This window comes from Natrix helvetica (assembly GCF_964273705.1).
Source record: "Natrix helvetica genome assembly, chromosome: 1".
NCBI lineage: Eukaryota > Metazoa > Chordata > Lepidosauria > Squamata > Natricidae > Natrix > Natrix helvetica.
Genome location: NC_138548.1, coordinates 6469904 through 6612277, shown reverse-complemented (window position 1 = coordinate 6612277; position 142374 = coordinate 6469904). Strand labels below are relative to the sequence as shown.

The 142374-nt window shown below is 43.9% G+C and overlaps 6 protein-coding genes across 7 annotated transcripts; 5 read left to right on the top strand and 1 right to left on the bottom strand.

The window, feature by feature from the left end:
- The first annotated feature begins 6262 nt into the window (after positions 1–6262).
- TNFAIP8L1 (TNF alpha induced protein 8 like 1) lies at positions 6263–26410 on the top strand. 2 transcript variants are annotated; one of them, XM_081934759.1, is made up of 3 exons: positions 6263–7170; positions 23946–23978; positions 25685–26410. In XM_081934759.1, the coding sequence occupies exon 3, from the start codon at positions 25690–25692 to the stop codon at positions 26248–26250; it is 561 nt and encodes a 186-aa protein (XP_081790885.1). In that variant the 5' UTR covers positions 6263–7170; positions 23946–23978; positions 25685–25689; the 3' UTR covers positions 26251–26410. The 2 variants fall into 2 exon arrangements, with proteins under 2 accessions (XP_081790885.1, XP_081790884.1); XM_081934758.1 differs by lacking the exon at positions 23946–23978 and having other exon boundaries at positions 6268–7170.
- A 17178-nt stretch (positions 26411–43588) lies between these two features.
- Positions 43589–56366, bottom strand: MYDGF (myeloid derived growth factor). Its single transcript, XM_081941645.1, has 6 exons — positions 56102–56366; positions 51305–51355; positions 49417–49478; positions 46517–46598; positions 44909–44981; positions 43589–44180 (listed from the first exon to the last, which is right to left on the bottom strand). The coding sequence occupies exons 1-6, from the start codon at positions 56264–56266 to the stop codon at positions 44101–44103; spliced, it is 513 nt and encodes a 170-aa protein (XP_081797771.1). The 5' UTR covers positions 56267–56366; the 3' UTR covers positions 43589–44100.
- Positions 56367–56530: 164 nt separating this feature from the next.
- LOC309384285 (uncharacterized protein) lies at positions 56531–95029 on the top strand. Its single transcript, XM_081937599.1, has 16 exons — positions 56531–56674; positions 68991–69128; positions 71551–71676; positions 72546–72704; positions 74953–75177; positions 76502–76670; positions 77841–77937; positions 78324–78416; positions 86985–87078; positions 87273–87410; positions 87813–87938; positions 88805–88963; positions 89430–89654; positions 89849–90017; positions 93517–93622; positions 94897–95029. The coding sequence occupies exons 1-16, from the start codon at positions 56594–56596 to the stop codon at positions 95009–95011; spliced, it is 2220 nt and encodes a 739-aa protein (XP_081793725.1). The 5' UTR covers positions 56531–56593; the 3' UTR covers positions 95012–95029.
- Positions 95030–98486: 3457 nt separating this feature from the next.
- LOC309386334 (cathepsin L2-like) lies at positions 98487–105212 on the top strand. The gene is made up of 7 exons (XM_081941580.1): positions 98487–98621; positions 99022–99147; positions 99935–100087; positions 100556–100780; positions 100975–101143; positions 104284–104392; positions 104968–105212. Exons 1-7 carry the CDS (start codon positions 98493–98495, stop codon positions 105080–105082), a joined length of 1026 nt encoding a protein of 341 aa, XP_081797706.1. The 5' UTR covers positions 98487–98492; the 3' UTR covers positions 105083–105212.
- A 3250-nt stretch (positions 105213–108462) lies between these two features.
- Positions 108463–114952, top strand: LOC309385457 (procathepsin L-like). Its single transcript, XM_081939960.1, has 7 exons — positions 108463–108596; positions 108997–109122; positions 109995–110147; positions 110619–110843; positions 111038–111206; positions 112975–113080; positions 114332–114952. Exons 1-7 carry the CDS (start codon positions 108468–108470, stop codon positions 114444–114446), a joined length of 1023 nt encoding a protein of 340 aa, XP_081796086.1. The 5' UTR covers positions 108463–108467; the 3' UTR covers positions 114447–114952.
- Positions 114953–117682: 2730 nt separating this feature from the next.
- Positions 117683–124650, top strand: LOC309385456 (cathepsin L2-like). The gene is made up of 8 exons (XM_081939959.1): positions 117683–117691; positions 117916–118053; positions 118454–118579; positions 119379–119531; positions 119997–120221; positions 120416–120584; positions 123730–123838; positions 124413–124650. The coding sequence occupies exons 2-8, from the start codon at positions 117925–117927 to the stop codon at positions 124525–124527; spliced, it is 1026 nt and encodes a 341-aa protein (XP_081796085.1). The 5' UTR covers positions 117683–117691; positions 117916–117924; the 3' UTR covers positions 124528–124650.
- Positions 124651–142374: the final 17724 nt, after the last annotated feature.

The following is a 142374-nucleotide window of genomic DNA, read 5'->3' as shown; positions in this document are numbered from 1 at the left end:
ATGGATGAGAAAGAAAGGGAAAAAGAAAGAAAGACAAACGAAATGAAGAAAGAAAAGAAGGAAGCGAAAGAAAAAGAAAGAAAGAAAGAAAGAAAGAAAGAAAGAAAGAAAGAAAGAAAGAAACCCCAACCAGATAAATTTATGGGCTCTAAAGAACTTTTTGGAGTATTTGGGAAGAAAAGAGCAGGCTCCCACTGTTTTTACAGGCTGAAAGGAGAAAGAAAGTCATTTCTAGGGAATTTTGAGAAGCAGAGACCCCCTTCCCCCCCCTCCCCCCCCTTCCCCCCCCCCCCCGGCCCCTCCTGCCTCTTTGTTGGGACGGAGGAGCCCCTGTGCAGCCGGAAAGGGGCCTCACCTGAGGAATTTGGAGGGGGGGGCAGAGAGAGGAAAGAGGAAGGGGGCAGGGGCCTGGGCCATGGCAAATGTACTCCTTGACATACGACCACAATTGAGGCCCAAATAACTGTTGCTAAGTTGTTCAGTGAGCTTTGTCCTGTTTTACGACCTTCCTTGCCACTGCTGTTAAGTGAATCACTGCAGTTGTTAACTTAGCAACATTGTTAAGTGAATCCGGCTTCCCCATCACTTCTCCAAAGGTCGCAAAGGAGGGTCACATGACACTCGGGACACTGCAACCGTCATAAGTGCGAGTCAGCGGCCAGGCGACTGAATTTTAATACATTTTAAAATAAAGCACCTGCTTTATTTTAATTAAATTATTTGTATCCCGCCTTTATTATTTTTGCAAATAACTCAAGTCAATGAACATCCTGAGCACAACTTCCTCCTCCTACTTTAGCCATAACAACAGCCCTGTGAGGTCGATTGGGCTAAGATGGGGGGGGCAAAGTCACCCAGCTGGCTTGCGTGGCTAAGGCAGGACTAGAACTCACTGTCTCCGGGCGATTGGTCCATAGTCACTCACCTGGCTTTCGTCCCTAAGGCAGGACTAGAACTCTCCATCTCCTGCTGATTGGCCCAGCAAACTGCTTTTCTTGTCTGAGCCTGGACTAGAACTCACTGTGTCCCTGTTTCTACCCTGGCGCCTTCACCACTACACCACACTGCCTCTCAGTAGATTTATACTCTAATTCGTAGGGTATTATAAGCAGAACGCAGTGTGTACTTGTCAATCATTTGAGAGTTTTAGGCGTCAAAAATCCACGCACAACAATTGTGTACAGCTGATCCTATCCGCAAGGATACAGAGTAATGCATTTCCAAAGAATTACTGTCTATCCCGGATACTCACCAGTATGTCCGTCTGCCGATAAGCCGATCCTCGGATTTTTAACCAAAATGCCATGAAAAAAATGGATTATCTGTGGATTAGGGTTAATCCACAATTGGGATAAACCAATTATGAAATTTATTTGAGGATGATGGATTAACCACAGATGGGTTTATATGCACGAATATATGATCCATACTCCTATTTTCTACTGTAACAACAACCCTGCGGGTCAAGATAAAACTGGAATAATGTGAGTTCTAGTCCCACTTAGGCAGGAAAGCCACCTGGGTGACTTTGGGCCAATCACCCGGAGACATGGAGTTCTAGTCCCGCCTTAGGCATAAAAGCCACCTGGGTGACTTTGGGCCAATCACCCGGAGACATGGAGTTCTAGTCCCGCCTTAGGCATAAAAGCCCCCTGGGTGACTTTGGGCCAATCACCAGGAGACGGGGAGTTCTAGTCCCGCCTTAGGCATAAAAGCCACCTGGGTGACTTTGGGCCAATCACCCGGAGACGGGGAGTTCTAGTCCCGCCTTAGGCATAAAAGCCACCTGGGTGACTTTGGGCCAATCACCCGGAGACATGGAGTTCTAGTCCCGCCTTAGGCATAAAAGCTACCTGGGTGACTTTGGGCCAATCACCCGGAGACATGGAGTTCTAGTCCCGCCTTAGGCATAAAAGCCACCTGGGTGACTTTGGGCCAATCACCAGGAGATGGGGAGTTCTAGTCCCGCTTTAAGCATGAAACCCAGCTGGGTGACTTTTTGGGCCAATCCTTCTCAATCCAACCTACCTCACAGGGTTGTTTTGTGGGGAAAATAAATAAATATGCATATGGAGATAGGAGTGAACATAGAGGTATAATCACTGCCTTATTTGGAAGCTGGATACAAATAAATGAATTAAATGAAAGCAAGATTCACACAACCCCATTAACCTGGGTCACATCTAGCAACAACAGATGCATTTATACAAGCTTATATGGGAATTTAGGACGGGATTAGTTTATTGTGTGAATGCCTTTTGGCTTAATTTACTGTATCTATGTTCTCTGGAAATGCAATGCAGATAGTCTTTGACTTATGACCATTCATTTCATGTGGCGGGTAGAAAGTGACAAACAGCACTGAGGGGAAAACTGACTTACCCTCGGTCCTCGCAGTTACGACCAGCACGGCATCCCACAGTTATGTGACCAAAATTGGGTCACTTAGCAACTGGCACATGTGAATGACAATGGCAGCGTCCTGGGGGGAGGGGGTCATGTGATCTCCACTTATGACCAATCCAGCCTGTTTCCATTAAGCAAAGCAAATGGGAGAAGCCAGGTTCGCTTAATGACTGTAACAACCACAACGATTCACTTAATAACCACGGCAAAAAAATTGTAAAATCAACTTGCTGAACAACTGCCTTGCTTACCAATGGGAATTCTGTTCCCCATTTTGGTCGTAAACCGAGAACTAACACAACCTTGGAGAGGACCAGCCATAGTGAAAGCTTGATTGGCTATGTAATCCGAATCTGTTTCACTTTAGGACATTTCTGTCGATCACATCAATATCTCAAATTGTCACTTGCTACCAATACAGGTAGTCCTCGAGTTATAACCGTTCATTTAAGGACCATTCAAAGTTTCAACGGCACTGAGAAATGGGACTTAAGTTATGACAGTTTTTCACACTTATGACCCTTGCAGTATCCCCACAGTCATGTGATCAAGAGTCAGACACTTGGCAACTGACTCATATTTATGACGGTCGCAGTGTTTGGCCACCTTCTGACGAGCAAAGTCAATGGGGAAACCAAATCCACTCAACAGTCATTCGCTTAGCCACCAAGGAAGGCCGTAGAATGGGGCAAATCTCATGTCTCACTTAGCAACTAAAAATTTGGGGCTCAGTTACCATCATAAGTCAAAGACTGCTTGCACCGTAACCAGACTTGGGGAATTGTGCAATTCTCACTGCACCCACAGGGGGGCGCCAGAATAAGCCACCTTGGCTATTGTAACTGTGCCCCCCTCAGTTTTCCATCAAGGACACAATTGACAACTCTTCCATCCATGCCTGGCTTGTGTTCAATGAGGCAATCGCACAAACAAGATGATTTATTTATGCCTCCTTTGTGCCTTTCCAATGACACCATTGACGTCACTTGCGTTCAGCCAATGACAGGAATTGACTCAACTCGATGCAACTAACTCATCCGTGGCAACCCAGATGGGACCGGTCAGGCCCATTCCTGCCCCATTGCTTTGGAAGCCAGCTGCTGCCAAGAAAAAAGCAGAATTTCCATGCAGGGTGCAGCTCCCTTAGCAAGAAATTCGTATTTATTTATTCCACCTTTTATCTTTGATCAATGCCATTTTTCTGTACAAGGTCTGTGGAGATTCTCCGGCACCCAGTGTTGTGGCCCGCCAGCTGCCAGCAGAGCTGGCAGCATATTCAGACAGTGAAGAGGTTGGGGAGGAAGATGGGCCAGTCCTGGAGTCTGGGGAAGGCTCTGATGAGGGTTCTGTATTGGAGGCAGAGAGGGGGCCAGGGCCGTCAGACAGTTATCAGCTGCCTTCGGAGTCAGACATCAGTGAGGCAGAAGAACAGCTGGAGCCTGTTCCCAGTGTGCGCATTCGCAGAGTTGCCAGACGAAGGGAAGAGCTAAAGAACAGGGGTCGACTTGGGAGTAAGGCCACAGGTGGATGATGAATGGCCCCTCCCAGAGGAAATAAAAGAGGAGCGAAAGGGGAGTGGAATTTGCAGGAGACAATTAGTTCACATAATTGGTTCGTGACTCTGGGGGACTCCTTGCCAAGTTCTGCAGAGATCAGCCTGGCAGCTCTCCAAGTCAGATAAGGTCTGTGACTGTAAATCCTCCCTCGAAAGACTTTGCTGGATGTGGAGGAGCAGAATTCACAGTCAGTTAATAAAAGGGGTCAGTTAATAAAAGGAGTTTGATTCATGCTCTCGGGAAGCCTCAGTCAGAACACAGTTATATGGTTGTCCCAAAGGTTCTTTTTTTAGGAGGCAACTGGACTTTCTGGTTTTTACAGAATAACAAGAGTTGGGAGGGACCTTGGAGGTCATCTAGTCCAACCCCCTGACCAAGCAGGAGACCCTACACCATTTCTGACTGATGGCAGTCCAGTCTCTTCCTAAAAGCCTCCAGGGATGAAGCTCCCACAACTTCTGAAGGCAACTTCTCTTCCATGGGTTGATTGTTCTCACTGTCAGAAAATGTCTCCTTATTTCCAGGTTGAATCTCTCCTTGATCACTTTCCATCCATTGTTCCTTGTCTGGCCTTCGGGTGCTTTGGAAAATAGCTTGACCCCCTCCTCTCTGTGGCAGCCCCTCAAATATCCACTCAAGCCTGGCTTGTCAAGAGCCTCTGATTGCAACCTCCATGCTCCCCAGCACTGACCAGGGCCTGGCTGGGGAGAGCATCCTGCTCACTGCTGTAAAGAAGGGAAGGGAAGAATGAAGGGAGAAATGGAAGTGAATGGATGAAGGAGAGGGGAGAGGGAGGGAAGAAGGGAAAGGAGGGAGGGAGGAAAGAAAATGGATGAAGGAGAGGAGGAGGAGGGGAGAGGGAAGAAAGAAAGAAAGAAAGAAAGAAAAAGAGAGAGAGAGAGAGAGAGAGAGAGAGAGAGAAAGAAAGAAAGAAAGAAAGAAAGAAAGAAAGAAAGAAAGAAAGAAAGAAAGAAAGAAAGAAAGAAGAAGGGAGAGAGGGAGAAGGATGAGGAGGGAGGGAGGGAAGAAAATGGATGAAGGAGAGGGGAGGGGGAGGGAGAAAGAAAGAAAGAGGGGGAGAAGGAAGAGGGGGGAGGGAGGAAAGAAAATGGATGAAGAAGGAGACAAGGAGGGGAGAAAGAAAGATGTAGAGGAGGAGAAGAGAGGGGAGAGAGGGGAAAAAAGAAGGAAAATGGATGGAGAGGCAGAGAAAAAGGAGGGGGAGAGGGGACAGAGGGAAGAAAGAAGGAGGAAGGGAAGGGAAGGGAAAAGAAAGGAAGTCAATGGATGAAATAGGAAAGGGAGCAAATAGAGGATAAAGGGAAGGGGGAAGTAAATATACGGGGTGGGGGGGGGGGCAGAAGGAAGGGAAGAGAAAGGGAAGAGGCACTCTGCCCATGGTCAGATGCCCTGGTGGCTTTCCTAGGGGCCAACAGAGCATCGGAGGCGGGGCAGGCGAGGCGAGGGGCCGGCTCGGCGGGACAGGCGGAGGCCGGGGCGGAAGCGGAGGAAGCGGCCGCCGGAGAAGACAAAAAGGGTCAGGCGGCCTCGAAGCGGCGCTCGGGCGGCTCTGTTGCTGCGGCTGCCGCTGCTAAGAAACCCCGAGAGGGAAGAGCGAAGGAAGGGGAGGGGCTCCAAAGAGAGACTGAGCTCTTTCTTTCTTTCTCTCTCTCTCTTTCTTTCTTTCCTTTCCTTTCTCCTCCCTCCCTTTCTTTCTTTCCTTCCTTTCTTCTTTTCCCTTTTTCTCTTTCCTTCCTCCCTCCCTTTCTTTTTCTTTCCTTTTTCTCTTTCCTTTTCCTTCTTTCCTTTCTTTTTTCTTTTTCTTCTTTCCTTCCAGTCTTTTTCTTTCCTTCCTTCCTCTTTTTCCTTCCTTTCTCATTCTTTCTCTTCTTCCCATTCCTTTTTTCTCTCTCCCTCTTCCCCTCCTTCTCTCTCCCTCTTCCCCTCTTCTCCCTCCCTCCTTTAATTCTCCTCTCCTTTCCTTAGCGCCACTTCTTAATCCTCTCTTTCTTTCTCCCCTTCCTTTCCCCCTTCTCTTTCCCGTTCCCTTTACCCTCCCCTTTCTCTTTGCCTTCCTTTTCCCTTTCCCTTCCCTTCTTTTTCTTTCCTTCTCTCTTTCCATTCCCACTTCCTTTTCTCCGAAAACCCCACCGCTTCCTCTCTTAAGAAACGAGAAACGGCTTCATTATGACCAATACTCTTTCTTTCTTTCTTTCTTTCTTTCTTTCTTTCTTTCTTTCTTTCTTTCTTTCTTCTTTCTTTCTCTCTCTCTCTCTCCCTTCCTCCCTTCCTTCTTGATTTATTTATTTATTTAAAAAAAAAACCAAAACGGGCGAAAACGGTCCTTCCCTCCCTCGCCCACTCCCCCTCCCGGATGGGAACCATGGGACCTGGTCCTCCGCACCCCGAACAGCTAACGCCACCCTCTTTGCCTAACACCAGCTCGGCAGCTGTCTGGTGGGTGGATGGGAGGGAGACGCCTGCGGGAGGCATCCTGGCTTGCTGGATCGTGGGGGGGGGGCGAGGGTGGCTAAGATAGGGCCCCTGAAAGTCCTGGGGGAGACTTTCCCTTTTCCTTGCCCCCTCCCCCCTTAAATCCCTCCCACTTGGGCAACTCCCCATTGGTTGGTTCATAGGCAGCCTTGCCCCAGAGGTTGGCAGAGGTGCCTGCCACTCACGTCTTCTCTCCCCCCCCCCGCCCTTCCCCAGCTGAACTTCGCCTTGAAGTTTGAATCGGGCTGTTGCGGGCGTCTGGCTCCGTGGGCGGGTGTGATTGCGCGCACACACACACACACACACACACACACACACACACACACGAGAGCGTTGCGAGAGCATCAAGTTTCAACTTTGGACCGAGGCGACCGTGTGGCTTTCCGTCTGAGAAGCGGCCAGCCGCGGGAACCACGGGAAGAAAAGAAAGGAAGGAAGGAAAGAAAGAACAAAAGAAAGAAGGAAAGGAAGAACGAACGAACGAAAGAAAGAAAAGGAACGAAAGAAGAAAGGGAAGGGAAGGGAGGAAGAAGAGGGAGAAACGCAAAAGATCCCTTGATCCAACCCAACATTAAACCCCTTGCAAAACCAAGCAAGGCTTCCGAAAGATCCTAGATCCTTTGCACGGATTTTGGCGAAGGATTCCGCCAGATCCGGAGCGTCTCTTAAAGGAAGGAGGCCCGCGCGATCGCCTCGTCTGAATGCAGACAAGCAGGTAAGGAAGGGTGGAAGGAGGAGAGGGGCCTGGGGGGCTGTTTGGGGGGGTGAACCCAAGCCAAACCCCATTTTTAACGGGGTGCTCATCCCCCCCCCCCCGCTTTCCTGGCTTCTGCATGATGCTGGGTCGATCCCAAGGAGAGATTTCCAGCAAAAAAAACTTCATACCTTTCCGATCTTAGCAAATCAGGGTAGTCTCGGACTTACGACCAGTAATGTTGTTCAGTGAGTTTTGCCCCTGCAAATGTGTTTTTTCCCTTTGGGTTACGGGTTGTTATAGGTATGTCTCCAATGGAACCCAAAGCTTAAGTCGCTAAGGGAGACCGTTGTTAAGTGAGTCTTGAACCATTTTAGGACTTTTCTTGCCACGTTTGTTAAGCAAATTACTGTCATCATGAAGTTAGTGACATGGTTGTTAAGTGAATCTGGCTTCCACCATTGACTTGGCTCGTCAGGTTGCAAAAGGGAATCGTATGACCAGGGACACTACGACCGTCATAAATGTGAATCAGTGGTCAAGCATCTGAATGTTGATCACGTGACAGTCGGGAGGCTGCAACGGTCTTAAGTGTGAAAAACTGGTCCAAAGTCACTTTTTTCAGTGCTGTTTTGAACCGTCACTAAACAAACTGTTGTAAGTGGAGGACTACCTGTATTTACGACGGATACAGCATTGCAGAGTGACAGGATTGGCATTTGTAGCCTTCCCAGCCGGTTTCCAATAAGCCAAGCCAATGTTGGAAGCCAAATTCACTTAACGGCCATATGATCCACTTAACAACCATGACAAAAAGGTGGCAAAAACGGGTAAAAACTGCTTGCTTAGCAATGGAAACTCAGGTTCCAGTCCAGGCATGGTCGTAAGTCGAGGACTACCTGAACTGGGGGGTGGGGGGAATCATGGAAGAAAATCAAGAGCATCTGAATACAGCTACAATGGAGCTCAACATTTCTGAGACCTTCGTTGTTCGTTTTGCCCCACTTTACGACCTACCTTGCCACCGCTGTTAAGCGAATCACTGCTCTTGATAAGTTAGCCATATGGTTGTTAAGTGAATCTGGCTTCCCCATGAAGCTGGCTTGTCGGAAAGTCACAAAATAGAATCACATGACCCCCTGGGACGTTGCAACCATCGTAAATGTGAGTCAGTTGTCCCAAGCGGCCAAATTTTGATCACATGACTGGGGGGGGGAATGCTGCAACGGTCGTAAGAGTAAAAAACCGCCATAAGTCCCTGTTTTCGGTGCCGTGACATGGAACCATCACTAAACAAACTGTGGTAAGTATGCATCGTTTGTGAGTCCTGATTAATGGTTTTTTTTGCCAGCCTCAATCTTCCCCCTCCCACACATGGATGTCCAGACCCCTCATCCCCAGCAAGAGATGGGAACCGTAGTTTCATCTTACAGTTGGTCAAAAATCTGTTTTGCAAACAAATGTAAGGAAAACCCCCTGATTTTCTCCGACCGGGAAACGGAGGGAAGGAAAAGCAGCAAAACAATAAAACCGCAGCAGGATTAAAACTTGTTGAAACACGCACGAAATTCTTGGAACGGAGGGTCACGGATCAAAAGTAGACGCCCTTTGGATATGAATTCTCTCGCAGGGCTGGAAAGGGGATGGGCTGATCCAAGGTACCACAATCCGTTGGAACAGAGCTGGAAGGGACCTTGGAGGTCTTCTAGTCCAGCCCCCTGCTCAGGCAAGACACCCTCCAGCATTTCAGACAAAGGGATGTTCAGTCTCTTCTTTAAAACCTCGGGAGGGAGGGAGGGAGGGAGGGAGGGAGGAAAGAAGGAAGGAAGGACCACAGAATAACAGAAGGGATCTTGGAGGTCTTCTAGTCCAACCCCGTAATCAGGCAAGAGACCCTCCAGCATTTCAGACAAACCGATGTCCAGTCTCTTCTTAAAAACCTCAGGAGGGAGGGAGGCAGGCAGGCAGGCAGGAAGGAAGGAAGGAAGTAAGTAAGGAAGGAAGGAAGGAAGTAAGGAAGGAAGGACTGCAGAATAACAGAAGGGATCCTAGAGGTCTTCTAGTCAAAGTTTCTCCTTAATTCTAGGTTGCTTCTTTCCTTGATTAGTTTCCATCTGTTTTTTTTTCCTGTCCTGCCTTCTGCTGCTTTCAATCAATCAATCAGAATAGAGCTGGAAGGGACCTTGGAGGTCTTCTAGTCCAACCCCTTCCTCAAGCAGGAGATCCTTTAGCATTTTAAACAAATAGCTGTCCAGTCTCTTCTTTAAAACCTCCAGTAATGGAGCAGCACCCAAAACTTCTGGAGGCAACTTCTGTTCCACTGGTTAATTGTTCTCACTATTAGGAAGTTTCTCCTTAATTCCAGGTTGCTTCTCTCCTTCATTACTTTCCATCCATTCCTTCTTATCTTACTTTCTGGTGCTTGGAAAAATAAGTTGACTTTGTAATCACTTTGTGGCAGCCTCTCAAATACTGTGATACGGCCATCATTTCCCCTCTGGTCCTTCTTTTCTCTAGATTAGCCATACCCAATTCTTTCAACCGTTCTTCATATATTTTGTCTCCAGGCCCTTCATCATTTCCAAACAGAACAGCACAACAGTTGGAAGGGACCTCGGAGGTCTTCTAGTCCAACCCCCTGCTCAAGCAGGAGACCCTATCCCATTTCACACAAATGGCTATCCAGTCTCTTCTTAAAACCCTTCAGTGATGAAGTATCCACAACTTCTAGTGGCAAGCTGTTCCACTGGTTAATTGTCCTTGCTGTTAGGAAGTTTCTCCTTAATTCCAGGCTGCTTCTCTCCTTGATGTGTTTCCATCTGTTGTTTCTTGTCCTGCCTTCTGGTGCTTTGGAGAATAATATACAATACAATACAATAGCAGAGTTGGAAGGGACCTTGGAGGTCTTCTAGTCCAACCCCCTGCCTAGGCAGGAAACCCTACACCATTTCAGACAGATGGCTATCCAACATCTTCTTAAAGACTTCCAGTGTTGGGGCTTTCACAACTTCTGGAGGCAACTTCTGTTCCCCTGATTAATTGTTCTGTCAGGAAATTTCTCCTCAGTTCTAAGTTGCTTCTCTCCTTGATTAGTTTCCACCCATTGCTTCTTGTTCTGCCCTCAGGTGCCTTGGAGAACAGTTTGACTCCCTCTTCTTTGGGGCAACCCCTGAGATGATATGACCCTTTCTTCTTTGGGGCAACCCATCAGATGCAGGAATGCTGCTCTCATGTCCCCCCTGGTCCTTCTTATCTCTAGACTGGCCCATCCCAAATTCCTGCAACCGTTCTTCACACGTTTTAGTCTCCAGGTTTTTAATCCTCTTAGTTGCTCTTCTCTGCAACCGATGTTTTCGGCATCCAGCCAGCCAATTTTTGCAAGGCGAAACCATTAACAGCACCCAAGAAGGTCCGCAGGATGTGGGTTCAAGAAAAGCAATAAAATTGCAAACTTGAATGGTGCGATGGAGCTTCTCCCTGGTTTTTTGTTTATTTTTAAAATCTCCATGTATATAATTGCATCCTTTTTGGGCTGATCCGATCGCCCTGTGCAGGCACTTCCTCTTCCTTGCTCTTCTCTGCAGCTGATGTTTTCTGCACCCCTGGCGACCACCACTCCACGGGGTCTATTCTCCTTTTATTTCTCTTTGCTTTTTTGGCTGCATGGCACGGGTGGAAGGGATTGTCCACTAGGAACACAGAGGCATCACATCTTGCTGAATATTTCCCGGCCAAATATTGTCCTTGACTTACGGCCACTTGCTGTTAAGCGAGACATTGCGTTACCGTGACCTTCCCTCCTGGTTTGCCCCGTTGATTTCGCGTGTCCACAGCCGGCTGGGAAGGCCACCAATGGGGTGACCCGGGGATGCTGCCACCGTCGCCAAGGAAAGCCAGAGCACCCACATTTCCGTCTCATGCTTGTGATGAGAAAGGTCACAAAGTGAGGTGACCTGCAACCATTCGTTTAGTGACCATTCGAAGCGGCCACAGCATGGGGAAAAAGGTTACCTGGGACCGTTTTTCCGGCCAACAATGGTTGAAGCTTCCCCGCGATCGAATTTCGGCTGCTTGGCAGCTGATTCATATTTACGACGGTCGCTGTGGCCCCAGGATCACGGGATTCTCTCTTTGGCGACCTTCCGATCAGCAAAGTCCAGGGGGGGGAAGCCAGATTCATTGAACAACCATGTTTCGAGCTTCACAGCGGTGGCGAGTCGCTTAACAACGGTGGCAGGACGGGTCATATAATGAGGCAATGCACACGTAAACCACTGTCTGGCTTAGCCAGGGACATTTTGGGCCTCAGTTGTGGTCGTAGTTGTGGGGGTGGGAATTAAGCATCCTTGACTTACAATGATTCATTTAGTGACCGTTCAAAATTAGAACGGCACTGAAGAAAAGTGGCTTACGACCGTTTTCCACAACCGTTGCTCCGTTCCCCGTAGTCACGTGATCAAAATTCGGTCGCTGGGCAACCGACTCATATTTATGACGGTTGCAACGTCCCTGGGTCACGTGATCCCCTTTGGTGACTTTCCTATCTGCAAAATCAATGGGGGGGGGGGAGAGCCAGGTTTACTTAACGACTGTGCCACTAACTTAAAAACTGCAGCGATTCGCTTAGCGACGGCAAGGAAGGTCATGAAAATGGGACAATGTCCACTAAGCAAACGTCTCGTTTAGCTTGGTAGCCTTTGACTTGGAAGCATTCATTTAGTGACCTTTCAAATTTACAGCAGCATCGGGGGGGAAGGGACTTACGACCTTTTTTGACTCCCAGGGTCAGGTGATCAAAATTCAGATGCTTGGAAACTGACATGTACTTATGACAGTTGTAGCATCCCAGGGTCACGTCAATTCCTTTTGCGACCTTCCAATTAGCGAAGTCCACAGGGGAAGCCCGATACATTGAACAACCGTGTTACGAGCTTCACAACGGTGGTGACTCACTTAACAACGGCGACAAAGGTTGTAAAATGGGGCAAAACTCCCTTAACAAATGTCTTACTCAGTAATGTGCATTTTGGGCTCGATTGTGGCAGTAAGTTGAGGACTCGCTGTATTACTAGACATATTATATTACTCAGCACAAATACAACACAAACATAGCAAAGGCAACATTAAAAATAAAAATATGGTTTTCTGCCTGGATGGTCTTCTGTAATGAGCCGAAAGACAGAAAGGGGGAGTAGTGAGCTCCCTCCCATATTTGGGCATACCAGGGGTTGTAACACAAATACATTTTATAGATATGTATGTATACATATATACATACACCGTATTTTTCAGAGTATAAGACGCACCTTTTTCCCTCAAAAAAGAGGCTGAAAATCTGGGTGCGTCTTATACACTGAATACAGCACTTTTTGCCTCCTGAAACCCCGCCCCCTTCACCAACATGGCCATGCATAGCCTTTAGGAGGCTTCCTGGGGGCTGGGGAGAGTAGAAATTAGTGAACAATGGACTGTTTTTTGCTCAGTTTTGCCCCCCCCCCCCCAGCCCCCAGGAGCAGTCTGCAAGCCTCCTAAAGGCTATGCAGGCAATTTTTTTGATAAAAAATGGGCTGTTTTTTGCTCATTCCCCCCCCCCCCCGAGCACTCTACAAGCCTCCTAAAGGCTATTCATGCCTTTAAAAAAAACGGGCCTTTTTGTGCGAACAATGGCCTGTTTTGGGGAGGTCTGCAGAGTGCAAAAACTTTTTTTAAAAAATTTGCCTCTTCAAAACCCCAGTGCGTCTTATGCTCAGAAAAATATGGTATATATATTGATTTTACATTTAAAATAGTGCAACACAGCGAAGCCGTTAGGGCCATACAATCCCAATATATACGCATAATCTCATCCATTAGCGGTCAGCCTACTTAATACATTATCTATCCTTCTCTCCTATCCCATTATTTTACCATTTGTTCCAATCTTGTCACCTTGTCTTATGCCAGTCATAAAATCTGTTCCAAACTTCATAATATTCAGACTCCCCTTTATTTTTTTTAGTTCTAGGGCAGTGATGGCTAACCTTTTTTTGACTCCCGTGCCAAAAGCCCCCCTGCAGGTGGGTCGTGCACGGGCATGCAACGCACCGCTTTTGGCACAGTTTTTTTGCCCTCCCCAGGCTCCAGAGGCTTTCCAGGAGCCTGGGGAGGGCGAAAACAGCCCCTCCGCGCCCCCTGGAAGCCCTCCGGAGGCTTCAGGAGCTTCCCTGAAGGCTCCGGAGGGCGAAAAACGGACCTACGGGGAATCCGGACGTTCAGGAATGGTGACCTCCGGTTTGTCCGTAGGGCCGATCTTCAACCTCCGGAGCCTTCAGTGAAGCCCCTGAAGGCGAAAAACGGACCTACGGGAACTCCGGAAGTTCGGGAATGGTGACTTCCGGTTTGTCCGTAGGGCCGATTTTCAACCTCCGGAGCCTTCAGGGAACCCTCCTGAAGGCAAAAAATGGACCTACGGGGAATCCGGAAGTTCGGGAATGGTGACTTCCGGTTTGTCCGTAGGGCCGATTTTCAACCTCCGGAGCCTTCAGGAGGCTTCCGAAAAAATGGCCGAAAGAAGGCCGAAATCAGCTGGCGCACACTGGAGCCGACAGGGCAATGTGCCCTAACAAATGGCACCACGTGCCATAATCTCAGCATCACAGTTCTAGAGTGAGCCTATCCGCTTCCGCGCAGGGCAAAATTTTCCTAGTTATGTCTAACTCTGATAGAATATTTTCTTTTTTCCAATATTGCGCATAGTTTATTCGCGCCGCAGTTAATACATGTATAATTAGATCAGGCACGTCTTTCTTATACCCCTCCGGTATTATGCCTAGGAGGAAAACTTCTGGTTTGACCTTGTTCTCCCACCATTTGTTCCAGCCATGTTTGGGAAGAGGAGAATTTTTGTGTCGCCCCCCCCCCCCCCCCCCTCAATCCGGCCTTGCAGAAGTTGTGACCGGACACAACCACAACTGGCAAAGCCACCTGGCATCTCCACCCTGTAAATAAGGGTGGAGGGAAAAAATCAAAAGTTTACCCACACGGAGTTTTAGGGCTGTCATATAATCTCGGGCGTAGCCGTTTTCATGTCACAATTAAAAAGATGAAGAGTGATACACAACAAACACAAGCGGACAATAATTACAACTTAGGAAATGAATTAAGGCAGGAGGAAATCCTGGACTTACGACCGTTTGCGCTGTGACTCTTTGAAGTTGCAGCAGCCCTGAAAAAAAAAGGAGATTTAAGACCATTTTTCACACTTACGACAGTGGGTCAGAAATGGTGTAGGGCCTCCTGCTTGGGGGGTTGGACTAGATGACCTACAAGGTCCCTTCCAACCCTTCTAAACATCTCAACGTGATCCAAGTTCGGACGCTTGGCAACTGGTATGGACTTATGACGGTTGCAGTATCCCGCGGTCAGCAAGTGAGACAGGGGGGATATAAATTTTGGAGTGTAGGGAATTTAACCTTAGAATTTCAAATCAAATTGGGAAGCTTCCCCAACCTTCAAACAGTGTTTTCCAACCTTGGCAACGGGAAGAATGGGTGGACTTCAATTCCCAGAATTCCCCAGCCAGCCATGCATGGCTGGCTGGAGAATTCTGGGAGTTGAAGTCCACCCATTCTTCCCCTTACAAAGGTTGAAAAACCCTACCTTGTTAATTGCTTTCTGACTCCTCCGAGTTCTCTTCTTTCTCCCCCGGGCTGGCTTGTAAATTATTAAAAGGATTTTTTCTTCCTGCACCTCCATGAAAAATTCATTCCATCTCAGTGAGGCCGTGCTGCAGGGTTTACGTTTCCCAGGGACGAGAGTCCGGGGGGTGGGGGGAAGAGTTGTTATGCAAAAAGTAGGAGAAAGCGATCGATGGGCAAAACTCACGAGGGTGGAATTAGGGAAAGGGAGGTGAGGAGGTGGGACAGAAGGAAGAGAAAGCGTCCTGCAGGAAAATAAAACCGATTTACGGGTAATGGCTAAAGGTTCAACTGTCCAATGCAAGAGTAAGGGGGCGGGGAGAGAGAGAAATTGTAGGTATGTAGGTAAATTAGATGGATGGATGGATGGATGGATAGAGATATATAAGATGATGATGGTGATAGATGATAGATAGATAGATAGATAGATAGATAGATAGATAGATAGATAGATAGATAGATAGATAGATAGAATAAAATAGAATGACAGATAAAAAGACAGAAAGACATATGATAAATAAATAGAGATGATGGATGGATGGATGGATGGATGGATGGATGGATGGATGTATAGATAGATAGAGATGAATGGAGGGTAGGTAGGTAGGTAGGTAGGTAGGTAGGTAGGTAGGTAGGTAGATAGATGATAGATAGATAGATAGATAGATAGATAGATAGATAGATAGATAGATAGATAGATAGATGATAGATAGATAGACAGACGATAGATATAGGTAGGTAGGTAGGTAGGTAGGTAGGTAGGTAGGTAGGTAAATAGGTAGATAGATAGATAGATAGATAGATAGATAGATAGATAGATAGATAGATAGATAGATAGATAGATAGATAGATAGATAGATATGGAGACAAGATAGATGGATGGATGGATGGATGGATGAGGATAAATGGAGAGTAGGTAGGTAGGTAGGTAGGTAGGTAGGTAGGTAGGTAGGTAGGTAGGTAGGTAGATGGGTGATAGATATGGAGACAAGATGGATGGATGGATGGATGGATGGACGGACGGATGGATAGAGATGAATGGAGAGTAGGTAGGTAGGTAGGTAGGTAGGTAGGTAGGTAGGTAAGTAGGTAGATAGATAGATGATAGATGATAGATAGATAGATAGATAGATAGATAGATAGATAGATAGATAGATGATAGATAGATAGATAGATAGATAGATAGATAGATAGATAGATAGATAGATAGATAGATAGATAGATAGATATGGAGACAAGATAGATGGATGGATGGATGAGGATAAATGGAGAGTAGGTAGGTAGGTAGGCAGGCAGGCAGGCAGGCAGGCAGACAGACAGACAGACAGACGACAGATAGATAGATAGATAAATATGGAGACAAGATGGATGGATGGATAGAGATGAAAGGGGAGTAGGTAGGTAGATAGATAGATATGGATGGAGACAAGATAGATGGATGGATGGATGGATGGATGGATGGATGGATGGATGGATGGATAGAGGAAAGGTGAGGAGATGGAACAGAAAGACCAGAAAGTTTCCTGCAGAAAAAAACCCTGGTTTACAGGTCACTGCTAAAGGTTCTGCTTTCCAACGCTAAGCCAACATCTTTTGCACACAGGGCTGGGTTGGACTAGATGACCTCCAAGGTCCCTTCCAACTCTGTTATTCTGTTCTGTGACGCATTGCTCTGCAAGCGCATTTGTCCACGGAGCTTTTGCCCCATTTAACAGGAGAACAGAGTTGGGAGGGACCCTGGAGATCATGTAGTCCAACCCCCTGCTCAAGCAGGAGACCCTGTACCATCTCAAGACAAATGCCAATCCCATCTCTTCTTGAGGGTTGGAGCAGCCACAACCTCTGGAGGCAAGTCGCTCCATTTTACGACATTTCTTGCCACAGTCATTAAGCGCATCGCTGCCATTGTTAAGTTAGGAAGAGGTTGTTAAGTGAATCTGGCTTCCCCATTGAATTGGCTTGTCAGGAGGTCACAGAAGAGGATCACTTGACCCGGGGACACGGCAACCGTCATAAATATACATGCCAGTTGCCAAGAATCCGGCTATTTATCCACGGGGAGGCTGCTATGGTCAGAAGGGTGAAGAATGGTCATAGCTTACGTTTTCCGGTGCTGCTGTGACTTTGAACGATTACTAAACAAATGGTTGTAAGTCAAGGACTAAATGTATTTGAGGGGCTGCCCCAAAGAAGAGGTGGGGTCAATCTATTCTCCAAAGCACCTGAGGACAAGAAGCGATGGGTGGAAACTCATCAAGGAGAGAAGCAACCTAGAACAGGAGGAGAAACTTCCTGACAGTGAGAACAATTAATCAGTGGAACAGCTTGCCTCCAGAAGTTGTGAATGCCCCAACACTGGAAGTCTTTAAGAAGATGCTGGATAGCTATTTGTCTGAAACGGTATAGGGTTTCCTGCCTAGGGAGGGGGTTGGACTAGAAGACCTCCAAGGTCCCTTCCAACTCTGTTTATTCTATTCTATTCTATACTAATACTATAATGTGATTGTGTGTGTGTGTGTGTGTGTGTAGAAGGAGCAATGGGTGGAAACTAATAGAAGAAGCAATGGGTGGAAACTAATCAAGGAGAGAAGCAACTTAGAACTGAGGAGAAACTTCCTGACAGTTAGAACAATTAATCAGTGGAACAGAAGTTGCCTCCAGAAGTTGTGAATGCCCCAACACTGGAAGTCTTTAAGAAGATGTTGGATAGCCATTTGTCTGGAACGGTATAGGGTTTCCTGCCTAGGCAGGGGGCTGGACTAGAAGATCTCCAAGGTCCCTTCCAACTCTGTTATTTTTCTTTCTTCCTTTCCCTTTTTCTATCTTTCTTCCCTTCCCTTTTCTTTCCTTCTTTCCTTTCCTTCCCTCCCTCCCTTCCTTTCCCTTCCCTTTTTCTATTTCCTTCCCTTCTTTTTTCTTTCCTTCTTTCCTTCTCTTCCCCTCCCTCCCTTTCTTTCCCATCCCTTTTTCTATCTTCCTTCCATTCCCTTTTCTTTCCTTCTTTCCTTTCCTTCCCTCCCTTCCTTTCCCTTCCCTTTTTCTATCTTTCTTCCCTTTTCTTTCCTTCTTTCCTTTCCTTCCCATTTTCTAGCTTTCTTTCCTTCCCTTTCCTTTCCTTCTTTCCTTTCCTTTCTTTCCCTTCTTCCTTTCCCTTTTTTATCTTAATTTCCTTCCCTTCTTCCCTTTCCTTCCCTTTTTCTATCTTCCTTTCCTCCCTTTCCTTCCCTTTCCCTTTCCTCCAAGAACTAAGAGGTTGCCCCAAAGAAGAAGGGCAGCTGCCACATTCTCCAAAGCACCTGAGGGTAAGAAGCAACGGGTGGAAACTAATCAAGGAGAGAAGCAACCTGGAATTAAGGAGAAACTTCCTAACTTAATTAACCAGTGGAACAGCTTGCCACCAGAAGTTGTGAATCCTCCAACACTGGAAATTTTAAGAGGAGACTGTAGGCAGCCTCTTGTCTGAAATGGCTCAGGGTCTCTTGCTTGAGCAGGGGGTTGGACTAGAAGACCTCCAAGGTCCCTTCTGGCTCTGTTATTCTGAGCCTAGCCGATGCCTTGGCAAGAAGCAACGTAGATATATCCAGCGGAATCCTGCATCCAGCCAAATTGCAGTCTGACCAAGACCGCTATAATTATCGGCTGGTTCAGATCCGAGCAGAATCTTGAGTGATGGGAATTGGGTTTGTTTGCTTGTTTATAAGCCTGTAATTATCAAACGGATTCCGAACGGAGTCAAGCTGATTGCCGGTTTGAGGAAACCCTCCGCTGGTTTGGATCTTGGCTGAGCCGGGTGAGCTCATTCATCAGAGCATGGTTTTTATTTCACGGAACGCGGAGTGACCACACCGCGCATCCCACGGGAATTGAAACCAGAGGTCAGCTGCTCCTCGCAAGGCGAGCTCTAAGCCCTGGTGGCACAGCGGTCAGAATGTGGCATTGCAGGCTAATGCTCATATTCGTCTCTTCGGCTCTCTCCAGCTACTGCGGTGTCCGCTCTCCAGATACTTTTTTTTTTTTGTCCTTGTTATCGACTGATAACTTTTTTAAAAAGTTTGGTATGTTCTGCTGCAGGTGCCTGAATTCTGAAGTCCCAGAACCAGAGGTGCGTTGCTCCCGGTTCGGCCCGGTTCGGCTGAACCAGCAGTGGTATTTTGGCCTGGGCCGCAGAAACGGCAGCGACTCAGGCTGGCCACGCCCCGGAAGCAGTTCTCCGGTTGCCGCTGCTGTTGCCGGCATGGCTTTTAGTATTTTTTATTCAATGTTGTGCACATGCAGGGACGTGCGGGCAGGGGAGGCAGGGGAGGCAGAGCCTCACCTCTCTTCATGAAATAATAGTATATAATATTATATACTACATATATGTATATGTATATGTATATGTATATGTATATGTATATCTATCTATCTATCTATCTATCTATCTATCTATCTATCTATCTATATATATATATATATATATATATATTTGTGTTGTATTTGTGCTGATAAATAAATAAAGGGAGACTAGTATGGATCCATTTCAAGCTGTTTAGCTCTCATCAGCTAGCCATATTTGGGCATACCAGGGGTTGTAACACAAACATATATATATGTGTTTGTGGTTAGGCTTCTGTCGTTTTTCTAGTCTACGAAAACAAATACCTCTACGGGGAGGAAACCTTCTTGCTCACCAGATCCTACGAGAGGCTTGAAGTCCGGAGAGCCACCATCTTATGTGACCTAACATTCCTACGCAGCTGCCGAGACAAAAGCCTGATCCCCACATGCTTCCAACTAAAATTCCATTCACAAACCCCCCTCCTCAGCAACTCATGAAACAAACAGTACACAACATATCAGACAGAACCCTCACCACAGCTGAAACCAATGTCCTTTCCAGAGGATTCAACTTTGCAGTTGCCCCTAAACGCATCCCCACTGAAGACATCATATGCGGAGTTGAAGCTACACTCATCAAAATCAACCCAGATGAAGCCAATAAAATCAGACTTGCAGTCAGCAACGTCCTTTGCTCCAGCAATCCACCCAGAAGCAACTTACAGCAACAAGAAGAAAAAGCACTCTCCAACCTGAGGAAAGACAACAACATAATCATTCTCCCAGCAGACAAAGGAAACGCCACAGTGGTGATGAACGCATCTGACTACCAAGCCAAACTATCCAACCTACTCCAAGACCCTGCTTACAAACCTATAAACACAGACCCCACCACCTACCTGGAAAAAACCACCAAATCCAAAATAAAAGCCTCTGCCATCAGTGAAGAGATCCAGCAAAGAATCATCCCCAGAGAGAAATCTTCCAGATGCCCCAAACTCTATGGGCTCCCCAAGATACACAAAGAAGGAACACCACTCAGACCCAGAGTCAGCTCCATAGGCTCACCTCGACAGAACCTTGCCAAATTCCTCGCCAAACAACTCCAACCCTACGCAGAATCCATCACCTCAAACGTACAAAACTCACTCCACTTCATAGAAACCATAAAGAAACAAAACATACAACCCAGCGACCTACTTGTGAGTTTCGATGTCATATCCCTCTTCACCCAAGTGCCTATAAAAGAAGCCTTGACAGCCATCCAGAAAAAACACAACCCCCCCAAACACATCCTGGACCTGACCAACCACTGCTTAACCAACACATACTTCATCCATAATGGACAAAGATACAAACAGATAGAAGGAGCACCCATGGGATCACCCCTCTCACCTGTCATAGCAAACTTATACATGGAACATTTTGAAACCAATGCCTTAGACAAATCTGAACACAAACCCAAACTCTGGCTTAGATATGTTGATGACACTTTCGTGATTTTGGCCACATGGAAAAGAAAAACTGGACAACTTCCTCACACACCTCAACAGCCTACACCCCAAAATACAATTCACCATGGAAATAGAAGCAAACAAACAACTTCCCTTTCTGGATGTCCTAATCTACAAAAAACCTAATGGCTCTCTAGGACACACCATCTACCAGAAAAAAACACACACCAACCGCTACTTAAATGCACAATCCCATCACCACCCTGCACAGATCAACTCTGTAGCCAAGACCCTCATCTCCAGAACCAAACGCTTAGCCGACAAAGACCACCTGAAAACTGAATTACACAAACTCACAAATGTATTAATCTCCAATGGATTCCAAAGAAAAACAATCACCAACCTAATCCAAAAGGAGACTCCCCCAAAAAACCAAGACACAGAACAGGACAATGGCATCGCCCTCCTCCCTTATATCAAAGGCACCACAGATAAAATCAGCAAAATTCTCCACAAGCACAATATCAGGACAGCCTTCACCACTGACCAAAAAATAGCCAACATCTTAAGAAACCCCAAAGACAAAATCCAGTTAGAAAACCAAGGAGTCTACAAAATACCATGCAAAATCTGCCCAGCAATATACATAGGACAAACAAACAGAAGAATAAATGCACGCATCACAGAACACAAGAACGCAGTAAGAAAAAAAGAAAAAACTTCCTCCCTTTTCCAGCACCTTAAAGCTACAGGACATGAAATCAACTTTGAAGGAGCCAGGTTAATCACGAAAGTGTCATCAACATATCTAAGCCAGAGTTTGGGTTTGTGTTCAGATTTGTCTAAGGCATTGGTTTCAAAATGTTCCATGTATAAGTTTGCAATGACAGGAGAGAGGGGTGATCCCATGGGTGCTCCTTTGAAGGAGCCAGGTTAATCTCCAAAACAGAACACCTCCACAAGAGAATAATCATGGAAGCCATCGAAATAGAGAAACACCCCCACAGCATGAACAAACGTGATGATACCTCCCGCCTACCAAACATCTGGAAACCAGCCCTAGCCAACAAACGAACACCACCCACCACCCAAGCCGTTAAAATACAAAACAACAATGCACACACAACCTGCACCAATCAGCACCAATCTACCAATCATGATACAACCACACAACCAATCATTCCACTTACTGAAACAAAGCCAGCACCCCATCCCCTCCCACCAAGACTTACAGAAAGACGGCAGCTCCGTTCCCATTTTAAGCCCACAATTTGAGCCCACGCTTGAGGATGGCAGGTGAGATCCTGCCGAAACGTTGCAAAGACAATCTCAACCTTACACGGGAAAAGACCCGAATACAACAAAACCAGCATATATATAGCTGCGGAGGGCGGAGGCAGAAATGTTGTCGGCGCTCCCGGATGACAAAGGCACGAAAGCGACTGGGGAACGCCGAGAACCTTTCTGCCTCTGCTGGATTTCGCGCACTCATAGCGCGCAAAGTCCAGTGGAGACAGGAAGGTTCTCGTCGTTCCTCAGTTGCTTTCGAGGACTGCGGAGCGCGAGCCAGCGGAGCACGCTCAGGAAGGCAGGGAATGGGATCACGTGTGCTGGAGGCTGAGGCAGCCTGAGCCTCCAGCACACGTGGTCCCATTCCCCGCCTTCCTGATGACGTCACCAGCCTCACCAGCCATAAACCTCACCGCACGTCACTGTGCACATGCGTAGAACAATTTATGCTCAACTGTGCAAAGCGCACCGGCAGAAACCCAGCCCAGCCCAGAACAATTTAGCTTCCTCATTTTCAATGACTTTTTCTACTTGATGGTCCCGCTAGTTCTTGCTTTCAGGCAAATGGCATTTTTTTGCAGATCTCCTAATGCACCATTGCAGCTACTTCGTCACGTGGTTGTTAGGCCCGGTACACTTCAATATGGGGAATGCTTGATTTACAACAGTCCGTTTAGTGACTGTTAAAAGTTACAACGGCACTGAAAAAAAGGGACTTATGACCATTTTTCACAGCCTTTCCAGCATCCCCATGATCACGTGATCAAAATTTAGATACAATAATAATATTATTATAATACATATATAATAATATAATACAATACAATACAATAGTAGAGTTGGAAGGGACCTTGGAGGTCTTCTAGTCCAAACCCCTGCCTTGGCAGGAAACCCTATTGTACTGTTTCAGACAGATGGCCATCCAACATCTTCTTAAAGACTTCCAGTGTTGGGGCATTCACAACTTCTGGAGGCAAGCTGGAGGCAAGATGCTTGCCAATGGACTCATATTTATGACGGTTGCAGTGTCCCGGGGTCATGAGATCACCTTTTGCGACCTTCTGACAAGCAAAGTCCATGGGCAAGCCAGATTCATTTAACAACCAGGTTACTAACTGATCAACTGCAGCGATTCACTTAACAACTAAGGCGAGCGAGGTTGTAAAATGGGGCAAAATTCACTTAACAAATGTCTAACTGAACAACAGAAATTTGGGGCTCAGTTTTGGTGGTAAGCCAAGGGCTACGTATCTTCATAAATCATCTAGAAGAGGGAATAAAAGGGGAACTCATCCAATTTGCAGATGACACTAAATTAAACTATTTGGACTTTTTTGTCTTTCTTATCGACTTTACCAAGTGATCCCCTGTTGCTTCAGCTTCTTTGCGGCAATTTTGCCATCTTCTCAATTCTGGCTTCGCGTGCATTTTTTTGGTTAATTATTCTTAAATTGTTGTTACCGTTCTCACAGCAGATTGGTCTTAAAATGTCGTTTTCTACAAGCATTTGGGGGGGGGGAAGCAGCAAGATAAGCTGACAGTAGGACACAAGTTGTGGTTAATCTTTAGAGAGGGAGAGGAATTTGCAATATGGGGCTGCCCCAAAAATTTCATCAAAATTCATTCTCGCTCCCTCCCTCCTTCTTTCTTTCTTTCTTTCTTTCTTTCTTTCTTTCTTTCTTTCTTTCTTTCTTTCTTTCTTTCTTTCTTTTCTTCCTTTGTTCCTCCCTTTTTTACTTCCTTCCTTCCTTCCTTCCTTTCTTCTTCCTTCCTTCCTTCCTTCCTTCCTTCCTTCCTTCCTTCCTTTCTTTCTTTCTTTCTGTCTTTCTTTCTTTCTGCCTTTGAATTAAATTTGACACCTGGCAAGAATAAAAATGTGGTTTGTGGTTCCTTTCCACTTTTGGAGAGGTTTGTAGACTTAACCCGCTGGGGACATGCTAGAAGAGAGAAAAGACTGGGATGAAAATTCACTGATGCCAAATAAACCTTCCTCTCTGAGTTTCTGCCATTTTTCATGGTCTAATCATACATTTTTGTTTTCCGTTCATTTGATTTATAGCTTCCTAGGAGCCCAAGGGAGGAAAAAAAATAGGCAAGTGTTTTTCTTAATATCTTCATCTTGGGAGAAAATGACACCTCATAGAAGCAGCTCCCAAAACAAGATCGCTCCCTAATTTAGAAAGTTATGATTATTTCGAGCCCGTGTTTCTCAATTTTGGCAGGTTTAAGATGTGTGGACTTCAATTCCCAGAATTCCTCAGCCAGCATACGCTGCATATGCTTACAATACAATACAATGCAATGCAATACAATACAATACAATACAATACAATACAATACAATACAATACAATACAATACAATACAATACAATAGCAGAGTTAGAAGGGACCTTGGAGGTCTTCTAGTCCAACCCCCTGCCTAGGCAGGAAACCCTATACCATTTCAGACAAATGGCTAACCAACATCTTCTTAAAGACTTCCAGTGTTGGGGCATTCACAACTTCTGGAGGCAAGCTGTTCCACTGATTAATTGTTTTCATTGTCAGGAAATTTCTCCTCAGTTCTAAGTTGCTTCTCTCCTTGATTAGTTTCCACCCATTGCTTCTTTTATTAGTTTCCACCCATTGCTCCTTCTACACACACACACACACACACACACACACACACACACAATCACATTATAGTATTAGTATAGAATAGAATAGAATAGAATAGAATAGAATAAAAAGAGTTGGAAGGGACCTTGGAGGTCTCCTAGTCCAACCCCTTGCCTAGGCAGGAAACCCTATACTGTTTCAGACAAATGGCTATCCAACATCTTCTTTAAAACTTCCAGTTTTGGGGCATTCACAACTTCTAGAGGCAATTTCTGTTCCCCTGATTAATTGTTCTAACTGTCAGGAAGTTTCTCCTCAGTTCTAAGTTGCTTCTCTCCTTGATTAGTTTCCACCCATTGCTTCTTGCCCTGCCCTCAGTGCTTTGGAGAATAGCTTGACTCCCTCTTCTTTGTGGCAGCCCCTGTAATATCAGAACACTGCTATCATGTCTTCCCTAGTCCTTCTTTTCATTGAACTAGACATACTCAGTTCCTGCAACCGTTCTTCACATGGTTTATATGGAAGCCAGTGAGCGCAAATTGCGTGCAGGCAGAACAGGCAGGAACGCTGGCAGGAACCCAGCCCTATTCCTGGACATTAGGACCATGATGGAGGCTGATCATTACATCTGTACGTCATGACAGTCCTAAAACAGATCCCGTATTTTTCGGAGTATAAGACAAACCCAAGATTTTGAAGAGGCAAACTTTTTAAAAAAGTTTTTGCACTCTGCTGACCTCTCATAAACGGCCCGTTTTTTTTTTGTGTCGAAAAAAAGGGCATGAATAGCCTTTAGGAGGCTTATAGAGTGCTCCCAGGGGCTGGGGGGGGCAAAAAAGAGCAAAAAACGGCTCATTTTTTGGTCATTTTTCCTCTCTCCAGCCCCCAGCAGCACTCTGGAAGCCTCCTAAAGGCTCTGCACAGCCATTTTTGCAAAGGGGGCGAGGTTTCCGGAAGCCAAAAAAAATGGTGTATTCAGTGTATAAGACGCACCCAGATTTTCACCCTCTTTTTTGAGGGAAAAAGTCGCGTCTTATAATCTGAAAAATACGGTAAGCCCCATTCAAGTTAAAGTAGGATCAAATGTCCCCCAGGTGTTATCCCAACCTGCTGTCCTAGATGATGATGCAACAATAAGATGCTGTGTGATGGTGATGATGATGATAATGACCAAAGATGCCTTCTCTCCCATCTCTCAGGGAAGATGGATACTTTCAGCACTAAGAATTTGGCTCTCCAAGCTCAGAAGAAACTGCTGAGCAAGATGGCCTCCAAGAACGTGGCCAGCATCTTCATCGACGACACCAGCAGTGAGATCCTGGACGAGCTCTACCGGGTCACCAAGGAATTCACCCACAACCGCAAAGAAGCCCAGAAAATCATCAAGAACTTGATCAAGATCGTGGTGAAGTTGGGCGTCTTGTACCGCAACAAGCAGTTCGGTGTCGAAGAGCTGGTCTTGATGGACCGCTTCCGTAAGAAGCTCCATACCTTGGCCATGACGGCGGTCAGCTTCTACCAGGTAGACTTCACCTTTGACCGTCGGGTCATGTCCAGCATGCTCAACGAATGCCGTGACCTTCTCCACCAAGCCGTCAACACACACCTGACCAGCAAGTCCCATTCTCGGATTAACCACGTCTTCAACCATTTCGCGGACTACGAGTTCCTCTCCGCGCTCTACGGCTCTTCGGAGCCCTACCAGAGCCACCTGCAACGAATCTGCGAAGGGCTGAACCAGATGTTGGATGAAGGCAACATCTGAGGGGCAACCAAAAATCATAGCTTCAAGACTCAGCTGTGGACTCCTTGGCTTTGGTTTCACCACTTCCGGATCTGCTTTTGACATAATGGAGTGGTATTTTAAGAATGAGATTGTGGGGTGTGTGTGTGTTGCTTTTTTTTAAAGATATGGTTTCACCTTGGGTTTTTCCACTGTCCTCTCTTAACTTTTTCCAAGGGATGAAAGGGGGTTTATAAAGGTTTTTGGTGGAAGGCAGCCAGGGCCGACTCTGATGGAGACCGCAACTGAAGGCCATCTCCAGATTTACTTCAATGACAGAGTTGGAAGGGGACCTTGGAGATCTTCTAGTCCAACCCCCTGGATTTTGGTCTTAAATAATGAGGGTGCTTGCCTGCCATCTCGGGTATCTCTTCACCCGGAAAGGGCTGGAGAGGTGGGTTCCACAGCAAGCTACTTCCAGACCCGTAGGTTGTCTTGCTATTAACAGCATAACAGAGTGGGAAGGGACCTTGGAGGTCTTCTAGTCCAACCCCATGCTCAGACAGGAAATCCTATACCAAAGCAGAGAAAGGGTTGTCTAATCTCTTCTTTAAAACTTCCAGTGTTTGAGCAATCACAACTTCTGGAGGCAAGTAGCTCCGCCTCACTGTTTAGGAAATTTCTCCTTAATTCCAGGTTGCTTCTCTCCTTGATTAGTTTCCACCCATTGCTTCCTGTCCTGCCTTCAGGTGCTTTGGAGAATAGCTTGACTCCCTCTTCTTTGTGGCAGCCCCCCGAATCCTGGAAGACTGCCGTCATGTCTCCCCTAGTCCTTTTTTTCATTAAACAAGGCATACCCAATTCCAGCAACCATTCTTTATATGTTGCCCCCTATGACGGGCTTCCAAGTAACACCCCCCAAGGAAAGAAGACTCCGAGGCTTGAGTTTCTTCAAAGTCCCATTTTATTAGGGAGGTCGTATTGGCACATCTGGGAAAACCCGAATCCAAAAGAAAGTTCAAATTCCTGCCCAGCACCCACATGTCCGTCACATCATCCAATCAGGCACCATCCAAAACTGGAGATGCCTCCCAGTCACACCATCGCAGCTGCAGGGCCAGATGACCTTGACTCTCTGAGAAAAGAAGGTTATTTTGACTATATTTCACCCACACGCCATATAATCCCCCCTCCCGTTTTCTCACAGTAGCAAATGCGGCAGGCCTGAAGCCCCAAATGTAAAAAATGGCTTCCAGGTCTGACACCAGAGGCGGGTTGCTCCCAGTTCGGCCCAGTTCGGTCAAAATGGCAGTGGAATTCAGGCCTGGGTCGCAGAAACGGCAGCGCCCCAGGCTGGCCACGCCCCTGAACTGGTTCCCTCACTGCTGCCGCCGCCATTTTGGTTTTTAGTGACTGCCCGTGCGCAGTTCACTGAAAATTGTTCTGCGCATGCGCAAAGAACAACTTATATTAAACAGCACCCACCCACCCCTCTCTGACACCCTAATTATCTTCATTGCTCTTCCTTGCACTTCTGCATCTGGTCGTCTTCTAGAGCAGAAGATACATCCGTGGGAGCAAGTAAACCAAAGATTTAATGGAGTTGGGCCTCCTAACTCTGGAAGTCTTTTCAAGGAGCTCCTGTGGCCAAGTTGGAGCTTGGGGGGGTGGGCCTTCCTTCCCAGGGTGGCTGGTGTTCAAAGGCACATCAAGGTCCGTTGTACTTCTCCAAAGGTCCACTTCCAATCGGCAGTTCGTTTCGCTTGGCAGTCCACAGGAACTCCTATGCAAAGGCTTTGAGTTGGAAGGAACCTTGAGGGCATCCATCTGATCTGAGAGAAAAGAACCCAGAATAGATGGCTGTCCAGACTTCGTTGTCAGAAATCAAAGGATTGATTTTCCTTTTAATGTTTATCTACATTCTATCTCACTGTGATTTGATTCTGTGCCCTGCCCGGTATTTTCCAATCTTTAAGAGGGGTGGACTTCAACTCCCAGAATTCCCCAGCTGATATGCTTTAAGAGGGGTGGACTTCAACTCCCAGAATTCCCCAGCTGGCATGCCTTAAGAGGGGTGGACTTCGACCCCCAGAATTCCCTAGGCCAGTGTCCTTTTGAGATGAATAACAAAATAACAGCTGGAAAGGGACCTTGGAGGTCTTCTAGTCCAACCCTATATTATTATATTATTTCAGACAAATGGTTGTCCGATCTCTTCTTAAAAACTGTTGGAGCATCCACAACTTCTGGTGGCAAGTCATTCCACTGATTAATTGTTCTAATTGTTGCTGGTTGACTTCAAGTCCCAGAATTCCCCAGTGATCATGCTGTAAGATGGAAAGACTTCAATTCCCAGATTCCCCAGCCACCATGCATGGACTTCAACTCCCAGAATTCCCCAGCCAGCATGCTTTAAGATGGGAAGACTTCAATTCCCAGAATTCCCCAGCCACCATGCATGGACTTCAACTCCCAGAATTCCCCAGCGATCATGCTTTAAGTTGGGAAGACTTCAATTCCCAGAATTCCCCAGCCACCATGCATGGACTTCAACTCCCAGAATTCCCCAGCGATCATGCTTTAAGATGGGAAGACTTCAAGTCCCAGAATTCCCCAGCCACCATGCATAGACTTCAACTCCCAGAATTCTCCAGCCAGCATGCTTGGAGTCGAAGTCCAGACATCTGAAAGTTACGGGGTCAGAGAAACACTGCTTCACATGTTCATGTCCAACATAAAACACGCTGCTTTTGAATATCTCCTTCATTGTTTTTCTTTCCCCAAAAAATGCTGTTTGTGGAGAAACGCTTTGGATTTCAGCCCGTTGGGAGCGTGCCAAAGGCCCTTCTCAACAAACCTACACTTTCCAGTGTGAAGTTGGAACACAACGCAGCGTTTGCAACCTAGACAATATGGTCGTGATCCTCTCAATGGGGAAATAGGACACCACTTGTTGAGTGTTGAGACTTCACACCACAGGTCTGTCCTTCAAAGTTTGCTTTGGAGACAAGAGCAAAACCCTTGTGTTGTTGTCATTTCCTTCCTCTCTTTCTTTTTTTCCTCACAAAAGTGTCGCAAGGGAGCAAACCATCGTCAAAAGGGCAGATATAGGCAGTCCTCGACTTACGACTGCCATGGGACCCGACACTTCTGCTTACAGTGGTGATGTGAGTTTTGCCTCCATCGTACGACCTTTTTGGCCACCGTGGTTGAGCAAATGGCCGCTGTTGTTAAGTTGGTGGCACGGTTGTTAAGTGAATCCAGATTCCCCGTTGACTTTGCTGGTCAGGAGGTGGCCGAAGGGGACAGGGCGAGCGTCGTCAATACGGAATCAGTTGCCAAGTGCTTAAATTTTTGATTCTGACGCTTCAACGGTCAGAAGTGTGAAAACCGATCATAAGCCCATTTTGTTCAGTGCCGTTGTAACTTCAAGCGGTCGTTAAGCGAAAGGTTGTAGGATGGGGACTACCTGTAACGTGTGATTTTGGATCCCCCGTCGCGGATGAGCTCTAAAAAGAGACCAAAATGTTTATTTTAAAACGGGGGACGTAATAAAACAGATTATGTACCACCCTTCATGTAAATATTTCGATCCCCTTTCAGGGGAAAACTTTTAACGCACCAACTTTTCCAGCTTTGTGGACCAATGGGGGGGGGAGGGGGAGGGAATAGTTACGTGTGAGTGGCGGGTGAGTGAGTATTAGCGTACAACTGCATTCGCGTGAGTGGCCGGCATACACAGCCTCCCCTTGCACAAATGCTCGCACGCTCTTGCCCGTCGCTTCTGTGGCCCGGTTTCAAGAGGCGATCGGACTTTCTTCTTTTTCTTTTGAAGGCGTTTCGCTTCTCATCCAAGAAGCTTCCTCAGTTCTGACCGGATGGTGGGGAATGGAAGGATTGGTGGTCCTTTAAGACAGCTGGTCATTTGGAGCCTTTTAGACTTTAGAGAGTCATTGAGGCCACTTCAGAGGGAGGGTTGGGCCCGGTTCGGCCCGGTTCAGCCAAACCAGTAGTGACAGCGGCAGGAGACTCCGCCCACCCATCCGGACGCTTCGGCACATGCGCAGAAGCGAGTGAGCACAAGCGAACCGGTAGTAAACTAGTTAGCAATCCACCACTGGACCACTTGGACATTTAGAATGGAATAGAATAGCAGAGTTGGAAGGGACCTTGGAGGTCTTCTAGTCCAACCCCCTGCCTAGGCAGGAAACCCTACACCACTTCAGACAATTGGTTGTCCAACATCTTAAAGACAAAGTGCAAATGGGTGGGGAGCCTTCTTGGAACTGCTGAAAGGACCGTGTTGTAGACTGGAGGTAGATGATGTTGTCCCCCCCCCCTCTGTTGAGAGGGGGCTGTTTAATTTTGACAAAGATGTCCTCTTTGATCCCCCTTTCAAACCAGCCTTCCTCTCTGTCCAAAATGTGGACTCTGCTGCTTTCCAAAGAGCGACTTTTATCTTTGAAATGCAGATGGACCTCTGAATCTTCTCCTGATGGGTTTGTTCTCCTATGTTGTGCCATGCGTTTGCGAAGTGGCTGTTTTGTTTCCACAACATACAGGTCTGTCCATAAAAACAGTTCCAAGAAGTCTCCCCACCCATTTGCACTACTCAGGTGACCCTGAGGACATAGAGAAACTTCCAAGTGGCCTTGACGGCTCCCTCAAAGGATACAAATTAACAGCGATGAATCCTTCCCTTCCCCACCATCCAGTCGATGCTGAAGAAGTTTCTTGGATGAGAAGCGAAACGTCGTCAAGGAAAAAGTCCAGTTGCCTCTTGAAGAAAAAAAAAAGCACCTTTGGGACATACATGTCAGTCCTTTATCTATTGCTAATAAACTTTTGCAGACTGGGGAAGCTGCAAAAGTGGGTTGGGGTCTCAAACGTGATATTCTTGGGCTTTAAATTAATCTGCATTTATTGTCCGGTAAGCCATGGTTAAGATGAGTGCAATTAATTCACTTCTCCAAGCAACTTCTACTTATTAAACCCGGAGTAGAGACCGATGGTTTATTTGGCTGATGTTTTGAAATGCAAACGTTTTGAGCTCTCTTGTTAGCTCTTTTTTCTAAACAGACGCGGAGACCTTGGCTCCCAATGGTTTTGTCCCAATTTGGTAACCGAAAATCCACTTTAAAAAAAAGTATTTTTCTCTCTGGGAGGACTCCAGTTCCTTGAAAGGCTGGCAGGGAAGGGCAGGGTGGTTGGTTGGTGAATGTTTTATTTATTTTTATTCTTCGTAGAAATTAGTGCAAAGGGCAGATGGCCTGGTTTTCGTGTGGTTGTTTAAACAGTTACAACCCTGCCCCTCCGGGCTATTAAACTTATTTGTTGAAGTGCAAACTTAATTCCAAAGAGAAAGAATGCCAGATCTTGCAACGCTCCCCACCCACACCCTGGAAGAGAGGAGGAGGAGGAAGAAGACAGGAATGCAAGTCAGCCTTTAGGATTTAATCTCTGTAGTTGATCGCTCTAATCTGGAATGGTCTCTGCAGATGGCAAAACGGATTCTGTGTTTGCTCGGAGCGCAAAAATAAAACCGGGAGGGAAACTGGGACCATCTTTTTGGGGGGGACTGGCCAATTGTATCCGGAGTCCACATTCAGTCCAGATCAGTGATGGCAAACGTTTTTGGCTCCCGTGCGCAGGGGGGGGGGGGGTGTCGTGCGCTGGCGTGCCATTCCCATAATGCTATGCGCGTGATCACACACATACCCTGCTTTTGCCACCTTTTTTTCACCCTCCCCAGACTCCAGAAGCTTTATGGGAGCCTGGGGAGGGCGAAAACAGCCTTCCCCCCCCCCCCGGACACCCTCCAGAGGCCTTGGGAGCTTCCCTGAAGGCTCCGGAGGGCGAAAAACGGACCTACGGGGAACCTGGAAGTTTGGGAATGGTGACTTCCGGTTTGTCCGTAGGGCCGATTTTCAACATCCGGAGCCTTCAGGGAAGCCTCCTGAAGCCGAAAAACGGACCTATGGGAAATCCAGAAGTTCGGGAATGGTGACTTCCGGTTTGTCCGTAGGGTCGATTTTAGACCTCCGGAGCCTTCAGGAGGCTTCCAGGTGACCCCCAGGACACCGCGACCATCATAAATACAAGTCAGTTGCCGCACACCTGAATTTTGATCATGTCAAAATTCAAGAATACTGCAACGGTCGTTAAGTGTGAAATACGGTCATAAGGCACTATTTTTCGGTGACGTAACGTCAAACGGTCACCAAATGAATGATTCTGAGTCAAGCACTATTTGTTGAGCAGCTGTATCTCGATTATGAATGGCATGCAAGGATTCCATTTGTCCGATATTTTTCTTCTCTGGAATGCCAGGATTATGTTCAGAGATGCCCAAGGAAGCTTCAGGTTGGGTTCAGTTTAGATACTAAACCAACGAAGCCGATCATGTTCAATCAATCAGAACAGAGCCAGAAGGGACCTTGGAGGTCTTCTAGTCCAACCCCCTGCTCAAGCAGGAGACCCTATCCCATTTCAGATAGGTGGCTGTCCAGTCTTTTTTTAAAAAAAAACTCCCACATTGGAGCTCCTACAACTTCTGGTGGCAAGCTGTTCCACTGGTTAATTGTTCTCACTGCTAGGAAGTTTATCTTTAATTCTAGGTTGCTTCTCTCCTTGATGAGTTTCCATCTGTTTTTTTTTCTTTCTCTGCCTTCTGGTGCTTTCAATCAATCAATCAGAATAGAGCTGGAAGGGACCTTGGAGGTCTTCTAGTCCAGCCCCCTGCTCAGGCAAGACACCCTCCAGCATTTCAGACAAACGGATGTTCAGTCTCTTCTTAAAAACCTCGGGAGGAAGGAAGGAAAGAAGGAAGGAGGAAGGAAGGAAGGAAGGAAGGAAGGAAGGAAGGAAGGAAGGAAGGAAGGACCGCAGAATAACAGAAGGGATCTTGGAGGTCTCCTAGTCCAACCCCGTAATCAGGCAAGAGACCCTCCAGCATTTCAGACAAACGGATGTCCAGTCTCTTCTTAAAAACCCCAGGAGGGATTGTAGCATCCCCATGGTCATGTGATCGATATTCACACGCTTGACAATCACAGGGAGTCCTCGACAATTGAGCCCCAAATTTCTGTTGCTAAGTGAAATATTCGTTTCCCCGAAAAGAAGACCTCCCCGGATAATAACCCCAACTGGGTCTTTAAGCACATGCGCTAAAATAAGCCCTCCCCAAAAATATTGCAACACAGCAGCAGCCATGAGGTGACCACACTCACCACTTCCTGCACCTCAAAAACAATAAGACCTCCCCTAAAATAAGGCCAAGAGCCTGTCTTATTTTCAGGGAAACATGGTAGCAAAAGCACATATACTGCTTCATAGTTCTTTTACAGTCCTCTCTAAGCAGTTTACACAGTCAGCCTCTTGCCCCCCAACAATCCTGGTCCTCATTTTGCTGATCTTGGAAGGTGGGAAGGCTGAGTCCAGCTTGAGCAGGTCAGGATCGAACCCCTGGCAGTCGGTCGAACTAGCCTGCAATACTGCATTCTAACCACAGCGCCATCACGGCTCTTACAGAAGAAAGGGAGGGAGGAAGAGAAAGAAAGAAAAGGAGAAAGGGAAAGGGAGGGAGGGAGGGAGGAGAGGAAAGGGAAATGAGAGATGGTGGGAGCAGGAGAGAAAGAAAAAAAGGGAGGAAAAAAAGGGAAGGAAGGATAGAGCAGAGGGAAAGAAAAAGGTAGAAAGAAAATGAAGGAAAGAGAGAGGGAGGGAGGGAGAGAATAGCAATAGCACTTAGACTTATATACCGCTTCACAGTGCTTTAAAGCCCTCTCTAAGCGGTTTACATAGTCAGCCTCTTGCCCAGAACAATCTGGGTTCTCATTTTACTGACCTCGGAAGGACGGAAGGATGAGTCATCCTTGAGCCTGGTGAGATTCGAACCACCAAATTACAGGCAGCCGGCAGGCAGCAGAAGGAGCCTGCAGTACTGCACTCTAACCACTGGGCCACCACAGCTCTTAAGTGAGTTTTGCCCCATTTTTTGCCACCGTTGAGAAGTGAAGCGCTGCACTTGTTAAATTCGCAACACGGTTGTTAAGTGAGACTGGCTCTCCCATTGACCTGGCTTGTGAGAAAGCCAAATCACATGACCCCGGGACACTGCGACTGTCACAAACAGGGGTCACTTGCCAAGCATCTGGATTTTAATTGCGTGACCGCCGGGATGCTCAAATGGTTTTAAACGTGAGAAACGGTCGTAAGTCATTTTTTTTCAGCGATGTAACTTTGAATGGTCACTAAATGAACTGCTGCAAGTCGAGGACTCCCTATAGTCCATATTTATGATCATTGCAGTTCCCGGGGTCACGTGATCCCCTTTTGCGATCTTCTGACACACAAAGTCAACGGGGGTAGCCAGATTCACTTAACAACCATCGGATTAACTTAAAAACTGCAGTTGATTCACATAATAACTGTGGCAAGGAAGGTCGTAAAATGGGACAAAGCTCCCTTCACCAATGTCTTGCTTAGCAACATAAATTTTGGGCTCACTTGCAGTCATGAGCTGAGGACCTCCTGTTAAGCAGGAAAACAATACCACATCACAAGGCCTGGCAGCCACTTTGTTGTTGTTAGTTGCGAAGTTGTGTCCGACCCATCGCCACCCCATGGACCACATTCCTCCAGGCCTTCCTTTCCTCTACCATCCTCTGGAGTCCATTTAAACTCACACCTACTGCTTTGGTGACTCCATCCATCCACCTCGTTCTCTGTCATCCCCTTCTTCTTCTTTTGCCCTCCATCTTTCCCAGCGTGAGGCTCTTCTCCAGGGAGTCCTTCCTTCTCCTTAGGTGGCCAAAGTGTCTGAGTTTCCTCTTCAGGATCTGGCCTTCTAAAGAGCTCTCATTGACCTCCTCTAGGACTGACGGGTTGGATCGCCTTGCAGTCCAAGGGACTCAGTGCAGGAGTCTTCTCCAGCACCAGAGTCCAAAGGCTTCCATTCTTTGGCACTCAGCCTTCCTTATGGTCCAACCTTCACAGCCATCCATTGCAACTGGGAAAACCATTGCTTTAACTAGACACACTTTTGATTGGCAGGAGGATGATATCTCTGCTTTTTAGTCTAGATTTGCCCTAGCTTTCCTCCCCAGGAGCAAGCGTCTTTTAATGTCTTGGCTGCAGTCCGCATCTGCGGTGACCTTGGAGCCCAGGAAAATAAAATCTGCCACTACATTCTTTTTCTTCCCCATGGCAGCCCCTAGTAGGGTGCAGATCAGGAGTATCCAACCTTTGTGGATTTCAACTCCTAGAATTCCCCAGCCAGCATAGAATTCTGGGAGTTGAAGTCCAGCAGTCTGAAAGTAGCCAAGGTGAACATCCCTGATGTAAGATGGTGCGATGACGACAACAACGTGGGTGTTTCCTCCCAGACTTTTGGGGAAATGTTTTCTTCGTTTTTAAGCCCCACCTGGGAATCTGGTAGATCACCCAGGGATCTATCCTGAGCTGTAGCATTTCGAGCAACACAAAGAAATGTAGAAGAAGGTCAAAGCACTGGGCATCCTGCCAAGCACAGCTGGCGTAGGCTGTCTCGGCACGCTGTCCGTTCGGAGAATGGACAGGCAGTCTTTTGTCGGCAAACAAGCCCATATCGGAACACAATCGGAACACATTAAAATGGTGGGAACAGATCACCCCCACCCTCCCAGTGGGTAGCTGTGGGCATTCAGACGTGCAGTAGTTTTAATGGGGGTCAGATGCAGGCTGGGAGCTGAACCGGCCTGAACAGCTTCTGGTTGGAAACTCGGTCCATAAATTGTGCCAAGCCACCTTACATAATGTAGCTTACTGCATTAAACCATAATTAGCCGGGTTTCTACCTTGCACTAAACCAACATCTAAAGAATGATAATAATTCTTGGGTAATTCTTAGGCTAAGCCATACTAGTTTACTGCATAAACTATAATTACCGTAGCTCTGTTTCACATTAAGCCAACATCTGAAGAAGACACAATGTGGCTTAGCGTGATGGATATTTGTTGGGCTAAGCCATACTGGTTTCCTACATTAACTATAATTAGCTGTGTTTCTATTTCACATTAAGCCAACATCTGAAGAAGACACAAGGCGGCTTAGCATGATGGATATTTGTTGGGCTAAGCCATACTGGTTTCCTACATTAACTATAATTAGCTGTGTTTCTATTTCACATTAAGCCAACATCTGAAGAAGACACAAGGCGGCTTAGCATGATGGATATTTGTTGGGCTAAGCCATACTGGTTTCCTACATTAACTATAATTAGCTGTGTTTCTATTTCACATTAAGCCAACATCTGAAGAAGACATAAGGCGGCTTAGCGTGATGGATAATTGTTTGGCTAAGCCATACTGGTTTACTGCATTAAACCATAATTAGCTGTGTTTCTACTCTGCACTAAACTGACATCTAAAGAAGACGTTATGTGGCTTAGTCACATTGGATCATTCTTAGTCTAAACCATACTGGTTTACTGCATAAACTATAATTAGCTAAACCAACATCTGGAGAAGACACGATGTGGCTTAGCAAGCTGGATAGTTTACTGCCTGAACTATAATTAGTTGTGTTTCTCATGGAGGCTGCTTGGAAAGATGGTTTCATGGTGGACAGGACCACATGGCTTGAGTTCCTGAGCAGAAAAGGGGGATCAATGCTTCCAGATGTTGGGTGAAGAAGAAAAAGAGCAGAAACGCTGAAAGTCCCTGGTTTTATGCCCTCTCTGGCCTTTGATCTTGAGCTTGTATTCTGATTGGTTGTCAGGCTCCCATGGGGCCATGCAGGGTCAACTCTCTAGGCTGTGTTTTGAGTCCAAGTTTGGTTGAGCCTTGCTTCTTCCCAGGTGCCCTGTGGTGAGATGGGTGAAGGGCTAATACTATCATGCCTTAATCCCATCACCCTGGAGCTGAAGGGGGGGAAGATCTTTGTTATGTAGAACAGACTGCCTCAGGCCTTTTAATGGCCCATTGACAAAGGTGGGGGCTATTAAGAGTGAGTCTGTTTCCTACCTAAAAACATGTTTCTCCATTTCTGATCCAGGAAAATAGAATATTCTGCCTTTTCAATATTTCCCAGGCTATTTCACTTTTCTAGGAGAGGGGTGGCTTTTAACTTCCTACAGGCTAAAAGCCCAAGCCAACCACAGCTTGTCCTAATAATAATAATAATAATAATAATAATAATAATAATAATAATAATAATAATAATAATAATAATAATAATAATAATAATAATAATAATAATATATTTATTTCTTAGCCGCACCCTCTCCCGAAGGACTCGGGGCGGCGTACAACGAAACATACGAAATAACTATGTAAACAAAACAAACATATAGCAAAGACATACACTGAAACATACACAAGGAGGAGGTCGGCTGATAAAAAACAATTAAAATACAGTATTTAAAACCCCCTAGAAATTAAATATAATTAAAATACCCAGTTAAAAACCCGTCAGGAGCGATATGGTTAGATCAAAGTTGAGCCAGGCCAGCTGCTTGGAATAGGTGGGTCTTAAGCTTAATACGGAAGGAGCGGAGGTCAGAGGTATTCCTAATATCCGGAGGGAGGTCATTCCACAGGGTCCTAACCTAACACAAGCCAACTTGCTTCTGTTGGGGCCGTGCTGGCTGAGAATTCCTGGGAATTCCTCTTCCAACATCTTGCAGCAGACTCGGGAAGGCCGGCGTGGTGCAATTTGCTAACTCCTTCTCTGTTTTCTGGGATTTGCAAATTAGATGCCATGCAAAGAGAGGCGTCTAATTACTTCCAAGGAGCCTCCATATTCAAGAGCATTCAGGCTTAACAATGATTAGAATCCTGTTTCCCAACCTTGTCAATGTGGACTTCAACGCCCAGAATCCCTTAGGCAGCATCTAATGACCTCTAACAAGCCTCCATATTCAAGAGCATTCTGCCTCGATATAAGGAGTAGCGTTTCCCAACCTTGTCAATGTGAAGCTGGGGGGACTTCAACTCCCAGAATCCCCCAACCAGTGTTTAGATACCTCAAAGGAGCTTCCATATTCAAGAGCAGTCTGCCTTGAAATAAACAGGGCAGTGTTTTCCCAACCTTGGAAACATCAGCTCCAGGAATGGAGCTTCCCCATCATGGCTATAGCATAAGATGGTCATAAAGCAGGCTGGTCGTGTGTTGGAGCGGATTTTATGACCTTTTTTTTAAACTGGACATTAAAGGAATCAGTGTGGTTGTTAAGTGAATCTGCAGCCTGGTTGGGCCTTGGATCATGCTTTCAGGAATGCTAGCCTAGAGCAGGGGTGTCCAAACTTGGGAACTTTAAGACTTGTGGACTTCAACTCCCAGAATTCCCCAGCCAGCAGCTGGCTGGGGAATTCTGGGAGTTGAAGTCCACAAGTCAGTTTGGACACCCCTGGCCTAGAGGAATAGATAGCTCACATGCTTGACAACTGGAACAAATGGTGGACTTCAAGTCTTCAACTCCCGGAATTCCCTAGCCAGCATCTAATTACCTCGGAAGAGCCTCCATATGCAAGAGCAGTCTGCCTTGAGATAACTAGGGCAGTGTTTCCCAAGGCAACGTCAATTCCCACAAAGGAACCTGCCCATCATGGTCGTGACACAGGATCATCATAAAACAGAGCGATCATGTATTGGACTGGATTTTATAACCTATCTTGCACCCGTCGTTAAGTGAATCACCGTGGTTGTTAACTGAATTTGCAACCCTGGTTGCACTCCTGAGATCTATGGATCATGCTTTCAAGACCATCTTGATTATAGCCCATAATGGTCATAAAATAAATTTGGTTGTGTGTCAGACTGGATTTTATGACTTTTTTTTTTGCACAGGTCGTTAAATGAATCAGCATGGTTGTTAAGTGAATCTGCAGCCTGGTTGGGCCTGGGAGTCCTTGGATCGTGCTTTTAGGAACATTTAGGCCTTGGGGAGTAGAGAGATCACAAGCTTGGCAAGTGGAAGTCAGGTGGGACTTCAACTCCCAGAATTCTCATGTGCTGGCTAGGGAATTCTGGGAGTTGAAGTCCGCATCTCTTCCGCTCCGTATCCAACACATCATTTGTGTTCCAGTTTAAACCCAGAAATCCGGAGAGCAGCTGCCGGAATTCGAGCTTTTTCTCCCTGGCTGCCGGAGGGAGGCCTTCACGGGAAGGAGGGCAGATGGCAGCCCAGCTGGTGTCACAATCTTTGTGATGAACCACACTGCAGGTGAAGGACTCTGCCGAGCCAGTGGCGGAAACCTGGACAGGGAGGGATGCTTAATTGTAGAGTTGTCGGACTTGTTTGTCAACCTCTGGAAAGTTGTTATTATGCACAACCTGGTCTGAGAAACCGAGCCAGGGTGGCTGGCGGCATCGAAAACACACAAGGCAGGAAATGTTTTGCTACGATGTTGACAGGTGTGTGTGGGCGGAGGGGGGGGGTTCCCCATTGTGCAGTCTTCCAGGCCTCAAGAGTTGCGTAAGAGGCAAAGAAACATCGGAGTAGGATTCATGTCTTCACGCAGAAGATTCTTTAAAGTTGAATATGCGAGGGGTCCTCGACGTACAACCACAATTGTTGCTAAGCGAGGCAGTCATGAAGTGAGGTTTGCCCTGTTAAACAACCTTTCTTGCCACAAGTGAATCGCTGGAGTTCTTAAATCAATGGCTGAAATCGATTGCTTTGATTAAGAAAGGAACACAATTTTGTTTCAATTGGGAAACCACTACTGGACTTTGTGCTTGGGGTGGGAGGAAAACAAAACAAAACTTGGATTTTGAGTTCTGTCGTTTAGGTAGGTTTGTAGTTACAGGAATGGCTAGTATAAATGATAAACGTAAAGAAGTTGAGATCGTGTATTATTACTTTATTCTATTGTGCCAAAAAGTCAGAACTCAAAGCTTTTCTTTCTCTTTCTACCCTACTACGCGTTTACTCCCCCCCCCCCCCATCCTTCCCAACTTTCCTATTATTTTCACTTTTCTTTTTGTATGGGATAGTTTGGTAAACCAATGTGAAGTTGTGACAAAAGAAAGGTGCATAAGAGAAGGTAGATTAAATTTACAGGCTGGGTTTGTGGGTCACACTCCCGATTCCACGAAGGAAGGTTAGCTGAGTATGTTGCAGCAAGCAGCTGTGAAATGAGTCATTAAGTGCAGCAGAGGTGGTCTCTGAATGGGGAGGCTGGATTGGGAATTCTGGGAAAAAGGGATCCTCGAAACCGTCTCTGTCTGATGGATGAGCTTCAGTGAGTGAACAAGGTTGCTTTAAGATGGAGGGACTTCAACTCCCACAATTCCCCCGTCGGCAGGCTTTAAGATTGGTGGGCTTCCACTCCCAGAATTCCCCCCCATCGGCAGGCTTTAAGATGGAGGGACTTCCACTCCCAGAATTCCCCAGTCAGCAGGCTTTAAGATGGGTGGACTTCAACTCCCAGAATTCCCCCCATCGGCAGGCTTTAAGATGGAGGGACTTCCACTCCCAGAATTCCCCCGTGAGCTGGCTTTAAGATTGGTGGGCTTCCACTCCCAGAATTCCCCAGTCAGCAGGCTTTAAGATGGGTGGACTTCAACTCCCAGAATTCCCCCATCGGCAGGCTTTAAGATGGGTGGACTTCAACTCCCACAATTCCCCTGCCGGCAGGCTTTAAGATGGGTGGACTTCAACTCCCAGAATTCCCCCCGTCGGCAGGCTTTAAGATGGAGGGACTTCAACTCCCACAATTCCCCAGCCGGCAGGCTTTAAGATGGGTGGACTTCAACTCCCACAATTCCCCCGCCGGCAGGCTTTAAGATGGAGGGACTTCAACTCCCACAATTCCCCCTGTTGGCAGGCTTTAAGATGGGTGGGCTTCCACTCCCAGAATTCCCCTGTCGGCAGGCTTTAAGATGGGTGGACTTCAACTCCCACAATTCCCCCCGTCGGCAGGCTTTAAGATGGAGGGACTTCAACTCCCACAATTCCCCAGCCGGCCTACCAATTCTACTCTGGAGAAATGGATGTTTTTTTTTTTCTCAGCCATTCTCTTTCCCCTCACGCCAGCTTTTTCTAGGGAGGAGCAAATATTGTCAGAACCCGGGGTTTAGCTATTCTCACAACATTGGATGGAGTCGGTGTAATCTGGTGCAGGATTAAGTCTATTTGAGGATAAATTTAAAGGAGGGATTAGCATTTGTGGGTGTGTTTGGGCTGGTGTGTCAAAATGCCAACATGGCAGCTACAATTAAAGGATCAAACTCCATGCGCTGATTTTCGTTCATCTCCTCAGGGATGATGCTCTCGTTAGTCACCCCCATTAAGTGTGGGGCCACAGGGCCACTGAAAGTTCATGCGCCAGCTTGAATCCATAAACTGGACAATGTTTTAGAGTTCAATGGAATGTGTGACTCCATGTTGGCCACTGTGGCACTGGGTTGAATAAACTTTGGATCTGTTAATCCAGAGGTCCACAATCCCAGGCTGCCGATCACTCCGGTGACGTGGTCTATTTGTAACCGGGCCACGCAAAAGCCTGGCCCATGTGTATGTGCAGCTCCGCTCGCAGTGAGTGGCGCTCCATGGGCTTCTCTTCGCTTGCGTGAATGGAGCTGCGCGTTCGTGCACATACACACCAGCCCGCCGTTCGTGGAGCCTGGTCCCTCCTCTCATTCCCCAGCTGGGCCGCCAAGCTGCCTGTTCCAGATGCTCCAAAAATGGAGCCGTGAGAGCAGACGTTGAGTGGGACGAGCGTGTCCTGCTCAGCTTCGCTGACTCATTGCCTACACAAGTTACCCAATCTCAGGAGTCAAACTCGAGGCCCAGGGGCCGCATCCAGTCCGTGGGTGCTTAGATCTGTCCCACGGGGCTGCCTTGGAAACAGCAAATTGGAAAACGGCTCCCGAGCTCCATTTTCAGCTGTGATGGCCTCCTGCAACCCTCTGCCAGAGAAAACGGATCTCAGGAGGGTTTTCACCGGCAGAGGAGTGCAGGAGGCTGTCACAGCTGAAAATGGAGCTGGGGAGCCCGTTCTCACTGGAAGAGCGCTCGGGCCTCTACAAACAGACCTGAACACGAGTGACATCGAGCTGGCCACATACACCCCCCCCCCCAAGGTCAAACACAGCCCTGATGCGGCCCTCAAGGAAATTGAGTTTGACACCCCTGCCCAGTCTGCTTTTGGGGCATCGGGGGGCCTTGGCGAGGTCTGAAGAAGCGTGAGACTGCGGCCCGGAAGGCTTCGCTTTTCCACGCTGAAGGTTTTTGCCCACGGATAAAAGGCTTTGGAGCAGCGATCTTGTGCCGCTTCGGGCCTTCCAACCCCTTTGAAAAATCTTTTGGCACGGAGAACATTGAAGCAGCACAAATATGTGCCCCCAGAACAACTCTCATTTCTTCTGTGATTGGAGTTGCGTGCCCGCACCAGCCCACTTTTGCGGGCCCGCTTTCCTTTCCCACCCCAGCTCGGCCGCCAAGCGGTAAAAGTTGGGGACTATGTTAACCCGCCATCAAGAAATTGGTCTTGAGGTTGAGGCTGTGGCCTCTTTTTAGCCTCAAGAGATCTGGAGAATAAATCCCCTTTCCTTTACAGGTGGTCCTCAACTTACAGGAGTTCCATTTAGTGACCGTTCAAAGTTACAACAGCACTGGAAAAAAAGTGACCTAGGATGGTTTTTCACATTTACGTGTCAGGCCTGGAAGCTATCTTTTGCCTTTTGGATTTCACGCCTGCCATACTTTCTACTGTGGGAGAATGGGAGGGGGAATTATACAGAGTATGGGTGATGTGTAGCCATAACAACATTCTTCTCCGATAGTCAAGGTCACTTTTGTCCCTGCACCTGGACGGATGTGGATGGGAGGAATCTTCCTTCATGGCAGTGGAAGATTGGACCATGTGATAAACTTGTGGCTGTGGGGGCATGATCTTGAACTTTTAACTGGGCGGGGCAAACCTGGAAGCTTTCAGATTCGGGTTTTCCCAGATGTGCCAATATGACATCTGCAATAAATTGTAGCTTTGAGGCAACAGAAGCCTTGGAGTTCCTTTCATTGGGCTTGTTAGTTGGAATCCTGACTGTAGCAGTATTGCCATAGTAACCTGATCCAAATTCGGAGGCTTGGCAACTGACTTGTATTTATGGCGGTTGCAGTGTCCCAGGGTCACATGATCCCCATTTGCGACCTTCTGACAAGTAACAAAGACAGATTCGCTTAACAACCGGGGGACTAACTTAAGAACTGCAGTGATTCTCCTAACAACGGTGGCGAGAAAGGCCGTATAGCAGGGCAAAACTCCCTTAGCCAATGTCTCGCTTGACAACAGAAATTCTGGTCTTGATTGTGGTCATAACTTAACAAAAACTGTGTTTTCTCCTCTTCGGTAAGGGAAGCGAGGCGGAAAGGCAGGTGGAAACTCGCTGGCGTTGAGGATATAAATCTGTTTTTATTCATACCATTGCTCCATTTCACCCGGGGGGGGGGATTTTTTGGGAATGACCATTCGACCAATTTATGGGGAAGAGGCGGGGAGAGGGAAGGAAACTTTTTGTAAGGGATTACACACACATGCGCACAAACCAATTCCTGCAAAGGGATGAACTTTCTGCAAGTCTTTCGGGCTAAATCCTGCTCCAAGTGGACGCGGCCAGATCCTATGCAATCAGTTTTTGCAGCCACCGGATCCGAGATGCAGTACTCCTGTCCCCGGTTGGCTTCCCGCGCGTTGCAGGACACCCCCGATGCCACGGAAGAACGCCGTGGAAGGGAGCTCGCGAGTCCAAGGGTCATATGCGTGGCTTGTGTTTCTTTTCCCCAAATGTGTTCTTCTTGAAGGCGTGCTCAGGTGGACCTCGGGATCCGCGGAAAGAAGAGTCCCCCACCAAGAGCGACCCGAGGTCCCGCCGCATGTCTTCTCCGAGGCCAAGGTGGACGGGACTCACAGTTCGTCATGGGATTTTTCGGCCACGATCATCAGCTTGGAGAGTTCGGAGTGGAATTTGCCCTCGCGGTGAGACACTGGAAAGAGGAAGAGAGTGGCAGGAAGGTTAGAAATAGAATAGGAATAGAAAAAGAAATGGAATAGGGATAAGGATAGAAGAATTAGAATTGGAAGCAATTAGAATTAGAGAATTAGAATTAGAGAATTAAAGAATTAAACAATTATAATTAGAGATTCAAGAATTAGAATTAGAGAATTAGAATTACAGAATTAGAATAAGTATTAGAAAATTAGAATTAGAAATTAAAGAATTAGAAATTAAAGAATTAGAAAATTAGAATTAGAGAATTAGAATTAGAAAATTAGAATTAGAGAATTAAAGAATTAGAAGTATTAGAGAATTAGAATTAGAGAATTAGAATAAGTATTAGAGAATTAGAATTAGAGAATTAAAGAATTAGAATTAGAGAATTAGAATTAGAGAATTAGAGAATTAGAATTACAGAATTAGAATGAGAGAATTAAAGAATTAGAATTAGAATGAGAAAAATAGAATTAGAGATTAAAGAATTAGAATAACAAAATTAGAATGAGAGAATTAAAGAATTAGAATTAGAAAATTAGAATGAGAGAATTAAAGAATTAGAATTAGATAATTAGAATTAGAGAACTAGAATTAAAATTAGAATAGAATAGAAATGCAATGAACAGGGTTGGAAGGGACCTTGGAGGTCTTCTACTCCAGAGTTGGTCGAAAGACGAGCGGATGTCTAGATGTTACAAACAAACAAACAAACAAACTTGCCTGCCTGTTCCGTGACCGTGAATTCCTCCTCTTTTAAGGGGATGTCGTTCTGTCCTCCAACGCTAGCCGAGGACTGAAAGAAACAAACCCGTCAGTCAAGCAGGAGTGCCCAAAGGGCTCGACCCTACCCCTACGATTTTAATGACCTGTCCCTGAGACGAGAGGGAAGTGGGCAAAGTTGGCAAAGTTCAAAAAAGTCAACATGGCAGCCCCAACTCCACCGAGGAGATACTAGAGCACCCAAGGAAATCCTGTATAGTAAGGTTTCACAACTTTCACAAGTTGATGTATGTGGTCTTCGATCCCCAGAATTCCCCGGTCAACATGGTGGGACGTCAACCCCCAAAATCCCCAGCCAGCATGGATGAATAATCAGAATGGACTTCAACCCCCTAGAATTCCCCAGTCCACATGGGTAGACTTCAAGCCCCAGAATTCCCCAGGCAGCAAGCTGGCTGATGAATTCGGGGAATTGAAGTCTATATGTCTTCAGCAGTAGTTGAAAAACTCTTCTCTAGTAGCTGTGAGTTATGGGGGAGAGGGAGCCAAGCAGATGTGGCTGAAAACAGCAGTGCACTTGAGTGGGGGGTGTCAATGAAAGAATGACAACATGACCCACACTTAAAAGTATCGGATGGGAAGCTTAAAAAGGAGACCTATACTCTACCATAATGAGACCAGGGGGGAAGGTCAGGGTTGAACCAAGAGTAGATTAAGCTTTGTAACTAGATATTGGAAGACTGTTATCCTGTCTCCCCTAGTCCTTCTTTTCATTAAACTAGACATATCCAGTTCCTGCAACCGTTCATGTTTCAGCCTCCAGTCCCCTCATCATTTTTGTTGCTTTTCTCCATTAGCTCTGTCTTATCACTGTAAGTGCTTTCTGGGGCCCCTAGCAGAAGCCTCAGGAGCCTTCCCCAATTGGAGAGTTTATGGCTTTTTTATATGTTCTATTTACTATCGACCATTCAAAGGCACTCACCCCAAGACCAGTTTTGTCCTTGTATTGCATATATTATATATACAGGTGGTCCTCAGCTTACAACAGTTTGCTTACTGACCATTCAAAGTTACATCACCGAAAAAAGGGACTTACAACCGTTTTTTCAACTTATGACCGTTGCAGCATCCCCCATTGACATTCAGGTGCTTGGCAACTGGCTCACATTTATATCGGTTGCAGTGTCCCTGGGTCACGCCATCCCCTTTTGCGTCCTTCTGACAAGCAGAGTCCATGGGGAAGCCGGATTCACTTAATGGCTGTGCCACTAATTTAACAACTGCAGCAATTTATTTAACCAATGTGGCGAGAAAAGTCATAAAACGGGACAAGACTCCCTTAACCAGTTTTTCACTTTGCAATATAGGATTGGAGCTCAACTGAGGGCTACCTGTATAGGTATGTACCTCGTTGGTCCCAATATAAGGATGAAGCTGGTTGGGTGGTGCCTCCTAGTGGCCAGCAGAAAATACAGGAAGGCCCAAGAATTTTGTCGAAAGCGAACCCATAAACTGAGAGGGAGAAAGGGGCCCCCTCAATTCAAACTGTCATTCAAAACCTGGGTTACGGACCTGACCTTCCCCCAGCCCCCTTCAGATGGGACTCACGTAAGCCATGGCGTACTGGATCTTTGCTCCTTTCATCTCAGCTTTAAACTGGGTGAAGAAAAGGTAAGATTTTCCTTGGGGCCTAAAAGGAAAGGAAAAAAAGAGGAGGGGGAGGGGAGGAGGAGGAGGGGGAAGAGAAGGGGGAAGAGGAGGAGGAGGGAGGAGAAGGGAGGAGGAGGAGAAGGAGAAGGAGGGGAAGAGGAGGAGGAGAAAGAGGAGGAGGAGAAAGAGGAGAAGGAGAAGAAGGAGGAAAAAGGAGGAGGAGAAGGAGAAACGAGGAGGAGGAGGAGGAAAAAGAGGAGGAGGAGAAGGAGGAGAAAGAGGAGGAGGAGAAGGAGAAAGAGGAGGAGGAGGAGGAGAAGGAGAAGAAGGATGAGAAAGGAGGAGGAGAAGGAAGAGAAAGAGGAGGAGGAGAAAGAGGAGGAGAAGGAGGAGGAGAAGGAGAAGGAGGAGGAGGAGGAGGAGGAGGAGGAGGAGGAGAAGAAGAAGAAGAAGAAGAAGAAGAAGAAGAAGAAGAAGAAGAAGAAGAAGAAGAAGAAGAAGAAGAAGAAGAAGAAGAAGAAGAAGAAGAAGAAAATAATAGGTAGAGAAGAGAGGGGGGAGGGAAAGGGAAAGAGAAGGAAAAATTGGATTCAATTGAATTGCATGTTTTATTTGGCCAAGTCTGATTAGACCCCCAAGGAGTTTGTTTCCAGCACAGAAACACTCAGTGTACTTGCAAAGCCACAAGGAGAACGATAACAACAAGAATACCAATAAAAGGAGGATTTAAAGAAGATGATAAAAAGCATAAAGACTAACAAAGGTAAGCCCTCAACTTACAACCCGAACTGAGCCCAAAATTTACGACGCTAAGTGAGAAATTTGTCACGTGAGGTTTTGCCCCATTTCACGACTTTTCTTGCCCTCTTTGCGAAGTGAATCACTGCAGTCGTTAAATTAGTCAGACGCCCGCTAAGTGAATCTGGTTTTCCCATTACTTCTTTTCATTAAGCTAGACACACCCAGTTCCTGCAACCGTTCTTCATGTTTTAGTCTCCAGTCCCCTAATCATCTTTGTTGCTCTTCTCTGCACTCTTTCTCGAGTCTCCACATCTTTTCTACATCGTGGCGACCAAAACTGAATGCAGTATTCCAAGTGTGGCCTTACCAAGGCCTTATAAAGTGGTATTAACCCTTCACATGATCTTGATTCCCTCTGTTGATGCAGCCTAGGAATTAATAAAGGGCTTTTTTGGCAGCTGTAGGACATTGCTGGTTCATATTTAAGCAATTGTCCACTAGACACTGTGGGGAAATTCTACGCAGCTTGCAACAATAAAAAAAAAAAGAAATGAAAAGAGTGGAAACAAATACTCAGGTTTCCTTCCTGAAACAGAATCACAAGTTTGAGAGAGGAACTGGCTGCACGAATGTACCTAATGTTGCATTTTGGAGATGAAAGGTATTTAAACTTAAGTCCCTGTGAATTTTGCAACGAATTTCATCAAGTCAATTCAGGTGTTTAGCAGGGGGGGAATGCAATATTTAATTTAATATTTAAATATTTAATTTAAATTTCTCCTTAGTTCCAAGTTGCTTCTCTCCTTGATTAGTTTCCACCCATTGCTTCTTGTTCTGCCCTCAGGTGCCTTGGAGAATAGTTTGACTCCCTCTTCTTTGTGGCAACCCCTGAGATATTGGAAGACTGCTATCCTGTCTCCCCTAGTCCTTCTTTCTATTAAACTAGACATACCCAGTTCCTGCAACCGTTCTTTATATGTTTTAGCCTCCAGTCCCCTAATCCTCTTTGTTGCTCTTCTCTGCACTCTTTCTAATATCTCCACATCTTTTTTTACATCGTGGTGACCAAAACTGGATGCAAATATTCCAAGTGTGGTGGAATGGACATTCCTGGGGCTCTCCCTCACGCTGTTTTAAGGTGATTGATGTCTTAAAAGCAGTGTTTCTCAACCTTGGCAATTTGAAGATGTGTGGACTTCAAGTCCCAGAATTCTCCAGCCAGCGTTGCTGGCTGGAGAATTCTGGGAGTTGAAGTCCACGCATCTTCAAACTGCCAAGGTTGAGAAACACTGTGACTTAAACTGATTGACAAAAGCACATCGCTAGCAGTTCGTTTCATGATTATTCGAAGTTGCAACATCACTGAAAAGTGTGACTTAGGACCATTTTTCAGACTTACGCAGCATCCCCCTGGGCGTGTGGTCAAAATTCAGATGCGTGGCAACTGTCTCACACTTATGATGGTCGCAGCATCCCGGGGGTCAGATGTGATCCCTTTTATGACCCTCTGACAACAGAGTCCAAGGAGAAGCCAGATTCGCTTAACCACCGTGTTGTTAACTTAACAACGGCAGTGATCCGCTTAACAACCGTGGCAAGAAAGGTGGTACAATGGGGCAAATACTCACTTAACGAATACCTCACTTAATGGCCTAAATTTCGGGCGCAATTGTCACACGTTGAGGATGACATGGATCTTGGCAAAATATTTTAATTTTGATGGACTGATCCGATTGTTCTTTCAGTGGAATACAGGTAGTCCTCGACTTACGACCATTCGTAGAGTGACCGTTCAAAGTTACAATGGCTCTGAAAAGTGATTTAAGGACCGCATTTCTCCCTTACGACTGGGTGCAGCAACCCTGTGGTCACGTGATCAAAATTCAGACTGTTGGCCAGTGACTCACATTTATGATGATTGCAGAGTATATGTGATCCCCCTTTTGCGACCGTCTGACGAACCAAGTCAATGGGGGAGCCAGGTTCCCTTAACACCTGCAGTGATTCACTTGTGAGAAGAAACGTCGTAAAATGGAGCAAACTCACTAAACAGCCGTTTGGTGGTGGTAAGGCGAGGACTACCTGTAAAGCTTACAACCGTAACGGGGGGGGCGTACCTCCAGATTGAACAGGAAAAGAGCTTCTTGTCTTCGTTGACCCCAATAATCATTTCCCAGTGCTGAAATCAGAGAGAAGGGTGGAGGTCATTAAATAGAATTAGAATAGAATAGAATAGAATAGAATAGAATAGAATAGAATAGAATAGAATAGAATAGAATAGAATAAGAATAGAATAAGAATTAGAATGGAACAGAATAGAATAAATAGAATAGAACAGAATAAGAATTAGAATAGAATTAGAATAGAATAGAATGGAACAGAATAAAATAGAAGAGAAGAATATAAATATATTGGAGAAGGGAAGAAGAGAAGAAACGAGACAATGGAATAGAATTACAAAATAGAATAGAATAGAATAGAATACGGAATGGGAATGAGAATTCAATTGAATTACAGAATAGAATTGAAGAGAATAGGACTAGGAATAAGAATAACTTTATTGTCATTTTAAATGTACACTAGGCATACATTAAATGAAATTTCGTTGCCTGCAGCTCTCAAAGGCTCACCCCCTCCAATATACTCTAGTCTACACAAACATGACAAAATGAATAAACAAAATACAAAATTATGTACTATAGATATCCACTATATTATGTGACACAGACATCTGTGAACATTTCCGCCTATCTGCCTACGGGGAAGTCAACAGCCTTGGGCTCCCTTGGCCAAGAGTAAGACAGGCAAAGCATGCTGGGAAATAATTTCTCTGCAGGGAGACACCCCGCTCCCCCACCCCAAAAAAAGAATCCGATGGCAGGTTCAACCCCAAATTTGGTAGGGATCTAACCAGCATCCATAACAAGAATGAGAGTCCAACAAAAAAGAATATTTGTAGTTCAGGGTTGAAGTGGGGTCGTCCTTGGTGGTCTCTGAGCTGGGTGGTTTTCTTGCAGACGTTTCATGATCCAACTAGGGAACATCATCAGTGCTAGAAGGAAGTGGGGTTTTGGAGGAGGAGGAAGGAGAAGGACTGTGGGGTCCTTGGTGCTCTTTTAGCTTGGTTGTTTTCTGGGAGATGTTTCATGGCCCAGCTAGGGAACATCATCAATCCTGATCAAGTAACCACAAAGCATCATTCCTACTGATGCTGACAGAGCAAGCCACTACTAGTATATAAAAGGAGAGCAGTCCCCACTCTCTTCAAGCTCTGATGATGTTACCTAGTTGGGTAAAGAAATGTCTGCAAGAAAACAGCTCAGAGAGCAATAAGGGCCCTACAATCCTCCTCCTCCTCCTCTCCGCAAACCCCACTTTCTTCTAGAACTGATGAGGTTACTTAATGGGGTAATGAAACGTCCAAGATCAGAGAGCTCACAATCCTCCTCTTCTTCCCCTCCCCCCTCTGCAAACCCCACTCCCTTCTAGCTCTGATGATGTTACCTAGTCAGGTAATTAAATGTCTGCAAGAAAATCTCCAAGCTCAGAGAGCAATAAAGACCTGACAGTACTTCCTCCTCTTCCCCCCCCACCCCACCCCGCTCCCCCTTCACTCCACAAACCCCACTCCCTTTTAGCACTGATGATGTTCCCTAGTTGGGTAATGAAACGTCAGCAAAAAAAATCCAAACTCAGAGAGCAGTATGGATCCCACAATCCTCCTCCTCCTCCTTCACAAACCCTACTCCCTTCTAGCACTGATGAGGTGATCTAGTCGGGTCTGCAAGAAAGCATCCAAGCTCAAAGCGCCTCCAGAAAATGAGATTCTCGGGCCAATTGGGCTTCCTCACCCTCACCGCCACTTCTCCCTCTTCTAGGGCTGAGGCCTTCCCTCCGCATAAGCTGGCCTGCTGTGTGGGTGTTCAGTTTTGCGAGACGCAGAGGTCTCGTTGTCTAGGTCCATGTAGAACGGATCACACAAGGGGTGGAAAGAAGACCACTTACCTCGTTCGTCCCGCCCTGAGCTGCGTAGGTAAAGCTGCAGGTAACGTCTCCCTGTAGAAAACAACGCAAGAAATGGTCAAGAAGCAAAAATCACGGTCTTCAAACACAAAGGTTTGGGCTGGTGTGACATGCCTAATCCGAGGCAGTCCTTGGCTTACGACCACAATTTCCGCTGCTGAGCGAGAAAGTGGTTCAGTCAGTTTGGCCTCATTTTATGACCTTGCTTGCTGCAGTGGTTAAGTGAATCGCTGAACCAGTGGTTCAATTCGTAACACGGTTGTTAAGTGAACCTGAGTTCCCCATGGAGTTTGCTTGTTACCCCAGAACAATGCAACCGTCGTAAATAGGAGCCAGTTGCCAAGTGTCCGAATTTTGAACGTGTGACTGTGGGACTCTCTCTCATTAAGTGGGAACCGTCATTCAATGGGAAAATGTCCCTTTGACGTCACTTTTGGGGAACTTCCAATGGTCACCAGATGAATGGCTATAAATCGAGGGCTATCTGTATTGAATGAAGCCATGCTAATCATTAACACATTAAATATAAAATCCATCTTGGTTCTGTAGTGTTTTGATGCAACCTCTCCAGCAGCCTGCAGGAGATAAGCAGGGATTAACACCAGACAAACAATCACGCAGAAAACAATATCCTGATCAAGGAACTACCAAGGAAAAAACACTCTCCCAGCAACGGCGATGGGACAAACGGCTTACGTATAGACAGAAAAAACTCTACTCCCTTCTAGCACTGATATTACTATCAGGGTTCCAAGTAATAGTACCAAAGCAATCCGCATGGAGTTCCCTCAAAGTATGAGTTTATTAGGAATGTCATATTGGCACGGCTGGTGAAAACCAGATTCTGTAGGACGCGAGATTTTTCCCGCCCAAGTCCAAACCCGAAGTTCCTTCTCCCCAGGCCATTCGTCCATCACATGGTCCAATCAGGTCACAGTCCCAGCTCTGACGGGCTTTTGCCAGGGAGCATCCTTGGCTCCCACAGGAAAGAATGTTATTTTGGCTACACATCTCCCAGCTATCTCTCTCTCTCCCTTCACGTTTCCACAGCTCCAACAGGCAGCCATGAAGATGCTCCCAAAATGGCTTCAGGGCTGACAGTTACCTAGTTGGGTCGTGAAACGCCTGCAAGAAAGCAAGCAATTTCAGAGAGCGCCAAGGACGACCTACCTCCTCCTTTCCACAAACCCCACTCCCTTCTAGCACTGATGATGTTACCTAGTTGGGTCAGGAAACGTCCACAAGTAAACAGAGAAGCTCAGAGAGCACCAAGGATGACCTCAGTCCTCCTCTTCCCCACAAACCCCACTCCCTTTCTAACACTGATGGTGTTCCCTAGTTGGGTTGTGAAACGATTACAAGAAAACATCCACGATTGAATGATTCCTCCTCATTCCCCTCCACTCTGCAAATCCTACTCCCTTCTAGCACTGATGATGTTACCTAGTTGGGTCATGAAACGCCTGCAAGAAAACAGACAAGCTCAGAGAGCACCAAGGATGACCTCAGTCCTCCTCTTCCCCACAAACCCCACTCCCTTTCTAACACTGATGGTGTTCCCTAGTTGGGTTGTGAAACGATTGCAAGAAAACATCCAAATTCGTAAAGCAACAAGGATTCTACGTGATCATTGTTCCCTTATCTCCTACGGCCAAGGAACTTCTCGTTGGTCTCCCATCCGATATAAATCAAGGCCAACCATTTAATTTTTGAGCTCAGCACAGATTATTTTGGTCCTTCAGGTCAAACGGCTTAACAGACGATGATCCGAATCAGCTTCTAAGCCTTATCCTCATCCCTCCTTCTCATTTTGATTGTCATTTTAAAAGTTTTTACGGTGCCCAGCTGCTAATGAATGTGAGGGGTTTTGGGTTTTTTTGTTTTACAAAAAGAACCAAACATACTGAAACCGATGGGGGGAAAATACGACGCTAGAGAATAAGGAAGGCTAAAAATGGGCAAAAGATATTTAAAAAACAACAACAGGTATGATTTAAAACAAACCAACCCGCACAATCCAAAGGGTCAGGTCTTCCTTCACCACAACCACCAGGAAAAAAATAAACTAGAAATTATTTCTGCTCCCATTTAGCAGCTCCTGATTTGACTTGGCACAGAAGCCAGGAATTGTCGTTTAATAATGGTTAGTTAAAAAAATGTGGTTCGTTTTTTTGCTTCCGTTTCACAATTAAATTCTGTTTCTGTCGTGGATTTAGATTGTGCTGCTTATTTTATTTTTTTCCTATCCGTGTGTTGGTTTTCTTCTAGATTGGCTACAACATAATGTTTATTTTAATTATGCTTTCCATCAACATTTTACCAGTTGTATGTTTTTACTGGACGGCTGCAACATGCTGGAATCTTTGTAAATTTGGCAGTATGGAGAAGGAGTGCTCCCTTTTTTACGAAGAATGAAAGAATGACTAAAATTAGCTACCTACCAATTTTAATTTTAATTTTTATTCCAACTCAATTATTTTTTATAAGTAACTAGCCGATAACCCGGCGTTGCCAGGGTATTTATTTATAGGGGGAAAATGTCCCGACCAAATGTAATTTCTAATGTTGGAATTTCCCCCTTACCAGAGGGAGCCCCCTTGTGGAGTACTGTGAAGCTGTTACCGTGCACTGTTCAGTAGAAGCCATTTTACGGCAATATGGGAGAAGCCGTTTTAAGGCACAACAGGCTGTATTTGAACAGAACACACACACACACCGAAGGGTGTTAGGGGTGTCTTACCCCCACAGTATTTTTCTCCAGAGAGTAAGTCATCTGAGTACCAAGTTTGGTTGAAATTGCTTGAGGCGTTCCAGAGTTCCAACACACACACACATCCAGATAGATGATTGAAGATAGATAGATAGATAGATAGATAGATAGATAGATAGATAGATAGATAGATAGATAGATGGATAGATGGATAGATGGATAGATGGATAGATGGATAGATGGATAGATGGATAGATGGATAGATATAGATTGATTGATTGATTAAAGGTAGCAAACATATGTAACACAGGCAGTTCTTGTCTTTTGACCACAATAGAGCCCAAAATTTATGTTGCTAAGCGAGACAGTAATTAAGTGAGTTTTGCTCCATTTTACAACCTTTCTTGCTACAGTTAAGGGAATCACTGCTGGTAAGTTGGTAACAAAGTCATTAAGTGAATCTGGCTTCCCCGTTGACGTTGTTTGTCAGGAGGTCACAAAGGGGGACCATGTGACACTGCAACCTTCATAAATATGAGTGTTGCCAAGGGTCCAAATTTTGATCATGTGATCCTAGGGATGCTGCAATGGTCATAAGTGTGAAAAAGGGTCAAACTATAACTTCGAATGGTCACTAAATGAACTGTTGTAAATCAAGGACTCCCTGTATTCTTTCTTTCTCCTATTTTCCCTGCAACAACAATCCTGTAAGGTGGATAGGGACTGAGAGAAAGCCCAAAGACTACAATTCCCAGTCTCCTGGTGATTGGCCCAAAGTCACCCAGCCAGGTTTCATGTTTAATGAGGGATTAGAACTCCCAGTTTCCTGGTGATTGGCCCAAAGTCACCTAGCCAGGTTTCATAGCTAAGGAAAAACTACAATTCCCAGTCTCCTGGTGATTGGCCCAAAGTCATCTAGCCAGGTTTCATAGCTAAGAACTAAAATTCCCAGTCTCCAGGTGATTGGCCCAAAGTCACCCAGCCAGGTTTCATGGCTAAGGAAGGACTAGAATTCACAATCTCCTGGTGATTGGCCCAAAGTCACTTAGCCAGGTTTCATGGCTAAGGAAAGACTAGAACTCCCAGTCTCCTGGTGATTGGCCCAAAGTCACCCAGCCAGCTTTCATGCCTAAGGAAGGACTAGAATTCCCAGTCTCCTCGTGATTGGCCCAAAGTCACCTAGCCAGCTTTCATGGCTAAGGAAAGACTAGAACTCACTGCCTCCTGGTGATTGGCCCAAAGTCACCTAACCTGCTTTCCTGGCTAAGGAAGGACTAGAATTCAGGTAGTCCTCGACTTACCATTGTTTGTTTAGTGACCGTCTTAAGTTACAACAGCACTGAAAAAAGTGACTTATGACCGTTTTTTCACACTTGTTATTAACAACTGCAGTGATTCGCTTAACAACTGTGGCAGGAAAGGTTGTCAAACGGGGCAAACCTCACTTAACAAATGTCTCACTTAGCAACAGAAATATTGGGCTCAATTGTGGCTGTAAGTCGAGGACTTGCCTATCCTTTATATAATATAAAAAAAAAACTTCAGCAATAATCCTGGGGGGAAAAATTGGAAGAAGTGCAATGCAACGCGCGAAGCCCATAAAAATCGAATTTACCCCCTATCAAGAGATTAATATGCAGTAAAAAAAAAGAAATTATAATAGAAAGGCTGGAAATGTAGGGAAAGAAGTTTAAAGGGGCAGTCACATAAATGTGAGAAATTAAGAGAACGCCACAGCATGAACGGAGCCAACGGCGAGTGCTGCCATCTCGTAGGCAAGAGCAAAACCGTGGCAGGGGCTCTACCACCCATTTACTCCGGGGTTAACTTGGTCCACCCATTATGAACTACAATTCTGCATTTAGCCACTTTCTACGGACACCTGGTCGGGACATGCCAAAACGCTCCGTTTCTCCCGCCTTCGGCTCGCTGGCGACCAATCACAGCACCACAAAAAAGACCCGCTCCTCCCTTCGACCAATCGGAAGCTACCTTTAAGGGACGCAAGACTCAAGCCAACCAATCGGAGGCCGCCACCTAGCTCTCTGCCCTGTCTCGTTCGCTCTCACCAGGTTTTGCGAATACGAGTGAACCATCCCGCCGGGTCTGACATTGAAGTCGGCTGTGATGGGCTCCTGCTTTGCCCCGACGGCCGAGAGAAGGAGCTGCAGGAGGAAGAAGGACGTCAAACTCTCCCAAAGCCTCCGGTTGCCGAGTAACCTGGGAGCCACCATCTTGGAAGAAGAAACGAAAAAAACCGTGGCCAGCTGATTGAGCTACGGGGAGCTGGAGCACCCAAAGCGCGTTTTAATGTTCAGCGCAGGCACTTTTGATTCTGGGAGGCCAAGGCGGCCATCTTTTAAGCGGGCGCCGGCGGATATTCAGTGGGAGTTGCCAGATTTTGGCTGCAAATTGCGGATGACCTCTAGAGGGCAGCAAAGAATGCCAAAATCAGGACCTCTCTCCTGCCATTGGCTAGCAAAGGAATTCTGGGAGTTGGAGTTCACACAGCTGCACGTGGCCTAAATTTCAAAACGCACTGCAGCGGGAAATCTGTTGATATGCAAAGTTGTCTGAATAATTGTTGCACTGAGCTATCTCTGTGTAGGGAACTGGTGTTGGATGCAACATCAGCAGGAAGAGTGAAGCGGTAGCTAAATGTAATACAATATTTTAAAATAAATAAGTGGCTATCTTACTATTAGGACCCAATGAAACAGCTGCAAAAGTTAGAAAATTGAGAAGTTGGAGGAAGGAGGAGCAAAGAGCCAATTTGGTCTAGGGGTTAAGGCAGCAGAATCAAAACCGGGAGACTGTGAGTGGTAGTACTTTCTTAGCAATGAAAACTGGTTGGGTGACTTTGGCGCCAATCACCAGGAGACTGAGTTCTAGTCCCACCTTAGCCATGAAAGCCAGCTGGATGACTTTCGGCCAATCACCAGGAAACAGTGAGTTCAAGTCCCGCCTTAGCCATGAAAGCTGGTTGGGTGACTTTGGGCCAATCACCAGGAGACTGTGAGTTCTAGTCCCACCTTAGCCATGAAAGCCAGCTGGATGACTTTGGGCTAATCACCAGGAGATGGTGAGTTCTAGTGCTGCCTTAGTTATGAAAGCTGTATAGGTGACTTGAGGCCAATCACCAGGAGACTGTGAGTTCTAGTCCCACCTTAGCCATGAAAGCCAGCTGGATGACTTTGGGCTAATCACCAGGAGATGGTGAGTTCTAGTGCTGCCTTAGTTATGAAAGCTGTATAGGTGACTTGAGGCCAATCACCAGGAGACTGTGAGTTCTAGTCCCACCTTAGCCATGAAAGCCAGCTGGATGACTTTGGGCTAATCACCAGGAGATGGTGAGTTCTAGTGCTGCCTTAGTTATGAAAGCTGTATAGGTGACTTGAGGCCAATCACCAGGAGACTGTGAGTTCTAGTCCCACCTTAGCCATGAAAGCCAGCTGGATGACTTGGGGCCAATCACCAAGAGACAGTGAGTTCAAGTCCCGCCTTAGCCATGAAACCTGGTTGGGTGACTGATTGATTGATTGATTTGATTTATTAGATTTATATTGACTGGTGCCAATTACCAGGAGACAATGAGTTCTAGTCCCACTTTAGCCATGAAAGCCAGCTGGGTGACTTTGGGCTAATCACCAGGAGACAGTGAGTTCTGGAATTAAGGAGAAACTTCCTGACAATTAATTAGTGGAACTTCTAACCTTCAGAAGTTGTGGATGCTTCATCACTGGAGACCAAACAGTCACTTGTCTGAAATGGGATAGGGTCTCTTGCTTGAGCAGGGGGTTGGACTAGAAGACCTCCAATGTCCCTTGCAGCTCTATTCTGATTAATTAATTGACTGCATAAATAGACTTTCTCCTGAATTATCTTTGCTCAGCCTGGCCTTAACATCTCTCATTCGCGCATTTATTACTGTCATAAATAAAGGAATCCCTCTAGCTTGTCAGTTCGCCTCTTCTCGTTTCTTCCTTTCCTCCTGTGAATCCTCAGCAGAGGCCGGGTTCCTGAGGGTTTGTTCACCCATTTTAATAATCACACTCATTAACCTTCCCTCTGGGCGATATGGTGCCCTCTTTTTATTGCTTTTTTAAACGTGACAGCTGTCAGAATTGTTCCGGAGCTGAGCAAGGCTTTAAAAACCTGTCTCCTAAGTAAATTCAATTTCCCTCGAGAGATTCAGCGTAGGGTTTGTTATATGGAAGCTCTGGTAACTGACACTCAAAGCAGACAGTGAAAAGTAGAATATAAAGACAATCAAGCTAATGATCGTAAGTGTAGAACTGGCAAGAGAGATTAGGATCAACCGTCAAGAGGAAAAGAATTGACACCTGACTTCTGAAGAACATTTGGAGGGGGTGGGATAGGAAATTGGCTGTGTAGGAAGTTAGCACCCACCCCTCTCCTAGGAAAATGAGATATTTTAGGAAATACTAAAAAGGCAGACATATATTTCCCTGGATAAGGCAGGGAAACAGACTCACTCTTAATAGCCCCCAACTTTGTTAATGGGCCATTTTAAAAAAGCGTGAGCTAGTCTACATAACAAAGGTGGGATTGGCCTTCTGCAGAAACTCACCACCTGGCATCTGGGAAGTCAACCAAGCTTGGACTCAAAAAGGCACACAAACTACAAAGTTAGCTAAGACCCTCCCCCACCTCCCGCCCCTGGGAGTCTGACAACCAATCAGAATACAGAAAGGTAAGTTTGTGTGGGAACGCCATGCGCATGCTTGTTGGGGCCATGCTGCCAGAAACCTGGAAGACAAACAGGCAAGACCGCGTGTGCCGGGCAACATGGCTTTGTGTGCCACTTAGGGCATGCGTGCCATAGGTTCACCATCACCGCCCTATCCCATTGCAGACAAGTGACTGTCCAGTCTCTTCTTAAAAACCTTCAGTGTTGGGGCATTCACAACTTCTGGAGGCAAGTTGTTCCACTGGTTACTTGTCCTCACTTTTAGGAAGTTTCTCCTTAATTCCAGATTGCTTCTCTCCTTGATCAGTTTCCACCCATTGCTTCTTGTTCTACCCTCAGGTGCTTTGGAGAGTAGCCTGACTCCCTCTTCTTTGTGGCAACCCCTGAGATATTGGAAGACTGCTATCATGTCTCCCCTAGTCCTTCTTTTCCTTAAACTAGACATATCCAGTTCCTGCAACCGTTCTTCATATGTTTTAGCCTCCAGTCTCCTAATCCTCTTTGTTGCTCTTCTCTGCACTCTTTCTAGAGTCTCCACATCTTTTTTTACGATATGTAGGGACAGTAGGACAGGGACAATAGGCACATTGGTGCGCTTATGCACACCCCCTTACAGACCTCTTAGGAACCGGGTGAGGTCGACAGTAGACAGTCTAAGGTTAAAGTTGTGGGAGTTTGCGGAAGAAACCACTGAGCCAGGTAACACATTCCAGGCATTGACCCCTCTGTCGCTGAAGTGGTATTTTCTGCAATAGCTTGAGTCCCTCTTCTTTGGGGCAGCCCTTGAGATATTGGAAGACTGCTATCATGTCACTCCTGGTCCTTCATCTCATTAAACTAGACATACCCAATTCCTGCAATTCTTGGAATGAAGACCCATGGCTCTCCTTCTGCAACAGTGCCCCGCCATAAGTCAAGGAAAGCAACGAGGGACAGTTTCCCCTGCTGGCCGGTGACACCGAATGGAAGAGGAGATCAACACTGTTTTGCAAGTGTCCCTGTTGACCCTTTCCTATGGGGGTGTGGTTGACCAGTAGACTTGACAGGCTGCTAATAGAACAAAAAAAGTGCAACTAAGAAGATTAAAAGCCCGGAGACTAAAACATAGGGGAAAAACAACGGTTGCAGGATTTGGGTTGGTAGAAAAAAGAAGGATTAGGGGGGACATGAGAGCAGTCTTCCAGTATTTGATAATAATAATTAATAATTTATTAAATTTCTAGACCGCCCCCTCTCCCCGGAGGCACTCGGGGCGGTGTACAGGAATAAATTTAAAACATACAAACAAACATACACATAAGTAAAAATCACATTACACAACCCCTGTACAATTTATAAAAATTAAAAAAGAGACCTTAAAACCAATCTTAAAAATTTAAAAATAGAACTGAGGTGGGATAGGTGGAATTAGGCCAAGCCGGCTAGCTGGAATAGGTGGGTTTTAAGTTTCTGATGGAAGGAGCGGAGATTTGAGGGGCTGCCACAAAGAAGGAGGAGGCAACCCGTTTTCCAAAGCACCTGAGGGCAGAACCAGAAGCAACCGATAAAAAGTAACCAAGGAGAGAAGCAGCCTAGAATTTCCTGTCAGTTACAACCATTAATCAGTCGAACAACTTGCCTGCAGAAGTTGTGGGTGATCCAACATTAGAAGTTTTTCAGAAGAGACCAGACAGCCACTTTGTCTGAAATGGTATAGGACTGTGATGACGAATCTAGGGCCCAAAGTGGCACAAGGAGCCGTGTCGCCTGGCACGAGCGGCGTTGCTCGTTCCTCTTCTGGATTTCTGGCATGCATGCATGCGCGATGATCAGCTGGCCTTTGCGCATGCGGCAGTGCCAGAAACTGGAAACGCTGGTCTCCCATTTTCCCACGTCAGCATGCACGTCGGCCAGCTTATCGTTGCGCACACTTGCACGCCAGTAATTGGAAGACTAAAATTGCCCGGCCCGCATTTTCCGGCCTGCACAGGCTCCCTGGGCAGCTCCTCTTCCAGGCTGCAGGATAGATGATTCCCTTTTCGGCACTTGGTGCAGAAAAGGTTCACCACCACTGACTGAGCATGGGGTTGGACTAGAAGACCTCCAACGCTGTTCTTCACAAGGCTTAACGTCTCAAGGCTGGATTGTGACTGGGGCTTACCTGCAATTGACTGGGCTCGGCAGGCCCCTCTTTGTTCTCTCCCTTGATACAACACAATACAATAGCAGAGTTGGAAGGGACCTTGGAGGTCTTCTAGTCCAACCCCCTGCCTAGGCAGGAAACCCTATACCTTTTCAGACAAATGGCTATCCAACATCTTCTTAAAGACTTCCAGTGTTGGGGCATTCACAACTTCTGGAGGCAACTTCTGTTCCACTGATTAATTGTTCTAACTGTCAGGAAATTTCTCCTAAGTTCTAAGTTGCTTCTCTCCTTGATTAGTTTCCACCCATTGCTTCTTGTTCTACCCTCAGGTGCCTTGGAGAATAGTTTGACTCCCTCTTCTTTGTGGCAACCCCTGAGATATTGGAAGACTGCTATCATGTCTCCCCTAGTCCTTCTTTCTATTAAGCTAAACATACCCAGTTCCTGCAACCGTTCTTCATATGTTTTAGTCTCCAGTCCCCTAATCCTCTTTGTTGCTCTTCTCTGCACTCTTTCTAGAGTCTCCACATCTTTTCTACATCGTGGTGACCAAAACTGAATGCAAATATTCCAAGTGTGGCCTTACCAAGACCTTATAAAGTGGTATTAACCCTTCGCGTGATCTTGATTCTATCCCTCTGTTGATGCAGCCTAATGTTGTCGTCATCTTTCCTGTCCAGCTCCAACGAGGGCATCTGGTCCTTCCTCACAAACCGCTCAAAGGCCTCCTGGCAGGTCAGGCGTTTCTTCCCCGCATGGGCCTTCTTACACTGGGGCACCACGTAGAGCGTGGGGATGATGGGGCGTTGCTTGGACTCATCCTCTTGGGCGGGGCTTTCGGAAGAGAGGGCGCTGAGGTCGGGCATGGGGAGGTGGCTATCTTCAGCCTCCTGCTTGTCCTCGACGGGCCTTTCTCCTGCTGGAGGCCTGGGCTGCAGCTTCTCATCCTTTGGCTTCCTGACTGAGCATGGGGTTGGACTAGAAGTGTAAGGTTCTACATTTAGGCAAGCAAAACGAAATGCACAGGGACAGTATAGATGATACCTTGCTCAACATTAGTAACTGTGAGAGGGATCTTGGAGTCCTAGTGGACAACCATTTAAATAGGAGCCAGCCGTGTGCAGCAGCTGCAAAAAAAGCCAACATAGTTCTAGGCTGCATAAACAGAGGGATGGAATCAAGATCACGTGAAGTGTTGATGCCGCTTTATAAGGCCTTGGTAAGGCCACACTTGGAATATTTGCATTCAGTTTTGGTCACCACAATGTAGAAAAGATGTGGAGACTCTAGAAAGAGTGCAGAGAAGAGCAACAAAGAGGATTAAGGGACTGGAAACTAAAACATAGGAAGAACGGTTGCAGGAACTGGGTATGTCTAGTTTAATGAAAAGAAGGACTAGGGGAGACATGATTGCAGTGTTCCAATATCTCAGGGGTTGCCATAAAGAAGAGGGAGTCAAACTATTCTCCAAGGCACCTGAGGGTAGAACAAGAAGCAATGGGTAGAAACTAATCAAGGAGAGAAGCAACCTGGAATTAAGGAGAAATTTCCTGACAGTGAGAACAATTAATCAGTGGAACAGAAGTTGCCTCCAGACGTTGTGAATGCCCCAACACTGGAAGTCTTTAAGAAGATGTTGGATAGCCATTTGTCTGAAAAGGTATAGAGTTTCCTGCCTAGGCAGGGGGTTGGACTAGAAGACCTCCAAGGTCCTTTCCAACTCTGTTATTCTGTTCTCTTGTTCTGATTGATAAACTGGGCTTGATAAGCCTCTAATCTGATTCTGTCTCTTTCCATTAAAGCTCTTTGATCACAAGGAGGTCACAAAACCACAAACGGTCAGAAACTTCTGTTGGGGAAGAAAGAAGCAGATAAGGATGGAATGAGTGTTAACCATCGAGCGGTTATGACTGGGGTGGCAATGAAAGTGAATAGAAGCTCTATCTTCCTTGAGTCACTAAATGGGACCTTTGATGAAGAGTCTCTCGGTTGATTGCAAGTAGTCCTCGACTTAGGGCCGAAATGTCTGTCATTAAGCGAGACATCTGTTCAGTGAATTTTCCCCCATTGTATGACCTTTCGCGCCACAGTTGTTAAGTGAATCACTGCCATTGTTAAGTTAGTAGCGCGGTTGTGGCTGTCAGTGAATCGATTCAACTCAGAAGTGAACTGGAAGGGATCTTGGAGATCATCTAGTCCAACCCCTTGCTCAATCTGGCTTCCCCGTGGACTATGCTTGTCAGAAGGTCGCAAAAGGTGGTTGAATGATCACAGGGCACAGCATCCCTGATAAACCTGAGTTAGTTCCTATGGGTCATGGATTTTGATCATGTGACCATGGGATGCTGCAACAGTCGTAAGTGTGAAAAATGGTCATAATTCACTTTTCAGCGCTGTTGTAACTTTAAACAAACCGTTGTTAAGTCGAGGACTACCTGTATGTATAGTCACCATTTCAGCCGTGAAATGGGCCCTTTAAGGCAAGTACTCTCATATACACTATATTGCCAAAAGTATTTGCTCATAACTGAGTCTGATTATGTGGGTGGGTGAGCGAATACTTTTGGCAATATAGTTAGCTTATATAAGCAGCAGCAAAGCATTTGAAGCACATTTACAACTGTAGAAGGGAAAGACAAAGAGAGCTCAGTGTAAAATCAAACCAGATGTTCAGAGGATGGACTTCAGGGAGAACCATAAAGAAGAAAAATGTGGATTAGAGTCCAGAGAAGAGAAAGAGGATTAGGGGACTGGAGGCTACACATATAGAGAATGTAGTTTATATGTTTCAGCACTGTCAATAATTTACTAAGACTGTGTTATTATTATCATTATTCTCTTCTTTCCTAGTATCTATCTCTCCCCACTTATGACTATAACCATGTTGTTTGTATCTTTCAATTTAAAAAGGAGCCAGCCGTGTGCAGCAGCTGCCAAAAAAGCCAACACAGTTCTAGGCTGCACAAACAGAGGGATAGAATCAAGATCACGTGAAGGGTTAATACCACTTTATAATGCCTTGGTAAGGCCACACTTGGAATACTGCATTCAGTTTTGGTCACCATGATGTAGAAAAGATGTGGAGACCCTAGAAAGAGTGTAGAGAAGAGCAACAAAGAGGATGAGGGTACTGGAGACTAAAACATATGAAGAACGGTTGCAGGAACTGGGTATGTCTAGTTTAATAGAAAGAAGGACTAGGGGAGACATGATAGCAGTCTTCCAATATCTCAGGGGTTGCCACAAAGAAGAGGGAGTCAAACTATTCTCCAAGGCACCTGAGGGCAGGACAAGAAGCAATGGGTGAAAACTAATCAAAGAGAGAAGCAACTTAGAACTGAGGAGAGACTTCCTGACAGCTAGAACAATTAATCAGTGGAACAACTTGCCTCCAGAAGTTGTGAATGCCCCAACACTGGAAGTCTTTAAGAAGATGTTGGATAGCCATTTGTCTGAAACGGTATACGGTTTCCTGCCTAGGCAGGGGGTTGGACTAGAAGACCTCCAAGGTCCCTTCCAACTCTACTATTGTATTGTATTATTGTATTGTATTATATTGTCTTATTTGTTTCCTAGTATGATTTGATAGCTTATTAGTAACCTTGACTATCACCAAGTGCTGCATCTTTTTATTCTTGATGAATGTATTTTATTTTTCTTTATGTACACTGAGAGTATTTGCACCAAAGACAAATTCCTTGTGTGTCCAATCACACTTGGCCAATAAAGAATTCTATTCTATTCCATTCTATAGCAACCAGCCTCTTTCTCCATGTGCAAAAGTGCTTTACTACCACACTTGGACAGGCCACTGATATTTAGAAGCTATTTTTTACAAGCTATTTACAAACTATGAACATGTTGCTTGTATTTTTATGATTTATATTGTTTTGTTTGTTTCTTGTATTATTTGATTGCTTATTAGTAACCTATGACTATCACTAAGGGTTGTATCTTATGATTCTTGATGAATGTATTTTCTTTCTTTTTTTCCTTTTATGTACACTGAGAGCTTCTGCATCAAAGACAAATTCCTTGTGTGTCCAATCACACTTGGCCAATAAAAGAATTCCAATTCTAGAAGAGCAACAAAGATGATTAGGAGACTGGAGACTGAAACATATAAAGAACGGTTGCTGAATTTGGTTATGCCTAGTTTAATGAAAATAAGGTCTAGGGGGGGACATGAGAACTGTATTCTAGTATTTTAGGGGCTGCCGCAAAGAGGAAGAAGTTCAATTTATTTTCCAAAGCACCTGAAAGCAGGACAAGAAGCAATGGGTGAAAACTAATCAAGGAGAGAAGCAACCTAGTATTTCCTAACAGAACAATTAACCAGTGGAACAGCTTGCCTCCAAAAGTTGTGAATGCCCCAATACTAGAAGTCTTTCAGAAGAGTTTGGACAACCCCTCTTTCTTATTTCTCTAGCTGCCCATCTCAGCAAACGACTCTACGTGCTTCACAATTCAAAACATATTGCAATTCAAATTCTGAAAATATTTGAAACATGAAAAATAGAGTAAAAAGCATTTAAAAAAGTAAAACAAAAAACCAATCAGTAACGTTGCAGTGCAGAACTTATTCTCCAATGACAGCTATTAAATCGGAGGATTTCCTTCTATACTTTCACAAGGATTGATTTTTAGATTCACTTTAGGGGGAGGTATCTTAATGGTAGAAGCAATTGAACAACATTTCATTTTTACAAAAATTGGCAATGGTGATGGAGTTTTTCCTCCTTGCACTTCCCACCAGATGCTCAGCTTCTCAATTTCCTTCACCAAGCAATGGGACAAGGTAGGTTATTAACGAAGCTCCATCCAGTTCTAACACCCTGTGATGTACTTGTTTATTTTCTGGGTGATTTTTAATTATCAGGCTCCACCAAGATTCACGTGCAATTTACCATCCGTAGAGAATAAGGGACATCACCCTGCCAACAAAAGTGCATCTAATCGAGGCTCTGGTTTTCCCAGTTGCAATGGATGGCTGTGAAAGTTGGACCATAACAAGGGCTGAGCGCCAAAGAATGGAGGCCTTTGGACTCTGGTGCTGGAGAAGACTCCTGCATTGAGTCCCTTGGACTGCAAGGCCATCCAACAGGTCAGTCCTAGAGGAGATCAACCCTGGCTGCTCTTTAGAAGACCAGATCCTGAAGGTGAAACTCAAATCCTTTGGCCACCTAATGAGAAGGAAGGACTCCCTGGAGAAGAGCCCCATGCTGGGAACGATGGAGGGCAAAAGAAGAAGGGGACGGCAGAGAAGGAGGTGGCTGGATGGAGTCAATGAAGCAGTCAGTGTGAGCTTAAATGGACTCCAGGGGATGGTAGAGGACAGGAAGGTCTGGAGGAAGGTTGTCCATGGGGTGGCGATGGGTCAGACATGACTTCGCAACTAACAACAAGAGAATAAGGGAGGTGCCCTTGATATAAATGGTCAAGAACAAAGACAATCATCATTTGCGACAATAAAGATGGACCCACAATTGACATATTGTTCCCCAACAGTTAATAACAACTGCAGCTGATTTTGAATCTCCTGCTTGGGGGGTGGGAGCGGGGGGTGGGAGCAGCAAGTGTTTCTCGGAAGGACCAAAATAAACCAAGAATCTAGATAGAAATCAAACATGGAATTTATCTCTTTAGGACATTAAAACTGTTGCAACCACAGAAAACCAGTGAAGTTTCCAGGGATAGAAGATACGAATCAGATCAGCCGTCTGAAAAGCGGGATGTTGGGGGGGGGGGGGGTTTGCAACTGTTTGGCTGTTGTCACTTTGCCCATCATAAGAGACCCCCCCAAAAGAGAGATTTGAAAGAGCATTATCTTATGGAAGCAAAAAAAAGCCATCACCCCCCAAAGATATCTAGATATATGGTGGGCATTCCTTTGCAGTTAAAGGCAGTGGGGAGTGGCGATTTTATGCAGCCGGCCTTTATATAAAAGGAGGTTGCTGTAGTTTGGTTGAACAACTGTCACTTCTCCTTCCGTAGGACGCTTGATTGAGGTGAGGTCTCCGCTATTTATTCATTTATTCATTTTGTCAAGCATGTAAAAGATAACAGATATAACTATAGACATGATTATGAATACAGGAAATGGATACGAATAGAATACAATAGCAGAGTTGGAAGGGACCTTGGAGGTCTTCTAGTCCAACCCCCTGCCTAGGCAGGAAACCTTACACCACTTCAGACAAATGGCTATCCAACATCTTCTTAAAAACTTCCAGTGTTGGGGCATTCACAAGTTCTGGAGGCAAGTTTGTTCCACTGGTTAATTGTTTTAATTGTCAGGAAATTCCTCCTTAGTTCTAGGTTGCTTCTCTTCTTGATTAGTTTCCATCCGTTGCTTCTTGTCCTGCCCGTAGGTGCTTTGGAGAATAGTTTGACTTGCTCTTCTTTGGGGCAGCCCCTGAGATATTGGAAGACTGCTATCATGTCTCCCCTGGTCCTTCTTTCTGTTAAACTAAACATACCCAGTTCCTGCAACCGTTCTTCATAGGTTTTAGCCTCCAGTCCCCTAATCATCTTGGTTTCTCTTCTCTGCACTCTTTCTAGAGTCCTCACGTCTTTTCTACATCTTTTTTACGATAAGAGGGACAGTAGGACAGGGACGGTAGGCACGTTGGTGCGCTTATGCATGCCCCCTTACAGACCTCTTAGGAATGGCGTGAGGTCAATACCAGACAATCTAAGGTTAAATTGTGGGGGTTTGCGGAAGAAACCAGAGTCAGGTAACACATTCCAGGCATTGACCGCTTTGTTGCTGAAGTCGTATTTTCTGCAATCGAGTTTGGAGTGGTTTAACTTGAGTTTGTATCCATTGTTTGCTAGTGTCTTGTGGCAGTTGAAGCTGAAGTATGCATTGACAGATAGGACATTGTAGCAGATAATCTTGTGTACTACGCTTAGGTTAGACCGAAGGCGGCGTAGTTCTAAGTTGTCTAAGGCCAACATTTCAAGCCTGGTGGCATAAGGGATTCTGTTGTGAGCAGAGGAGTGGAGGACTCTTCTTGTGAAATATCTCTGGACTCGCTCAATTGTATTCATGTCCGATATACAGTGTGTATTCCAGGCAGATGAGCTGTATTCGAGGAATGGTCTGGCAAAGGTTTTGTATGCCCTAGTTTGCAGTACAATGTTACCGAAGAAGAAGCTTCACAAGATTTGGTTAACAACTCTTAATGCCTTTTTGGCAATGCTGTTACAGTGAGCTCTGGCACTTGGATCATTTGAGATGAGTACTCCAAGATCCTTGACACAGTGTGGGTCATCCATGAGGTCGTATCCACCCAGCTTGTGTTCTGACCCCCCTCTCTCCAAGCCTGTGAACAAGCCAGAACACAGGCTTGGCTGTTTGCCACTGTTTAATTGCCAAGATAACAAACCCTTTGGCTGAGGGCCCAGATAACTCACTTATAAGAAAAACAACCCAGATATTCAAACACGGCTCTAAGACATAGATTTTCTTCACTGCTAATTTCGAACAGTTGTTTCCTGCAAATGTCCCCTCCCAACGCCTCACCTATAATCTCTCTTGGGAGGGGCCAATCCACAACCACCTGTGCTTAATCATCTTCTGTGAGTCTGCCTATGGAATTGCTGCTTCCGTTTCTCAGCCCTTCTCAATCTAGCAACAGGGTCAAACTGCCTTTTATCCTCCCCACTGCTCCATGCCTCAGGCGCCTCCTGGTGGCCAACCAGCCCCTCTGGTCCCTGCTCTGAATCTGAACCCTGAACAGGGTCCTCCACATCGTCCAGGACAGACTCAAATGGTCCCTCGCTATCCGAGTCCATCAGCAGCTCAACTGGATCCTGCTGGGCCACAACAGCTTGTATTTGGTGCTCTGTTTTTTTTTTCCTTGCTAAAGTCCACTCTGTGTGGTTCTTACAAAGCCACATTTTATTTCCCCAGCTGCCATTAGATTAGACTCTCCAAATATTTCCGAGGTACTTATTTGGTCCATGTATTTCTTTATTGGCAGCAATTGATATATAATTGTTTTATCATTCAATATCAGAGATGGGGAAGCGGGAACCGATCAGTTCTTGCTGGCTTGCAAGTCTTAATAGTTCATGCCCCATTAATGCTGTTCTCTGATTCTCTTCCTTCTCCTAGAGAAAGACAATGTTGTCCGTCTCGGTGGTGGCCCTGGCCTGGTTGGTCTCCTTGCTCACCTTGTCCACAGCATTGGATCCGACCCTGGAGGGGACATGGAGAGACTGGAAGGCCACTCACAGTAGAGAATACGCCCTGGTGAGTTTGCTCCACTAGAAGTCAAATCAATCAATCAATCGGAATAGAGCTACAATAATACAATACAATACAATAGTAGAGTTGGAAGGGACCTTGGAGGTCTTCTAGTCCAACTCCCTGCCTAGGAAGGAAACCCTATACTGTTTCAGACAAATGGCTATCCAACATCTTCTTAAAGACTTCCAGTGTTGGGGCATTCACAACTTCTGGAGGCAACTTCTGTTCCACTGATTAATTGTTCTAACTGTCAGGAAATTTCCCCTCAGTTCTAAGTTGCTTCTCTCCTTCATTAGTTTCCACCCATTGCTTCTTGTTCTACCCTCAGGTGCCTTGGAGAATAGTTTGACTCCCTCTTCTTTGTGGCAACCCCTGAGATATTGGAAGACTGCTATCATGTCTCCCCTAGTCCTTCTTTCTCTTAAGCTAGACATACCCAGTTCCTGTAACTGTTCTTCATATGTTTTAGTCTCCAGTCCCCTAATCCTCTTTCTTGCTCTTCTCTGCACTCTTTCTAGAGTCTCCACATCTTTTCTACATCGTGGCGACCAGAACTGAATGCAAATATTCCAAGTGTGGCCTTACCAAGGCCTTATAAAGTGGTATTAACCCTTCACGTGATCTTGATTCTATCCCTCTGTTGATGCAGCCTAGAACTGTATTGGCTTTTTTGGCAGTTGCTGCACACGGCTGGCTCATATTTAAGTGGTTGTCCACTAGGACTCCAAGATCCCTCTCACAGTTACTACTACTGAGCAAGGTACCACCTATACTGTACCTGTGCATTCCATTTTTGTTGCCTAAATGTAGAACCTTACTCTTTTTCACCATTGAATTTCATTTTATTAGATAGTGCCCAATGTTCAAGTTAGTTCAAGTTAGCTGGAAGGGAACTTGGGGGTCTTCTAGCCCAACCCCCTGCTCAAGCAAGAGACCCTACATTTCAGACAGGTGACTGTCCATTCTTTTCTTTAAAAAACCTCCAGTGATGAAGCAGCTACAATTTCTGAAGGCAGGCTGTTCTACTGATTGATTGTTCTCACTGTCAGGAAATGTCTCCTTAGTTCCAGGTTGCTTCTCTCCTTGATTAATTTCCATCGGTTGCTTCTTGTCTTGCCTTCCAATGGTTTGGAAAATAAATTGATCCCCTCTTCTTTGTGGCAGCCACTCAAGTACTGGAAGGCTGCTATCATGTCACCCCTGGTCCTTTTATCCCCTCTAGTCTTAATACCAAAGATGAAGTTCTTATATTTTAATTCCATAATTCTGTCACATTTGGAGCTGAGCTGCCTGTCACCACTGATGTTTTCTGAGGCTTCTGTAGGCTCTACCCCACAGCAACAAGAATCCTGGTTTCAGATTAACAGATTTAACAGGGTTGGAAGGGACCTTAGGTCATCTAGTCCAACCTTCTGCCCAACCAGGAGACCCTACACCAGGGGTGTCCAAACTTGGGAACTTTAAGACTTGTGGACTTCAACTCCCAGAATTCCCCAGCCAGCTCTGCTGGCTGGGGAATTCTGAGAGTTGAAGTCCACAAGTCTTAAAGTTCCCAAGTTTGGACATCTCTGCCCTATACCATTTCTCACAAATGGCAGTCCGGTCTCTTCTTGAAAGTCTCAAGTGATGAAGCTCCCACCACTTGTGAAGGCAACTTCTGTTCTGTTGGTTGATTGCTCTCACTGTCAGAAAAGGTCTCCTTCTTTCTAGGCTGAATCTCTCCTTGGGTCAGTTTCCATCTGTTATTCCTTGTCTGGCCTTCTGGTGCTTTGGAAAATAGCTTGACCCCCTCCTCTCTGTGGCAGCCCATAAATAGCAATAGACTTATATACCGCTTTACAGTGCTTTACAGCCCTCGGTTTACAGAGTCAGCCTCTTGCCTCCAACAATCTGAGTCTTCTAGAAACATCTAGCTCAAGCAAGAAACCCTATACCATTTCTGACATGTGGCTGTTCAGTCTCTTCTTGAAAGCCTCCAGGCTCTCACAACTTCTGAAGGCAACATCTGTTCCATTGGTTGATTGCTCTGTCAAAAAATTCCTCCTTATTTCTAGGTTGAATCTCTGTCCTTGATCAGTTTCCTTCTATTATTTCTTATCCTGCCTCTGTGTGCCTTGGAAAATAGCTTGATCCCCTCCTCTCTGTGGCAGCCCCTCAAATATTGGAAGACTGCTATCCCGTCTCCTTTTCTCCTTGCAATGTTTATAAAGTTACTTTCTGCTATCTGTCTTCAGACGAGCCTTGTGAGAGGCAATGTCCTGTGTATGAATTGGAAATGGAAAGAATGTTTGGTCCATTCCCGGGGGATGTAATTTTAGTTTGGGAAACCTTTTATGGAAAAAAAAGAACGTGAGTTCTAGAACTTCCGGGAGACACTGGTTTAGGCAGATGGGACTAAGGGATCTTCTTGGTCTTGGCTTCCCAGGAGGAGGAGGAATCCTTTCGGAGAGCCGTGTGGGAGGAGAATTTGCGCATGATCCAAGACCATAACAGCCAGGCTGACCGGGGAAAACACACCTACAAGCTCGGGATGAATCACTTTGGTGATTTGGTAAGTCTGGATCAAGGCTAGTTTATTTACAAGACACAAATATACTGCTTTGTTCAATTTCTATAGCTGCCCATCTCAATGACTCTGGGCAGTTTTCAATCCATTAATTAATTTACATCTTGCCTTCCTTGTTTTTTTTTTTTTAATGAATAATTCAAAGTAGTGAACGTATCCAAGATACCTCCGCCTCCCATTTTCCCAACAACAACCCTGTGAGGTGGTTTGGGCTGAAAGAGGGACTGGCTCAAAGTCACCCAGCTGGTTTTCATGCCTAAAGCAGGGTTAGAACTCCCAGTCTCCTGATGGTTGGCCCAAAGTCACCCAGTTGGCTTTCATGCCTAAGACGGGACTAGAATTCACTGTCTCCTGGTGGTTGGCCCAAAGTCACCCAGCTGGCTTTCATGCCTAAGACGGGACTAGAATTCACTATCTCCTGGTGGTTGGCCCAAAGTCACCCAGCTGGCTTTCATGCCTAAGACGGGACTAGAACTCGCCGTCTCTTGGTACAGTAATTGGCACAAAGTAATCCAGCCAGATTTTGTGACTAAGGTGGGACTATAACTCATTGTCTCCTAGTGATCTAGCCCAAAGTCATCAAGCTGACTTTCACACCTAAAGCAGGACTAGAACTCACAATTTTCTTGCTTCTAGCCTGGTGCCTTAAACACTAGACCAGGGGTGTCCAAACTTGGGAACTTTAAGACTTGTGGACTTCAACTCCCAGAATTCCCCAGCCAGCCATGCTGGCTGGGGAATTCTGGGAATTGAAGTCCACAAGTCTTAAAGTTCCCAAGTTTGGACACCCCTGCACTAGACCAAAACAGCTCCACTAACTGATGTTTGGATTTCATGCTCTTTGCAACCCTCAGACTCACGAAGAGATTAACAAGAAGCTGAACTGCTTGCTTCCTAACTTGGATCCTTCAACTCAAAAGAATGTCGTCACGTTCAAATCCTCGAAAAACCTGCGGATCCCTCCTGGGATAGACTGGCGAGCCAAAGGCTTCGTGACGGAGGTCAAAGATCAGGTGGGTGCCAAATAGCCTGGGTGGGTGGGTGGGTTCTGACAAGCCAGGAATCGAGGTCTGATGCAGAGATGTTTTTTAAGGGAATGGGAGGAGTTATGATTTGCCTATTCAGACCCAAGTCAGAATTTGATGGCTTCATGAAAACTTGAAACTAAATGATTTCCTCTGTTAATTGCATATCTGAAGCGTCAGTCTTGTTGGGACTCATATGTCAGCAGAGAACACCTCTAGCATTGATAATGTTACCTAGTTGGGTAATGAAACGCCTGCAAGAAAATACCCAAGCTCAGAAAGTACCAAGTTCTCCTCAGTCTTCCTCCTCCTCCTTGTAATCTGCTCCTCCATTCCACAAACCCCACTCCCTTCTAGCACTGATAATGTTATCTAGTTGGGTAATGAAACGCCTGCAAGAAAATACCCAAATTCAGAAAGTACCAAGGACCCCACAGCCCTCTTCCTCCTCCTCCTCCTCTTCCTCCTTCCTCCCTGTAATCTGCTCCTCCACTCCACAAACCCCCCTCCCTTCTAGCCAGGGGTGGGTTCTGGCAGTGACTATTGCCAGTTCATTCATAGCTATGTGCATACTTGATGTATGCTGTGTGTGCATAGGCAGTGCAATAGAAAACAGTGGTGGGTTTCAAAAAATTTTGGAACCTACTCTGTGGGTGTGGTCTGCTTTGTGGGAGTGGCTTGAAGGCCATGTGACTGGGTGGGAGTGGCTTGCCAGCCATGTGACTGGGTGGGAGTGGCTTGCCAGCCATGTGACTGGGTGGGAGTGGCTTGCCAACCATGTGACTGGGTGGGAGTGGCTTGCTGGCCATGTGACTGGGTGGGAGTGGCTTGCCAGCCATGTGACCGGATGGGAGTGGCTTGCTGGCCATGTGACCGAGTGGGAGTGGGATGTTAGAAAATCCCAAATGAAATTAGAAAGGCTGGGTCCCAAAACGAGCTGGCTTAACTGGGATAGGGGGAATAGGGGGTAGCGCTTCACCAAGGACCCTCCTCTCCTTTCCCCTCCTGAGATCGCTACCTTTCCCCAAAAAAGCAGAGGGCATCAGTATTTAGAGGGAGTGTCTCCCAATTTCCCCCCTTTGTGCGTCACTCTTTCTCTCTCTCTCTCTTCCTCCCCCCGTTTCTCTCCCCCCTTTCCTTCCTTTCTCTTTTCCTCTGCACAGTTCCCCCCAGTTTTTCACGATGAGCCATTGGGGGAGGGCAGAGGGAGAGAGAGAGAGAGATGGATTGAAGGGTGCAAAGAGATGGGGGCGTCCCATTTTGAGAAGCCTCCCTTCGCAAAAGATCGCTGAGAGGAGGAAAGGGAGGATTCCCCACCCCACTCAGCACTGTTTTGGATGGATAGGCCTACGGTTTGGTTTAGCAATGGAGCGGCTTCTGGATGGGCGGGGGGGCGAGCGAGCGAGTGAGTGACAGGGGCGGGGCAGGAATACACTTCCGGGTTCATTGACCAACCGGCTCGCTCGAACCGGTGCGGACCGGCAGAAACCCACCACTGAATAGAAAACCTTTTGCGCATGCGCGGAAGCTAAAAACAAGATGGCATGGCTGCCCGGAGAACTGGTTTGGGGGAGTGGCAGGCAACCCAGCCCGCCAAACCACTACTGGTTCAGCCGAACCTATCCAAACCAGTAGGAACCCACCACTACTTCTAGCACTGATCATGTTACTTAGTTGGGTAATGAGACATCTGCAAAAACCCACCAAACTCTGAGAGCGCCAATAACCTCACAGTCCTCCTCATCCCCCTCTCCCAATCCCACTCTGGGTCTAGCACTGATGATGTTGCCTAGTCGGGTTATGAAAGGTCTGCAAGAGCTCAGAGAGCACCAAGGAGCCCGTATATCAATGCGAATATTGCAAATACCATATTTTTCTTGATTGAAACTCATAGCGGGGGTGAAATTTAGCAGGTTTAGCAGGTTGGAGAACCAGCAGCGGAAATTTTGAGTAGTTTGGAGAACCGGCAAATACCACCTCTGGCTGGCCTCGCCCCCATCTATTCTCTGCCTCCCGAGTCCCAGCTGATCGGAAGGAAAGGGGGATTTTGCAGTAACCTTCCCCTGCCACACACATCAAGTCATGCCCACAGAACTGGTAGTAAAAAAAAATTGAATTTCACCACTGACTCCTATCATGTCCAGCTGCCTACTACCAAAACCTGAGAACAAGCAGCTTGTGAAAGGAACATAAATCGGGTTGCTCCGTGGCTCACTGCAGCTTTGTTTTCACACAGGGTGACTGTGGCTCCTGCTGGGCCTTCAGTGCCACCGGAGCTCTGGAAGGCATGTATTTCAAGAAGACGGGGAAGCTGGTCTCGCTGAGCGAGCAAAACCTTATCGACTGTTCTAACGAAATGGGAAATTTTGGGTGCCAGGGGGGACTTATGCCCCAAGCTTTTGCAACGGTTCACTCACAAGGAGGGATCAATTCAGAGGAAAGCTACCCTTACGATGGAATGGTAATTCTTTCTTTTTGATTTTTTTAAAACACAAATAATACAAACAATACATAATGCAACTGAATTTAAAAAAGACAAAAGGGGGAAAAAACACATGTTGCAGTGCACCTCACAACCCCTGGAGACCTTTTTTTAATCTCCCTTATATTTATTAGTTATACAATATATTCCAATTCTGCTCTTATCCCCTCCAAAACAACATAAATTCTTGAGTTAGGTTTATTCCTTTTGCCTTCCACCAACAATGATTTTATAAAATCCCCCCAATATTTCATTATAATTATTTACTTTAATCATCCACGGGGGGGTCGTACGCCCATGCGCGAAGGGCAGAGGGAGCGTGGGTGTGTGTGTGTCATCAGCTTCTGCCATCCTAGCCGTTCGAGAGCACGTAAAAAATACAAGTAGAAAAATAGGAACCACCTTTGGTGGGAAGGGAACAGCTTTCCATGCGCCTCGGGCGTTGAGTCATGCCGGCCACATGACCACGGAGACGTCTTCGGACAGCGCTGGCTCTTCAGCTTTGAAACGGAGATGAGCAGCGCCCCCTAGAGATGGGAACGACTAGCACACATGTGCAAGGGAAAGCTTTACCTTTTTATGAGAAGTAAGAGAGTCCTTCTAGAATCCATCAAGTGATGATTAGGAGGTCTTCCATTCATACAGGAGGTCATGATTTCTGCATTCTGCTGGAGCATAGCAGAAATTCTTTGGTCTGTGGAGATACTTAAGACACCCAAGTCATGGTTGTCTCAAAGGCTTTTTTTTCCCAAGAGGCAGCTGGGCTTCGTTTTTTCTTTGAAGGCGTTTCACTTCTCATCCATTCTTGGATGAGAAGTGAAACATCTTCAAAGGAAAAAAAAAAAACAGAAAATCCTGTTGCCTCTTGAAAAGGGGACAGAACTTCCATTTCTTCCCCTCTGCTCAAGCACAATATATTTGGATAGGAAACTTGCAGGAACTGGCTATATCTAGCATAATGAAGAGAAGGCCCAGGGGTGATACAAAGAAGAGGGAGTCAAGCTATTCTCCAAAGCACCCGAGGTGTGAACAAGAAGCAATGGATGGAAACGAAGCAAGGAGAGAAGCAACTCAGAATTACGGCGAGGGAGGGCGAAAACGGCCTCCACCGGCCCTCTGGAAGGCCGAACATCAGCTGTCTGAGGGCTCCTGTGCAAATAGGGTGTCATAAGATCGCCATCACGGAGATAGGATCTCCTGCTTGAGCAGGGGGTTGGACTAGAAGTCCTCCAGGATCCCTTCCGAGTCTGTTACTCTTTATTCCCTTTGGGATTAACTGTGGTCACTCTTTATTTTTCTGCAGGATGATTATAATTGTCGGTATGAAGCTGAGAATTCTGTCACGGAGTGTTCCGATATGGGACTCATCCTGTCAGGAGACGAAAAGGGCCTCCTGGAGGCCGTGGCCACGATTGGACCCATTTCTGTCGCAGTGGATGCTCGGAGCTCTGAGTTTCACTTTTACAAGTCGGGTAAGGTTCCTGCGGAAGAGGATTGGGGGGGGCGGGCGCTTGCATTTGAACTTTGAATGTTCCTTTGATCGACGGATACTCAACACCACGGATGAGCTATCTTCAACTTATTTTATTTAGTTAGTTAGTTAATTAATTCGTCAAGCATGTATGAGATAACAGATACAAGTATAAACATGACTTGGAATATATGAAATGGATACGAATAAGTGGAGACAGTAGGACAGGGATGGTAGGCACTTTGGTGTGCTTATGCATGCCCCTTACCGACCTCTTAGGAATGAGGGGAGGTGGACAATGGATAGTCTAAACGTAAAGTTTTGGAGGTTTGAGGATGGAACAACAGAGTCAGGTACTCCATTCCGGGCGTTGACCACTCTGTTGCTGAAGTCGTATTTTCTGCAACCGAGTTTGGAGCCTCTTCAGGGGTGCCTGTTTTACACCAGAGTAAATTCTAAGATGAGGTGAGATTCCCGGCTGTCCTTTTGGAAATCCAGACGATCTCGCAAAGAAACATGGCGCTTTCGCTTAACCAAATGTTCCAATATTGAGCTGCGGTGGTGCAGTGGTTAGACTCCAGTACTGCAGGTTACTTGTGCTGACTGCCTGAAATTTGGCCAGTTCAAATCTCACCAGGCTCAAGGCTGACTCAGACTTCCATCCTTCCGAGGTGGGTAAAATGAGGACCCAGATTGTTGGGGGAGAGATGCTGACTCTGTAAACAGCTTAGAGAAGGCTGTAAAGTGGTATACAAGTCTAAGTGCTAATGCTATTTGAGGGGCTGCCACAAGGAGGAGGGGGTCAAGCTATTTTCCAAAGTGCCTGAAGGCCAGACAAGGAATAATGGTTGGAAACTGACCAAGGAGAGAGATTCAACCTGGAAATAAGGAGACATTTTCTGACGGTGAGAACAATCAACCAACGGAACAGACGTTGCCTTCGGAAGTTGTGGGAGCTTCATCCTTGGAGGCTTTCAAGAAGAGACTGGACTGCAATTTGTCAGAAATGGTGAAGGGTCACCTGCTTGGGTGAGGAGTTGGACTAGATGGCCTACATCTAGAGGACTCCGATTGGGGGCAAGATGCTGACTCTGTAAAACCTCTTAGAGATCTACAACGTCCCTCCCAAATCTGCCAATCTGTTAAATGTTTTATCACCCTCTTTCTCTAGGGATCTTTAAAAATCCTTGGCTTGGAGATCCGCACTTGACTCATGCTATGCTGGTGGTCGGTTATAACAGCACCAAGTACTGGATTGTGAAGAATAGGTGAGTGGTAAGGGAAATGGACTCTTGCAGGAGAGGTCACTAGACGGGACCTTCTACTATTGCAGATTGTCTCAACCTTGGCCACTTGGAGATGCATGGACTACAACTCCCAGAATTCCCCAGTCAGCATGATTCCCTATGCCAGCAGTGCCCAGCAATTTTAGCTCCATGGACTGACAGCAGCAGGGGGTGGGGTGGGGTGAATGGTTTCACATGTGCAATCTAGTTCCCCCACATGTGCAAATGAACTTTTTACATGCTCACCCACCACTTGCGCCACCCAATTTCCAAGGGGCCACGGATCGGTTCCAGTCTACAGCCCGGGGCTAGGGGACTCCTGCCCTACACGGTTTTGAAATAAATGTCTTGCATGCTTCTGTTCACAGTTGGTCTCGCTTTTGGGGGGACAATGGGTACATGCTCTTGGAACAAGGATCGAATGAATGCGGAATTGCTGACTTCGCTTGCTATCCAATTCCGTAACCAGCCAAGGGGAAAGTTTGAGAAGCAGGATGAGAAGGCCATCAAAAATAATCTGCAGTTTCTGAAGCTTCTGCAGAACAGAAAAAAATATATATACGCTAAAATCAATAAATGCTTTGACGCAACGCTGCCTATATCTAATCTGACATCTGACTCTTTTATGATGTGTCTGCGTTTGAATAGACATCACAATATTACCAATGCTGGCACACCTTCTCATGGAAGATATGCTTTGTATAATGGTTTCATACAAATCCAGTTTCAGGTAACTTTTAACAAGCCAGTTGTTAAGAGTCTTCTGATTCTCATTTGTCATTGACAAGAGCTACCTGTAGCTTACAAGTAACAACCTCTATCTCCAGATACCGTTTTCATCCTGTGTGATGGCATATGGGTCATTGTGGCTCATCTCACACAGGATATGATTTGTGGAGCCCTTGATGCTTAGTTATCTTCTTGTGGATATTTCACTACTCAACTAGGTAACATTATCACTGATTTGGATATGATTTCTAACATCTCAACTCATATGAGCCTATTGATGCATGGAACACATTAGCCATAATCCATTATGAACAACAGAAACTAGGTTCAGCAAAGATGCTATCCATCTTTTGTCAAAGTGCAATATGTAGGAAGCAAACCAGGTTTTTCTTATCCAACTTCCAAGGAAGTCTCTGTCTCTCTCTGTCTCTGTCTCTCTCTTTCTGTCTTTCTCTGTCTCTCTCTCTTTCTCTGTCTCTTTGTGTGTGTGTGTATGTGTGTGTGTGTGTGTGTGTGTGTAAGAATGTTTGCTTTTAATACAATACAATAGCAGAGTTGGAAGGGACCTTGGAGGTCTTCTAGTCCAACCCCCTGCCTAGGCAGGAAACCCTATACCGTTTCAGACAAATAGCTATCCAACATCTTCTTAAAGACTTCCAGTGTTGGGGCATTCAGAACTTCTGGAGGCAAGCTGTTCCACTGATTAATTGTTCTCACTGTCAGGAAATTTCTCCTCAGTTCTAAGTTGCTTCTCTCCTTGATTAATTTCCACCCATTGCTTCTTGTTCTACCCTCAGGTGCTTTGGAGAATAGTTTGACTCCCTCTTCTTTGTGGCAACCTCTGAGATATTGGAATAATGCTATCATGTCTCCCCTAGTCCTTCTTTCTCTTAAGCTAAACATACCCAGTTCCTGCAACCGTTCTTCATATGTTTTAGTCTCCAGTCCCCTAATCATCTTTGTTGCTCTTCTCTGCACTCTTTCTAGAGTCTCCACATCTTTTTTACATCGTGGCGACCAGAACTGAATGCAAATATTCCAAGTGTGGCCTTACCAAGGCATTATAAAGTGGTATTAACACTTCACGTGATCTTGATTCTATCCCTCTGTTGATGCAGCCTAGAACTGTGTTGGCTTTTTTGGCAGCTGCTGCACACTGCTGGCTCATATTTAAATGGTTGTCCACTAGGACTCCAAGATCCCTTTCACAGTTACTACTACTGAGTAAGGTATCACCTATATTGTACCTGTGCATTCCGTTTTTGTTGCCTAAATGTAGAACCTTACTCTTTTCACCATTGAATTTCATTTTATTAGATAGTGCCCAATGTTCAAGTTTGTCAAGATCCTTCTGTATCTTAAGCCTATCTTCTGGAGTGTTGGCTATTCCTGCCAGCTTGGTATCATCTGCAAATTTGATGAGTTCCCCATTTATTCCCTCATCCAAATCATTGATGAAGATGTTGAAGAGTACTGGGCCTAAAACAGAGCCTTGGGGTACTCCACTGCATACTTCCCTCCATGTAGATGCAGTTCCATTGAGAACTACACGTTGAGTGCGGTTGGTCAGCCAGTTACCAATCCATCTGGTGGTGATGCTGTCTAACCCACATTCTTCTACTTTATCTAGTAGTAGGTTATGGTCTACCTTATCAAAAGCCTTACTGAAGTCCAAGTAAACTATATCAACGGCATTCCTCTGGTCCACTAATTTTGTCACATTATCAAAGAATGCAATAAGATTAGTCTGGCATGATCTGTTTTTGACAAATCCATGTTGGCTTTTGGCTATTACTTTGTTTGCTTCTAGGTGTTCGCAAATTCGTTGCTTGATTATTTTTTCCAGAATCTTTCCTGGTATTGAGGTTAGGCTGATAGGTCTGTAGTTTCCTGGATCTAATTTTTTCCCTTTTTTGAAATGGGAACCACATCAGCTCTTTTCCAGTCCTCTGGTAGTTCCCCGGTGTTCCAGGATCTCTGAAAGATATAATTCAGTGGTTCTGAGATCTCGTCTGCTAGTTCCTTCAGAACTCTGGGGTGTAATCCATCCGGTCCTGGTGATTTGAACTCATCTAGGGTAGACAGGTGCTCACTTACCATTTTCTTCCCTATTTCAATTTGTGTTCCTAATTTTGTGGTGCTGCTTTTGATAGGTTGGACTGTTTTATCCCTTTGTGTAAAGACAGATGCAAAACATGAGTTAAATACTTCTGCTTTCTCCCTGTTGCTTGTCACCTTCTTGCCACTTTCTCCTAGCAATGGACCAATTGTTTCCTTAACTTTTTTCTTGTTTTTAACATGTTGGAAGAAGCTTTTTTTGTTAATTTTTACTTTTGTGGCAAGCCTTTCTTCATTGTGAGCCTTAGCTTTCCTCACTTCATCTTTACAGGCTCGGGCTATTTGCTGATATTCTGCCTTAGTTATGTCCCCCTCCTTCCACTTTTTATACTTACTTTTTTTGTCTTTCAGTTTGTCAGATAGTTGTTTATGCAGCCATGCTGGTTTCTTTTGGGAGCTGTTGTTTTTCTTCTTCATTGGTATTGTGTTAGACTGGGCTTTTCTAATCTCATTTTTCAAAATTTCCCAAGCTTCTTGAGTTGTTTTCCCCTCGAGGATTCTCATCCATGGAATTTTTCCCAAGCTCTCTCTAAGTTTATTGAAATTAGCTTTCTTAAAGTCCAAGACTCTAGTTTGACTTTGTTCTACTACTTGTGTTTGGATAATGTTGAATTCCAATATTGCATGGTCACTTGCCCCCAGGGTTCCTATGGCTTCAACACCTTCTATCATTTCCTCTCTGTTAGTGAGAATTAAGTCCAGTATGGCTGATCCCCTTGTTTCCTTCTCTACTTTTTGGAAAACAAAGTTGTCTGCTAGGTTTGTTAGGAACCTGTTGGATCTTCCACTTGGTGCAGAGTTTGTTTCCCAGTTGATGTCAGGGTAGTTAAAATCTCCCATTACTATTGTGGTGTGCTTCCTACATACCTTAGTTAGCTGACTAGCAAAAAGTTCATCTTTTTCCTCTGCTTGGTTGGGTGGCCTGTAGTATAGACCTATGGCAATGTCATTTCCCCCACAACCTTTAATATTGACCCAAATGCATTCAAGATAGTTCTCATTATTGTTGTGCTCTATTTCTGTAGAGACGTAGTTATTTCTTATATATAGTGCAACTCCACCTCCTCTTTTATTTGGTCTATTTCTTTTAAATAATTTAAATCCTTCTAGCTGTATGTTCCATTTGTCAGTTTCATCCCACCAAGTTTCTGTAATGGCAATAATATCATATCTGCCCTCTTTTACTTGAATTTCTAATTCTCCCTGTTTATTCCTCATACTCTGTGCATTGGTATATAGACATTTGAGTCCATTTTGATTGACCTTGTGTTTACTGTCTACATAACCTGTATTATGCCTGACTGCCTGATTATATTTGTAGATATATTCTATGAACTAAAACCAGTGCCCAATAAATCCTATGATCACGGCATTCTGTGTCCTACAAGCCAATTCACAGAGCTCCCAATTCAGCTTCTTACCGCTCTGGGGATTAACCAAATATGGTTAGTTGTCCTGTTATGTCTTAGCCTTGATTCCCACCTTTTTAGCAGAGTGGCAGAGAGGGCTAATTTCTTTCTTTTTTTTTTATTGAAGAATTTAATGGTTAATGGAGAGTAACTGACCCAAAGTCACTCAGTTAGCTTTTATGACTGGAAATTATCATCTCTATATGTAAGCCAGCAACTTCACCACTACCACAAACTGGCTCTCTTTTATGGTTCAGGAGATAGCATTTTTTTTTAAATTTTGTCTTTATTCAGAACAACAGGCATTGCCTGTCTCATGGAGCCCACAACTCTTCTAAAAGACTTGTGGACTTCAGCTCCCAGAATTCCTCAACTAGCCATGCTGGCTGGGGAATTCTGGGTATTGAAGTCCACAAGTCTTAAAGTTGCCAAACTTGTAAACCCCTGTCCCAGGGCAAGAGTGGGCAGAGGTCATTGGAGCCTGAATCTGATCCCCCTTCTTTGTGGCAGCCCCTCAAATACTGAAATGCTGCTACCATGTCGTCCCAAATTCTTCTTTTCTTTAGACTAGCCAGAGCCAAATCCTGCAGCCGTTCTTCATATGTTTTAGTCTCCAGGCCTTTGATCATCTTAGTTGTTCTTCTCTGAACTGTTTCCATCTTTTTTGTAGTATGGTGACAAAAATTGGTTGCGGTATTCCACGTGTGGTCTTACTAGGGTTTTATAAACTAACACTTTGCGTCATCTTGATTCTATGGCTTGGACTGTATTCGCTTTTTTTTTTGCTGTTACTGCACACTGCTGTCTCATATTCAAGTGATCATCCACTGGGACGCCAAGGTCCCTCTCTCTGTTACTGTTTTGAGCCAGGTCTCGCCTAATCTGTACTTACACAGTACTTTTGATTTTTCCCGCCTAAATGTAAAACTTTGCTTTTCTCCATATTAAAATTCATTTTGTTGGATAGGACCCATTGTTCAAGTTTGTCAAGATCTTTTTGGATCCTGAGCTGGTCTTCAGAGGTGTTGGCTATTCCTACCAATTTAAGTGTCATCTGCAAATTTGATGAGTTCCCCTTCTTTTTCCTCATCCAAGTCATTTATGAAATATTAAAGTGTACCGGGCCTAAGACAGAGCTTAAGTTGTTCTCTTGTTGCTTAATTTTTATTTCTAGTTTGTCTTTTACAGTACCGCTGAAAAAGAAAAATAACAAATTCAAGAATATTTGATTATTTTTCACACCTAACAACCTTTGTAGCATCTCCATGCTCATGTGATCAAAATTCAGAAGCTTGGCAACTGGTTCATATTAATTACCTTTGCTGTGTCCCAGGGTCATGTGATCACCTTTTACAACCTTCCGGCAAGCAAAGTCAGCAAGGGAGCCAGATTCACTTTACAACATGTTACTAACTTATCAACGGCAGTGATTCACTTAACAACTGTGGCAAGAAAGGTCATAAAATGGGGCAAAACTAACAACAAATGTCTCACTTAACAACAAAAAAATTGGACTCAGTTGTGGATGTAAGTTGAGGACTACCTGCATAAAGAATCATATGTCTTCATGGGACTGAAAGGCAACTCAAACACCTGGATGGGAAATAACTATTATTTTCTTTGGGGAATTATAATACCTCCATTTTTGAAAAGCCACAATGGTGGAGTCAATCTGCAGTTTAAAACCCAAATTAAAGGATGCATACAGGCAGTAGTGCTAATATTAACATCCAGATAAGCAGGGATTCACACCAGACAAACAATCCAGCACAAAACAATGCCCTAATCAAGGCACTGCCAAAGAGAAAACCACAGTCCTATCAATACTGGCAGGGCAAACGACTATATATTAACAGGGAGAAAACCCCACAGTAATCAGCAGTTACGATGTTCCCTAGTCGGGTATTGAAATCTTTCCTCAAGAAGTAAATGACACTCCAGCAAAGAAAACTATTGAGTCAGACAAACAAGCGAACAGTAAACAACAGCCTAATCAATGAACTGACATGAAAAAACAACATGCCCACCAATAATGTTACTTAGCTGGGTTATGAAATGTCTGCAAGATAACAGCCAAGCTCAGAGAACAGCGGGGGTCCCACAATCCAATCTTCAGCTACAGTTGCAAATATTTTTAAACGTTAAATTTTTTTAAACGTTAAATTTTTTAATTGCATATTGGGTTCTTACAATTGGGGTATTTTAATGCTGATTTTTAACTGTCTATATGATGTAATTTGTTACCTCCTCCGTGTCCGTGTCCGTGTATGTGTATGTGTGTTTTGTATGTATGTATGTCTATGTGTTTTTTATACATCTTCTATGTTTTATATGCTCCATTGTACGCCGCCCCGAGTCCTACTTGGAAAGGGAGCGGCTAATAAATTCAAATATAAATAAATAAATAAATAAATTTTCTTCTACTGACAGCCCAAAGAGAGACATTGAAAAGGAGTCGGATACCAGTTGTTCTGCCAATTGTTACTACTTAATTGGCATCCATTGTCGATTGCCAGTTTTTAATTTTTCTTATCCCATGCCATCTTCTAGTTAGGCCTAAATCTCAGCTGAGAAGCACAAGGCCAACATAAAACCACCAACAATAGGGTAATTAAAAGACTAGAGTAGTAGTAAGGGGATAACAGATTTGAAAGTGACCTTGGAGGTTTTCTAGTCCAACCCTCTGCTCAAGCAGGAGACCCTAAAGGATTCCAGACAAATGGTTGTCCAATCTCCAGGGTTGAAAACCTCCAGGGATGAAGCATCCATAATGACTGAAGGCAAGCCCTTTCGCTGGTTGATTGCTCTCACTGATGAGAAATTTCTCCTTACTTCTAAGTTGGTTCTCTTTTCCAGCCGTTACTCCTTGTCTTGCCCTCAGATGCTTTGGAGAATAGGCTGTCCTTGTCTTCCCTGTGACAGCCCCTCATATATTGGAAGACTGCTGTCATGTCACCCCCGAGTTCAGTGATGGCGAACCTATGGCATGAGTGCCACAGGTGGCACGCAGATCCATTTGCCAGAGCACGCGAGGCGTTGCCCTGTCAGCTGGCCAGCGTGCATGCGCATGCTGGCCAGCTGAGTTCACCCTTTTTTAAACCCATTTTTCACCCTCCCCAGGCTCCAGAGGCTTTATAGGAGCCTGGGGAGGGCAAAAAGAGCCCCCCCCCCCGCTCCCCTCCGGAGGCCTTCCGGAGGCTTCATGAGCTTCTGTGAAGCCTCCGGAGCGTTAAAAACCGGCCCTACGGGCAAACCGGAAGTTTGGAAACGGACTTCAGGTTTGCTTGAAGGGTCGTTTTGAGCGCTCCAAAGGCTTCAGGGACTGTCCAGAGGCTTCCCTGAAGCCTTCGGAATGCTTAAAATGACCCTCCAAGCAAACCAGAAGTGACTTCCGGTTTGCTCGAAGGGTCGTTTTGAGTGCTCTGAAGGTGTCTGGGAGGCCTCCAGACGCTCCCTGAAGCCTTCGGAGCACTCAAAACGACCCTCCGAGCAAACAGGAAGTCACTCCGGTTTGCTCGGAGGGTCGTTTTGACTACTCCGAAAGCTTCAGGGAAGCCTCCGGAGGGCGTCTGGGGGGGGAGGCTGTTTTCGCCCTCCCCAGGCTCCTATAAAGCCTCTGGAGCCTAGGGAGGGCAAAAAAAGCATGTAAAAATGGGGGGAGTGTCTGTAGTGCACGCATGCGCGCTGGGGGGTTGCACATTTCATTATGGGTGCGGCACGCCTGCACACGACCCCCCCTGCGCTCCCCCCACTTATGGCACACGAGCCAAAAAAGGTTCGCCATTGTTGCCCTAGTTCTTCTCTTTGTTAGACTAGACATATGCAGTTCTTGCAACCATATCCAGTCTAAACTAGGCCGAAAAGGAAATATGTCAAGATTTTGCCATGCAAATAAGTTAGACAAAAGTCTGTACCAAAAAGCATCTTTTACACTAATATTCAAGAATGCAAGACAATTTAGCGATTATTGCCAAACCTTTACAGGTAGTCCTCGACTTACAACAGTTCACTCGGTGAACCTTCAAAGTTGCAACAACACTGCAAAAAGTGAGTTATGACCATTTCACATCCCCATGGTCACATGACTTACATTTGGATGCTTGAAATCTGACTCACCTTGCAATGTCCCAGGGACACGTGATCAAATTAATTGGCAATTGTTTCATATTTATGACCGTTGCTGTGTCCCAAGGTCATGCAATCCCTTTTTGTGACCTTTTGACAAGCAAAGTCAATGTGAAACCAGATTCCCTTAACAATGTGTTACTAATTTAATAACTGCAGCGCTTCACTTAACAAATGTGGCAAGAAAAGTCGCAAAATGGGGCAAAAAACAAAAATTTCTCACTTAGCAACTTTAGGCTCAATTGTGATTGTAAGTTGAGGACTATCTATATTGGGCCTGCCGAAATTGCATGTAGAACCCATGTCTGGAAAATAAATACCAAATCATAACCATTTTAGCATTAATAAACAGTTCTCAAGGTTGGAGAACCCATTTGCCCAAATAAAGATGGACCCTCAATTGACATATTCCCCAACAATTAGTAATAACTGCAATTGTCTTTGAATCTCCTACTTGGGGTAAGTAACATGATGGACCTCATGTTTTTTTCCAAGAATCAAGATAAACAGAAGAGCTAGATAGAAATCAAACATGAAATTTATCTTCATAGGACATTAAAACGGCTGCAACCACACAAAGTCAGCGAAGTTTCCAAGGACAGGAGTTACGAATCAGATTTATATTTTCCTTGTAAATGTCAATCAAAGGCAGTGGAAAGTGGCAGTTATCTTTGCTTATAAAAGGGGCTGCTCTGTTTTGTTTAACAACTGCCTTTTTAACTTCTGTAAAGATTTACTTGCGGTGAGGTTCCAGCTGATTACCATAACCCTCAAACTTTTCAGAGATTTTCATGTCATAGTTTTAATTTCTTTTTTTTTTAGTACTGTAAGTCAGGGTTTGGAACCTGTTCTCAACCAGATGTTACTGGGCTGTAACTTATCAGGCTGCGACATTAAGGCTGAATTCTTCAATTCTCTTCTTTTTCCTTCTCCTAGAGAAAGACAATGTTGTCCGCCTCAGTGGTGGCCCTGATCTGGTTGGTCTCCCTGAGGACCTTGTCCACAGCTTTGGATCCAACCCTGGAGGGGACATGGAGAGACTGGAAGGCCACTCACGGTAAAGAATACGCTCAGGTGAGTTTCCTCCAATGATACTCAAATTAAATTGCTGTATACTGCTTTAACAGTTCCGATACAATGTGGGCTGGCTGTCACTCCTGATGCTCTTCTGTAGTTTCTGTCCCACAGGAACAAACATCCTACTTTCACTTCAGGTGTTCCAGTTCCGTACCTTGATTTCAACTTAGAATAGCAATGTTTATAAACTTACTTTCTTCTATCTGTCTTCAGACAAACTTTGTGAGGAATAGTGTCCTGTGTACTAAATGAAAATTGAAGGGAATTTGTTCCATTCCTGGGCGATTGAATTCTGGTCTGATAAAACTTTTATGGAAGAGAATATGAGTTCTAGATCTTCTAGGTGCCACTTGTTTAGGCTGATGTGACTAAGGGATCTTCTCTTTCTCGGCTTCCCAGGAGGAGGAGGAATCCTTTCGAAGAGCCGTGTGGGAGGAGAATTTGCAGATGATCCAAGACCATAATCAACAGGCTGACCTAGGGAAATACACCTACTGGCTTGGCATGAACCACTTTGGTGATTTGGTAAGCCTGGATCATTCGTCTGTCTGTCTGTCTGTCCATCCACCCACCCACCCACCCACCTATCTCTGATTTCTTTAGCCACCCATCTCAGCAAATGACTCTAGTTTTCACTTATTTATTAGACATAGATGTCCCTTTTCCTAGAAGTTCCAGATGCCGAATCTACTATCCCCACTTCCCATACCAAAAACCTCAAGACAACGATTGGGATGCTTGCTCTTTCTCAGCCCAAAGGCCCCCAGTGAGCTTCCATGAATGAAGTGGTCATGGATTTGTCTCTTTCCAGTCCATGGCTTTTACAATCATACTATATTGCAGAATTTGAATCCAATGACCAATGCTATATTGATGACTGCATGATGGCTATTTTGTCATCACATTCATTTACATCACATTGTAGTTTCAGAATGCCAAGAGCACATCAAGCAGACCCAGCGAAAGGCCACCAACAATGGAATTATTGTTAATTTGCAATCATTTCATCTGAGTACAGAGTTCTAATATTCTAGCACTTACAAATACATAATTTTAAACACTGGATGCGTTTAACCATCTCTGTGAATTCATCCTTATCATCTCTCCCAGTCTATTATCCAGACTGGGAATCGTAGCATTTTAAATGCCAGGCGTTAAAGCTGATTCATGGAGGCTGCAAAATTCTGGGAGTTGAAGTCTAGACATCTTAAAAGTCACCAAAATTGGAAAACACTGCAGTAGACTTAACTAAACACAAAGTCCTCTATGACAACAGGTTTGGTTTGTGCATAGCATATATTCTTTACATTTGATCACGGGATAAAACTTATGAAGGAGAAAGATGACAAGTGGAAATGGAGATCTGTTAAGATTGTTCTTCTCCTCTTCAGACCAATGAAGAGCTTGACAAGCGGCTGCATTGCCTGCTCTCTGATTTTGATAATGTAAGTAAAGTCAAAGGAATCCCGTTCAAATCTTCAGAAAATCCGGATATCCCTGACCACATGGACTGGAGAATCAAAGGTGGTGTCAGCGAGGTCAAGGATCAGGTGGGTTGTGATGGATGGTTCTCGGTATTATGTAGAGATGTTTTAAAGAAAGAGTGTTCTGATTTGTCCATTTGGTCCCATCAGAATTTGAGCGATTCACAAAGACTTGCAGATAACACTAAATTCTTTTCTCTTAACTATATCCCTAAAACTTTAATCCTGTCAGAACTCATTTTCCTCCAGCTGCTTACTACCAAGTACTGAGAATTGTTAAAGGAATATAAATTGAGAACATTTAATCAGGGGAGTAGCTTCCTCCAGAAGTTGTCTGTGTTCTATTAGTCGAAGTTTTTAAGAAGAGATTGGATAGGCATTTCTCCTCAATGGTATAGGATCTCCCGCCCAAGCAGAGGGCTGTGGCTGCACTAGAAGAGCTCCGAGTTTCCTTCCAACTCTGTTGTACTATATTGAGTTTTCATATGCTCAGTGAATCACTCCAGCTTTTCTTTTTTCTTTTTTAACCCAGGGTAACTGTGGATCATGCTGGTCCTTCAGTGCCACTGGTGCTCTGGAAGGCATGCATTTCAAGAAGACGGGGAAGCTGGTCTCGCTGAGCGAACAAAATCTTATTGACTGTTCCGGGGACCCAGAGTATAAAGGGTGCAACGGTGGATTTATGGAAAAAGCTTTTGAAACTGTGCGGAAGCGAGGCGGAATCAATTCAGAGAAAAGCTACCCTTATGACAGAACGGTAATAAATGATCGCATCTGTGTATCTCCCAGCCCTTTCCTTCTGCATGCATCAAGCTGAATTGTTTTGCTCTGTCTCTAGTTGCTAATGCCTCCAGCAATAGGATGGAAAAGAATCTAGTCATGAGTGGAGACAATTTCTATTAAAACTTATCAATGGCCACAATTTCTTAGGATCACCCTTTTCTTCTGCAGGATGGTATGGATTGTCGCTATAACCCTGAGGAATCTATTACCAGATGTAGCTCATTCGGAAAGATCATGGGGGAGGATGAAAAAGGTCTTCAGGAAGCTGTGGCCAAGATTGGTCCAATTTCTGTTGGAGTAGATTCTAGGAGTAGCAGGTTCCGCTTCTATAAGTCAGGTAAGGTTCCTGACGGCGCTCACATTTGACCTTGTGGTTCTTGCCATCTCTTCTGCCAACTAATATTTAACACTGATGAGGCCATACTCTTTCTAAATATTAAAGGGTTATGTTTTTCTTTCCAAGATGGTGACAAGATCAACTTACGTAGATTTTTCTGTTAGGTAGGCTGATTTGTTTTGAGGGCTTTGCTGTGTTAGGATAACATGTGATTTGAATGCACTATTGCAGGCTAACTCTGCCAATTGCCAGCAGTTCGATTATCAACAGCTCGAGGTACACTAAGCCTTTTATTTTCACAGGGTCGGTAAAATGTGGACCCAGATTGTTGGGGGGCAAAATGAACTCTGTAAATGGCTTAGAGGGGGCTGTAAAGCACTGTGAAGAGGTATATAAGTCTAAGTGCTATTGCTCAGGTGGTTATTGGGGCAATTTTCATTTGGTCTCAAAAGCTTCTTGGGTTGCATCATTGTTGGGATTGTGGGGCCAGCTGTAAGGCTCTGAGTCCAACTTTTGAACACAGCTCTTTCCTTGGAGGTGGTCACTATTTTCCATCTTCCTGGCCAACTAATAGCCTGGTGCCAATCAATATTATCCAACATTCAACTGCTTTATTTATTAGTTATCTGTCTTGGAATTGTGTGTATCTCTGGACCTTTGCTATTCCTTGTCTGTGGGTAGTTTCCTGCCTCTTTTGTGTGATACACTGTGCTGGGCTAGGAGCATTTGGTTCCTCCAGGATCAAAAGTTTTGGGATTTTAGCAATTGAATGTAAGCCCAAATTGGCCTAGAAAAAGAGCAGGGAAGAGCAACAAAGATTATTAGGGGACTGAAGGTTATAACATATTAAGAACAGGTGCAGGAATTGGGTGACTCTAATGAAAAGAAGGACACGGGGTGACATGATAGCAGTCTTACAATATATCTAAGGGGCTACTACAAAGAAAAAGGGGCCAACCTATTCTCCAAAGCATTGGAAGGCAGGAGAAGAAGTAATCAGTGGAAGATCATTAAAGAGAGCTCCAACCTGGAACTAAGGAGAAATTTTCTGACAGTGAGAACAATTAATCAGTGGAACAACTTCAGAGGTTGTGGGTGCTCTAACACTGGAGCTTTTCAAGAAGATATTGGAGAGATGTTTGAACAATATGGTGTTGGGTGTCTTGATTGAGCAGTGGTTGGACTAGATGATCTCCCAGGTCCCTACCGATTCTGTTATTCTGTCGCCTTTAACATCAGTGCCTGACATGTCTATATGGGGCTGTTCACCTTTTGTTTCCTTGGTTCCCTTATAGCTTCTGGGTAGAGTTAATAGAAAATAACAGAATAATAGAGTTGGATGGGACCTTGGAGGTCTTCTAGCCCAACCCCCTGCTGAAGCAGGAGACCATTTTTGACAAATGGTTATTCAATCCCTTCTTAAAATCTTCCAGTGTTGGAGCACCCACAACTTTTGAAGGCAAGTTGCTCCATTGATTGATTGTTCTTACTGTCAGGTTGAGTTAATGAAGCTAGTTTCTCTGTGGTGTTTCAGATGTTTGGAGAAATTCTTAAGGTTATTCTTTGAAATACAAAAGAAATGATTGAGGTTCAAGAAAAAAATGCCTACTTACTCAGGCCTCTGGGATCCCAAATAGAAATTGTCAGATTTCCTCTTGGCTTCAAATGTATATATTGAACATAGAAGTGCTAAGACACTGGTCCTATGAACCCTATACATTGAACAATTGGGGCACCTTGCAAGGGGATTCATTTATTTAATTATTGTATCTTTGTATTAACACAGTTATATCTCATGAATGGAGGCGAATGCACGTATCCCAGTTTAACGCCGCAGGATTGAATCTGGGTTGGTCACCAGGACCAGAGATTGTTGTCTTCTGAGTTTTGGACTTACGCTGGACTTCCCTGAAGATGAGCTCCAGCACCAGTCCTAAAGGTCAAAAGACAAAGCCTATGGTCCCGGTGACCGATCCAGAGTGGAACCTGCAACATTTCTATCTTAGCATTTATTGTGTTGTGAATGCCCCAACACTGGAAGTCTTTAAGAAGATCTTGGATAGCCTTCTGTCTGGAACGGTGTAGGGTTTCCTGCCTAGGCAGGGGGTTGGACTAGAAGGCCTCCAAGGTCCCTTCCAACTCTACTATTGTATTGTATTGTATTTCATATCATCTACCCTATTCTAATGGGCCAACCCTATTAGACCATGTAACTTATTTTATTTTATTGATAAGATTGCAAGGCTAATCAATCAATCAACTACTACTAGTCCATAGAAGTAAAGCTCAGAATTTTTCCTGAGTTACACCACAACTACACAAACCCTTCTCAATCGATAAGAGGAGAATGTTTGTAGCTCATGGTTTAAATGAGAGGTCTTTGGTGTTCTCTGAGCTTGGTTGTTTCCTTGCAGATGTTTCATCACTCATGATGTTACCTAGTCAGATTATAAAACATCTGCAAGAAAACAATCACGCTCAGAGAGCTCCAAGGTTATGGGAGTGATTATGGGGAGTACAAGGTACTCCCATGTGACACCTCTCCTGCGCGAGCTACACTGGCTTCCTGTGGTCTATCGGGTGCGTTTCAAGGTTTTGATAACGATCTTCAAAGCGCTCCATGGCTCAGGACCTAGTTACCTGCGGGATCGTATCTTGCCCCATACATCCCTACGACAAATTCGCTCACACAGAGAGGGACTTCTCCAGGTGCCGTCCACCAGACAGTGTCGAGGGGCGACACCTAGGAGCAGAGCCTTCTCTGTGATGGGCCCAGCCCTGTGGAATGACCTCCCCCCTGATATCAGGACCACCTCTGACCTCCGCTCCTTCCGCGTAAAGCTTAAGACCCACCTCTTCCAAGTAGCTGGCCTGGCTCAACCATAGTTTTATCATATCGCTCCTGACGGGTTTTTTAATTGTGTATTTTGTATTGTAATTGAGGGATTTTAAATTGAAATTTTAATGCTATTTTATTCATTTGTTTACCTCCTCCATGCACATGCATATGTATATGTTTATGTATTGTTATATTTGTATATTTTTATGTGTTTTAATTGTAAGCCGCCCCGAGTCCTTCTGGAGAGGGTGCGGCTAATCAAATAAAATTTGATTGATTGATTGAAGGACCCTTCTCAATATTGTTTATTTTGAGAGTGACTTTTTTCTCCAGCACAGGATATAATAGTTGTTAAACATATTAAACAGACAAAAAAAGAAAAACTAAAAGACACTAATGAAGAATAAGAAATCTGTTTGATCAACATAGTCCTAGGAAATTGGTTCTCTGGAAAAAGCTGGGAAATACCATTAAAGTTTAAGGGTTTTGTCCAGTGCCAGGACAAAAAGGACCCAGGTGAAAACATCTCCAGTAAGACATATTTCAAATTAGAGATGCAATCATTAAAAAGGCCTCTGCTGCAGCTAAAATAGGGTGGGGCATCTGGCTGCCAGTAAGGATGAGTTATTCACTAGGTTATTTCTTATTCTCTCCATCCAGGTATATATAAAGAACAGTATCGTGGAATAAAACGCATAGATCATGCTATGCTGATTGTGGGTTATAACTGCACTGAGGGCAAAGGATATTGGATCCTAAAGAACAGGTGAGTAAACAGACATCAGTCTGCAGAACTGTAGGAAATTGGAAATTTACCTACTATATAACTTACTTGCTTTCCTCATGGGATTTTCCCATGGAAAATTTTATTTTGTTTATTAAATTTATTGGCCGTCCATCCTACCACAGTACAACTCTTGGCAGCTTAAAATGTTAATTTTGCATCTCCCAAGAATATCTTTCAGCTGGGTTTGAAGACAATGCTCCTGAAGTACTTGGAGATGTCCAACTCATACCGAAGATGTTAGCTGAGGAAGGTGATCTCCAAGTAGCATCACCTGAAAATAGAATGGGAAGCTTTTTCTTACCTGGAGCACTTGGATATTTGAACTCTCTGTCTTAGCTTTCCGTAAAGATGGGCAAGGCACCCACAATATTCTCAGAAGTGCTTCTGCCTTATAACCCCTATCTTCTGTTAAAATTCCATGTGAAGATATCATCTGCACTGTGGGAAATTGCAAATGAATTATCATTCGGACCAAAGATTTATCCAAATTATGTGGAAAGTCCTTTGGAAGTTTAGCTTGTACCATCTTCGTTGTAATTTTGGCCCACTGCTTCTTTTATGATCTTGTCTTCTGGGGCAATATGGAATAAGGCCATTTCCTCTTCCATGTTACAACCCCCTTCAGATATCAGTCCCGCTTGGCTGACCCCTCTGCAGACAATTTATTTATTTAGCATAGTTAGCATATGGCATATCATCCATGGACTTGCATTTTATATTGACATTTTATCTAGATTAAAAAGTCCATATAAAATATGAATGTTTAAAAATTCCATATTCATATAGTAACGTCTAGGCCATCTAACAATTAAGACACAGCATTGTTTATATGAAGGAGAAGAAATCAGATACGAGAGCAGTAATATGCCCTCAGTTTACAGTCGGTCACGATATGATATACACCTTGACATGGGAACCGACAGAGGGGAGGAGGATACAATGCCCCATTTATGCAGTGAGTCCTAGCAGCTGCTGGGGGAGGTCTGCAGGCTAAACATATTCAGATCTTCTTATGCTTAGTTTCCATCTTGAAGTCAGGTTGCCTATCCTCTGTGAAGCCATGGACCAGGAAGTTGGTCTAATGTTGCCATATAGCTCTTCTTTTAAAAATGGCGGCCTCCCTGTTAACTCATGGCAAAAGGCCTCCTTTTGCACCATGCTTTTGGAGTTGACGAAACTTCAGCTAGAATCATGAATGATTCACTGTGCTGCAGAATTTTAGAAATAAAGATTCTGTATTCTTCTCTTCACAGCTGGTCCACTCTTTGGGGCGAGAAAGGTTACATGCGCCTAGTCAAAGGATCAAATGAATGCAATGTCGCCCGTTATGCCATCTATCCTATCCCAGATCCAGAGAAGGGAATGTAATTTCTTCTTTCAGCATAAGGATCGTTTGAAATGCGGAGCTAAAAGTCACCAATGAATCACCTGCTGCTTCTGAAGCTTCTGGAAGAAAAAAAATGTTAATAAATGCGCTTGGGCAATGCTATTCAGAACTGTCAAAGCACGCTCTATTCTATCATATCCATGTTAATTAGATTATTAGAATAACAGAGTTGGAAGGGGCCTTGGAGGTCATCTAGTCCAACTCACTGCTTAGGCAGGAAACCTTATACCACTTCAGACAAATGGATATCCAACATCTTCTTAAAAACTTCCATTGTTGGAACATTTACAAATTCTGGAAGCAAGCTGTTCCACTGATTAATTGTTCTGTCAGGAAATTCTTCCTTAGTTCTAAGTTGTTTCTCTCCTTGATTAGTTTCTACCCATTGCTTCAGGTTCTACCCGCAGTGGCTTTAGAGAATAGTTTGACTCCCTCTTCTTTGTGGCATCCCCTGAGATATTGGGACACTGCTATCATGTCTCCCCTGGTTCCTTCTTTCTCTTAAGCTAAACATACCTAGTTCCTGCAACTGTTCTTCATATGTTTTAGCCTCCAGTCCCCTAATCATCTTTGTTGCTCTTCTCTGCACTCTTTCTAGAGTCTCCACATCTTTTCTACATTATGGTGACCAGAACTGAATGCAGGATTCCAAGTGTGGCCTTACCAAGGCCTTATAAAGTGGTATTAACCCTTCACGTGATCTTGATTCTCTCCCTCTGTTGATGCAGCCTAGAACTGTGTTGGCTTTTTTGGCAGCTGCTGCACACGGCTGGCTCCTATTTAAGTGGTTGTCCACTAGGACTCCAAGATCGCTCTGACAGTTACTATTATTGAGCAAGGTACCAAATATACTGTACCTGTGCATTTTGTTTTTCTTGACTAAATGTAGAACCTTACTTTTTTCACCATTGAATTTTATTTTGTTAGTTAGAGCTCAATGTCAAGACCCTTCTGTATCTTAAGAGTGTCTTCTGGAGTGTTGGCTATTCCTGCCAGCTTAGGGTCATTTGCAAATTTGATGAGTTCCCCATCTATCCCCTCATCCAAGTCATTGATGAAGATGTTGTAGAGTACTGGGCCTAAAACAGAGCCCTGGGGTACTCCACGGCACGCTGCCCTCCATGTAGAAGCAGTTCCATTGAGAACTGTGTGTTGAGTGTGGTTGGTCAACCAGTTAGGAATCCATCTGGCAGCGATGCTCTCTAACCCACATTTTTCTACTTTATCCAGTAGTAGGTTATGATCTACTTTGTCAAAAGCCTTATTGAAGTGTTTGTTAGGGTTATAGTGTTGGTATAAATGTGGCATATTTCCACATGGAATGTCAGAATTGCTGATGTGACTAGTACTATAAAAAAACCATGGAAAATGTGCATTAGAAATATGTATTAATTTCATACACATGTGGTTTGAGATAACAGTTGAGACGACACTGTTTATTCGGTGCAGTGCAAAGAAATGTGCTCTCAGGACTACATCACACAACATTGTCCATTGAGAGCCCTCGGTACTCAAATTGGCATGCGTATTACACACGTTTGGAAAACAAAGTACATGATCAATAGCAATTAACAGGTAAGAAGCAACAACATATTCACATCCCTGATAGAGTAGGGGATGCTCCTTCCAGAAGGTGGGTTTATTCCTACAATATTACAGCCCTCACCCCTCTATCCCTAATCAATAAGGCTGATAGTTAAGTGCAAATCTTTCAAGATATGAAACACGAAAATAGAAGATCATGATGATGATTATATTCATTCAATCCATTAATCATGTCCAACTCCTGGCAATTCTATGCGTCAGGTCTCTCCACATCTTCCAATCTTGCACTATTAATTTGAATTCTTCTAGGCTTTGTTGGTGTTAGGTTTGGTGGTGTCCAGCCCCCTATTCTTTGGTGGCTTCGTTTCCTTTTCCGCCAGTTCTTTCAAACATAATTGCTTTCTCCAGTGAATGGCCAAAAAAATGGGAGACATTCTAAGTAATGGTTTGCAATAGGAAGAGTGGTCAGCCTTCTTTCCACTGCTGCTTTCCTTCAGGATGATACGGGCTTTCTATCATATAGCCTTCCAAGAATTTTAAGGCCTGGCTGTAAGGCCGAAGAACGAGAGTCTCCAAGACAAAAACATCTAAAAAAAATGGGTGAGCCAAATCAACATCTTTCAATAAATGGGGGTCTCTCTGGCTAAAACCACTTATGCAGGCAGTCCTCAACATATCACCATTCGCTTAATGACTCTTCACAGTTATAACACCATTGAAAAAAAGTGACTTGCACCCAGTTCTGATACGTGTGGCCGTAGCAACATTCTCACAGTCAAGTGAACAAATTTCGAGAACTTGGCAACAAGCTCATGTGAAGATGGTTGCAGCACCTCAGGGTTTTGTGATTGCCATTTGCAACCTTCCCAGCTGCCTTCTGACAAGCAAAGGCAATGGGGAAACCAGATTCACTGATCAACCTGTTACTAATTTATCAGCTGCAGTGATTCAATTAACAAATGTGGCAATAAATTTCTCACTGAGCAACATAATCTTTGGGCTCAATTTTGATTGTAAGTTGAGGACTACCTATATTAGGCCTGTCTGAATTGCATGTTGAACCTATGTCTGGAAAATAAATACCGAATCACAATCATTTTAGCGTGAGCATTAATAAACAGTTCTGAACGTTAAAGAATCCATTCTTCAACCCTGAGTGTCGTTTGCCCAAATAAAGATGGACCCTCAATTGACATATTACCCCACAGTTATTAATAACTGCTGTTGTTTTTGTATCTCCTGCTTGGGAGGAGCAGAGTGGAGCTCATGCTTTTTCCAATATTCAAGATAAACAGAAGAGCTAGATAGAAATCAAACATGAAATTTATCTTCATAGGACATTAAAACGGTTGCAACCACACAAACTCAATAAAGTTTCCATGGTTAGGAGATACGATTTAGGTCAGCAGTCTAATCAGTGGCTTTTTTGCAACTATTTTGCTTTATAGGACTCCCTTCCCCCCAAATAAAATATCTAAGAAAGAAAGAGTTAAAAGAACATTATCTTACTGAAATGAAAAAAACAAACAAACATTGCTTTCTAAAGAATTCTAGAGATATGCTATTTCCTTGTAAATGTCAATTAAAGGCAGTGGGAAGTGGCAATTATATGTTCGTTTATAAAAGGGGCTGCTGCAGTTTTGTTTAACAACTGCCTTTTTGCCTTCTGTATCAACCTGCTGAGGTGAGGTTCCAGTTGGCTACTTCAAACTTTCCAGAGATGTTCATGTCCTCATTTGATTTAAGCATTTATTAACAATAATTGAATAGTTTAAATCTCTTTTTTTTAGCAACGTAAGTCAGGATTTGGAACCTGTTCTTAACCAGATGTTAGTAGCCTTTAAGCCTTACCATGTTGCCACGTTGACCCTCCTGAGTTCTTCAATTCTCTTCTTTTCCTTCTCCTAGAGAAAGACAATGTTGTCCATCTCAGTGGTGGCCCTGATCTGGTTGGTCTCCCTGAGGACCTTGTCCACAGCTTTGGATCCAACCCTGGAGGGGACATGGAGAGACTGGAAGGCCACTCACGGTAAAGAATACGCTCAGGTGAGTTTCCTCCAATGATACTCAAATTAAATTGCTGTATTCTGGTTTAACAGTTCCGATACAATGTGGGCTGGCTGTCACTCCTGATGTTCTTCTGTAGTTTCTGTCCCACAGGAACAAACATCCTACTTTCACTTCAAGTGCTCCAGTTCCATACCTTGATTTCAACTTAAAATAGCAATGTTTATAAACTTACGTTCTGCTATCTGTCTTCAGACATACTTTGTGAGGAATAGTGTCCTGTGTATCAAAAGAAGATTGAATGGTGTTTGTTCCATTCCTGGGAGATTGAATTCTGGTCTGATAAAACTTTTATGGAAGAATATGAGTTCTAGATCTTCTAGGTGCCACTTGTTTAGGCTGATGCAACTAAGGGATCTTCCCTTTCTTGACTTCCCAGGAGGAGGAAGAATCCTTTCGAAGAGCCGTGTGGGAGGATAATTTACAGATGATCCAAGACCATAATCAACAGGCTGACCTGGGGAAATACACCTACTGGCTTGGCATGAACCACTTTGGTGATTTGGTAAGCCTGGATCATTCGTCTGTCTGTCTGTCTGTCCACCCACCTACCCACCCACTCAGCCACCTACCTACCTCTGATTTCTTCAGCCACCCATCTCAGCAAATGACTCTAGTTGTCACTTATTTATTAGGCATAGATGTCCCTTTTACTAGAAGTTCCAGATTCCGAATCTGGAGGCCCCCAGTGAGCTTCCATGAATGAAGTCGTCATGGATTTGTCTCTTTCCAGTCTTTTACAATCATGCTATACTGCAGAATTTGAATCCAATGACCAACATTATATTGATGACTGCATGATTGCTATTCTGTCATCACATTCATTTACATCACATTGTAGCTTCAGAATGCCAAGAGCACATCAAGCAGACCCAGCCAAAGGCCACCAGCAATGGAATTATTGTTAATTTACAATCATTTCATCTGAGTACAGAGTTCTAATATTCCAGGACTTACAAATACATAATTTTAAACATTGGATGTGTTTAGCCATCTCTGTGAATTCATCTTTACAATCTCTCCCAGTCTATTATCCAGACTGGGAATCTTAGCATTTTACCTGCCAGGTGTTTGAGCTGATTCATGGAGGCTGCAGAATTCTGGGAGTTGAAGTCTAGACATCTTAAAAGTTGCCAAAATTGAGAAACACTGCAGTAGACTTAACTATACACAAACTCTTCTGTGATAACCAGGTTTGGTTTGTTGATAACATATATTATTTGCATTTGATCATAGGATAAAACTGAGAAGTAGAAATGGAGATCTGTTAAGATTGTTTTTCTCCTCCTCAGACCAATGAAGAGCTTGACAAGAGGCTGCATTGCCTGCTTTCTGATAATGTAAGTAAAGTCAAAGGAATCCCGTTCAAATCTTCAGAAAATCCAGATACCCCTGACCACGTGGACTGGAGAATCAAAGGTGGTGTCACCAAAGTCAAGGATCAGGTGGGTTGTGGTGGATGGTTCTGGGCATTACGTAGAGATGTTTTGAAGGAAAATAAAAGTGTTCTGATCTATCCATTTAGCCCCAAGTCAGAACACATTCACAAAGACTTGCAGAAAAAGCTAAATTCTTTTCTCTTAACTATAGCCCTAAAACTTTAATCCTGTCAGAACTCATTTTCCTCCAGCTGCTTACTACCAAGTATTGAGACTTGTTAAAGGAATATAAATTGAGAACATTTAATCAGTGGAGTGGCTTCCTCCAGAAGTCGTCTGTGTTCTATCACTCAAAGTTTTTAAGAAGAGATTGGAAAGCTGTTTGTGAGCAATAGCATAGTATCTCCTGCCCAAGCAGAGGGCTGTGGCTGCACTAGAAGAGCTCCGAGTTTCCTTCCAACTCTGTTGTACTATACTGAGTTTTCATATGCTCAGTGGATCACTCCAGCTTTTCTTTTTTCTTTTTTAACCCAGGGTAACTGTGGATCATGCTGGTCCTTCAGTGCCACTGGTGCTCTGGAAGGCATGCATTTCAAGAAGACGGGGAAGCTGGTCTCGCTGAGCGAACAAAATCTTATTGACTGTTCCGGGGACCCAGAGTATAAAGGGTGCAAAGGTGGATTTATGGAAAAAGCTTTTGAAACTGTGCGGAAGCGAGGCGGAATCAATTCAGAGAAAAGCTACCCTTATGACAGAACGGTAATAAATGATCAAATCTGTGTATCTCCCAGCCCTTTCCTTCTGCATGCATCAAGCTGAATTGTTTTGCTCTGTCTCTAGTTGCTAATGCCTCCAGCAATAGGATGGAAAAGAATCTAGTCATGAGTGGAGACAATTTCTATTAAAACTTATCAATGGCAACAATTTCTTAGGATCACCCTTTTCTTCTGCAGGATGGTATGGATTGTCGCTATAACCCTGAGGAATCTATTACCAGATGTAGCTCATTCGGAAAGATCATGGAGGGGGATGAAAAAGGTCTTCAGGAAGCTGTGGCCAAGATTGGTCCAGTTTCTGTTGGAATAGATGCTGGGAGTAGCAAGTTCCACTACTATAAGTCAGGTAAGGTTCCTGACAGGGCTCACATTTGACCTTGTGGTTCTTGCCATCTCTTCTGCCAACTAATATTTAACACTGATGAGGCCATACTCTTTCGAAGTACTAAAAGGTTATGTTGTTGTTTTGAAGATGGTGAAAAGAGAGATTTTACTTTATTTTAAGCTTTACTGAGCTTTTTCTGTTAGATTTGCTGGTTTGTTTTAAAGACTTTGCTGTGTTAGGATAACATGGTGGTACAGGGATTGGAATGCAGTATTGCAGGCTAATTCTGCCAACTCTCAGCAGTTCAATTCCCAACAGCGCAAGATAGACTCTGCTTTCCTTTCTTCCGAAGTCAGTAAAATGAGGACCAGATTGTTGGGGGCAAAATGAACTCTGTAAATCGCTTAGTGAGGGCTGTAAAGCACTGTGAAGAGGTATATAAGTCTATTGCTCAGGTGGTTATTGGGGCAATTTTCATTTGGTCCCAGAGGCTTCTCCGGTTGCATCATTGTTGGGATTGTGGGGCCAGCTACGTATATGGCTCTTAGAGCCCAACTTTTGAACACAGCTCCTTCCTTGGAGGTGGTCACTATTTTCCATCTTCCTGGCCAACTAATAGCCTGGTGCCAATCAATATTCTCCATCATCATGCTTTATTTATTAGTTATCTGTCTTGGAATTGTGTGCATCTCTGGAGAAGAAAAATGGTTGTGTGACAGAATGCCTATCATCTTGCTTCTCCTGGACCTTTGCTATTCCTTGTCTGTGGGTAGTTTCCTGCCTCTTTTGTGTGATACAATGGGGTGCCCTGGGAGCATTTGGTCCCTCCAGGATCAAAGGTTTTGGGATTTTAGCAATTGATTGTAAGCCCAGGATGGCCTAGAAAGAGGGCAGAGAAGAGCAACAAAGATGATTAAGGGACTGGAGGCTAAAACATATGAACAACAGTTGCAGGAATTGGGTGTCTCTACTCTAATGAAAAGAAGGACACGGGGTGACGTGATAGCAGTCTTCCAATATCTAAGGGGCTGCTACAAAGAAGAAGGGGTCAACCTATTCTCCAAAGCATTGGAAGGCAGGAGAAGAAGTAATCAGTGGAAGATCATTAAAGAGAGCTCCAACCTGGAACTAAGGAGAAATTTTCTGACAGTGAGAACAGTTAATCAGTGGAACAACTTCAGAAGTTGTGGGTGCTCTAACACTGGAGCTTTTCAAGAAGATATTGGAGAGATGTTTGAACAATATGGTGTTGGGTGTCTTGATTGAGCAATGGTTGGACTAGATGATCTCCCAGGTCCCTTCTGATTCTATTATTCTATCTCCTTTAACATCAGTGCCTGACATGTCTATATGGGGATGTTCACCTTTTGTCCTTTGGTTCCATTATAGCTTCTGGGTGGAAAATAACAGAATAATAGAGTTGGAAGGAACCTTGGAGGTCTTCTAGCCCAACCCACTGCTCAAACAGGAGACCATTTTTGACAAATGTCTATCTAGTCCCTTCTTAAAAGCCTCCAACATTGGAGCAACCAAAGTTTTTTCATGGATTGGTTGTTCTTGCTGTCAGGTTGATTTAATAAAGCTACTGGAGTTTCTCTGCGGTGCTTCAGACAGTTGGAGAAATTGTTAAGGCTATTCTTTGAAATACAAAAGAGCTGATTAAGGTTCTAGAAAAATCTCTATTCACTCATGCCACTGGGATCCCAACCAGAGAATGTCATGTTTCCTCCTGGATTCAAATCAGAGGTAGGTCCTACCAGTTCGGACCGGTTCGGCCGAACCGGTAATGGTATGGCGGCCTGAGCTGCTGGAACCGGCAGTGACCCAGGCTTGTCACACCCCCCGAACCAGTTCCCATGTCACCGCCATCATCTTGTTTTTAATTGAACTGCACACGCACAGTGCGCACGCTCAAGCAAACCGGCATTAAAGCCGTCCAGAACGCATCCCTGTTTTAAATGTATATATTGAGCATAGAACTACTAAGTTTATAACTAAGACACTAATTCTATGAAACCCTATACATTGAACAGTTGAGGCAACTTGCAAGGGGGATTCATTTATTTAATTATTGTCTCTTTGTATTAACAAATTTATATCTGAAGAATGAAGGCGAATGCACGTATCCCAGGATAACGCCGCAGGATTGAATCTGGGTTGGTCACCAGGACCAGAGATTGTCGTCTTCTGAGCTTTTGGACTCATGCTGGAGAGAAGTTTCCTGAAGATGAGCTCCAGCACCAGTCCTAAAGGTCAGAAGACAAAGCCTCTGGTCCCGGTGACCGATCCACATTGGATCCTGCAACATTTCTATCTTACCATTAATTTCCTCCCGTATACCCTGTTCTGAAATTAGACAATGTAGTTTATTTTATTGATAAGATTGCAAAGCTAATCAATCAATCAACTACTACTAGTCCGCAGAAGTAAAGCTCAGAATTTTTCCTGAGTTGCACCAAACTACACAAACCCTTTTCAATCGATAAGAGGAGAATGTTTGAAGCTCAGGGTTTAAATGAGGGGTCTTTGGTGTTCTCTGAGCATGGTTGTTTCCTTGCAGATGTTTCATCACTCATGATGTTACCTAGTCAGATTATAAAACATCTGCAAGAAAACAATCACGCTCAGAGAGCTCCAAGGACCCTTCTCAATATTCTTTATTTTGAGAGTGACTTTTTTCTCCAGCACAAGATAAAATAGTTGCTAAACATATTCAACAGACAAAAAAGAAAAAGAAAAACTAAAGGACACTAATGAAAAATAAGGAATCTATTTGATCAACACAGTCCTATGGGATTGGTTCTCTGGGAAAAGCTGGGAAATACCATTATAGTCTAAGGCAGGGGTGTCCAAACATGGGAACTTTAAGACTTGTGGACTTCAACTCCCAGAATTCCCCAGCCAGCCATGCTGGCTGGGGAATTCTGGGAATTGAAGTCCACAAGTCTTAAAGTTCTCAAGTTTGGACACCCCTGGTCTAAGGGTTTTGTCCAGTGCCTGGGCAAAAGGGGCCCAGGTGAAAACATCTCCAGTAAGACATATTTCAAATTAGAGATGCAATCATTAAAAAGGCCTCTGCTCTCAGCTAAGATAGAGTTGGGCATCTGGCTGCCAGTAAGGATGAGTTATTCACTGGGTTATTTCTTATTCTCTCTATCCAGGTATATATAGAGAAGACTATGATGGAGAAAGACAGTTAAATCATGCTATGCTGATTGTGGGTTATAACAACTCCAGCGGGGGCAAAGGCTATTGGATCGTAAAGAACAGGTGAATAAACAGACATCAGTCTGCATAAGTGTAAAAAATAGGAAATTCGCTTACTGTATGACATACTTGAATGCCCTCAGTTTACAGTCGGTCACGATATGATATACAACTTGACGTGGGACGCTACAGAGTGGAGGAGGCTACTATGCCCCATTTGTGCAGTGAGTCCCAGCAAATGCTAAGCAAAGTCTGCAGGCTAAACATACCCAGATCTTCTTTTACTTAATTTCCATCTTGAAGTCAGGTTGCCTATCCTCTGTGAAGCCATGGACCAGGAAGTTGGTCTAATGTTGCCATATAGTTCTTCTTTTAAAAATGGCGGCCGCCCTGTTAACGCGTGGCAAAAAGCCTCCTTCTTGCACCATGCTTTTGGAGATGGCGAAACTTCAGCTAGAATCATGAATGATCCACTGTGCTGCAGAACTGCAGAAATAGAATGAATAGAATGAATGAGCTGGAAGGAACCCTGGAGGTCTACTAGTCCAGCCCCTGCTCAAGCAGGAGAACCTATACTATTTCAGATAAGTGACTGTCTACAACTCTAGATAAATGTTCTTCTATTCTTACTTTCACAGCTGGTCCACTCTTTGGGGAGAGAAAGGTTACATGCGCATAGCCAAAGGATCAAATGAATGCGGCATTGCCGAATACGCTGCCTTCCCTATCCCAGATCCAGAGAAGGGAATATAATTTCTTCTTTCAGCATAAGGATCGTTTGAAATGCGGAGCTAAAAGTCACCAACGAATGACCTGCTGCTTCCGAAGCTTCTGGAATAATAATAAAAAGTTAATAAATGCTTTTGGGCAATGCTATTCAGAACTATCAGAGCACACTCTATTCTAACATATCCATGTTAATTAGATTATTAGAATAACAGAGTTGGAAGGGACCTTGGAGGTCTTCTAGTCCAACCCCCTGCTTAGACAGGAAACCCTACAGCACTTCAGACAAATGGTTATCCAACATCTTCTTAAAGACTTCCAATGTTGAAACATTCACATCTTCTATGAAGTTAATTGTTAATTGTTAGTTAATTGTTCTGTTAGGAAATTTCTCCTTAGTTCTAAGTTATTTCTCTTCTTGATTAGTTTCCACCCATTGCTTCTTGTCCTGCCCTCAAGTGCCTTGGAGAATAGCTTGACTCCTTCTTCTTCATGTCATGTCACCCCTAGTCCTTATTTTCATTAAACTAGACATATCCAGTTCCTGGAACTGTTCTTCATATGTTTTAGCCTCCAGTCCCCTAATCCTCTCTGTTGCTCTTCTCTGCACTCTTTATCTTTTTACATTGTGGCGATCAAAAGTGGATGCACTATTCCAAGGGTGGCCTTACCAAGGCATTATAAAGTGGTACTAACACTTCACCTGATCTCGATTCTATCCCTCTGTTGATGCAGCCTAGAAATGTGTTGGCTTTTTTGGCAGCTGCTGCACACTGCTGGCTCCTACTTAAATGGTTGTCCACTAGGACTCCAAGATCCCACTCACACAGTTACTACTATTGAGCAAGGTACCGCATATACTGTACCTGTGCAATGTGTTTCACCATTGAATTTCATTTTGTTAGATAGCGTCCAATGTTCAAATCTGTCAAGATTCTTCTGTATCTTGAGCCTATCTTCTGGAATGTTGGCGATTCCTGCCAGCTTGGTGTCATCTGTAAATTTGATGAGTTCCCCATCTATCCCCTTGTCCAAGTTATTGATGAAGATGTTGAAGAGTACTGAGCCTAAAACAGAACCTTGGGAATGTGTGTAGATGCAGATCCATTGAGGACTAAAAGTTGAGTGTGGTTGGTCAGCCAGTTACGAATCCATCTGGTGGTGATGCTGTCTAACCCACATTTTTCTATTTTATCTAGTAGTACGTTATGGTCTACTTTATCAAATAGCTTATTAAAGTGTTTGTTAGGGATATAGTATTGGTATAAATGTGGCATATTTCCACATGGAATGTCAGAATTCCTGATGCATCTAACACTGTAAAAAAAAACCACAGAAAATGTGCATTAGAAATATGTATTAATTTCATACACATGTGGTTTGAGATAACAGTTGAGATGACACTGTTTATTCGATGCAGTGCAAAGAAATGTGCGCTCAGGACTACATCACACAACATCGTCCATTGAGAGCCCTCAGGACTCAAATTGGCATGTGTATTACATGTTTGGAAAACATAGCACATGATCAATAGCAATTAACAGGTAAGAAGCAACAACATATATTCACACCTGATACTCTGATGCTCCTTCCAGAAGTGGATTCATTCCTACAATATTATAGACCTCACCCCTCTATCCCTAGTTGATAAGGCTGATAGTTAAGCGTGCAAAGTTTTCAAGATAATTTATATACAACAAGAAAACGGGAGATGAGGAGGAGGAGGAGGATTATGTTCATTCAATCGTGTCCAATTCTTGGCAATTCTATGTGTCCGGTGTCTCCACATCTTCCAAACTTGCACCATTAATTTGAATTGTTCTATGCTTTGTTGGTATTAAGTTTGATGGTGTCCAGTCACTCTATTCTTTGGTGGTCTGGTTTCCTTTTACTGCCAATTCTTTCAAACATAATTGCTTTCTCCAGTGAATGGCCAAAAAAATAGGACACATTCTAAGTAATGGTTTACAATAGGAAGAGGAGTCAGCCTTCTTCCCACTGCTGATTCCCTTCAGGATGATACACGGGTCAGGATGTAAGTCCCAAGAATGAGAGACCCCCAAGGCAAAAACATCTAAAGAAAAGAAGTGGGCTAAATGAACATCTTTCAACAAATGGGGGTCATTCTGGATAAAACCAAGGATACAGGCAGTCCTTGACAAACTGTCATTCGCTTAATGAAGTTATAACACCACTGAAATTTGTGACTTATAACCATACGTGTGGCCGTAGCAACATTCTCACAGTCAAGTGATCAAATTTCGAGAACTTGGCAACAAGCTCATGTGAAGATGGTTGCAGCACTTCTGGGTTTCGTGATCGCCATTTGCAACCTTCCCAGCTGCCTTCTGACAAGCAAAGTCAATGGGGAAACCAAATTCACTGAACGACTGTGTTACTAAATTATCAGCTGCAGTGATTCACTTAACAAAGCCATAAAACGGAGCAAAACTCACTTAACAAATTTCTCCCTTAGCAATTTTGGCCTCAATTGTGATTGTAAGTTGAGGACGTTGCTGTTTCCCAAGGTCATGCAATCCCTTTTTGTGACCTTTTGACAAGCAAAGTCAATGGTGAAACCAGATTCCCTTAACAATGTGTTACTAATTTAATAACTGCAGCGCTTCACTTAACAAATGTGGCAAGAAAAGTTGTAAAATGGGGCAAAACCCTCTTAACAAATTTCTCACTTAGCCACTTTGGGCTCAATTGTGATTGTAAGTTAAGGACTATCTATATTTGGCCTGCTGAAATTTCATGTAGAATCCATGTCTGGAAAACAAATACCAAATCATAACCATTTTAGCATGAACATTAATAAACAGTTCTCAAGGTTGGAGAACCCATTTGCCCAAATAAAGATGGACTCTCAATTGACATATTCCCCAACAATTAGAAATAACTGCAGTTGTCTTTGAATCTCCTGTTTGGGGGAAGGATCAGAGTGGAGCTCATGTTTTTTCCAAGAATCAAGATAAACAGAAGAGCTAGATAGAAATCAAACATGAAATTTATCTTCATAGGACATTAAAACGGCTGCAACCACGCAAAGTCAGTGAAGTTTCCAAGGACAGGAGTTACAAATATTATATATTTTCCTTGTAAATGTCAATCAAAGGCAGTGGAAAGTGGCAGTTATCTTTGCTTATAAAAGGGGCTGCTCTGTTTTGTTTAACAACTGCCTTTTTAACTTCTGTAAAGATTTACTTGCGGTGAGGTTCCAGCTGATTACCATAACCCTCAAACTTTTCAGAGATTTTCATGTCATAGTTTTAATCTCTTTTTTTTAGTACTGTAAGTCTAAACTTGGAACCTGTTCTCAACCGGATGTTATTGGGCTGTAACTTATCAGGCTGGCACATGAAGGCTGAGTTCTTCAATTCTCTTCTTTTCCTTCTCCTAGAGAAAGACAATGTTGTCCATCTCAGTGGTGGCCCTGATCTGGTTGGTCTCCCTGAGGACCTTGTCCACAGCTTTGGATCCAACCCTGGAGGGGACATGGAGAGACTGGAAGGCCACTCATGGTAAAGAATACGCTCAGGTGAGTTTCCTCCAATGATACTCAAATTAAATTGCTGTATTCTGGTTTAACAGTTCCGATACAATGTGGGCTGGCTGTCACTCCTGATGCTCTTCTGTAGTTTCTGTCCCACAGGAACAAACATCCTACTTTCACTTCAGGTGTTCCAGTTCCGTACCTTGATTTCAACTTAGAATAGCAATGTTTATAAACTTACTTTCTTCTATCTGTCTTCAGACATACTTTGTGAGGAATAGTGTCCTGTGTATGAAAAGAAGATTGAATGGTGTTTGTTCCATTCCTGGGAGATTGAATTCTAGTCTGAGAAATCTTTTATGGAAGAATATGAGTTCTAGATCTTCTAGGTGCCACTTGTTTAGGCAGATGCCACTAAGGGATCTTCCCTTTCTTGGCTTCCCAGGAGGAGGAAGAATCCTTTCGAAGAGCCGTGTGGGAGAATAATTTGCAGATGATCCAAGACCATAACCAACAGGCTGACCTGGGGAAATACACCTACTGGCTTGGCATGAATCACTTTGGTGATTTGGTAAGCCTGGATCATTTGTCTGTCTGTCTGTCTGTCTGTCCACCCACCCACCGACCCACCCACCTATCTCTGATTTCTTTAGCCACCCATCTCAACAAATGACTCTAGTTTTCACTTATTTATTAGGCATAGAGGTCCCTTTCCCTTGAAGTTCCAGATGCCAAATCTACTATCCGCACTTCCCATACCAAAAACCTCAAGACAACGATTGGGATGCTTGCTCTTTCTCAGCCCAAAGGCCCCCAGTGAGCTTCCATGAATGAAGTGGTCATGGATTTGTCTCTTTCCAGTCCATGGCTTTTAGTCATACTATACTGCAGAATTTGAATCCAATGACCAATGTTATATTGATGACCGCATGCTTCCTATTCTGTCACCTGGCTCCCTCATTTACAACGCATTGTAGCTTCAGAATGCCAAGAGCACATCAAGCAGACCCAGCCAAAGGCCACCAGCAATGGAATTATTGATAATTTGCAAGCATTCCATTTGAGTACAGAGTTCTAATATTCCAGCACTTACAAATACATAATTTTAAACACTGGATGCGTTTAACCATCTCTGTGAATTCATCTTTATCATCTCTCCCAGTCTATTATCCAGACTGGGCATCTTAGCATTTTAAATGCCAGGTGTTTGAGCTGATTCATGGAGGCTGCAAAATTCTGGGAGTTGAAATCTAGACATCTTAAAAGTCGCCAAAATTGGAAAACACTGCAGTAGACTTAACTAAACACAAAGTCTTCTATGATAACAGGTTTGGTTTGTGCATAACTTATATTCTTTACATTTGATCACGGGATAAAACTTATGAAGGAGAAAGATGACAAGTGGAAATGGAGATCTGTTAAGATTGTTCTCCTCCTCCTCAGACCAATGAAGAGCTTGACAAGAGGCTGCATTGCCTGCTTTCTGATAATGTAAGTAAAGTCAAAGGAATCCCGTTCAAATCTTCAGAAAATCCGGATATCCCTGACCACGTGGACTGGAGAATCAAAGGTGGTGTCACCAAAGTCAAGGATCAGGTGGGTTGTGGTGGATGGTTCAGGGCATTATGTAGAGATGCTTTGAAGGAAAATAAGAGTTATGATTTATCCATTTAGCCCCAAGTCAGAATTAGACACATTCACAAAGACTTGCAGAAAAAGCTAAATTCTTTTCTCTTAACTATATCCCTAAAACTTTAATCCTGTCAGAACTCATTTTCCTCCAGCTGCTTACTACCAAGTACTGAGAATTGTTAAAGGAATATAAATTGAGAACATTTAATCAGTGGAGGGGCTTCCTCCAGAAATTGTGTGTGTTCTATCACTCAAAGTTTTTAGAAGAGATTGGAAAGCTGTTTGTGAGCAATGGCATAGTATCTCCTGCCGAAGCAGAGGGCTGCGGCTGCACTAGAAGAGCTCTGAGTTTCCTTCCAACCCTGTTATACTATATTGAGTTTTCATATGTTCAGTGGATCACTCCAGCTTTTCTTCTTTCTCTTTTTAACCCAGGGTGACTGTGGATCGTGCTGGGCCTTCAGTGCCACTGGCGCTCTGGAAGGCATGCATTTCAAGAAGACAGGGAAGCTGGTCTCGCTGAGCGAACAAAATCTTATGGACTGTTCCGGTGACCCAGAGTTTGAAGGGTGCCGGGGTGGATATATGGAGGATGCTTTTGAAACTGTGCGGAAGCAAGGCGGGATCAATTCAGAGAAAAGCTACCCTTATGACAGAAGGGTAATAAACTATCAGATCTGTGTATGCCCCTGTCCATTCCTTCTGCATGCTTTAAGCTGAACTGTTTTGCTCTGTCTCTAGTTGCTAATGCCTCCAGCAATAGGATGGAAAAGAATCTAGTCATGAGTGGAGACAATTTCTATTAAAACTTATCAATGGCCACAATTTCTTAGGATCACCCTTTTCTTCTGCAGGATGGTATGGATTGTCGCTATAACCCTGAGGAATCTATTACCAGATGTAGCTCATTCGGAAAGATCATGGGGGAGGATGAAAAAGGTCTTCAGGAAGCTGTGGCCAAGATTGGTCCAGTTTCTGTTGGAATAGATGCTGGGAGTAGCAAGTTCCGCTTCTATAAGTCAGGTAAGGTTCCTGACGGGGCTCACATTTGACCTTGTGGTTCTTGCCATCTCCTTTGCCAACTAATATTTAACACTGATGAGGCCTAAGTACTAAGTACTAAAGGGTTATATTTTTCTTTCCAAGATGGTGACAAGATCAGCTTAGGTAGATTTTTATGTTAGGTAGGCTGATTTGTTTTGAAGGCTTTTTCTGTGTTAGGATAACATGTGATTTGAATGCACTATTGCAGGCTAACTCTGCCAATTGCCAGCAGTTCGATTATCACCAGCTCGAGGTACACTAAGCCTTCCATTCTCACAGGGTCGGTGAAATGTGGACCCAGATTGTTGGGGGCAAAATGAACTCTGTAAATCGCTTAGAGAGGGCTGTAAAGCACTGTGAAGAAGTATATAAGTCTACGTGTTATTGCTCAGGTAGTTATTGGGGCAATTTTCATTTGGTCCCAGAGGCTTCTCAGGTTGCATCATGGTTGGGATCGTGGGGCCAACTACCTATATGGCTCTTAGAGCCCAAGTTTTGAACACAGCTCCTTCCTTGGAGGTGGTCACTATTTTCCATCTTCCTGGCCAACTAATAGCCTGCTGCCAATCAATATTCTCCATCATCAATTGCTTTATTTATGAGTTATCTGTCTTGGAGTTGTGTGCATCTCTGGAGAAGAAAAATGGTTGTGTGACAGAATGCCTATCATCTTGCTTCTCCTGGACCTTTGCTATTCCTTGTCTGTGGGTAGTTTTCTGCATCTTTTGTGCGATACACTGTGCTGGGCTGGGAGCATTTGGTCCCTCCAGGATCAAAAGTTTTGGGATTTTAGCAATTGAATGTAAACCCAAGATGGCCTAGAAAGAGGGCAGAGAAGAGCAACAAAGATGATTAAGGGACTGGAGGCTAAAACATATGAACAACAGTTGCAGGAATTGGGTGTCTCTACTCTAATGAAAAGAAGGACACGGGGTGACGTGATAGCAGTCTTCCAATATCTAAGGGGCTGCTACAAAGAAGAAGGGGTCAACCTATTCTCCAAAGCATTGGAAGGCAGGACAAGAAGTAACCAGTGGAAGATCATTAAAGAGAGATCCAACCTGGAACTAAGGAGAAATTTTCTGACAGTGAGAACGGTTAATCAGTGGAACATCTTCAGAAGTTGTGGGTGCTCCAACACTGGAGCTTCTCAAGAAGATATTGTTTGACCAAAGTGGTGTTGGGTGTCCTGCTTGGTTGGACTAGATGATCTCCCAGGTCCCTTCTGATTCTATTATTCTATCTCCTTTAGCATCAGTTCCTGACATGTCTATATGGGGATGCTCACCTTTTGTCCTTTGGTTCCATTATAGCTTCTGGGTGGAAAATAACAGAATAATAGAGTTGGAAGGAACCTTGGAGGTCTTCTAGCCCAACCCACTGCTCAAACAGGAGACCATTTTTGACAAATGTCTATCCAGTCCTTTCTTAAAAGCCTCCAACATTGGAGCACCCAAAGTTTTTTCATGGATTGGTTGTTCTTACTGTCAGGTTGGTTTAATAAAGCTACCGGAGTTTCTCTGCGGTGCTTCAGACAGTTGGAGAAATTGTTAAGGCTATTCTTTGAAATACAAAAGAGCTGATTAAGGTTCTAGAAAAATCTCTATTCACTCATGCCACTGGGATCCTAACCAGAAAATGTCATGTTTCCGCCTGGATTCAAATCAGAGGCTAAGAAAGGATGGGGCATCTGGCTGCCAGTAAGGATGAGTTATTCACTAGATTATTTCTTTTTCTCTCTATCCAGGTATATATAAGGAACAACATGGTGGAGAAAAAGACCTTAATCATGGTATGCTGATTGTGGGTTATAACTCCACTGAGGGCAAAGGATATTGGATCCTAAAGAACAGGTGAGTAAAGAGAAATCAGTCTGCAGAAGTGTAGGAAATTGGAAATTTACTTACTGTGGGATTTTCCCATAGAAAATTTTATTTTATTTATTAAATTTATTGGCCATCCATCCTACTACAGGGTAACTCTCGGCAGCTTAAAATGTTAATTTTGCATCTCCCAAGAACGTCTTTCAGCTGGGTTTGAAGACAATGTTCCTGAAGTACTTGGAGATGTCCAACTCATACCGAGAATGTTAGCTGGGGAAGGTGATCTCCAAGTAGCATCACCTGAAAATAGAATGGGAAGCTTTTTCTTACCTGGAGCATTTGGATATTTGAACTCTCTGTCTTAGCTTTCCGTAAAGATGGGCAAGGCACCCACAATATTCTCAGAAGTGCTTCTGCCTTATAACCCCTATCTTCTGTTAAAATTCCATGTGAAGATATCATCTGCACTGTGGGAAATTGCAAATGAATTATCATTCGGACCAAACATTTATCCAAATTATGTGGAAAGTCCTTCGGAAGTTCAGCTCGTACCGTCTTCGTTGTAATTTTGGCCCATTGTTCTTTTATAATCTTGTCTTCTGGGGCAATATGGAATAAGGCCATTTCCTCTTCCATCTTACAACCCCCTTCAGATATCAGTCCCCCTTGGTTGTCCCTTCTGCAGACAATTTATTTATTTAGCATAGTTAGCATAGGGCATATCATCCATGGACTTGCATTTTATATTGACATTTTATCTAGATTAAAAAGTCCATATAAAATATGAATGTTTAAAAATTCCATATTCATATAGTAATGTCTAGGCCATCTACCCATTAAGACACAGCATCGTCTATATGAAGAAGAAGAAATCAGATACGAGAGCAGTAATATGCCCTCAGTTTACAGTCGGTCACGATATGATATACACCTTGACATGGGAACCGACAGAGGGGAGGAGGATACAATGCCCCATTTATGCAGTGAGTCCTAGCAGATGCTGGGGGAGGTCTGCAGGCTAAACATATTCAGATCTTCTTATGCTTAGTTTCCATCTTGAAGTCAGGTTGCCTATCCTCTGTGAAGCCATGGACCAGGAAGTTGGTCTAATGTTGCCATATAGCTCTTCTTTTAAAAATGGCGGCCTCTCTGTTAACACATGTCAAAAAGCCTCCTTTTGCACCATGCTTTTGGAGATGGTGAAACGTCAGCTAGAATCATGAATGATCCACTGTGCTGCAGAATTCTAGAAATACAGATTCTGTATTCTTCCCTTCACAGCTGGTCCACTCTTTGGGGAGAGAAAGGTTACATGCGCCTAATCAAAGGATCAAATGAATGCAATGTCGCCAAATATGCCGTCTTTCCTATCCCAGATCCAGAGAAGGGAATGTAATTTCTTCTTTCAGCATAAGGATCGTTTGAAATGCAGAGCTAAAAGTCACCAATGAATGACCTGCTGCTTCTGAAGCTTCTGGAAGAAAAAAAAGTTAATAAATGCTTTTGGGCAATGCTATTCAGAACTGTCAAAGCAGACTCTATTCTATCATATCCATGTTAATTAGATTATTAGAATAACAGAGTTGGAAGGGACCTTGGAGGTCTTCTAGTCCAACCTCCTGCTGACGCAGAAAACACTATGCCACTTCAGACAAATGGATATCCAACATCTTCTTAAAAACTTCCAGTGTTGGACCATTTACAAATTCTGGAAGCAAGTTGTTCCACTGATTAATTTTTCTAACTGTCAGGAAATTCCTCCTTAGTTCTAAGTTGCTTCTCTCCTTGATTAGTTTCTACCCATTGCTTCATGTCCTACCTGCAGTGGCTTTGGAGAATAGCTTGACTCCTTCTTCTTTGTGGCATCCCCTGAGATATTGGAACACTGCTATCATGTCTCCCCTAGTCCTTCTTTTCATTAAACTTGTTCCTGCAACCGTTCTTCATATGTTTCAGCCTCCAATTCGCTAATCATCTTGGTTTGTCTTCTCTGCACTCTTTCTAGAGTCTCAATATCTTTTTAACATCGAGGTGACCAAAACTGGATGCACTATTCCAAGTGTGGCCTTACCAAGGCATTATAAAGTGGTATTAACACTTCACGTGATCTTGATTCTCTCCCTCTGTTTATCCAGCCTAGAACTGTGTTGGCTTTTTTGGCAGCTGCTGCAAACGGATGGCTCCTATTTAAATGGTTGTCTACTAGGACTCCAAGATCCCTTTCACAGATACTACTACTGAGCAAAGTACCAAATATACTCTACTTGTGCATTTTGTTTTTCTTGACTAAATGTAGAACCTTACTTTTTCACCATTGAATTTTATTTTGTTCGTTAGAGCTCAATGTTCAAGTCTGTCAAGACCCTTCTGTATCTTAAGTGTGTCTTCTGGAGTGTTGGCTATTCCTGCCAGCTTAGGGTCATTTGCAAATTTGATGAGTTCCCCATCTATCCCTCCTCCAAGTCATTGATGAAGATGTTGAAGAGTACTGGGCCTAAAACAGAGGCCTGGGGTACTCCACTGCATACTGCCCTCCATGTAGAAGCAGTTCCATTGAGAACTATGTGTTGAGTGCGGTTGGTCAACCAGTTAGGAATCCATCTGGCGGTGATGCTCTCTAACCCACATTTTTCTACTTTATCTAGTAGTAGGTTATGATCTACTTTATCAAAAGCCTTATTTTGAAGTGTTTGTTAGGGTTATAGTGTTGATATAAATGTGGCATATTTCCACATGGAATGTCAGAATTCCTGATGTGACTAGTACTGTAAAAAAACCCACGGAAAACGTGCATTAGAAATATGTATTAATTTCATACACATGTGGTTTGAGATAACAGTTGATATGACACTGTTTATTCGGTGCAGTGCAAAGAAATGTGCTCTCAGGACTACATCACACAACATCGTCCATTGAGAGCCCTCAGTACTCAAATTGGCATGCGTATTACACACGTTTGGAAAAGAAAGCACATGATCAATAGCAAATAACAGGTAAGAAGCAACAACGTATTCACACCGCTGGTAGAGTAGAGGATGCTCCTTCCAGAAGGTGGGTTCATTCCTACAATATTACAGCCCTCACCCCTCTATCCCTAATCAATAAGGCTGATAGTTAAGTCTGCAAATCTTTCAAGATATGAAACACGGAAATGGAAGATGATGATTATATTCATTCAATCCATCAATCATATCCAACTCCTGGCAATTCTATGTGTCAGGTCACTCCACATCTTCCAATCTTGCACTATTAATTTGAATTGTTCTAGGCTTTGATGGTATTAAGTTTGATGGCATCCAGCCCCCCTATTCTTCGGTGGTCTGGTTTCCTTTTACCGCCAGTTCTTTCAAACGTAATTGCTTTCTCCGCTGAATGGCCAAAAAATGGGACACATTCTAAGTAATGGTTTGCAATAAGAAGAGTGGTCAGCCTTCTTTCCACAGCAGCTTTCCTTCAGGATAATACGGGCTTTCTATCATATAGCCTTCCAAGAATTTTAAGGCCTGGCTGTAAGGCCGAAGAATGAGAGTCTCCAAGACAAAAACATCTAAAAAAAATGGGTGAGCCAAATCAACATCTTTCAATAAATGGGGGTCTCTCTGGCTAAAACCAGCTATACAGGCAGTCCTCAACATATAACCATTTGCTTAATGACTCTTCACAGTTATAACGCCACTGAAAAAAGTGACTTACAACCAGTTCTGATACGTGTGACCGTAGCAACATTCTCAGTCAAGTGATCAAATTTCGAGAACTTGGCAATAAGCTCATGTGAAGATGTTGCAGCACTTCTGGGTTTTGTGATCACCATTTTCAACCTTCCCAGCTGCCTTCTGACAAACAAAGGCAATGGGGAAACCAAATTCACTGATCGTCCTTGTTACTAATTTATCAGCTGCAGTGATTCAATTAACAAATGTGGCAATAAATTTCTCACTTAGCAACATAATCTTTGGGCTCAATTTTGATTGTAAGTTGAGGACTACCTATATTAGGCCTGTCTGAATTGCATGTTGAACCCATGTCTGGAAAATAAATACTGAATCATAATCATTTTAGTGTGAGCATTAATAAACAGTTCTGAACGTTAAAGAATCCATTCTTCAACCCTGAGTGTCGTTTGCCCAAATAAAGATGGACCCTCAATTGACATATTACCCCACAGTTAGTAATAACTGCCGTTGTTTTTGTATCTCCTGCTTGGGAGGAGCAGAGTGGAGCTCATGCTTTTTCCAATAATCAAGATAAACAGAAGAGCTAGATAGAAATCAAACATGAAATTTATCTTCATAGGACATTAAAACGGTTGCAACCACACAAACTCAATAAAGTTTCCATGGTTAGGAGATACGATTTAGGTCAGCAGTCTAATCAGTGGCTTTTTTGCAACTAATTTGCTTTATAGGACTCCCTTCCCCCCAAATAAAATATCTAAGAAAGAAAGAGTTAAAAGAACATTATCTTACTGAAATGAAAAAAACAAACAAACATTGCTTTCTAAAGAATTCTAGAGATATGCTATTTCCTTGTAAATGTCAATTAAAGGCAGTGGGAAGTGGCAATTATATGTTTGTTTATAAAAGGGGCTGCTGCAGTTTTGTTTAACAACTGCCTTTTTGCCTTCTGTATCAACCTGCTGAGGTGAGGTTCCAGTTGGCTACTTCAAACTTTCCAGAGATGTTCATGTCCTCATTTGATTTAAGCATTTATTAACAATAATTGAATAGTTTAAATCTCTTTTTTTTAGCAACGTAAGTCAGGATTTGGAACCTGTTCTTAACCAGATGTTAGTAGCCTTTAAGCCTTACCATGTTGCCACGTTGACCCTCCTGAGTTCTTCAATTCTCTTCTTTTCCTTCTCCTAGAGAAAGACAATGTTGTCCATCTCAGTGGTGGCCCTGATCTGGTTGGTCTCCCTGAGGACCTTTTCCACAGCTATGGATCCAACCCTGGAAGGGACATGGAGAGACTGGAAGGCCACTCACGGTAAAGAATACGCTCAGGTGAGTTTGCTCCAATGATACTCAAATTAAATTGCTGTATTCTGGTTTAACAGTTCCGATACAATGTGGGTTGGCTGTCACTCCTGATGTTCTTCTGTAGTTTCTGTCCCACAGGAACAAACATCCTACTTTCACTTCAGGTGTTCCAGTTCCGTACCTTGATTCCAACTTAGAATAGCAATGTTTATAAACTTACTTTCTGCTATCTGTCTTCAGACATACTTTGCGAGGAATAGTGTCCTGTGTATCAAAAGAAGATTGAATGGTGTTTGTTCCATTCCTGGGCGATTGAATTCTGGTCTGATAAAACTTTTATGGAAGAATATGAGTTCTAGATCTTCTAGGTGCCACTTGTTTAGGCTGATGCAACTAAGGGATCTTCCCTTTCTTGACTTCCCAGGAGGAGGAAGAATCCTTTCGAAGAGCAGTGTGGGAGGATAATTTACAGATTATCCAAGACCATAACCAACAGGCTGACCTGGGGAAATACACCTACTGGCTTGGCATGAACCACTTTGGTGATTTGGTAAGCCTGGATCATTTTTCTGTCTGTCTGTCTGTCTGTCTGTCTGTCTGTCTGTCCACCCACCCACCCACCCACCGACCTATCTCTGATTTCTTCAGCCACCCATCTCAGCAAATGACTCTAGTTGTCACTTATTTATTAGACATAGATGTCCCTTTTACTAGAAGTTCCAGATGCCGAATCTGGAGGCCCCCAGTGAGCTTCCATGAATGAAGTCGTCATGGATTTGTCTCTTTCCAGTCTTTTACAATCATGCTATACTGCAGAATTTGAATCCAATGACCAACATTATATTGATGACTGCATGATTGCTATTCTGTCATCACATTCATTTACATCACATTGTAGCTTCAGAATGCCAAGAGCACATCAAGCAGACCCAGCCAAAGGCCACCAGCAATGGAATTATTGATAATTTTCAAGCATTCCATTTGAGTACAGAGTTCTAATATTCCAGTACTTACAAATACATAATTTTAAACACTGGATGCGTTTAACCATCTCTGTGAATTCATCTTTACAATCTCTCCCAGTCTATTATCCAGACTGGGAATCTTAGCATTTTAAATGCCAGGCGTTAAAGCTGATTCATGGAGGCTGCAAAATTCTGGGAGTTGAAATCTAGACATCTTAAAAGTCGCCAAAATTGAGAAACACTGCAGTAGACTTAACTATACGCAAACTCTTCTGTGATAACCAGGTTTGGTTTGTTCATGACATATATTCTTTGCATTTGATCATAGGATAAAACTGAGAAGTAGAAATGGAGATCTGTTAAGATTGTTTTTCTCCTCCTCAGACCAATGAAGAGCTTGACAAGAGGCTGCATTGCCTGCTTTCTGATAATGTAAGTAAAGTCAAAGGAATCCCGTTCAAATCTTCAGAAAATCCAGATATTCCTGACCACATGGACTGGAGAATCAAAGGTGGTGTCACCAAAGTCAAGGATCAGGTGGGTTGTGGTGGATGGTTCTGGGCATTACGTAGAGATGTTTTGAAGGAAAAGAAAAGTGTTCTGATCTATCCATTTGGTCCCATCAGAATTTGAGCGATCCACAAAGACTTGCAGAAAAAGCTAAATTCTTTTCTCTTAACTACATCCCTAAAACTTTAATCCCATTAGAACTCATTTTCCTCCAGCTGCTTACTACCAAGTACTGAGAATTGTTAAAGGAATATAAATTGAGAACATTTAATCAGGGGAGTAGCTTCCTCCAGAAGTTGTCTGTGTTCTATTAGTCGAAGTTTTTAAGAAGAGATTGGATAGGCATTTCTCCTCAATGGTATAGGATCTCCCGCCCAAGCAGAGGACTGCACTAGAAGACCTCTGAGTTCCCTTCCAACTCTGCTATTCTATATTGAGGTTTCACATGCTCAGTGGATCACTCCAGCTTTTCTTTTTTCTTTTTTAACCCAGGGTAACTGTGGATCGTGCTGGTCCTTCAGTGCCACTGGTGCTCTGGAAGGCATGCATTTCAAGAAGACGGGGAAGCTGGTCTCGCTGAGCGAACAAAATCTTATTGACTGTTCTGGTGACCCAGAGTTTGAAGGGTGCCAGGGTGGATTAATGGAGGATGCTTTTGAAACTGTGCGGAAGCAAGGCGGGATCAATTCAGAGAAAAGCTACCCTTATGACAGAACGGTAATAAACTATCAGATCTGTGTATGCCCCTGTCCATTCCTTCGGCATGCTTTAAGCTGAACTGTTTTGCTCTGTCTCTAGTTGCTAATGCCTCCAGCAATAGGATGGAAAAGAATCTAGTCATGAGTGGAGACAATTTCTATTAAAACTTATCAATGGCCACAATTTCTTAGGATCACCCTTTTCTTCTGCAGGATGGTATGGATTGTCGCTATAACCCTGAGGAATCTATTACCAGATGTAGCTCATTCGGAAAGATCATGGGGGAGGATGAAAAAGGTCTTCAGGAAGCTGTGGCCAAGATTGGTCCAGTTTCTGTTGGAATAGATGCTGGGAGTAGCAAGTTCCGCTACTATAAGTCAGGTAAGGTTCCTGACGGGGCTCACATTTGACCTTGTGGTTCTTGCCATCTCTTCTGCCAACTAATATTTAACACTGATGAGGCCACACTCCTTCTAAATACTAAAATATTATCTTGTTGTTTTCAAGATGGTGAAAAGAGAGATTTTACTTTATTTTAGGTCAGCTTAATGAGCTTTTTCTGTTAGATTTGCTGGTTTGTTTTAAAGACTTTGCTGTGTTAGGATAACATGGTGGTACAGTGATTGGAATGCAGTATTGCAGGCTAATTCTGCCAACTCTCAGCAGTTCAATTCCCAACAGCGCAAGGTTGACTCTGCTTTCCTTTCTTCCGAAGTCAGTAAAATGAGGACCAGATTGTTGGGGGCAAAATGAACTCTGTAAATCGCTTAGTGAGGGCTGTAAAGCACTGTGAAGAGGTATATAAGTCTAAGTGCTATTGCTCAGGTGATTATTGGGGCAATTTTCATTTGGTCCCAGAGGCTTCTCAGGTTGCATCATTGTTGGGATTGTGGGGCCAACTATATGCCTCACAGAGCCCAACTTTTGAACACAGCTCCTTCCTTGGAGGTGGTCACTATTTTCCATCTTCCTGGCCAACTAATAGCCTGGTGCCAATCAATATTCTCCATCATCAACTGCTTTATTTATTAGTTATCTGTCTTGGAGTTGTGTGTATCTCTGGAGAAGAAAAATGGTTGTGTGACAGAGCGCCTATCATCTTGCTTCTCCTGGAACTTTGCTATTCCTTGTCTGTGGGTAGTTTCCTGCCTCTTTTGTGTGATACAGTGGGGTGGCCTGGGAGCATTTGGTCCCTCCAGGATCAAAGGTTTTGGGATTTTAGCAATTGATTGTAAGCCCAGGATGGCCTAGAAAGAGGGCAGAGAAGAGCAACAAAGATGATTAGGGGACTGGAGGCTAAAACATATGAACAACAGTTGCAGGAATTGGGTGTCTCTACTCTAATGAAAAGAAGGACATGGGGTGACGTGATAGCAGTCTTCCAATATCTAAGGGGCTGCTACAAAGAAGAAGGGGTCAACCTATTCTCCAAAGCATTGGAAGGCAGGAGAAGAAGTAATCAGTGGAAGATCATTAAAGAGAGCTCCAACCTGGAACTAAGGAGAAATTTTCTGACAGTGAGAACAGTTAATCAGTGGAACAACTTCAGAGGTTGTGGGTGCTCTAACACTGGAGCTTTTCAAGAAGATATTGGAGAGATGTTTGAACAATATGGTGTTGGGTGTCCTGATTGAGCAGTGGTTGGACTAGATGATCTCCCAGGTCCCTACCGATTCTGTTATTCTGTCGCCTTTAACATCAGTGCCTGACATGTCTATATGGGGATGTTCACCTTTTGTCCTTTGGTTCCATTATAGCTTCTGGGTGGAAAATAACAGAATAATAGAGTTGGAAGGAACCTTGGAGGTCTTCTAGCCCAACCCACTGCTCAAACAGGAGACCATTTTTGACAAATGTCTATCTAGTCCCTTCTTAAAAGCCTCCAACATTGGAGCAACCAAAGTTTTTTCATGGATTGGTTGTTCTTGCTGTCAGGTTGATTTAATAAAGCTACCGGAGTTTCTCTGCGGTGCTTCAGACAGTTGGAGAAATTGTTAAGGCTATTCTTTGAAATACAAAAGAGCTGATTAAGGTTCTAGAAAAATCTCTATTCACTCATGCCACTGGGATCCCAACCAGAGAATGTCATGTTTCCGCCTGGATTCAAATCAGAGGTGGGTTCCTACCAGTTCGGACCGGTTCGGCCGAACCGGTAATGGTATGGCGGCCTGAGCTGCTGGAACCGGCAGTGACCCAGGCTTGTCACACCCCCCGAACCAGTTCCCATGTCACCGCCATCATCTTGTTTTTAATTGAACTGCACACGCACAGTGCGCACGCTCAAGCAAACCGGCATTAAAGCCGTCCAGAACCCATCCCTGTTTTAAATGTATATATTGAGCATAGAACTACTAAGTTTATAACTAAGACACTAATCCTATGAACCCAATACATTGAACAGTTGAGGCAACTTGCAAGGGGGATTCATTTATTTAATTATTGTCTCTTTGTATTAACAAATTTAAATCTGAAGAATGAAGGCGAATGCACGTATCCCAGGATAACGCCGCAGGATTGAATCTGGGTTGGTCACCAGGACCAGAGATTGTCGTCTTCTGAGCTTTTGGACTCATGCTGGACTTCCCTGAAGATGAGCTCCAGCACCAGTCCAAAACGTCAGAAGACAAAGCCTCTGGTCCCGGTGACCGATCCACATTGGATCCTGCAACATTTCTATCTTACCATTAATTTCCTCCCGTATACCCTGTTCTGAAATTAGACAATGTAGTTTATTTTATTGATAAGATTGCAAAGCTAATCAATCAATCAACTACTACTAGTTCGCAGAAGTAAAGCTCAGAATTTTTCTTGAGTTACACCACAACTACACAAACCCTTCTCAATCGATAAGAGGAGAATGTTTGAAGCTCAGGGTTTAAATGAGGGGTCTTTGGTGTTCTCTGAGCATGGTTGTTTCCTTGCAGATGTTTCATCACTCATGATGTTACCTAGTCAGATTATAAAACATCTGCAAGAAAACAATCACGCTCAGAGAGCGCCAAGGACCCTTCTCAATATTCTTTATTTTGAGAGTGACTTTTTTCTCCAGCACAGGATATAATAGTTGTTAAACATATTAAACAGACAAAAAAAGAAAAAGAAAAACTAAAGGACACTAATGAAAAATAAGGAATCTATTTGATCAACACAGTCCTATGGGATTGGTTCTCTGGAAAAAGCTGGGAGATACCATTATAGTCTAAGGCAGGGGTGTCCAAACATGGGAACTTTAAGACTTGTGGACTTCAACTCCCAGAATTCCCCAGCCAGCCATGCTGGCTGGGGAATTCTGGGAATTGAAGTCCACAAGTCTTAAAGTTCTCAAGTTTGGACACCCCTGGTCTAAGGGGTTTTGTCCAGTGCCTGGACAAAAGGGGCCCAGGTGAAAACATCTCCAGTAAGACATATTTCAACTTAGAGAAGCAATCATTAAAAAGGCCTCTGCTGCGGCTAAAATAGGGTGGGGCATCTGGCTGCCAGTAAGGATGGGTTATTCACTGGGTTATTTCTTATTCTCTCTATCCAGGTATATATAGAGAAGACTATGATGGACAAAGACAGTTAAATCATGCAATGCTGATTGTGGGTTATAACAACTCCAGCGGGGGCAAAAGCTATTGGATCGTAAAGAACAGGTGAATAAACAGACGTCAGTCTGCATAAGTGTAAAAAATAGGAAATTCGCTTACTGTATGACATACTTGAATGCCCTCAGTTTACAGTCAGTCATGATATGATATACAGTTTGACGTGGGACGCTACAGAATGGAGGAGGCTACTATGCCCCATTTGTGCAGTGAGTCCCAGCAAATGCTAAGCAAAGTCTGCAGGCTAAACATACCCAGATCTTCTTTTACTTAATTTCCATCTTGAAGTCAGGTTGCCTATCCTCTGTGAAGCCATGGACCAGGAAGTTGGTCTAATATTGCCATATAGTTCTTCTTTTAAAAATGGCGGCCTTCCTGTTAACGCATGGCAAAAAGCCTACTTTTGCACCATGCTTTTGGAGATGGAGAAACTTCAGCTAGAATCATGAATGATCCACTGTGCTGCAGAACTGCAGAAATAGAATGAATAGAATGAATGAGCTGGAAGGAACCCTGGAGGTCTACTAGTCCAGCCCCTGCTCAAGCAGGAGAACCTATACTATTTCAGATAAGTGACTGTCTACAACTCTAGATAAATGTTCTTCTATTCTTACCTTCACAGCTGGTCCACTCTTTGGGGAGAGAAAGGTTACATGCGCATAGCCAAAGGATCAAATGAATGCGGCATTGCCGAAGACGCTGCCTTTCCTATCCCAGATCCAGAGAAGGGAATGTAATTTCTTCTTTCAGCATAAGAATCGTTTGAAATGCGGAGCTAAAAGTCACCAACGAATGACCTGCTGCTTCTGAAGCTTCTGGAATAAAAAAAAAAAGTTAATAAATGCTTTTGGACAATGCTATTCAGAACTGTCAAAGCACACTCTATTCTAACATATCCATGTTAATTAGATTATTAGAATAACAGAGTTGGAAGGGACCTTGGAGGTCTTCTAGTCCAACCCCGTTTAGGCAGGAAACCTTATACTACTTCAGACAAATGGTTATCCAACATCTTCTTAAAGACTTCCAATGTTGAAACATTCACATCTTCTATGAAGTTAATTGTTAATTAATTGTTCTGTCAGGAAATTTCTCCTTAGTTCTAAGTTATTTCTCTTCTTGATTAATTTCCACCCATTGCTTCTTGTTCTACCCTCAGGGGTTTTGGAGAATAGCTTGACTCCGGCTTCATGTCATGTCACCCCTAGTCCTTATTTTCATTAAACTAGACATATCCAGTTCCTGGAACTGTTCTTCATATGTTTTAGCCTCCAGTCCCCTAATCCTCTCTGTTGCTCTTCTCTGCACTCTTTATCTTTTTACATTGTGGCGATCAAAAGTGGATGCACTATTCCAAGGGTGGCCTTACCAAGGCATTATAAAGTGGTACTAACACTTCACCTGATCTCGATTCTATCCCTCTGTTGATGCAGCCTAGAACTGTGTTGGCTTTTTTGGCAGCTGCTGCACACTGCTGGCTCCTACTTAAATGGTTGTCCACTAGGACTCCAAGATCCCACTCACACAGTTACTACTATTGAGCAAGGTACCGCATATACTGTACCTGTGCAATGTGTTTCACCATTGAATTTCATTTTGTTAGATAGCGTCCAATGTTCAAATCTGTCAAGATTCTTCTGTATCTTGAGCCTATCTTCTGGAATGTTGGCGATTCCTGCCAGCTTGGTGTCATCTGTAAATTTGATGAGTTCCCCATCTATCCCCTTGTCCAAGTTATTGATGAAGATGTTGAAGAGTACTGAGCCTAAAACAGAACCTTGGGAATGTGTGTAGATGCAGATCCATTGAGGACTAAAAGTTGAGTGTGGTTGGTCAGCCAGTTACGAATCCATCTGGTGGTGATGCTGTCTAACCCACATTTTTCTATTTTATCTAGTAGTACGTTATGGTCTACTTTATCAAATAGCTTATTAAAGTGTTTGTTAGGGATATAGTATTGGTATAAATGTGGCATATTTCCACATGGAATGTCAGAATTCCTGATGCATCTAACACTGTAAAAAAAACCCACAGAAAATGTGCATTAGAAATATGTATTAATTTCATACACATGTGGTTTGAGATAACAGTTGAGATGACACTGTTTATTCGATGCAGTGCAAAGAAATGTGCGCTCAGGACTACATCACACAACATCGTCCATTGAGAGCCCTCAGTACTCAAATTGGCATGTGTATTACATGTTTGGAAAACATAGCACATGATCAATAGCAATTAACAGGTAAGAAGCAACAACATATATTCACACCTGATACTCTGATGCTCCTTCCAGAAGTGGATTCATTCCTACAATATTATAGACCTCACCCCTCTATCCCTAGTTGATAAGGCTGATAGTTAAGCGTGCAAAGTTTTCAAGATAATTTATATACAACAAGAAAACGGGAGATGAGGAGGAGGAGGAGGATTATGTTCATTCAATCGTGTCCAATTCTTGGCAATTCTATGTGTCCGGTGTCTCCACATCTTCCAAACTTGCACCATTAATTTGAATTGTTCTATGCTTTGTTGGTATTAAGTTTGATGGTGTCCAGTCACTCTATTCTTTGGTGGTCTGGTTTCCTTTTTCGCCAATTCTCTCAAACATAACTGCTTTCTCCAGTGAATGGCCAAAAAAATAGGACACATTCTAAGTAATGGTTTACAATAGGAAGAGGAGTCAGCCTTCTTTCCACTGCTGCTTTCCTTCAGGATGATACACGGGTCAGGATGTAAGTCCCAAGAATGAGAGACCCCCAAGACAAAAACATCTAAAGAAAAGAAGTGGGCTAAATGAACATCTTTCAACAAATGGGGGTCATTCTGGATAAAACCAAGGATACAGGCAGTCCTTGACAAACTGTCATTCGCTTAATGAAATTATAACACCACTGAAATTTGTGACTTATAACCATACGTGTGGCCGTAGCAACATTCTCACAGTCAAGTGATCAAATTTCGAGAACTTGGCAACAAGCTCATGTGAAGATGGTTGCAGCACCTCAGAGTTTCGTGATCGCCATTTGCAACCTTCCCAGCTGCCCTCTGACAAGCAAAGGCAATGGGGAAACCAAATTCACTGAACGACCATGTTACTAAATAATCAGCTGCAGTGATTCACTTAACAAAGCCATAAAACGGAGCAAAACTCACTTAACAAATTTCTCACTTAGCAATTTTGGCCTCAATTGTGATTGCAAGTTGAGGACGTTGCTGTTTCCCAAGGTCATGCAATCCCTTTTTGTGACCTTTTGACAAGCAAAGTCAATGTGAAACCAGATTCCCTTAACAATGTGTTACTAATTTAATAACTGCAGCGCTTCACTTAACAAATGTGGCAAGAAAAGTCGTAAAATGGGGCAAAACCCACTTAACAAATTTCTCACTTAGCAACTTTGGGCTCAATTGTGATTGTAAGTTGAGGAGTATCTATATTTGGCCTGCTGAAATTTCATGTAGAATCCATGTCTGGAAAATAAATACCAAATCATAACCATTTTAGCATGAGCATTAATAATCAGTTCTCAAGGTTGGAGAACCCATTTGCGCAAATAAAGATGGACCCTCAATTGACATATTCCCCAACAATTAGTAATAACTGCAGTTGTCTTTGAATCTCCTGTTTGGGGGAAGGATCAGAGTGGAGCTCATGTTTTTTCCAAGAATCAAGATAAACAGAAGAGCTAGATAGAAATCAAAGATAAAATTTATCTTCATAGGACATTAAAACGGCTGCAACCACACAAAGTCAGTGAAGTTTCCAGGGTTAGGAGATACAGTTTAGGTCAGCAGTCTAATCAGTGGCTTTTTTGCAACTATTTTGCTTTATAAGACTACCTTCCCCCCAAAAAAATAAAATATCCAAGAAAGAGAGAGTCAAAAGAACATTATCTTACTGAAATGAAGAAAAAAAACATTGCTTTCCAAAGAATTCTAGTTGCTGCTACATTGACCCTCCTGAGTTCTTCAATTCTCTTCTTTTCCTTCTCCTAGAGAAAGACAATGTTGTCCGTCTCGGTGGTGGCCCTGATCTGGTTGGTCTCCCTGAGGACCTTGTCCACAGCTTTGGATCCAACCCTGGAGGGGACATGGAGAGACTGGAAGGCCACTCACGGTAAAGAATACGCTCAGGTGAGTTTCCTCCAATGATACTCAAATTAAATTGCTGTATTCTGGTTTAACAGTTCCGATACAATGTGGGCTGGCTGTCACTCCTGATGCTCTTCTGTAGTTTCTGTCCCACAGGAACAAACATCCTACTTTCACTTCAAGTGTTCCAGTTCCATACCTTGATTTCAACTTAGAATAGCAATGTTTATAAACTTACTTTCTGCTATCTGTCTTCAGACATACTTTGTGAGGAATAGTGTCCTGTGTATCAAAAGAAGATTGAATGGTGTTTGTTCCATTCCTGGGCGATTGAATTCTAGTCTGAGAAATCTTTTATGGAAGAGAATATGAGTTCTAGATCTTCTAGGTGCCACTTGTTTAGGCTGATGCGACTAAGGGATCTTCCCTTTCTTGGCTTACCAGGAGGAGGAGGAATCCTTTCGAAGAGCCGTGTGGGAGAAGAATTTGCAGATGATCCAAGACCATAACAAACAGGCTGACAAGGGGAAATACACCTACGGCTTGGCATGAACCACTTAGGCGATTTGGTAATCCTGGAACGAATTAACTAACTAACTAACTAACTATCCATCCATCCACACACCCCCAGTAGAACTCTAGGCATCTTAAAAGTTGCCAAGATTGAGAAATGCTGCAATTATACAAACTTCTCTAAAATAACTGGGTTGGTTGCAAGGGCATAGGTTTGTTTATAACATATATTCTTTGCATTTTATCATGGAATAAAACTTTTTAAGGAGAAATATGAGAAGTGGAAATGGAGATCTGTTAAGATTGTTCTTCTCCTCAGACCAATGAAGAGCTTGACAAGAGGCTGCATTGCCTGCTCTCTGACTTTGATAATGTAACTAAATCAAAGGGATCACATACAAATCCTTAGAAAATCCAGATATTCCTGACCACGTGGATTGGAGAATCAATCAATTGGTGTCACCAAAGTCAAAGATCAGTTGGGTGGTGGTGGTGTGTGGTTCTGGGTATTATGTTTTAAGGAAAGGAAGTGTGTTATGACCTGCCCATTTGGCCACGAGTCAAAATTCGAAATATTCACAAAGACTGGCAGATAAAGCTAAATTCTTTAAGGATCGTTTGAAATGCTGAGCTAAAATTCATCAATGAGTGACCTGCTGCTTCTGAAGTTTCCAAAAGAAAATGAAATAAAGATATTAATAAACGCTTTGGGGCAATGCTACTCAGATCTGACCCAGCAAACTCTGTTCTATTATGTCCATGCGTTTGTTAAGGACATGATATTGGGATAAATGTGGCCTATTTCCCCATGGAATGTCAGAATTCCTGATGCATCTAGCAATGTAAAAAAAGCACAGGAAATATGCATTACAAATATGTATTAATTTCATACACATCTGGTTTGCGGTAGCAATTGAGACGACACTGTTTATTCGGTGCAGTGCAAAGAGATGTCCTCTCAGGACTACATCACAAGACATCACCCATTGAGAGCCCTCAATATACAAATCGACGTGTCTTTTACACCCTTTTGGAAAACAAGGTACATAATCAATAGCAATGAAGTATTCACACCCCTGATAGAGGATGGTTCTTCCAGAAGGTGGGTTTATTCCTACAATGTTAAAGCCATCGGCCTTTTGTCCCTAATCAATAAGACTGATAGTTAAGTATGCAAAGCTTTCTAGATAATTTATCTGCAACAAGAAAACAGGAGATGAGGATGAGGATGTTATTCAGTCATGTCCAACTCATGGGAATTCTATAGGCCAGGTCTCTCCATATCTTCCAATCTTGCACTATTTCTTTGAGTTGTTCTATGCTTTGGCTGGTGTCAGGTTTGATGGTGTCCAGGCAGCCAATTCTTTGTCAGCCTGGCTTCTTTTTACTGCCAATTCTTTTAAATATAAAAGCCATTTTAAAAAATCATTCTTGGAGCAAGGGCAGAGACAAACTGGCAATCAAGATATAGAGGAGCAACAAGTTCTGCAACCATGAGGAGAAATATCGAAGCTCACAACAACTGTGTTTATATGGGAAGCATAGATGATATCGACCCGGCTCCAACATCAAATTCACATCCAGAATTTTTACCAACTCGTCAACCAACAAAGCCAGCCAAAGCCAAAGATTTTTTTCTTTGTCAGCCTGGCTTCTTTTTACTGCCAATTCTTTTAAATATAAGTGTTTTCTCCAGTGAATGGCCAAAAAAATGGGACACACATTCTAAGTAACGGTTTGCAATAAGAAGAAGCCTTGTTTCCATTGCTGTTTTCCTTCAGGATGCTACAGGTCCTGTAGCAGATGCTACAGAACCTGCTACAGGTTCTTTGCTGTCACATAGCCTTCCGAGAATTTTAGGGCCAGGATGCAAGGCCCAAGAATGAGACGCCCCAAGAAAAAAACATCTAAGAAAAATGAACATCTTTCAACAAATGGGGTCTCCCTGGCTAAAACTAACTATACAGGCAGTCCTCAACATACAGCCATTTGCTTAATGACGGTTCAAAGTTATAACACCATGGAAAAAAAATGACTTACAATCAGTTCTCATACTTGTGACGGTAGCAACATCCTCACAGTCAAGTGATCAAAGTTCGAGAATTTGGTAATAAGTTCAAGTGAAGATGGTTGCAGCATCTCAGGGTTTTGTGATCGCCATTTGCAACCTTCCCAGCTGGCTTCTGACAAGCAAAGTGAATGGGGAGAGCTGGATTTGCTTAATGATGGCCTGATTCACTTAACAACTACAGTGATTCATTTAACAACCCCAGCAAAACAAGGTTCTAACATTGGGCATGATTCACTTAACAACTGCCTTGCTTAACAATAGGGTGCCAACCTAGTAACATGTTTACTGCAGCTCCTCTCAATTTTATCACATTAGTTTTTTTACATTTTTATTGCTTAACAGCAGAAATTCTGGTCTCAATGTGGTTATAAATCAAGGGCTACCTGTACCAATCTTACATGAGGACATCTAAGTATCTACTCTGGAGATTTTTAAGAAGAGATTGGACAGACATTTGTCTGAAACGGTATAGGGTTTCCTGCTTGAGCAGGGGGTCCCTTCCAACTCTGTTATTCTGTTAGCTAGAGTAGGCGTAAGGTCCTTCCCTTCAACACTGCTATCTAGCAGGACTTGGGGAGGATGCCTTTTCCATGATGGCTTTTTTATCCTGGAAAGCCCCTTTCCCCTTAAGGCCCAGCAGGCGCCCACCCTCTTGCAGGAACTGGGTATATCTAATCTGGCAAAGGAAAGAACTAGGATGATATGATAAGTTTCCAATATTTGAGAGCCACAAAGAGGGCCTCAACCTATTGAGCACTGAAGCACCTAAAGGCAGGATCAGAAGCAATGGATGGGAACTAATCAAGGAGAGAATCAACCTAGAACTAAGGAGGGATTTCCTGACAGTGAGGACAATTAATCAGGGGAATGGCTTTCCTCTCAGAAGATGTGAGTGCTCCATCATTGGAGGTTTTAAAGAAGTGATTGGACAATATTTGTCTGAAATGGTATAGGGTCTCCTGCTTGGGGGAGGGGCTTGGACAAGAAGACCTCCATGGTTCCTTCCAATTCTGCTATTCTGTTATTCTCTTAGCCTTCCTCCTTTGCTTCTCAGCCTCAAAGGGAGCAGCCTGTCCCACCGAGCCTCAGAGCTCTTCTGCCACCTTCGCCTTCAAAAACCCTCAGAAACTGGAGGGAGTCTCCAAGGGCAACAGTGGGCAGAAACTGCTGGAGCCTGTGATTGGCTGCAGAGGAGGAAGCCATCACCCAATCGGAAGCCCCAATTTTCCCGCCTTTTTTCCCCTCCTCTCTGAGGTACAATTACAGTCCTGGGCAGCTAATATTATTATTATTACAACATTATGTTTTTATCCTGCTTTTAATATAGCACTCAAGGCAGGAAACACATACATACCTCCTGCCTCATATTTTCCTCACAAAAACAACCCTGTGAGGTGGCTTGGGCTGAGAGAATGACTTACCCAAAGTCACTCAGTTAGCTTTTATGACTAAGGCAGGCCTGGAAATTATCATCTCCATATCTAGGCCAGCACTTTCACCACTACCCCAAACTGGCTCTCTTTTATGGTTCAGGGGATAGCACTTTTTAAAAATTTTGTTTTTATTCAGAACAACAGGCATTGCCTGTCCCACAGAGTCACAGCTCTTCTTTAAGACTTGTGAACTTCAGCTCCCAGAATTCCTCAACTAGCCATGCTGGCTGGGGAATTCTGGGAGTTGAAGTCCACAAGTCTTAAAGTTGCCAAATTTGTAAACCCCTGTCCCAGGGCAACAGTGGGCAGATTGTTGGAGCCTGTGATTGGCTGGAGAGAAGCAACCCTTCACCCAATCAGAATGCTCATTAAAAGAAACAATTTGATAGAGGAGGAAGATTTACCCAGCAGTATTGATAGATTATGGGTCTGTTATATAGTATTAAGTGAACGTATTCTAACCCAGTTTAAAATGATTAAAACGACTCTGATGTTCTACCGTTTTCCCATATTCCACCTGGTCCTGTTACCTCACAGTTACAAAGAAACGGGGAAGAAAAGCAAAACTGAAAATTTAGCAGCAAGACCACTAGATGGTTAAGAGATTCCTGAGTTAATGGGATTGCTCTTTGATTTGAAAGAAGAGAAAACAGGAGAGATCCATAGCAGTACTGGACACATGCCAACAGCCCTGGACTTCACACCTGAATGAGAATTTAGGGGTCAAACTAAGTTTCCCACCCAAGTACACTTAGCCAACTGTCATAAAATATTTAGAAAGCCAAGGAAAGTTGACATGCTGAAAAAGACCTGGGAGAAACAAAAGAAAGTAATGTAGTTATCGTACATATCGATATTTTATTCATGAATAAATGAGTAGAAACTATGAAAGAAATTCTGCTCACCGTCCCGAGTCCTTTTTTAGGAGAGGGGGCGGTCTAGAAATGCGAAGAATAAATAAATAAATAAATGGAATAGTGTCCCCTCTGCTCTTTCAAAATCCTGATCTTTGTAGTCCTCCTGCCTCAGGACTTCATAGCTGAATGGCCTCTGTAACCTCACTAAGGATCAATCAAATAACTGAGGGTCCTTGGTGCTCTCTGAGCTTGCTTGTTTTCTTGCAGAATTTTCATTACCCAAAGTAGGTAACATCATCAGTGCTAGTGCTAATCAAATAAAAAGGCATTTTGCTTGGATAATCATTTGTCTGAAGTGGTGTAGGGTTTCCTTCCTAGGTAGGGGGTTGGACTAGAAGACCTCCAAGGTCCCTTCCAACTATTCTATTCTATTCTATTCTACTAACTATGTTATTTTACCCTAAAGTCATACCAGTGTTTATATTTATCTTATTCTTAAAGAATCCATTCTCAGCTTGTTTATATATTAAATGTCTATCCTGCCTTTATTACTTCATCAAGTAACTCAGGGCAGCAAACATACATTTTTACTTCTTCCTCCTATTTTCCCCATGACAACCACCCTCTGAGGTGGATTGGGCTGAGAGAGGGAGATTAAGCCCAAAACGTCTACGGAGATTCTCAGTCATCCAGTTGTCCCAAAAGGTGGTTTTTTTCAAGAGGCAACTGGACTTTATGGTTTTTCTTTGAAGACATCTTGCTTCTCATCCAAGAAGCTTCTTCGTTCCTGTGTAAGAAAATGTATTCTGATTGGTTGTCAGACTCCCATGGAGCCATGCAGGGGCTGTGTTTGGAGTCTCAAATTTGGTTGAGTTCTCAGATGCCATGTGGTAAGTTGGGTAAAGGGTTAATACTATCATGCCTTAATCCAGTGTTTTTCAACCTTTTTTGGGCAAAGGCACACTTGTTTCATGAAAAAAATCACGAGGCACACCACCATTAGAAAATGTTAAAAAATTTAACTCTGTGCCTATATATAAAGTAATTCTCTTGAATAGGAATCAAATAAACACAAAGAAAGTATTTTATAATTACTTTATTATGAAATAGTAAGTAAACAGAAATATGAAAAATTATAAAATACTTTATTCTTGTTTTGAAGCAAAGGGTGTTTCGTTTGGAGATGGCGTCTAAGTTTGCTTGGGACCACAGCACTGTTAGCTAGCTTTTCACCACACACCACGCACAGTGGAGTTGGTTTGTTTGCATCTCCGGTGAAAGTAAATCCAAATGAAATATAGCTTTCGCTATATTGCCTTGTGCCAGAGAATTTGCTTGAGCTAACCATCTTTTCTTTCTTTTGATCCCCATTCATACTTGGGCTCTCATCTGGCTCCAAATTTTGTTCAGAGTCCAGTTCTTTCCTTTTCAAAAACTTGTCCATCACTGCAGTATCTCATTGTCACTCAGTACTTACTGCGCTTGTCTCCTCCAGATAGCCGCTGTCCGTCACACATCGGTTCCTTTTGGTGACTCGAGTCGCGACATCTTCTTCTCTCCGCTGCTGCGCACACTGTGCTCGGGCGGGAAGGAAGTCGGAAGATGATGTCCTACTGTGATAGGTCCAGGCTGGAGTCTTGACCAATCACAGCCGGGACATCAGAAAAGTGGAGGGTGTCCCCCTGAGGAGCGCCAATTGGTGCCCCTGCTGGCCGAGGGTGGGGTCAAAAACCCCACCCCATACCCAGGACACAGTCCGGCGCCCGCCTAGTGGGCGAAAATTTGATTTTTTTTTAATCTTTCGAATTTTTCCATTTTTCCCACGGCACACCAGGCAACATCTCGCGGCACACTAGTGTGCCGCAGAACAGTGGTTGAAAAACACTGCCTTAATCCCATCACCCTGGAGCTGAAGGGGAGAACTCTTTATTATGTAGAATAGACTGGCTTGGGCATCTTAATGGCCCATTGACAAAGTGGGTGGAGGCAGGAAGCTATTCTCAATTTAAAACATGTTTCTTCCTTTTCACATACAGGGAAATATAATATTTTGCCTTTTCAATATTTCCTAGGATATTTCATTTTTCTGGGAGAGGGATGGGTGATAACTTCCTACACCCCACTTGGAACCGAACTCAGGAGAACATTTCTTCCAACAGTGGAAAGGACAGGGGAAGGAAGGTGTACTTTTCTCATGCGAAGCAGAAAATGCAGACACTGCTGTGCCCACTTCACCAGTGTCTCACTGTTGAGCGACCAAGGTAGCCTACTCATTAGCTGAAAACCCAGGCACATAGTGTTAAGGAAAAGGCTTGCTTCTGCAATCCCAACAGCAAGGCAGCAGGAAAGAGCAATTAATTGTAGATAAAAGCATAGCTGAGCAAGCCAAAGTTTCCAAGTCAAGGAATTCAAATCGAAGATTTACAAAGCCACATGAAGAGAGAGACATGGTTAGTTGTAAATAACTAGCTTGTAAATAACTAGCTTCCAAGTGTCACAATATGCAAGCCAGATGCTGAAGTTCCTTCTAACTGTTGGAAGAAAATGTCCTTCTGGGTTCGGCTCCAAGTGGGGAAAAAGACACTGGAGACATGGAGGCTGCTTGGAAAGATGGTTTAATGGTGGACAGGACCACATGGCTTGAGTCCTGAACAGAAAAGGTGATCACATGCTTCAATGTTGGTGGAGAAGAAGAGAAGGGCCGATGGAGGGGCTTGCTAGGCTTTTTATAACCTGTTCAGTCACACCTCTCTGTTTCCTGTTCCTGTATTCTGATTGGTTGTCAGACTCACATGGGCCCATGCAGGGGCAACCCTCTAGGCTGAGTCCAGGTTTGGTTGAGTTCTCAGATGCCATGTGGTCTGTTGAGTAAAAGGCAATATTATCCTGCCTTAATCCCATCCCCCTGGAGCTGAAGAGGAGAACTCTTTATTATGTAAAGTGGACTAGCTTGGCCTTCTTAATGGCCCATTGACAAAGTGGGGATGGGCAGGAAGCTGCAGGAATTTACTTTGTGTTTAAAATGTGTTTCTCCCTTTTTTCACATCCAGGAAAATATAATATTCTGCCTTATCAATATTTCCTAGGATATTTCATTTTTCTGTCAGAGGGCTAGGTGATAACTTCCTACATTGGAAAGATGGTTTAATGGTGGACAGGATCACATGGCTTGAGTCCTGAACAGAAAAGGTGATCACATGCTTCAATGTTGGTGGAGAAAAAGAGAAGCTGAGTCCCTGGGTTTATGCCCTCTCTGGCCTTTGTTCTTGAGCTTGTATTCTGATTGGTTGTCAGACTCCCATGGAGCCATGCAGGGGCAACTCTCTAGGCTGCATTTTGAATCCAGGTTTGGTTGAGTTCTCAGATGCCATGTGGGAAGTTGGGTAAAGGGCCAATATTATCATGCCTTCATTCCCATCCCCCTGGAGCTGAAGGGGAGAACTCTTTATTATGTAAAGGGACTGGCTTGGCCACCTTAATGGCCCATTGACAATGTGGGTGGAGGCAGGAAGCTACAAGGAGCTATTCTCTCTTTAAACATGTTTCTTCCTTTTCACATCGGGGAAATGTAATATTCTGTCTTTTCAATATTTCCTAGGATATTTTATTTTTCTGGGAGAGGGCTGGGTGATAACTTTCCACAGAATAAAGATTTTGGGAGGAGAAATACAGGCCATTTTAATTAAAATACCACAAGAATGTAGCCATGCAATCTGGGGACAGATTAAAGGCATGGACAACATCCAGGGACAGCAATTCAATTTAAAAAGAGGCTAAGAGGAGAGGGGGGAATTCTAGGAAAGGAGACATATATGACAGCTATCTTTTCTGAAGAATTGTTATGTAGAAGATGGGCCGAAATCGTCCCAGAAGGCAAAACAAGAGGCAATGGCTTTAAATGAAAAGTAAGAAAATTTGGCTGGACATCAGGAAAGAGTTTCTAATAGAAGTTGGCAATTCTATGGGTAAGGGGTCTTCCGGGTTTTTGGATCATGCCTGAGTTGTTCTATGATCTTGCTGATGCCAACTTTGATGATATACACGACAATATCCATTAACCTTGTTCTTTGGCGACCTGGTTTCTTTTTACCACTAACTCTTCCAAACATAACTGCTTTCTCCAGTGAATTTCCCTGTGTGACATGGCTGTGCGGGAATAAGCAATGCTAATTTTATTTTCAGAGGGAGGAGCTTATCTCAGAACATGCACAAGGTATTCCCACTTGCAAGGATAGCCAAGATTAATGATAAAAATATTTCCACATTTAATTCCCCCTCGAAGCTGAATTCAGATGTTGGAACTAATATTTGATGAGGTAATATAGACCACTGGGGCAAGAATTTCAGAGTTCCTAGTAGATCTTGAAAACTAACTGTAGCGAAAACTGTAAAAGCTCAATGTAGCTGTAGGATTTCACTTAAGAATTACAAGCTTTTTCCATGCTAAACACCTGAATGATGTTTGATGAAATTAATTGCAAAGTTTGAAGGGACTCTGTAGTTTAAATACCTTTCATCTCCAAAATGCAACATTGGATACATTCATAAAGCTTGTGATTCTGTTTCAGGAAGGAAAGCTGAGTTATTTGTTTCCACTCTTTTCATTTCTTTATTTTTATTGATGTAAGTAAGCTGCTTAAAGTAGCCCTACGTTGCTTTAGAGTCCTAGTGGACAATCACTTAAATGAGTCAGGTGTGTGCTGCAGCTGCCAAAATAACCAACACAGTTCTAGGCTGCATTAACAGAATAGAATCAAGATCACGTGAAGTGTTAATACCATTTTATAATGCCTTGGGAAGGCCACACTTGGAATACTGCATCCTGTTTTGGTCACCACAATGTAAAAAAAGACGCTGAGACTCTAGTAAGAGTACAGAGAAGAGCAACAAAGATGATTAGGGGACTGGAGGCGAAGTCATATAAATAATGGTTGCTGGAATTGGGTATGTCTAGTGAAAAGAAGGTCAAGGGGGTGACATGATAGCAGTGTTACAATATCTAAGGGGTTGCCACAAAGAGAGGGTTCACCCTTTCTCCAAAGCACCTGAAGGCAGGACAAGGAGCAATGGGTGAAAACTAAGCAAGGAGAGAAGCAACCTAGAACTAAGGAGGAATTTCCTGACAGTTAGAACAATTAATCAGTGGAACAGAAGTTGCCTCCAGGAGTTGTGAATGCTCCATCATTGGAGGTTTTTAAGAGGTTGGACAGCCATTTGTCTCAAATGGTTTTGGGTTTCCTACTTGAGCAGGGGATTAGACTAGAAGACCCCCAAGTTCCCTTCCAACTGTTATTCTGTTTAATTTAACGAATATTAAAGGGACTCCAGTGGGTTTCTAAGTCAGTTTAGTTCCTTGCACATTGCTGTTGGTCAGCCAGATAGATAGGAAGTGACATTTTCCAAAAAGATTTCCCAGAGCAGATCAAAACATTGAGGTTTGCAGAAAGCCTGAAATAGCAACCAGGGGTCAGCTTTATATCATTCAATGAAGGATGTGCCCAACTGATATTGAAAGGTCTCTGGTCTGGGTTGCACAATTTGTATCTATGAAGGCATTTTATCTGCCATTTAGGTCTTGGCCATTTTCCCTAACCCCAAACGCGTTTAATGCAGTGTTTCACAAACTTTAAGACAGGTGGACTTCAACTCCCAGAATTCCCCAATCAGCCCTGCTGGCTGGGAATAGAATAACAGTTGGAACAGGAAACTCTATACCACTTCAGACAAATGGTTATCCAACATCTTCTTTAAAACTTCCAATGTTGGAGCATTTACAACTTCTGGAGGCAGGTAGCTCCACTTGTTAATTGTTCTGTCACGAAATTGTCAAGGTTGAGAAACACTGGTTTAACAGGTGGATTTCACCCAGGCCCTTAATTAAAATAGTCGATTTGCAAAATTTTGGTTCCTTTCCCACAAGAATCCCTGAGAGTTTCCCGCCAAAACGAGCCAGCCGAACCAACCGCTTTCCCGGAGGGGAATGAATGCCCCCTCAGAGGAGTAGCTGTCCAACGATGAGTGACGTCGCCGCCAGCCCATCAGCGTCCGCCGTTGTGAGCCCTCCCCTCGGCGCCTGCGCGTTGGCGGCTGTAGGTCTGAGGGAAAACAGAATTGGCGCGCTCTTGTTGGTTTTCCCGCCAAGCGCGCTTCGTCTCACCTGAGGAGAAGGAGCGAGTCCGGTCAGATGTGGCCTCTTAGCTCGGGGTAAAGCAGGAGAGGCGATTAACGACGCCCCGCTGATCGGCCTGAGGGGATAAGCTCCCAAGAGAAACGCAGGGAGTCCGGGAAAAGCTCCCCTCAGAGGCTGAGGAAGTATCGTGATCCCTCTAAAGCATTAACGGGGTTACTTACCTCAGAAAAATGCCCCAAGTGCTTTGGTGGTATGAAAAGGGGCCGCTTTCTGAAGAATTCGACTTATTATTGAAGCAGGTCTTGGGAACCTTCAGTGGGGTCATTTATGTGAGTGGAGGATTAGACTCTTTTGGTCTCCCCTGTGTTTGCAGCGAGGCTTTTATTATATAAAACTACTCTGATTTTCTACCTCACCATCTTTAATAACCCTATGTTATTTTACCCTAAAGTCATGCCAGTATTTGCATCTATGCTTATGTTATTCCTAAAAAATCCATTGTTTATATATTTGATTTCTAGCCTGCCTTTATTACTTCATCAAGTAACTCAGGGCAGCAAACATACCTTTTTACTTCTTCCTCCTATTTTGCCCAGGACAACCACCCTCCTGAGGTGAATTGGGCTGAGAGAGATAAGGTCAAAATGTCTATGGAGATTCTCAGTTATCCAAGTCATGGTTGTCCCAAACGTGCTTTTTTCAAGAGGCAACTAGACTGCCTTTTTTTTGTCTTTGAAGATGTTCGCTTCTCATTAAAGACACTTCTTCAGTTCTGGATGGTGGGGAATGGAAGGATTTATATTCCTTGCAGACAGCTGGTCATTTGCATCCTTTGAGAGAGTTGTTGGAGAACCCTCAACCGGGGAGAGATACAACATCTATCTCCAGTCTACAACCCAGTCTTTTCAGCAGTTTCAAGAAGGCTCCACACCCATTTGCACCACTGGGGTGATCCTGATGAGACAGATAAATCTCCAAGTGGCCTTAATGATTCTCAAAGGATGCAAATGACCAGCTGTATGCAAGGAATATAAATCCTTCTATTCCCCACCATCCAGTCAGAGCTGAAAAAAAGCCTCTTGGATGAAAAGTGAAAATGTCTTCAAAGAAAAACCAGAAAGTCCAGTTGCCTCTTGAATAAAAGCATCTTTGGAATAGGCCCCAAAACACCTACCCTAGTTGGCTTTTATGCTTCAGGTGGAACTGGAACTCGCTGTCTCCTGGTGATTGGCCCAAAGTCATCCAGCTGATTTTCATGTCTAAGATGGGACTAAAACTCACCATCTGTTACTTTCTCAACTATTGTCCACATTGAAGCCAATCACTGGCTTGGCAGTCTCTGCTGGGTTAGAAAAGGAATGAAGTTGGCTGGAACTTCTGAGGGAAGCTGCCTGGCTGTTTTCAGTTTGTCTGCTCCTCCCTTACCATTAGTTGTTGGTTGAGCTGATTATTCTCTCCCTCAATTGCAAATTCTTGTTTTTGCTCTCCCACACAGTACAAATTTTACTCCCAACCTACCCACTCTGGGTGCTTTTTTCCTTTTATAATTGAAGTCCAGATATGGTTCAATGCTTTCTAGATTGCCTTAAAGCCCCAGAGAAGAAAACCAAGAGAAGGGAGAATGTCTATATAGAGATTCTCAACTATCTAGTGATGGTGGTCCCAAAGGTGCCAACTATTTTGGAGCATGGAAGGAGGAGGTCTTGGGACCTTCAGTTGGGTCACATCCAAAAGGCAACTGAACTGGTTTGTTTTTTCTTTCTTTCACTTCTCATCTAAGAAGCTTCTTCAGTCCTAACTGCTGGGGAATAGATTTATATTCTTTGTAGTCATTTGGTCGTTAGCACTCTGAGGATCAGTAGTAACCCTGAGAAGCGAAAGGTTTTCTATGAAAAAAACAAGAAAGTCCCATTGCCTTTGGAAAACGCACCTGTGGGATAAAGAAATGGTTTTCTTCCACAGTTCAGTGGAAAAGTCATTCTGTATTAGAGAAGGTGTTTTACTAATCACCCAACAGATTGCTGGAGTGCCCTTTGCTTTTAGATACACAGTGTATTATTTTCTCATCATCTTAAGATTAAAAAGAAATGCTCTATTAGGAACTGTAAATTAGCACAGAGGCAAGTCATTAAATGAGCAGCTATGGAGTGGAGGTTAAGATTCTTGGCTAGAAGCAGGAAGATCTTGAGACCATCTTTATCTCTTAAAAGTTGCTTGTTGACTTTAAGCTGGTGAAACTCTTTCATCCCAATTACCTCATAAGATTGATGGTCTTTCTGGTCCCTTCCAATTCCAGTTTTTTTTATTCTATGACAATAAAAATTTGTCAAATTTCTTGTGTGTCCAATCACATTTGGCCAATAAAAAATTCCTATTCTGTTCTGTTATTCTATTCTATAACAAACTCAAAGGACTAAATAGAAACAATAGTAAAAGTTCAAGAAGTAGAACAGGAAAGTATCACAAGCAAAAGTGAATACAAGTAGTCCTCAACTTACAACCAAAACTGTTTTTTCAGATGTTGGAGTGCTGCCCAGGTAAACACTATTTTCCAACTAAACCACAGATGGTGATGTAGAGAAAAATTGAAAATATTACCATAGTAACATCAAGACCTCAATGAAAAAAAAAACAAATTAATTGAAAACAGAAAACTGCCTGGAGAGGAAGTTCATTACAGAGAGTAAACAAATGCTAAAGAACAAACATTTCAAAGAAACTAAATTAATTGAATTGGGTGTACTGTATAAATCTGCCTTGAGGTTAAACTTGATTCCTGATGACTAGCAGAGACCACCATGGTGTTTTCTTGGCATAATACAAAATGGGTTCAGTGTTGCAGCTACAGAAATCTAAGTGCTTTTGTACAGCAAGCAATAACATTTACATTTAGATACTTCCGCGTAGCCTCTCTAAGCAGTTTACAGTGTCACTCTCTTGCCGCCAACAGTCTGGGTCCTCATTTTACTGACCTTGGAAGGATGGAAGGTTAAGTCAAACTTGAGCCAGTCTGGATTGAACTGCTAGCAGTGGGCAGAGTTAGCCTGCAATATTACATTTTAACCATTGCGCCACCACAGCTCTTCAGCCCTGGCTTTTGTCCAAATGTCAATTTAGGAAATGGACACAAGTACCTTATATTGTCTGAATATTGATACATTGAATAACATGTTCACAATGATATTGATTCATTACAAGACTGAAACTGTAAGTATGAATTAGCTTCACTTATCCAAGAAAGGTATAAAACTGGATCTATTGACTTAATGCTTCTTAACTAATGATTTTTTAAAATTGATTACATGCCATCAAGTCTTTGTCAACTTATTCTTTTATGAGAAGAACTTTCTAACTTTCAGTAAAAGGTAAGACTGTTCAAACTCTGCTTCTGATTCTTAGTTGTTGGAGAGGAGCAACAAGAGTCCTATCTTGTCTATGGAAAGCAGGAATTTGTATAGGGGGAAAGCAAGTTCTTACAGTGTTGGCTTTCA

Coding starts and splice junctions, on each gene's coding strand:
- LOC309385456 (XM_081939959.1), top strand. CDS start 117,925: ATGTTGTCCATCTCAGTGGTGGCCCTGATCTGGTTGGTCTCCCTGAGG. Junction 118,054..118,453: donor ACGGTAAAGAATACGCTCAG/GTGAGTTTGCTC, acceptor TTGACTTCCCAG/GAGGAGGAAGAATCCTTTCG. Junction 119,532..119,996: donor TCACCAAAGTCAAGGATCAG/GTGGGTTGTGGT, acceptor TTTTTAACCCAG/GGTAACTGTGGATCGTGCTG.
- LOC309384285 (XM_081937599.1), top strand. CDS start 56,594: ATGCAAAGTTGTCTGAATAATTGTTGCACTGAGCTATCTCTGTGTAGG. Junction 69,129..71,550: donor ACAGTAGAGAATACGCCCTG/GTGAGTTTGCTC, acceptor TTGGCTTCCCAG/GAGGAGGAGGAATCCTTTCG. Junction 87,411..87,812: donor ACGGTAAAGAATACGCTCAG/GTGAGTTTCCTC, acceptor TCGGCTTCCCAG/GAGGAGGAGGAATCCTTTCG.
- LOC309386334 (XM_081941580.1), top strand. CDS start 98,493: ATGTTGTCCATCTCAGTGGTGGCCCTGATCTGGTTGGTCTCCCTGAGG. Junction 100,088..100,555: donor TCACCAAAGTCAAGGATCAG/GTGGGTTGTGGT, acceptor TTTTTAACCCAG/GGTAACTGTGGATCATGCTG. Junction 100,781..100,974: donor GCTACCCTTATGACAGAACG/GTAATAAATGAT, acceptor TTTCTTCTGCAG/GATGGTATGGATTGTCGCTA.
- TNFAIP8L1 (XM_081934759.1), top strand. CDS start 25,690: ATGGATACTTTCAGCACTAAGAATTTGGCTCTCCAAGCTCAGAAGAAA.
- MYDGF (XM_081941645.1), bottom strand. CDS start 56,266: ATGGTGGCTCCCAGGTTACTCGGCAACCGGAGGCTTTGGGAGAGTTTG. Junction 49,479..51,304: donor CTCAGGGCGGGACGAACGAG/GTAAGTGGTCTT, acceptor CTCTGATTTCAG/CACTGGGAAATGATTATTGG. Junction 44,982..46,516: donor TCCAGTACGCCATGGCTTAC/GTGAGTCCCATC, acceptor TGTTTCTTTCAG/TCCTCGGCTAGCGTTGGAGG.
- LOC309385457 (XM_081939960.1), top strand. CDS start 108,468: ATGTTGTCCATCTCAGTGGTGGCCCTGATCTGGTTGGTCTCCCTGAGG. Junction 109,123..109,994: donor TGAATCACTTTGGTGATTTG/GTAAGCCTGGAT, acceptor CCTCCTCCTCAG/ACCAATGAAGAGCTTGACAA. Junction 110,148..110,618: donor TCACCAAAGTCAAGGATCAG/GTGGGTTGTGGT, acceptor TTTTTAACCCAG/GGTGACTGTGGATCGTGCTG.